Source organism: Chaetodon auriga, chromosome 19 (genome assembly GCF_051107435.1).
Source record: "Chaetodon auriga isolate fChaAug3 chromosome 19, fChaAug3.hap1, whole genome shotgun sequence".
Classification (NCBI taxonomy): domain Eukaryota; kingdom Metazoa; phylum Chordata; class Actinopteri; order Chaetodontiformes; family Chaetodontidae; genus Chaetodon; species Chaetodon auriga.
The window spans coordinates 12,452,968-12,593,395 of record NC_135092.1 but is presented as its reverse complement, the minus strand read 5'-3'; the positions used below and the strand labels follow the sequence as shown (position 1 = coordinate 12,593,395).

General features: G+C 42.5%; 12 protein-coding genes across 15 annotated transcripts in view; 7 read left to right on the top strand and 5 right to left on the bottom strand.

The window, feature by feature from the left end:
- Positions 1-5,218, top strand: part of rab11fip1b (RAB11 family interacting protein 1 (class I) b) — a 12,862-nt gene extending 7,644 nt beyond the window's left edge. The window contains exons 3-6 of the mRNA XM_076757878.1: positions 1-1,443; positions 2,762-3,616; positions 4,034-4,148; positions 4,329-5,218. The exon at positions 1-1,443 is cut by the window's left edge and continues 523 nt beyond it. Coding sequence (XP_076613993.1) covers positions 1-1,443; positions 2,762-3,616; positions 4,034-4,148; positions 4,329-4,535 — 2,620 coding nt within the window. The 3' untranslated portion in view covers positions 4,536-5,218. The remainder of the gene's footprint in view (positions 1,444-2,761; positions 3,617-4,033; positions 4,149-4,328) is intronic.
- A 507-nt stretch (positions 5,219-5,725) lies between these two features.
- brf2 (BRF2 general transcription factor IIIB subunit) lies at positions 5,726-11,251 on the top strand. The gene is made up of 4 exons (XM_076757880.1): positions 5,726-6,055; positions 7,863-7,922; positions 8,045-8,366; positions 9,851-11,251. The coding sequence occupies exons 1-4, from the start codon at positions 5,908-5,910 to the stop codon at positions 10,665-10,667; spliced, it is 1,347 nt and encodes a 448-aa protein (XP_076613995.1). The 5' UTR covers positions 5,726-5,907; the 3' UTR covers positions 10,668-11,251.
- Positions 11,252-11,545: 294 nt separating this feature from the next.
- LOC143337896 (prolactin-releasing peptide receptor-like) lies at positions 11,546-17,424 on the bottom strand. Its single transcript, XM_076757881.1, has 3 exons — positions 17,327-17,424; positions 14,694-15,168; positions 11,546-14,146 (listed from the first exon to the last, which is right to left on the bottom strand). Exons 2-3 carry the CDS (start codon positions 15,140-15,142, stop codon positions 13,513-13,515), a joined length of 1,083 nt encoding a protein of 360 aa, XP_076613996.1. The 5' UTR covers positions 15,143-15,168; positions 17,327-17,424; the 3' UTR covers positions 11,546-13,512.
- A 10,589-nt stretch (positions 17,425-28,013) lies between these two features.
- Positions 28,014-34,989, bottom strand: anxa4 (annexin A4). The gene is made up of 13 exons (XM_076758505.1): positions 34,838-34,989; positions 33,502-33,551; positions 32,573-32,660; positions 31,897-31,991; positions 30,945-31,058; positions 30,576-30,666; positions 29,925-30,004; positions 29,460-29,516; positions 29,281-29,374; positions 28,944-29,039; positions 28,777-28,835; positions 28,554-28,676; positions 28,014-28,262 (listed from the first exon to the last, which is right to left on the bottom strand). Exons 2-13 carry the CDS (start codon positions 33,508-33,510, stop codon positions 28,206-28,208), a joined length of 963 nt encoding a protein of 320 aa, XP_076614620.1. The 5' UTR covers positions 33,511-33,551; positions 34,838-34,989; the 3' UTR covers positions 28,014-28,205.
- Positions 34,990-35,170: 181 nt separating this feature from the next.
- LOC143338241 (AP2-associated protein kinase 1-like) lies at positions 35,171-55,449 on the top strand. Of its 2 annotated transcripts, none has more exons than XM_076758497.1 (20): positions 35,171-37,188; positions 38,636-38,754; positions 40,042-40,150; positions 40,231-40,373; positions 40,965-41,086; positions 41,201-41,282; positions 41,715-41,847; positions 41,940-42,043; positions 42,337-42,419; positions 42,580-42,740; positions 43,204-43,325; positions 43,458-43,823; positions 44,201-44,346; positions 44,446-44,654; positions 44,737-44,826; positions 45,541-45,636; positions 45,775-45,882; positions 46,090-46,260; positions 47,758-47,865; positions 53,368-55,449. In XM_076758497.1, the coding sequence occupies exons 1-20, from the start codon at positions 37,026-37,028 to the stop codon at positions 54,084-54,086; spliced, it is 3,354 nt and encodes a 1,117-aa protein (XP_076614612.1). In that variant the 5' UTR covers positions 35,171-37,025; the 3' UTR covers positions 54,087-55,449. The 2 variants fall into 2 exon arrangements, with proteins under 2 accessions (XP_076614612.1, XP_076614611.1); XM_076758496.1 differs by lacking the exon at positions 53,368-55,449 and adding an exon at positions 48,252-51,872.
- Positions 55,450-59,795: 4,346 nt separating this feature from the next.
- On the bottom strand, positions 59,796-71,519 carry antxr1b (ANTXR cell adhesion molecule 1b). 2 transcript variants are annotated; one of them, XM_076758500.1, is made up of 19 exons: positions 71,242-71,519; positions 68,799-68,870; positions 68,637-68,708; positions 68,446-68,527; positions 68,290-68,323; positions 67,917-67,996; positions 67,490-67,558; positions 67,317-67,397; positions 67,167-67,227; positions 66,798-66,896; positions 65,625-65,694; positions 65,291-65,369; positions 64,679-64,774; positions 64,532-64,573; positions 64,346-64,438; positions 61,787-61,945; positions 60,929-61,009; positions 60,110-60,189; positions 59,796-59,986 (listed from the first exon to the last, which is right to left on the bottom strand). In XM_076758500.1, exons 1-19 carry the CDS (start codon positions 71,394-71,396, stop codon positions 59,812-59,814), a joined length of 1,680 nt encoding a protein of 559 aa, XP_076614615.1. In that variant the 5' UTR covers positions 71,397-71,519; the 3' UTR covers positions 59,796-59,811. The 2 variants fall into 2 exon arrangements, with proteins under 2 accessions (XP_076614615.1, XP_076614613.1); XM_076758498.1 differs by having other exon boundaries at positions 59,796-60,189.
- A 2,372-nt stretch (positions 71,520-73,891) lies between these two features.
- Positions 73,892-86,845, top strand: LOC143338250 (bone morphogenetic protein 1-like). Its single transcript, XM_076758511.1, has 20 exons — positions 73,892-74,166; positions 77,846-77,956; positions 78,060-78,209; positions 78,345-78,462; positions 78,580-78,758; positions 78,854-78,959; positions 80,066-80,190; positions 80,384-80,499; positions 80,707-80,809; positions 80,959-81,075; positions 81,394-81,539; positions 81,778-81,973; positions 82,051-82,176; positions 83,012-83,172; positions 83,322-83,502; positions 84,056-84,181; positions 84,652-84,779; positions 84,874-85,087; positions 85,298-85,548; positions 85,650-86,845. The coding sequence occupies exons 1-20, from the start codon at positions 74,031-74,033 to the stop codon at positions 85,782-85,784; spliced, it is 2,925 nt and encodes a 974-aa protein (XP_076614626.1). The 5' UTR covers positions 73,892-74,030; the 3' UTR covers positions 85,785-86,845.
- An 80-nt stretch (positions 86,846-86,925) lies between these two features.
- On the bottom strand, positions 86,926-91,953 carry trim69 (tripartite motif containing 69). Its single transcript, XM_076758501.1, has 6 exons — positions 90,891-91,953; positions 90,258-90,353; positions 89,667-89,900; positions 88,803-88,825; positions 88,593-88,708; positions 86,926-88,468 (listed from the first exon to the last, which is right to left on the bottom strand). The coding sequence occupies exons 1-6, from the start codon at positions 91,530-91,532 to the stop codon at positions 87,924-87,926; spliced, it is 1,656 nt and encodes a 551-aa protein (XP_076614616.1). The 5' UTR covers positions 91,533-91,953; the 3' UTR covers positions 86,926-87,923.
- A 3,916-nt stretch (positions 91,954-95,869) lies between these two features.
- On the top strand, positions 95,870-109,778 carry LOC143338247 (calsenilin-like). Of its 2 annotated transcripts, XM_076758508.1 has the most exons (10): positions 95,893-96,038; positions 96,166-96,255; positions 99,799-99,973; positions 105,447-105,571; positions 108,097-108,166; positions 108,508-108,578; positions 108,670-108,777; positions 108,873-108,977; positions 109,058-109,120; positions 109,234-109,778. In XM_076758508.1, the coding sequence occupies exons 2-10, from the start codon at positions 96,250-96,252 to the stop codon at positions 109,279-109,281; spliced, it is 771 nt and encodes a 256-aa protein (XP_076614623.1). In that variant the 5' UTR covers positions 95,893-96,038; positions 96,166-96,249; the 3' UTR covers positions 109,282-109,778. The 2 variants fall into 2 exon arrangements, with proteins under 2 accessions (XP_076614621.1, XP_076614623.1); XM_076758506.1 differs by having other exon boundaries at positions 95,870-96,255.
- A 3,716-nt stretch (positions 109,779-113,494) lies between these two features.
- LOC143338244 (uncharacterized) lies at positions 113,495-118,599 on the bottom strand. Its single transcript, XM_076758502.1, has 3 exons — positions 118,520-118,599; positions 118,025-118,208; positions 113,495-117,555 (listed from the first exon to the last, which is right to left on the bottom strand). Exon 3 carries the CDS (start codon positions 117,549-117,551, stop codon positions 116,094-116,096), a length of 1,458 nt encoding a protein of 485 aa, XP_076614617.1. The 5' UTR covers positions 117,552-117,555; positions 118,025-118,208; positions 118,520-118,599; the 3' UTR covers positions 113,495-116,093.
- Positions 118,600-118,608: 9 nt separating this feature from the next.
- LOC143338238 (protein phosphatase PTC7 homolog) lies at positions 118,609-127,799 on the top strand. The gene is made up of 6 exons (XM_076758490.1): positions 118,609-119,248; positions 121,489-121,668; positions 122,687-122,885; positions 124,401-124,524; positions 124,651-124,780; positions 125,227-127,799. The coding sequence occupies exons 1-6, from the start codon at positions 119,047-119,049 to the stop codon at positions 125,283-125,285; spliced, it is 894 nt and encodes a 297-aa protein (XP_076614605.1). The 5' UTR covers positions 118,609-119,046; the 3' UTR covers positions 125,286-127,799.
- Positions 127,800-129,766: 1,967 nt separating this feature from the next.
- On the top strand, positions 129,767-137,363 carry LOC143338252 (TBC1 domain family member 10A-like). Its single transcript, XM_076758513.1, has 9 exons — positions 129,767-130,381; positions 131,530-131,629; positions 132,384-132,491; positions 133,151-133,257; positions 133,345-133,459; positions 133,756-133,821; positions 134,163-134,352; positions 134,523-134,677; positions 134,895-137,363. Exons 1-9 carry the CDS (start codon positions 130,200-130,202, stop codon positions 135,294-135,296), a joined length of 1,425 nt encoding a protein of 474 aa, XP_076614628.1. The 5' UTR covers positions 129,767-130,199; the 3' UTR covers positions 135,297-137,363.
- The last annotated feature ends 3,065 nt before the right edge of the window (positions 137,364-140,428 follow it).

Sequence of the window (140,428 nt, the reverse complement as noted above, 5' to 3'; positions counted from 1 at the left end):
AGAGGAAAGGATGGAGGAAGAGAAGAGGAGACAAGAAGAAGAGCGTAAATTAGCAGAGGAAAAGAAGAGACTAGAGGAAGAAGAAAGAAGACAGATTGAGGAAGAGAGAGTTAGAAAGGAGCAAGAGGAGCGGATTCGAAGGGAGGAGGAAGAGAGAGCTCAGGAAGAGAGGAGGAGACAAGAAGAAGAGCATGAAAGATTAGCAGAGGAAAAGAGGAGACTGGAGGAACAACAAAGGAGAATTGAGGAAGAGGAAAAAAGAAAAAGAGAGGAAGAGGAAAGGATTAAGAGGGAGGAGGAAATGGCTCTGGAGGAGAGGAGGAGACAAGAGGAAGAGTGTGAAAGATTAGCAGAGGAAAAGAGGAGACTGGAGGAACAAGAGAAGAGAATTGAGGAAGAGGAAAGGATTAGGAGGGAGGAGGAAATGGCTCTGGAAGAGATGAGGAGACAAGAGGAAGAGGAAAGGGCTAGGAGGCAAGAAGAAGAGAGACTGGAGGAACAAGAAAGGAGGAGAATTGAAGCAGAAGAAAAAAAGCAAAGAGAGGAAGAAGAAAGGATTAGAAAGGAGCACGAGAGGAGGAGACAAGAGGAAGAGGAGATGGTGAAAAGACAAATAGAAGAGCGTGAGGAAAACAGGAGGCTAGAAGAACAAGAAAGGAGGCGAAGGGAAGAAGAGGAAAGGATTAAGAAAGAGGAGGAGGAAAAAGCTTGGAGGGAAAAGGAAGAATATGAGAGATTGCTAGAGGAAAAGAGGAAACTAGAAGAGGAAGAAAGGGAAAGGATTGAAGCAGAAGAGAAAATTAGAAAGGAAGAGGAAAGGGTGAGGATGGAGGAGGAGAGGAAGAGGAAAGAGGAGGAGGTGAGGGCTAGGAGGGAAGAAGAAGAGCACAAGAAGTTGGCAGAGGAAAAGAGGATATTAGAAGAACAAGAAAGGAGGAGAATTGAGGAGGAAGAAGAAAAACGGCAGAGGGAGGAAGAGGAGAGGATTAGGAAAGAGGAGAAGAGAAAAGAGGAAGAGGAGAGAGTGAGGAAGGAAAAGGAAGAATATGAGAGATTGGTAGAAGAAAAAATGAGACAAGAGGAAGAAGAGAGGAGAAGAATTGAGGAAGAGGAAAAAATTAGACACAAAGAGCAGGAAAGGATAGAGATGGAGAAAGAGAGGAGGAGACAAGAGGAGGAAGAGGAGAAAATCAAAAGAGAGGAAGAGGAGAGGGTTAGGAGGGAGGAGAAAGAAGAGCAGGCTAGGAAGCTGGAAAAAGTAACAAGAAATACAGAAGAAGAAGAAAATAAAACAAAAGACAAAGCTGCAGGGATGAAATCTAAAGGGCAGAGCGCTGCAGAAGTCACGTCTACTAATCCGTTTGATGAAAACTTCTCCACGAATCCTTTCGACGAGGATCCCACCTCACCTGCCGGACCCAGAGCGTCACCTGTAAAACAAAGGTTAGTTCAAGTCCTCCTACGTGATGGATCACAAGCAAACAGTCCTTTAAAGTCAAAAACAAATAAAACACCATCAACATCAAACTTTATATTAAAGTCTTTGCAGAAGACTCTTCACCAACATACGATGCTTTATTCTCCAAACCTTATGCGGCCAATCAGTTCTTCATAGGATCTTAAAACAACATTTTTTTTTTTTTTTTTGTTACAAACTTTAATCTTAAATGCTAATTTCTCCAATAAAGATTATGGCCGCAGTCATCATTCTCAGTGACAGCTTGACCTTAGCCTGCCTCCACCAAAGAGTCAGGCACATCCAAGATGGCGAGGGCCATCTTCAGAAATCTATGAGACGTCATGTTGACCACAACCAGGTTTTATACAGTCGGTGTTCAAAAATCAAAATAAATAAATAAAAAAATAAAAATTGACCTGATTTTTCTGTACAAACAAGCTGATTTTTCACACAGTTGAAGCCTTGGTGAAGCACACAGTGAAGCTTGTGGATGTTACACAGTGTAACAGGATTAAACTAGTTGGACTTTAGTTAACTGGCCTCAGTCATCAGGACCAGGAACAGAACAGCAACTGAGGTAGTGAAACGAAATTTGAATGCTTGATGAAAATGATATAAAGTCATTTACATGTACAGAAGTTGTTATCTGAAGGTAGCTTCTATTTTTCAGTCAGTCACGACTGACAGACCCAACACGTCGTCTCAGCTCTTGTCTTTTAAACACAGCCTAAAGCCGACACCGTCATGAAAGTTGTATGGCCCTGTGCTTGTTTGTGTGTGTGAGCTGGGATGAGCATGCAGACGCATACAAGCCTGTGAGGATGGATATATTTCATTTGTCAGGTGAGACTGGGAGCTCGTTGCACAGTCTTGCATCATTATATCAGGTGTCATATGACTCATATGAGACAAAGGATAATTACTCTGAGTGACAGTGAAGGTGGAGGGTAATTTCCCAGAGATCTCAGGAAGAGATTTACTTTGTATATTAAAAACTTGTCTCCTTTATTATATGAAAACATCCTATTTCTCTACTATATGCTGCTTTTACAAATGAAGAAAATCAATAGATGCTTTTTGTGTTCTCTGTTTGTTCTCTAATTTTGCAACACAAGGTTTTCCGCATTTTAATATCATTAATCTTCTTTTTAACAGCCTTGATGATAGATGATTCTTCAAGACCAGTGAAGCACATCTTATATCCAAATGTACCATTAGAGTGTTTTGTGTTCCCTGTGAGACTCTTTTCAATTAAATGCTTGAATCTGCTTCAATATCATGTAGTCTTTGTCTCCTTTCCAGGAGTCAATCTGCTGTGTCATCGCTGGGTAGCAAGGCTGCTTCCACTGATGAAAAGGACCTTATTAGTACTCAACGGGAGAAGCGACCGGCCCCTCAGCCTCCAGGAAGACCTCAAGCTGAGAGACAAAGTCAGAGGGAGCAGGATGAATCTGCACCACATCTGCCGCAAATTAGCAAGCAGAGCAACGACAAAGACGTGAAAACTGCCAGCGTTCTCCCCCAGCGCTCGGTGCAAATGATCGCTCCTCTGAGTAGGCCTCCCGCAGATGCAAAGAACACCCAGAGCAGCACCACCAAAGAAACAACAAATGCAGCCAAACACAGTAAACGCCCTGCTCCGTCTAGACCTGGTTCTGTGGAGGAAGCGCCATCATCTGGACCCAAAACAGCCTCGTCTTCTGGTGGCAAGATTGGCAATAAATTTCCCCCCGAGGCAAAACAAAAGCCGATTGTTTATGGCTTAAATCCGTTTGAAGATGATGAAGATGAAGATGGGCTTGCGGCTCAAGGTGATACAGCTAACACAGGTTCAGTGCAATGGCCTCCACCCATGGCACAAGATGCTGAGAAAGATGCAGCCTCCCCAGCAAAAATCAAGTCCTCGAAGATGGCCCGTGCTCCCCCGCTTCCTGCAAAGAAAGGCGCCACTTCAAGTACTTCAATCAAGCAAAACACTGAAGGAGGCCGTGTCACAGATGATACAGGTGTGGCCGTACCTGATAACAGTGAAACCCACCCATGTGACCCAGAGCCTGTCCGGGAGACTCCAGTGCAAGAGTCCCAGCATGTGACGGTGCAGAGCACCAGGGAGGAGGGAGATGGGAGGAAAGAGGGGACCTCTGCAACTCCACGCCGGTGAGACAGTTCAGTTCCTCAACAGATTATTAATCATCACTCCTCCAGCTCTTCATACAGCATTGATCACACATCACTGTCTCCCAACATACAACATAATGTCTGTCATAAAAGCAAAACGATCCAGCATGCTCCACATCTCCTACGACTCATCCTCATTTTTATTTCATCATTTATATTCGTTCACCTTTGCTTGTATTAATAATTGTGTTCTATCTATCAAGGTGCTGATGAATGAGTTCGCAACGCAAATGCAAACTATATTCAGTTTGAGTCGTGATTGCTCACTGGCTTTGATCTTATAGAAAAATTATACATTTCACAAACAGCTTTATAACTGTAATGAAACTGTATTTCATTTCACTCCCATCCAGCCTGAGCCTAAGTCTTTTTTTCTTCTTTGTTTTGTCATTGCAGGCTTCAACCTGTAAAACCCCTTAATCCTTTGAGACAGCAGTCGGTCTCAGTTGTTCAAGGGGAAATAGAAAACAAATCCACAGGAATCCACAGTGAAGTTCAGGAGAAAACACAGGTATCTCGACCTCCCTTTTTATGTTTCAAACAAACCTTTTCGAGGTTAAAGGGTTTTCTGTTTTAACAATGTGAATGCTTGTTTGTCGGGTTCATCAAAGAGCATCTACGTTTGAATCTTCCCATTAAAGGCTTTGTCATATTTGCGTTACATTCTCCACGTTTTCGTGTCCTCTCACAGGTAAATGGCGCTGGGCCGAAAGGGCCGTACTCTCAGCTGACTCGGGAGGAGCTCATCTCTCTGGTGCTCAAACAGGAAAACCAGCTCTCACAGAGGGACTCGAAGATATCGGAGCTGGAGCAGTACATCGACAACTTGCTTGTGCGAGTCATAGAAGAGAAACCGAGTATTCTCATGTCCATTAACTCTCTGAACAAACCCGTCTAGGTGGATTCACAGCTGGCACTTTATCCCCAGTGCAAAAGCTTAAGTTTACAAGGTTGAACAGTCAGTTACAACATATTGTCAAGTGAATAATGAAGATTGGAATATATTGTGGGGAAAAAAAGTCTTGCAGAGGGTGTTGCTGTTTCAGCCTTTCAATTGGAGGATTATGTCAGTTTCCAGTCAAAGATGTTATGGAGCACAGAAAGATATTCTACATTTTCATCTAAAGATTTAGTAATATTCTTGACACTTTGCTGCAGCAGACATATGACATTGAAACAACCTCTTTTGTGTGTTTGTATTTTCATCTTGAGTGTAAAATTCTTTCCAGAAATTACTTAAAAATGAGAAATGTTAAATGTTGCCAACATGACAGACTTAATGTTTAAAAAATATATATACATAACTGTTTTTCTATTGACTGTTAGCTTCCTGTCCTCTGGTGTTATCTCTAGTATGAAAGAGAGCCTTATTTTACTGTCAAAGCTATGCACTAATTATGAAGAGAAGTTTTTTGCTCTTATACTGAATGTCAAAGTTTACATGATTCTACTAAACCCTAAAGGCACTTTACTCAACTTACTCTATTAACATTAGTACACTGAATTTCTGCACTGTACTGAAGTTACTGCATTATAGTATTAACATGTGCAAAATAAATCTTTCTTGTTCAGACAAAAGCACATCTTGCCCTTTGCTGAAGAGATGCTTTTCCAAGACGATTTTAGATTTCTTATTTGTGTAATTCAGGAATTTTCCCTAAATATGACACACTGTCTTCACTGAGGTCATAGTCGAAGAGGAGACAGTTTGTCTGTTCAATCTGACACAATAATCAGTGTAATCTCTTGTCCTTGATACCAGAAACAGAACCTGCCCAGCCTTATCAGGACAGCTGCACTCTGTCAGCCATCTCAAGGAAGCTGGAAGAATTAGGTATTGCCTTGATGGGGACAAGTCATTATGTTCTTTGGTTTGCCAATGGCTCCAAATGTGACCAAACAGATTGTTATATTTAAGCAAGATTCATTCACCCTCTATTCTCCATGTTACCCCTGAATGAATATATACAAATAAAATTTTATTCAAACTTCTAATCGCTATATTTCAACGTCTCCTGCGCACTGGCGTGTTACTGTATAGGGGACAGAGCGGAACCATTGACGTGAGGACGGTGTGGCTGCCCGGACACATTTTAGCCGCCCCCGTCAGACCGGCGACATCAACGTTGAGCGGTCGTTCAACTGTTTACATGCGGATACGGACCCAGCAGAGTTTTGCAGCAGGTTTCGGATTCAGCTAACACCTGTTTTATATCGTAATCTTCAATTGTCTCTCCGCTGTCCGCACGCGGCGGCAGATAATTTGGGAAATGTCTCGTGCGGGTTTGAACTGCCCGGGCTGCGGCTCGTCAAACGTCGTGGAGGATGATCTGTACTGCCAGGCCCAGCTGGTGTGCGCGGACTGCGGCTCCGTGGTGTCCGAAGGAGTGCTGGCCAACGAGCCGGTCGGAGGTTCAGGTATGAACAGCGACGACACGGAGGCCTCACAGCGGCCAGTCCGGTTAAAACACCCGGAGTGAGACACGAGTCGGTTCACTCCAACTACTAAAGAGTGACCAGCACACACACACACACACACACACACACACAGCAGGACTCTTTACAGCTAAAGAATGAGCTCGCCCACAGATACAACTGTACAAATATATCTACAATAAACTCACACTGGTTGATTCACCTTGCTGTGCTGGGGAGTGTGATCCAATGTTCAGTGTTACACAGGTTTGCCTCAAAGGTTAAATCTGTCGTTTTTTCTAAGGTGGTTGATACTGCAGCCCAGCATTGGTTGCATGTGGGAGACTTTTTGAAAACCTCCCCGTAGACATGTGAAGCCGGAGTACAGTCTTAGATTGAATGAGGCCATGCCGGGCACTAATGGATGAAGAGTCAAAAGTATTTTAGACCACCGATCATCAGTCAGTCTTCTGTATTAAATACAGGCCTGTAAAGCCTGGATGTTAAACTCTGGTTTGGTTTCTAGGATAAAATGTTTTTAGTGGCAGGGAAGCTGAGGTAGTAAACTTATTAAGTGTCTAATTTAGAGGAAATGGAAAGACATTGTGTCCTGAGCAAACTCATTCTGAATTTGATAAAATAACATAAAAATGTCTTTGTTATACTGCAGCCTAATGTGCAATCCTCACAGTTTGAGCCGCTGTTTGAATGCATTGTCTATGAGCCGGGTTCAGAACAGGTAGTTTGCTGCATTTGGAGCATAAATAGACACAGAGACTTATCAGCAGTGTTTTCTAAGCCGAGAACAATTTGTCAAGGAGTGTAAACCCACAGGGCTCTGACAGGCCTCGGGGGTCTGTATGAGCATTGATTAACACAAAAGAGCAGAAAGCGAAACAAGCGCAGGAACTCGATTCAATTCGTAACCAAGCAGGAATGTCAAAGATGGATGTATCACATAACCAGTGCCGGAAGCTTTTTGCATTTGCTGCCCAGTAACATGTTTGAAAGTTCAACAAAGCCATTCAGCATTCAGCTTTAGCCTTTGTAAAAACGATGTCTGGACCCATGCTGTTTTTTTATTCCAGGCTGTCAAGCTTTTAAAAGAAAGCTTTTGTGAGGAAAGTGTGGAATGCACTGAAATAAAGACCTTCTGGACGAATGTTCATTGTAATTGTATTAATTTGCCTGTGTTGTTTGTTGTATCAGCTTGAACCTCTTTGGGCTACTGACGCATACATCTGCACCAACGATGTGAACGATAACAGAGAGCAACACGAGCACGGTTCCTTACTGACAAACACTTTGCATTGCCTGTGATGTTTGATTTGCAAAAGCAGTAACTTAAAACAGCATTTTTTTTCTGGGAATGTCACCACAGACACCCAGTTCGTAGTACTTTAACCAGTGGGCCATTGGCTCAGTCACCATTGTGTCATCTCATTAAACGGTGCATGAAAATCTTCAAGATTGTTGCTTTAATGTTTCACTGTCCGAACTACTGCTCCATCTATGAGTGATGGTGTTTCTTATCGCTGAAATGAGCAGTTTTACAGCAGCAAAGTGGAGAAACATGTTTGCACTGCTGCTGGTCACACAACCTTTGTTGGACATGGTGTGTATTTGTGTGTGTGGTTAGGAGTTACGGTGGAAATGTGAGTGACACAATGACAAAGTGTGGAGCGGTGTAATTTTCTTTATGTTAATTTTGAATTGGCAGTATTTAAGTGACATGAATAATACTAATACTCATACTCATTTCCTTGTCTTTGCCTTGAGTCTGTGTGCTTTTTTTTTTTTTTTTTTACAGAAGTCAGCTACAGCCGAACCACAGCTGTGACCAAGAAGCCGTGTGCAAATCTAATAAAGGGTGAGATCTTCTGTCCAAGGGGAGCTTTTGCTTGTTAGAGATATTATTACATAGTAGCTCTTCTACATATAGTTTACCCCACTGTGACCATGTGCTCATATGTCTTTGTTATGTCCTTGTAGGTCTGCAGCGTGTGAAAGCCATTTGTCGGATCCTCAGGGTCCACCAAGAGATCGAGGATCTCTCACGGACGTATTACGACCAGGCCTATCGGCATGAAAGTTTCATCAAAGTGAGCCTCCAGAAGAAAGAGGTCCTGGCTGGTTGCTGTGTGCTTGTAAGCTGCAGACTGCTCAATTGGCCCATCACGATGGGAACCATCAGCTGCCTGCTGGATGCCGACCCCATGGTGGTGGGAGTGGTTTATCAAGAGATGGTCAAGATTCTCAACATCGAGGCTCCGATCGTCAACGTCACCGACGTCATGGAGGCCCACAGTCAGGAGTAAGTGAAGAACAGTGGTCTGAATGTTTCTGTTTGAGGGGATCATGCCAAGCTTCAGTGGGGTACCATCTATCAGGCCGGTCAAAAAGAGTTACAGGTTAAACAAGAGCTGAACCAAACATCGTTTGACAAAGGTGTAGGCTGAAGATACAGCTGATCGTGCCCTTTTAACAATACATCGTGTTCACCCTAGAAACAACAAAAGCACAAATGTAAAATCACTATAAAGACAAAAAACACCTTTTACAGTCTCATTTCATAGAAAACTGACTAGTGTTTAAATTATGACAGCATGTCCTACAAGTCCATGGCTACTGTAGCACTAATCCCAATTCAGAAGCAGCTGTGTGCTACACTTTATTGGAGGTGGTGAAATTTACTTTTTGTGCAGACAACAAGAGACATAAAAATGAGATTTGTGCCTGATCAGAAGCTTGTTTTAGTTTTCCACTGATGAGGAGCAGTGCACATCCACTTCCCTAAACTTTGCTTCATCCAGAGGCCAGAATGCCAAACATGTTCATGTGTCTGTCAGACAGTCTGAAAGGGATGCTGCCGTATCAGCAGAGCGCAGAGCAGTAGCATAAGACGACCATCGGACTCCAGATTCTGGCTGCCTTTCACATCGTTTACATAAAGCCCACTGAGCTTTAATCACCCTCTGATGCCGTGACTGAGCTCTGGTCTCAGCTGTCTGGAGAAAACCAGGTCCCTGCTGGACTCCAGCTGCTGCTTCAAAACACATCTGGCTATTGGCTCACAGTTCATGGAACTGCTTACATTTTCTTAGATAATAAGAGCGGGTGCCTTTTGGTGAAATCTGTAATTTCAGATCATCAACAGCACTCGTGACATCTAAAAGACAGACTGACTGCTCACACACGAGTATTGAAGTCTCAACTTTTTTCTCGTAATTTGTCGATTTTTTTTTTCTTGTAACTTTATTCAATCACAACTTTCTTCTCATAATATGATTTTGTTCCTCAAAATATAATTTTTCTCTCATTTAATTATGACTTTATTGTCATAATCTTATGAGTTTTTAATCAAAATGATTTAATTAAATTCTGACTTTTTTCTTGAAATTACAACTATATTTTCATGGCACTGCAACTTTTTTCTTCTCATATTTTCTTGAAAACGTTGTTTTTCCTCAGTCTGGCCCTAACACTCTCATATTTAAGTCATGCTACAACCTGCTATAGATTTTTTTATGACCCAGGTTTACGATTAATTCCCCTTGATTCCTTCAGACCAGATTATTTAGCTTTTATTCACAAATGTTCACATGTAGACAGAGAAGAATTCTCTTGAGCCTGGCTGGACCTTGTGTCTATCTGGAAAGCTACCAGACAGAATAGAAAACCAGCAGTGCTCTTAATCATACGTAAGAGGTGCGTTTAATGATACATTTCAGGCTCTCATTTCCAAAAACATTTCAGCATCGGGCGTGTAGTTGCTGAGAATCTTTTTCTTTCTGTCAGATACAAAGTTAGCTCGCTTCACGTTCCTGAAGAATTGGCTGAGGACTCCAAGGACTTGACGAAACGTGCCGTGGCCCTGGTAGAGCTGGCAGCAGACACCTGGATTGTGACTGGCCGTAAGCCCGTCCCCATCATGATGGCGGCGATCTATTTGGCCTGGCAGTCCTTGAGGCCCAATAAGCAGCGCCTGAAATTCTCTCTGGACAAATTCTGTCAGATTGCCAAAGTGAATAAGCACAAGCCTGCATTGAAAAGAATCACTGAGATAAAGGAGGTCCTGTGTAAGCTGGGTAAGGAGATTCCCTGGGTCAGGGAAGCGGTGACGCCGGATAACGTCGTTTGGCAGGTGGAGGATATTCTAAAGCACAGGTACGCCCTGCTGAGGAGGGCTCTGAGAACACATGAGGATGCTCTGCTGGCAGAGTGTCAGGCCAGCTGTGAGGACTCAGAAAACGAGGGGACCGCTCCCTCCCGATCCTCTGTGCCTGGAGAGCAGCCTCCAGATGCATCCGATGTGGAACAATGTGAACTGAATGCTGAAAAGGTCCAACGACCAGGAGATGGAAATGACAATCCGTGCACAGTGCCTGAGCCGCACAGTGACACTCAGGAGAGCCAAGATCCGGCACCGAACTGGGGGAAGAGAGTGCTGTTTCCTCCCCCGTGTGTGGTTCATGCTAAAAGGAGGAGAGTAGAGCAGCCTGAGCTCAGGGATGTGACTGGGGATGAGGAAATCAACGACAGTGAAATAGACTCGTACATCCGCACTCCTCAGGAAGCTCGAGACTTCGCTCTGACACAGAAGATGTTTCTCTGAGAGCGAGAAGTCAAAACCAGCTATGCTCAGGCAGCAATGTGTATTGTATAAAGATGGAGGTTTTGATTTGCTGCTTATAATCTGTGTACTTGCAAATAAAGTTGTGTTGAAATGGAATTTAAAAAGTTGGACGTATAAGGAAATTATTTCAAAGGAAATATAAGAATAAATGGATGTGATGATGGACCTGTTTCATGAACGACACTTTGATGTGTGACAGTCAGAAAATCACAGGTTTGAATGATAAAATGAATGATGGCTGAATCCCATTTAGCTGCTTCAGTCCTGGTATTGTTCATGCTGGCTCACTGTCACACAGGCATGCTTTAGTGCAACACTTGAATAGCAGTGATCCTTTTTTTAATGTTATCAGTGACACTTGTACTTTTCCCACTGAGAAAAGGTCTATTGTACCCAGCCTCCAGTGAAAGCTGCATCATATTGATCGAATATCTGTTTTTCAACGAGTAATTTCATAACGTCTACAAAATGTTCTATTACTTCTCATTTAGAAATTAATTGAAAATGACATCCTGAGCAGTATGTGTGACAGATTACACTATTAAAATCCAACTTTTTGCAGTAAAAACCTCCTTTCATTGCCACGGTACATCATGTAATTAAATTAACATCATTTAACTGCAGGAGATTAGTGATTGTTTGCAAGCACCAAGAATGTTGAAACGACCAAGGGGAGCCATAAATTCTCATTGTTTCAATGTCCTCAACAGGTCTAGTTGATATGCAGAAAACACCTCTGTCCTCCCCACTATTTCATTAGTAAATTCAGCAGTGCAGCCACACTTTGACCACGTTGGACATAAATTCATTCCATGTCCTGCCAGTCATGCAGTTACATTGATCTGAAGCAGAGAGGTCATTGGATCCCTGTAGTTTTATTCACCATTTCCCACAATGTATTGTTATTACAGGCTACAGATCAAATGATACCTTTTTTTTACCACAAATCATTTACATCATTTACAAGCAGTTCAGTGGTAAAAATCGGACAGAATGCACCGTATACAGTGCGCTCCCAAAATCCCAGAGTCCCTTCATGCAAGAAAATGGTGAAGGGAAAAGAGTGAAAATAAAGGCACACATGTCACATCCACACAGCAGCACTTCAAACTTGACTTTGTTAAGTTGTCACTGCTGCAGAGATAAATCTGTCTCCCGTCCACCTGCAGGAAGGAGATAAATGTGCATACAGAGAATACAGAACCGGTGACATGAAAGTAAGTAATGGAACCTGGAATGAAGCTGTGAAAACCTGGATTATTTCAGGACTGTAATTCAATGTAAACCAGTCTTGCACATTTTGTATAAAATCTCAAGAAGCAGAGAAACAAAATACAGCAGAGAACACAGAAAACAGCACAGAACCAAACACCACCACACCACACAGTATACAATGCTATCAGAAAGAGTTTGAATTATATGCTGCATATTCATCAAATATACAGACTTTATGGATATTAAAGCCCAGGGGAGCAAGTTCATTAATTCAATTTATTCCATAAGGCTCCAAGAAGCAGCACCACAGGAGGATTAGTTCTGACTGCAGTGACCCGGCGGAAACAACCACACCTGCAGTGAACATTTCCAAATACAATTTGAGCCGACAGTCTCATTTGATCTTCATATCCAATAGAGCTGCACTTTGTTCATCATGCATAACTCTTATCTAGCATTTTCTAGGTCATGTACGTTTTTAACCTCATTCATTTGTTAGAGGAAAGCTGACACCCTGAACCTGACTTTCTTTTATATTACAAGGTCATTGTCTTCTTCTTACAAAGACTGTAAAACAAAGATCATCATTCATTCATTCATTCATTCATTCATCAGCATATATACAATATACTACATTAAATATTTCAGATATGTAGGCGTTCATCTCTCCACAGTTTTCTCTCTGGTATATTCTGTCAACACTGAATCACAACCCTGATTCCAAAAACGTTGGGACGCTGTGTAAAACAAATAAAGCAGAATGTGATGATCAGCTGATCCTTTTTGACATATACTCAACTGACATCAGCACAAAGACGATATATTTAATGTTTGACCTCATCAGCTTCATTGTTTTTTGTAAATGTATCCTTTTTCTGAATTTGGAAAGTTCCAAAAACACCTGTTTGGAGCATTCCACAGGGAAACAGGTTCATTGGTAACAGGTGAGAGTATCGTGATTGGGTATGAAAAGCGAGGTTCACTACTTGTGAACACGATTGGATAAAGGATATTACTGCGCAGAACACTTTGAAACCGTTAATTGAATTCTGTTTCTATTTACATTTTACACAATGTCCCTACTGTTCTGGCTGGTAGTCCCTCTCCAGTGTTAGTCAGTCTGTCCATCTGTCTGTCCAACACTTCGACACATCTGCTGGCCGGGCTGCTTTTGGGTTGTGTCGTCATGACTTTCAGAGGATGATTCCAAAGACATACTGTACATGTTCTGACCCTCTTTAGATTTCAGTGACCTCTTGACTTTTCGCATTAAACTGCTGAAATAGGAAAGTTTCCCTCGAACCCTCTCTCAGTTATGAGCTTTCCTGTAATGGCAACCTCCAGTCAAATGATAACTTTTTACACATATCCATTGGCGAGATTGCAATAAAATTTGTGGATATTCATGGTACTCAGAGGATGAACATTCCTGATCGCATCAACCAACTGACTCTCCTCTGATTGCTTCCAAAGTTTCTACTATGCCTCAGACTCTGATGGGGAGATGACCTTAAATTGACTGAACTCCTCCTCAAAAGACTGACCTCTACTCACGAGGCCAACACATCATCATCATCATCAACAGCAAAGAATTCTCTTCACCAGGTAACTACAAGACCACGCTGGCAGCACAGTGGTTGGCAGGCACTCCAATGCGATGACGGCACTTGAACATCTTCCGTAACTCGGCGCGGAAGCGGTCGTGTAGCCACGCGTAGAGGAAGGGGTTACAACAGGATGAGCTCATGGCACACAGGTGGCACAGCAGCTGAATAAGTAAGAAGTAGCGCTTGTTAATGAGGTGAATGTCTATGTCTCGCAGCACGTTGAATACATGAATAGGAAGCCAACACACTGCAAAGGCAGACACCAAGAGCGCAACCAGGCGAAAGATCTTCCTCTTACGAGCTTGTTGAGCGCCTGCCTGGTCTTGTGTCCTGTGGCCTGGTGCGACACAGTTCCTCAGTTTGACTGTAATACAGAGATAAGACACAAAGACAGCTGACAATGGCAGGACGTACGTGACCAGCAGGGTGCTGTATGCATAAACACGCCTTTCCTTCTCTTGACCCAACCAGAATTCCTCACAGATGGTGAAGCCTTCATCTTTGAACTCTACGTGGTAGGTGTGGGTGACGGCTGGAGCTACAAGCCCACAGGACATCAGCCAGATGCCAGTGAGGACGGAGGCACAAGTCGCCACAGAGGTGCGCTTCTTCAGGGGGTGAACTGTCGCATAATATCTGCAATGAAGAGAGAGCAGTACTTTCTAATAGGGTACAAAATTCATGTACAATTACTGCCTGAGTAGTTATGATCCACGGTATTAATGCATGATTTCTCATGAAGTCCTGCAGCACAGTTTTAATAAAAGACACTTTTCACTTATGTGATTACTGAACAAATAAATGTTAAATTTGTTCATAGCTCACAGCTAGTTATGGTGCACAATCTCTTCTAATTTGGCTTTTCAAGACAAAACTGTGTAACAGTAATGATATTAATAATAGTGACCTTCACTCGCAGTATGGTACCTTTTATTGAGGATTAAATTCACTTTATGTGATTTGGCCTTTATATAATCAAGATCTTTAGCTTGATTTAGGTCTAAATCAGTTTTTCAAGAGATTCTTGGCCAAACTGGCAGCACAGTTGTGTTACACAAGCCATCAGAGACTCTTAACTGAGGAGGACGGACGGGCAGAAGGACGAAGGAGGGGAAAAGAATTGTTAAAGAATTCAAAGTGTCCTTTGAGATCTGAGCAGCAAAACTCCTGCAGATCCACCCACCTGTCCACAGCAATAGCAGTGAGTGTGAACACTGAAACATAGACTGTGACGGGTTGGATGAGGAACACCAGATAGCACATGGAGCGGCCAAAAACCCAACCACGTGGATTGAAGGCGTAGGCGAGAGTGAAAGGGACGCAAGTCACACACATGAGCATGTCAGAGAAGGCCAGGTTTCCGATGAAGAAGTTGGTGACATTGTGCATCTTGCGGGTTCTGCAGATGACATAGAGGAGCAGGTAATTCCCAAAGACGCCCACCGCCACAACCAGCACATAACAGGGGATGATGAGGGGCTTGAACGTCTGCAGCAGAGCCACATCTGCAAACTGGGAGCTGCGATGGGTGGAGTTGCTCTGTACCGCAACCTCATAAACGTGTCCATCTGTGTGGTCTCCTGACAGGGACGGCTGCGTGCTGCCAGCCAAGACACTGTGATTACCCTCCATGGCAGCAAAGTTCAATCTGTCAGCACCTGCAAAGTCCAAAATACAGTAACACAGATTTGCAGTTGTTATGACAAAACATTAACAACATTTCCAAAGGTCAAATGTCACTCAAATTAGTGTATTGAATCCAAGAATGCATGCAAAATTTAAACAAGGTTCAGATAAAAACAGGTCCTGACATTTACAAAACAGAATACCATTACTGAATGCTTTTACCGACAGCAGCACATTCTCCCATAAGAGGCAAAGAGCACACTATTAAAGGGTTTATAATCAGGAAAGCATTTAAATGTGAATAGCTGAGATGAGCACCACAGCATGCTGCATCCTCTCCTGCAATGTACATATAGAAAATGTCATATCTCAGGGTTTGTCTGCAGAGAACACAGAGTACTCTGTTCGTGCGAGTACAGATCAGCTGACTGTTTCTAGCACTTTGCAGCATCAGTAGAAAATTCTGCATGACTGAGGCGCTGGATTTTGGTGCATTTTGTCAGGCAGTGGAGGCTGTTTTACGTGCTGATTTTTAGTATCACAGTCACTTGTCAGATCAAGAATGAAGGAAAGTAACATTACAACACAGTATTCCCTTTGCCGTGAGCTTTTCTAAGCGCTACATCTGCAGATTCCCAAATTAAAAGTACAGAAACACCTTACAAAACGATACTTCTGCAGTGACAAGCTGTTTCGTGAAGCCCATAATTTAGAATTTTGCTCTTGAGTTTTGTGACAACTCATCTCGATGGTCATTAAGCTGTCAAACAGCTGTAGCGTGTGCTGGCTGGAGTCCATCAGGCAGCGGTGGTGGGGGTCCAATTCGGTTTTCCTATGTTTTGCACAGAATTTTATTTTCAATTTTTAGCCTTTTTCACCTGGACACATGGCATGATTTGCAACCGCAGCATCAAGAGTGACTGTTTGGCCTTTCCGTAGGCAGGTGTGTGTTGAAGATGGAACTCACACACAGCTGATTAGTGTGATTTGCTGTGACTAAAGGGGATCACAGGAGCTTTTGCCATATGAAATTGATTTCCGCTGCATTCAATGCAAAGGCTTATCACTGATAATATTAATATTCCTGAACAGGGAGGGAGAGAGATTTCACTGAAAAATATTCAAAGTACTCAGCATCTACTGTATGAACATATGCAGTACAGTAAGTACAGAATTCTGCTGTAAAGAAGAAAAAGGAAATTCATTATGCATTCAACACATGTCTTAAAGGACTTACGCATGCATGTAGAGAATATCCTCTCTTGATGCATAGTTATTAAAAGGATGGTAACTTTGCAGTGCTGCTGCTTAACAGTGCAAAAAATCTGTTTTACATCTGGTTCCAAAGATCGTGTCTGCAGAGATGAAACGCTCAGATATTCAACCTCATGAGCAAAAGAAGTACTTTTATCTCATGCTAAAACTTAGTTGCCGCAATGACCTTGAATATGACACATAGAGTATGAGCTCACAGCACGTGGCACAGTGCATACATATTAGCCTGAATGTTACAGGGTGGACAAACATAATAGAGCAACGAAACAATATTTTTCTCCCGGTTTTTATTCCTTTGGTGTAGTTTTGTTCATGGTCGCAGATTCTGTACCATCCTCAAACAAAACGAAAAAGCTTTTCAACATGTTTACCTCCTGCCCTATTATTTCCATAGTCCGTCTTTATTCTAGAAGTCTAGATATAGGCCGGTGGATTATAAAGTACAGTCTTACATAACAGGCTAACAGGGCTCTGGCACATAAGACTGTTAGCATATATTAATATTTCTCTCAAAGCACATTAAAACAGGAAACATGGGCATTTTTGAAATAGATGTGCAAATCCTGGGTATGCAAATCATTTCTTCCATTACATAATATGAGCCCCAACAATGCTGTCTGCATTGCGTGCATATGGGAAATCATGTAATTCATAAACAGTGTGACTTCTGATATGTGAATATTCTGCAGATTGACTTTTGAAGGAAGATAATGCAAAAAGTTATTGGAACTATCAAAAGTATTCATTACTTCATGACCCTACCAGTAATTCTATTCCCATTCTGCTCTGTTCAATTATTTTGTTCTGTCTTGGGTTAAAGATATTGAGATATTACTACCCTTTGACCCGAAGCATGCGACAAACAAATGAACAAACATACAAACAAATACATCTGAAAATCACCCAGTGACTTACCTGTGCGGGTGTTTCTCAGCGTAAAGATGAGTTGAGTGCGTATGAAGAGTGGACGCTCCTCGTGTGCTTCTCCACAGTGAATGAGCTGAGGCTGCTGCTGGTTTAGAGAGAGAGAGAGCAAGAGAGAGGGGGAGAGAGACGTCTGTGGAAATGACAGTAAGCCAATAAGATGGCAGAGACCCCTGACAGATTCATGTCTTTGCTGGATTTGATGATGGCATTTGATCTTGAGCTGATTGATTAGACCCCGTTGGATCTCAGGGTAGTGACAGTAACGGTGATTATTGATCTGTTCACAGGCATACACAGGACTCGCTGATGCATTGCCCTCTGATTTAACAACTTATTAAAGTGCCGTCAGTGCACTATTTTCAGAAATTGCGCGTTCATCATTGATTATGGACGGAGCTGATGGAAGAGGAATTTTTAATTATGTTTTGAAACAAGCTTTGAAGGATTGAAAAACACATTTTGAGCGAGTGCTTATTTTGATGATCCTGATCCTGCAAACTATCACAGTTTTGAGCTCTGGCCATTTGTCCTGTGATGTTTTTACTTGCTATTCATAGATTTAATAGATGCTCAGTTCAACATGTGCCACTTAGAACTAATTTTCGATAGAATTAAAATTTGGACCCCCTTTAATAATTGGATGAGGGTCTCTGTATCCCAAAAAAAAAGAAAAAACTTTGCAAGTGACACGAAGAGCATATGGAGCTTCTTGTTTTTAAAAACAGCTTTTAGAATGTTTCTCCATTTAGGGCATCATGTCCTAAACTCCCACCTAGACAAGTGAGCGCCTACAGTAATTCCACTGTCCACAAACCTCCTGCCCTGGATAAAAGGTTTTAAAGTGCACCGTGATTCACATTTACATGTTCTCTGGCTCCAAATGGCAGAGTGAGGCTGAGACATTTAATTTCTTTTGCTGAGTATACTAACAAAATGACCTTTTCATTGCAGACGGAGAATGAATGATGGAAGTCAGGCAGCAGTTATGTCACCGCTTCTTCCTTCCACATCCCATTAATTGGCATGGACTTTAAGTAAGAACCCCGCACAACGCAAGTCAGTCATTTCTGTTTTGCAGAGGCGAGCACAAGCTGGAAATTTGCTTGAGATGTCAGAAGCAGCCGAATCTGGCAGCCTTCAGAGGTAAAACACATATGAACAAAGCTTTCTGGAGGCAGCAAACCTCATCAACAGTGTGATGAAAAAGATGAGAGTGAAAACGAACAAGACAATAATATGCATCCACATACACAGGCAGGAAATTGGAGAGCACTATAGCTCGAAAGCATCCACATTTCATTTATGTTACATAAAGATAATGACAGCTTCGCTCTCTTTTGTATTGCCAAGTTATTGAATCAGTTATATGCTGGAAAGAGAAAAAGAAAGAGAATCAATTTAATCCTCAAGGACCAGAAGAAATCTATACACAGATGTAACATTATCACAGGTTTAGAGGACAGTGTTGTAGCTGTGCTTTGATTCAGAAAAGCATGCTTATGGCCTCAGAAAATGATAACATACACACAGAGGTAGCTGTAAAGAGGGAGCGTTTAAAGAACATGAGGTAAAGTGAGAATGCGGAGTGATCAGCAATCAATGAGCTGGCTGCCAGAGGCTCACTAGGCCCCATTATCGACAGTCAAGTGTATTTTAACAAAACTCAGGCCATGCAAGTGTATCTCAGAGTCTCACTTTGACTCTAACAAGTAAGGAACACTAATTATAGAAACTTCAACATTTTCATATAGTTTTGAAGTAAGTATAACAAACTGTATGTATACTCATGTCATACTTGTAAGAGCTGGTGAACATAGAGCAGCATTTAGCATGATGGCGAGATATATGGGGCCATTACTGTAGCAAAACTATTCACAACTGTGTCAAAGAGTCCCTAAATGTGTAATGAGATTAGTGAATGTGCACAGAAGTCTGCAAAAGTGTATTCAGAGTCCTTGTGTGCATAATGAGATTTGTACATTTGTAAAAAGACAGAAAAAAAAAAAACAACTCCAAATCTGCAGGTGTATTGAGATGTGTGTAAATGTGTAGACAAACCTGTAAATGCGACCACAGGTCAGTGAATGTAGACAAGTTGACTTCTGCCATGACTGAGATTTCGAAATGTGTGTGGAGATTTGTGTGTGCCTCAGGTGCTATACAGCCTGCACACCAGCAGTCAGCGGTAGTGTCCATGACACACATGGAGATACAGTTACACAACTCTACACACACACTGGTGAATAGTTTTGTTACAGTAACGAGGCTCCATACAGATACTTCGCTAAGAGCTGGTGAAGCCCAAACACAGAGCTGAAAGAGAGCGAATACTGGACTTGAGCTCTCCAGGTGGCCATAAACACAACGTTTGTCTATCAGATGTGCAGATAGGCAATCGTTTATTAATGAAGTCATCAGTTACAACTGATAAACCCTTTGTGTATGTCCTATACAGTGGTAGAGAAAACCACATGAGGAGACTGTGCAAGACGAGCAGTTCGGGAAAATGTCTAATCACGACGTCGCTTCACTGAAAAGGAAGTTCAAGAGGAACTCACATTACCAGCATGAACGTGCAGCAGCTCTGCTCACTTTCTTTGATGCACGAGGTCTCCGCCCTGAAGGAGTCTGACAGGATTTTGATGAAGCCTGAAACCACCAGAAAAAGAGAGTTGTTAATTTAACACCCAAGTCACACAGGTTGTGATGTGGAGTGACTCTGTAATGAGTATTGAGGTCAATTTTTACTGAAGCACTCACCGGGTGAAGGTATCAGTGTTGTCCATAAACTGTATAAAACATGTAGGGCTAGAGATGGAAGAGAAGTAGCCTGATGTGACCGTGTGCTTCACCTCAGCTCAACGTTTAAAGGAGCTGCTAAGCATAACTGCCCACAGCAAATGAGGGGCACAGAAAACACACTTTTACAGAATCTTGAAATCCTCTTGTCAGCCCAGAGCGGCACTGTCGGCTTATGGAGGAAAGGAGATAAAACCAAAACGTGCAGAGAAAGTCACGGCAGGTGCGCATTCTGGGAACAGACACGATGGACATCTGCAGTATGTCAACAAGACGCATGATTTGCATGAAACACCACAAAGTGAGTGCGGTGATCACTGCCACTCCAACAGCCCATATCAGCCTGTTAGCGCTCTGCAGCAGTGAGTTTGAAGCGCTGCTAATGAACGCACATTTTAACACTGCAGGAAGCTGTTTGAACTTTACACCAAAGCAGATCTCTCAGGAACTTCTCAACAAGATCTTGCTGATCAGCATGTTGCTTTGTTCATATGAGCAAATCTCCTCCGGGACAAAGATCTCGTTGCTGTGTCCCCTGAGGTGTAGAATCACGCTTTTATCTGACACACGACACTCTCGAGCTCCTTCCTCAACACATGTAGATGAATTATCATTATTCTGCCACCTGAAGTATTCACAGGGTCCAATCTCTGCTGGGACACAAATGTAAACAAGCACAGTACGTGACTTGTCAAAGAGATGGACCCAAGAATACAAATGACAAACACCAAATCTCAAAAGAAAAAAATCTATTTTCTCATTTGCCGCAGGTGGTATCTTGTGGACACCCATACAAAGTTCAGTTTACATACCACAAGAAGTTCTATTCTGTAACAGGCAGCAGTTTTCAAGGAAAAACTCTCAAAAAAACCCACTGAACATGACCTGCCCAGCAGCAAACAGTGGTTAGCAATTAGCTTGTGAACATAGTGTAGTATTGAGCAGCCAAAGATCCAGATCTTTCCCTCAGGAGTGGGCAGAAAGAAGATATAAAAGGAGAGTTATCAAATATTGGAGGCTTGAATTTTTCATAGACAGTCTGGGTTTCAAACTGAAGATGTGGAATTTTAAAGATGTGATGTTTTTTCTTGGGAAATGTATGATCCAGTGTTTGTAGCTTTTTAAACTCCAGCAGGTTTTATTTCCCAATGCTGTTTGTTCTAATCACAGACAACAGGTGGCCCTGGCAGTGGTTCCTGAGGTGTTTGTTGAGGGTTTTATGTATCCATGTCTGAGATATCTTCCTCAGTACAACCTCAGTGTTCACTGAAACATGCAATGCCACTGCGTCCATTAGTCGTGATAATCCTCACAGTTTTCAGTGGGTCTCTTTCTTTGATAGACACTTGAGTTAAGTGAGGCAATGTGTTTGGCATTGAAGCAAGTCCCCTGTCTTTCACATGCATTTTGAATGAAGATAAAGGTTTGTGCTGACTACAGATCAGTATGTCAGTAAGTAGCGTGTGTGTGTGTGTGTGTGTGTTTGGTGTGTGAAGTGTTTGTGTCACCTTCACGCTGATGGACGTGTCTACTGTCGGGCTCTGTCTTTGAATATCAGTGTGTCCCAGCAGCTGTTGTGGGATTTAGATCCAGTCTTTCTCTTTCATGCTCTTGTAGTCTGCACACCGGCTGATTACAAGATCTGTCTTCAAATTCATGATGATGCAAATACAGCAGCAGCAGTTGAGGTTTTCATTTCATTGTATCCAACTTCATAAAAACAGCTTTGGCCTTCCCGTGCGGCTTGTCCTCTAGAGCCTGTTCCATATTAATGGGATGCTATCCTGTGCCCATCAGTCAGTCAGTCAGTTACTGAACGGCCCTCCAGGGGGTGACATCTAACCCTGGAATGTCTTTCTCTCAGCCTCCAGTTCATCCTTTCATCCTTCCAACTTATCGTTCACCTGTGGAAATGGAATTTTTTTACAGCCTGTTTTCTGTGTTGCCTGTGGGTCACACCCATCGCCTCCAATTGGACCATCTTAAAAGATGATTGCCAACTTCAATCAATGATCAAATATGCACTAAATACTGATTACAAGGCGAGTCAAGTTATGAGAACTGAATATGAATACTGAAGAATACAGTGAGTATCTGGAAAGATATCATTATTCTACAAATGAAAGTTTGATCTGAGCCACAGACAGGAGCTCATTTACATATAAAGAGCCACAGTTTCAAAGAAAAGACATCCAATAATAGTGGCTGTCAAAAGATTCTGTATCTCTAATCACCATGCATTGTAAATTCCCATCTGCCATCTTGGTTTTCTTTGCACAGGGAACTCCCCTCCACCTGCCCGTGTCGCTGTTACTGCATTTTGCAAATGCTTAATCTCTCAGTAGTCAAACACGATGAGCGTTTTGTTTGGTTGTTTGTGTAAATCATGAGATAAATGGTTGCTGCTACAGGCCTAAATGTGGTCCTCAGACATATTATCTGTATTTACACAATGCAGATAAGATGTTTTTGTATCCAAACACTGTATGATTGTCTCTTATGTATTCTGGAGATGCTGATTAGCTGAGAAAAATGTTGGGATCAGCAGCCTGCCTCCCCTTTTCCTATGTTGTCTGTCAGTCAGTCAGTCAGTCAGTCAGTCAGTCTGTCTGTCTGTCTGTCAGTCAGTCAGTCAGTCAGTCACGCAGGTCACACCGACAGAATTGGCTCCACTTGTCTTCCCCTCCTCATCACCTGAGAACACCTGAGACGCATCAGCCAATTATCCACCTGCTCTCCAGTATTTAAACCCCGGCTCTGCACCCAGTCTGCATTGAATCAATCTTCCTGTCTGTTTGCAGCCTTTTGTGTCTCAGCTTGAAAAAACATCACAGAAATTATTCACTAAGGCAAAATATTAAGGGGTTGTTATGAATTAGCTCAAGCCCATTCAAGGACATACGATCAGGCTGCAGTATTAGATCAATATGCAGGAGAAAGACACTCAATGATGCAGCATATGGGATTGATCACATTTCAGCTGACATAAAACCATCAACTCCAGAGACAAAAGACATAAATTATCTCACTACACTCACAGTATGTATAATTTATTACAAGCATCCTCATTTTCATCCATATCAGGAGCTCAGCGTGGCCGCTTTGATGAGGTGACCATACTGTGTGTGCTCTCAGCGAGACATGTAGACGTCAAAATAAACTGTGAAGGAGGGGAAAAAGTTGCACTTACGATGGATTTTTTTTTTTTTACACCTGTTTTTCACACAGCTGAAGCCTGTAAGAGGGATAGAAAATGAGTTTCAGGACCATCTGTCTCAGAATTATAGATGTTTAATTTTCCATTTTTCTGAGCACTTTAAGGTGATAAAGGTCCGCCTTGAGGTGAAGCTGAAACAAGGATGAAATATCAGTTTAGCTTAATTTATGATATTGTTAAAGCTCCAATTCAGGGTCAAAACTCAGCTTGACCTAAAATACATGCAAAGTTGTTAAAGAAATTAGATGTGCAGCTTATAATGATGAACCTGCATCTTTGATGAACCTGCAGCATCTTTCAGCTTAACGTTTTGGTTTTATGGCCCATGACTTCGGGCGTTTTGGTTCACCCTCACTGCTCCGGAACCGTTTTCAGCCACATTTCAGCAAAAGAGCTCTAACGTCACCAACAACATACTCGCTTGTGCTAAAATCATTGTTGTCAGTGTTTATATTATTTATGCTGCTTTCAAGTGAACAAATAAATAAATAAATAATCAAATACCGTGGGTTTAAATTTTTAAAAGGCAGCCTAGCTCTCAAACTGGAGATGTGGGATTTGAAAGATGAGGGGTTTTATCAGCAGGGTCTAATAAATATGCTTTTGAGTTGTATTATGGGAAATGTACGGCCCAGCAGTTCTGGAGCTCGACCCACACTGGAAATTAAAAAGTCATGCTGTCTCAGCCTCTGAGGGATCAATTGTTTTTTGAAAAAAGAAATATATGAATCTGTCCCCCCAGTGTACAGCAGAATATATGCATATCCTCCTTTTTTGTGAATCCTGTCATGGATCTGTCCTTTGTAACGGGCTCTTTATTTATTTAATTCGGAAAGAAAACATGAGCGTGTGGGACTGTGAACGTGCAAATATTACTCAGTTGCTTACATGTAACTTCGCATAAACTGAGCTTGTACAGTTGAAAATGATCAAATTAGTGATGGCTGAATTCCATTTAGCTGCTTCATTCTCAGGGTCCTGGTATTGTGCATGCTGTCACACCGTCATGACTTACTGGGACACTTGAATAGAACGGAGCCATCGTTAATGTGATCAGTGACATCTGTGCTTTTCCCACTATGACAAATCAACGTTTTCGTATTTTCCTTTGCGTTGATAAATTCACAGAAAAAGCCAGCACGACTGTCTGAATATTAAATGTGACTGACTGCACTTCAAAAATGCAGCATTTTAGAGTAAAAACCTTCCGTGCTACACGATAGAACTTTAAAATTCTCCGACACAAGCAGCTCTGCGGTGCTATTCACACCAACCCCGGAGATTTATGAAGTTGAATATTTTATTTTGTTTCCGCAAGCAGAATCCTAGATCACACATGGAAAACACATTACAAATTCAGCTTCTGTATGTGCCGAACACAGAGGGGAATATATGCGGCCAAGCTAGTGATCCGGCCCCAAGTAAAATACAAAGACTCGCCCAAGGTTTTGCAGCATTGCTCACTTTTTGATCAGAAATTCAAATGTGATGAACAGAAACAGCGCTGTGTGAAAATTGGCTTGTTCCACAGGTTGAAAAAGTGTCCAATTAACATCAGTCAACTGCAGGAAAGTTTGTCATTGTTTGCGAGCGCCAAGAGTGTTGAAACAACCAAGGAGAGCCGTAAATTCTCAGTGATTCAATGTCCTCAACGGGTCTAGTTGATATGCAGGAAACACCTTCACCCTCCCCTCTATTTAATTAGCAAATTCAGAGGTGCAACTGCACTCTGACCATGTTTCATTTCATTCCATATCCTGCAAGTTATGCAGTTACATGATGTGATCATCATTAATGTTATCATTAACACATGTGCCTTTCTTAAAATGTCATAGTGTCTGCTCTGAAAAAGGCCAATTAGAATGAGTCTATTCAGTCAACCTCAGTTTAGTGGCAGCTCTTAATTGCTCCAGGCGCTCTTCATCTTTTCACTTTTCACCCTCTGCTGATTTTATGCCATCTCATTATCAGTTCTTCAGCCTTAACTTGCAGGATCTTGGTGCTGTGATGGACACTACAGGACAGTCGTCATAGGTTTTTTTTTCTTAAAAACTCCTATTTACATCCCAAAATGCAACATTTCCTCGTCACATGGCTGACATGTCAAGTCAGAGTTTGATGCGTGTCTGTTTACACACGTCGGACATCATGTACTTTCTGCAGATATGCACCTTGAACACAACACAGCAGGCTTATTTCCCTGGCTCTGTTGTTGATGCTGCTGATTTTCTTCTCCATGTTTTTCATAATCACCGGATCTGAAGGTGAATGTGAGCCAAGGACAGCTGCTTGTCAATGGCTTTGAGTTTCATTATTTGCTTCCTCTGTGTCCAGCAGCAGTCGGTGCTTTAGTCTGCTTTAGTGATTTACCTGAGTCCAGATTTTGATAAGATAATAATGAGTCATTTGTTTAATGCTGAGGCTAAGTGGAGCGCACTGAGGTGTTTCAAATAATTTGTCTAGACTTTTTAAAGGAAGAATATGTGGCAGATCTGCTGATCTGGATTGCATTAGGTTGTATAGATAGGAGGCAATTTGAGGAGGCATGCCATCCCCCCTCTCCATCCCCCAGTAGCAGAGGTATTTTATCATACCAACACATTTGGAGGCTCTCTTTACTGTAACTAGACTGGTCTACAGCCACGTGAGGCCTTTTTTGGGGGGTGTTTTGAACTAAAAGCTAACACTTCTTAGTTAAGCTAACATTTGCTTAGCAGCATGAACATTTGATATTTTACTCACAAGTTCCAATCTCACAGTGACGCTCGAGGGAAAGTCAGGGGATCATCTATTTGACTAAGTGGGACAAATATTAGATTCACTTCTTTTTGCACTCAAACAGGATCAGACATTATGATTAAAAGCGTGATAATGGAATGAAGTTTTGTAAAATTCAATTCTAGTTTGGTACCATTTCATCTTTTTTTGGGGGGGGGGGGGGGCTTTCACTTCCAGTTTGTCTGTTTAATTGAAGCCTCTTGCTGCAGGCTGATTTTTTTTTTCTTTTAACTTTCAAAACATTTCCTCACTTCCTCCTCGAGCTAACACTCAAGCTGTCGAGCTGTAAGTGACTTGACTGTGAACAACAGCGGCAGTCCTTACTTTTCCTTCACTCTTTGTTTTCATGATGTTAATGGTCTGTTATGTTTCGTCTTACCACCTACATGTCAGCAGGCCTGAGTGTACCTGAAGCATCAGGACGTGTTGTCCGCTGTCTTCCTGCATTTTACTTCCGTTGCCATGGTGATGTTTGCAATATTGTGTTCTCTCCGTTGTTGGGGGTTGTTAAGGGATATTCATGAAGCTGAGAGAGTGGATATGAACAGCTTCCGTGTGACCTTATGTTGAGGTCCTTGTTTGTGCAGACATACAAACACTCGACCATCTTGGCTGAAAAGAAACATTCCTTAATTTTAAGTGCTTCCTTGCATAAAATCGTTTTTATGGTACACAGTGAAACAAACAAATCCTCTCTGCGTCTCATGAATAGACTTTACGCTGTGGGTTCAAATATATAGGTACTTGTAAAATGTTTTTATACTAAACAAAAAAAAAGCAGTTCTTAAAAAAGAAAAATGGCTGAAAGCTTTTTAGTTTAATCACATACCATTCTGCTATTATAATGTAAAATATTTAAATATTTGCAAGACAGCGGGACATAAAGGGACAAATACCTTGTGCAAAATACACGTACCACTGAGACAATGTTTTAAAACTCAACGGGAGCCTTCCTGGAGCCTGGATAGACGACACATTTGCCTTGAAAACCTCTGAACACTCTGAAATGACTAAATGAGGCTTTCACCAGATGGCCACAGAGGGTGGCAGCCCCTCAGAGAAAGACATAAATGGATGCAGTCGTTCAGCTGTCTAATATGGTGCTCGATGAACATTAAGTCTGAGGAGGTTTTGGTGATTTTTTTTTTTTTTTTTCCTTCCTCCTGTTTGCATCACACAGAGATGTGAGCCTGCAGCGGCAATTGTTTTGCTGTAAGGACAGAACTGCTTCTCTATAAAAGTCTGTGAACAGCACACGAGCGTTGCAGTGAGAGAAGAGCCTGGCTTGCATTGTCCTTGGACAGTGGAAGGACATTCTATATACTCTACAGCCTCTTCAACCGAGAAATACTGCAGATGAGTCATCTTTTGCAGCTCAATGGAAAAGCGGGACATTGAGGGCTTCACTATTCAAAAACAGTGTGCTGATAGATCCTCCTGCCCTGCTGAGCTCCCAGCTGCCTCAAATCAAACTTCATGGAGAGTTACTTTGGTTCCACCTGGTGGACACCTTCAGTACAACCACTGCACGTTATTGCTCTGAGATAGTGCTGTAAGTTTGCATGAGCTATGGGACATCCTCCTTAACTTGATTAGAGCGCACTTTACTGCCTCCCAAATCAAGCTAGCAGCCCGTTAATGTAATTGAGTCAAATGACAAATGGCTGACTCAGCAAATGAGGAATCGCGACCAATTAAACAAATGGACTTCACTGGCCGGACAATGATGAAAATGTTGTGCTGTGACAACACCCAGAGGTGGAAGCCAATAACATTCATCTTTTGTGCCATTAAAGATGTGAGAAGCATATATCTCCGTCTCTAACCAATACCATTAATTAATCCTTAACGCAGGATCAATAACAGAAACACAGACGTGTGTAAAAGGTCACCGGTCTTTGGTTTAATTGGTACTACAGTACAAACAGTAAAACAAGGCACTGTGGTCAATCAGTGAAATGTGAAGGCCATGGAAGAAGAAACAGGTTAGAGACAGTAAGTCATCAACACAGAAAAGCTCATCATGTGGTCTGCAGAATGAAGACGGAGCTGCATGACGTTCTGACGCTCCTTTCACTCGCCTCCACACAGGTCCAGCAGGATTTTGCGGTAGTCACCAGACGTGTCTCCCTGCACAATAAGAGAGCGATCAGTGAGATGTCAAAGGACCGCTGCAGGGAACCACTGCGATCACCCTCAAACTGATAAACACTGATTATGCAGACAATACCACTTGTGATGTTAGCTCATTCAATTAAATGAAAGCGGTGATAAATTTAAGTCTCATTACAGTTCGAAGCTACATGAAGGCGTAACATAAATTTAGAAACCCTGTTGTTATTATTATAATATCACAGCTGATGTATTGCAAAGCTTTTGCTGACTGCAGTTTTTCCCTGCCTGTACTTTGTAGTGCCTCACCTTGATGAAGGAGTACAGAGTCTTGCCATACATCTTCAGGAACTGCTCCTTGATGTCCAACATGTCAATCTCCGCCCTGGCAACCATTATTCTGACGAGGACACTATCTGTGGTGCCCAGCCCCTGATAAGAGAGCGAGACTTTACTCTGCCTGTTCTTACCACATACAGTCCAATAACAACAGTCTGCCCTTCTTACTCCATTACAGCCATGAAGTATTTACCTTCATTGATTTGTATAGTCGCTCAGCAAAGAACGCTGGCTTGTTCCTTATGCATTTCACTGGAAAGCAAAAACAAATGGCAGCACATGAGGTCCAACATGAATACACTGCACTGAACGTCCCACAGACCACTTGGTAAACCAGCAACAAATACTAAAGTGACAGACCTATGGCCAGAAAGACGTCCTCCAGACAACCAGACATCTCCCTCTTGATGCTCTCCTCGATGTCTCTTCCAGAAATCTTCTGATACTCCTCGAACACTGACGGAAGAAAAACAATTAGATTAATGACACCGACTCCACACGCGACACTATGTGAATGAAGATGAAAGAGAATCCACAAAAGAATGAGAGTTGACTGGGCTTCAGTAAAAACCCCAGATTCTACGACAACACTTCAGTGGCTTATTTAAGACAAGGAAGGACATTCATGTGGAACGTCACACTAATGAAGAGAAGGGTCTGAAGTCTGCGCACTGGAACATGATGTTTGTTAGAATACCTCGCAGCAGATGGTTTCGGTTCCTCACACAGAGCACCGTGAGGAACTTAACCTCGTCCGTGCCCCATCGAGCCTCACCAGCCTCAAAGATTTCCTACAATCAAACATTACAAAAACTTCATAAGTTCACAGTCGTAACTGAAACATGTGTTTTCATCTAAGAGAAGCTGAACTCTCGCCTTAGCGTCTTTAACAGCCTGGGCCTCGTCCACTTTGTCGCTTTCATCCCGGCCAGCCTGCAGTGCAGAAATCACAGAATAAGAGAAGTAAGTGAAAGATTCACGAGATTGGGGACATCAAAAAAACGTTTTTACGATGCAGAAGTGACAATAGCTTCCTGTTCCTAAACAAACATTTCTTGAAAGTTTTCACCTCAACTTCCTCCTGACATTTATGGACCTGAGGGTCCAAAAGAATTTCAAAACACTTAAATTCTGACAAATAAAAAGGAAACTGATTTTATGAAATGCTGAAGTTTTCCACGGACATACAATCCAGTGAATATTTAGACTTTCTTTACGTGATCTGCATTTTCTAATCTCACTGAATTCTAATTAAAACTGTATATGAACTATAGCAATGCGCCATTAAAAACATTCACGTTAGTCCAAGCGAGGAGAGCTTGTGCGCTAATGTTTGCTCACCGTGAGTAAAGAGACCAAAACCCTCTGAAACATTCCAGATGTGTCCCCACACACAGCGTCTTCCAAGGACTTTCCATATTCTGCCATGAAAAACAAAATCAAGGAATTAAAACAGAACATGTGTAAATAATACCTGCAGATTTTTGGCCACAATGTTGAATATTAATATCACAAAGAAACGGGAACAAAAAGGGGTTATGAGCCATACTTTCTATCAGACTAAAAAAAAAGAGGTTTGGGGAGGAAACATTAACAGCTGAATACATATTCATTAATATTCATTGTGTTGTGATCTAAATTCACCAACTGTGCTGGTATAATTGGTACAACATGTAGCAGTAAGTGATACCACCGAGCGCTACACCATAACAATTTATTTATATGTCCTGTAAGACAAATCTCTTTAGAAAAGCACTTGGAAAATGCTTTGCGACTTCGGTCATCGCAACCACAGAAGAACAAATAAGCGAACAATAAACTGCCACACAGACAGCAGAAATGCTTTGATGAATGATTTATGACATGCAGCGTTTTCTAATAATGGAGGTCATTGCATGTCCAAACAAAGAACCTCGGCTCAGTCTCTAATGGACAATATCAAATGTCATGACCTGATGTCAGAGATTCCATTCGTAGAGGGACCACACTTACCTTTCTTGTAGAAAGCAGTGATGGTTTGTATTTCAGCGTTTGACCTTGAAGCCAGAATATCGATGAGACACGCCTCTTCTGTTCCGGCCCCCTGTGATGAATGGATGTGTGTTAAACAAAAAAGATAGGAAGACACTGAATGCGCGGGATAAGTTTACGAACTAAAGGAGACGTAGTTTAAGGGATGAATTTGGCAACGTCCTGCTTTGGTATTGTCAACAAATCCCATAAAAAAGAACAGCGTGTTAGTCTGGAGATCAAATCACGGTCACAAGGGCATGAATTCATTGCTGGTTTTGGTCTTTTTGTGGTCTAGAGGTTGCTAGACTTGTCCCGCAAAGACAAAGCAAGTAAATGAGAAACTCTGACCTTCATTGCTGTCCTCAGCTCGTAGGCATCGTACACAGGGGCCAGCATCAGCAGACCTAGAACAACGCTCCTGAAGTTGCCACTCAGCTCTGAGGACAGCTCATCAGCCAGGTCCTGCAGGAGGACAGGAACAGACGGATTAATAAGAAGTACAGCCCATCTTTGACGTTAAAAAGCAAAGCTTTATGTTTGGGTCTTGTGCTGCCAGCGTGGACATGAGACTTGACTTCACACATTCCACTCTTCCTTGCTTCGTCTCCACTAGAGGGTGTGGTTTCTGGGCCCGGTTCTGCAAGCTGTTCCACACAACTCGCCTGTGTGACCGCATGTGGGCGTCGCCACGTGCATCATGACTCACTCTTTCTGCCTGCGAGGATTCCACTTGCAGGCTCTGCTCGTCCTGCAGCTCCGTCAGAGGGACGCTCCGATAACTTTATTGACATCTTAGCGGGCACAGCGCAGGGGGCTGGGTATGATCTCATAGTGTCAACATCATTAACTTCTCTTTTAGTTAATATATTGATCCACGTAAACGTGAAACAAAGAAACAGTCAGTGAAGTACACCTATGTGGGTTCAATGTACACTTTTTTATGGAGGGGAACATTCCCCTTTCCTGCAGACCACAGGGTCCTCTCTGTCCTGCTGTTTGAGAACAGGTGGGATTAATTTCCTCTTTACAGTTAATGTTTAACCTGCACACAACGAGCACTCAGTTAGTGCAGCTAAACCCCACCTTAGGTGAAAAAACCATGAGAGACACAGTGGAATAAGAAGCCAAGAGATGACACATCCACTGCTGCTGCCAACAGCCTACATCGAGGCTCTCCTCCAAATTTTCTGGCGCTCGTTTCTTTGCTTCCTGTGCTTCACGCGTGTTGATTTATGATGCAAAACACACTTTCATTCACTCTGTTTGCTGCCTGTGAGTACAGCTCAGTCTGAACTCTCACCTTCCCCACTGCTTGTTTGTAGGCCTCCTTGATACGCTGCCTCTGGGCAATAGTGCGGTGTGCAAGGACCTCAATGATAGCTGCCTCATTGGTGCCTGCAAGAAATAATACAATTTAGAATCATGTCACCTTAATCAATATTAATGTAAAATATCTGAAATTGTAAGGATCATGCATTCCTATTCTTGGAGCTTAATTTAAGAGCGAGGTCGATGAATAGGACATGGAGTCATGCACCGGCACTGCAGCCCTGGAGATGATCCTAACACACAGTTGTTTTGTTGGCAGCGGCACAGAAACCATCTGTTTGCAATACAGCTCAAACTTGAGTCAGGGGAAGATGATTATGCGAGCAAACGGTAACAGCATCAACATTCCACGCCATGAATGTGCTGATGGTGACAGAAATGTGACTGTTACATACAAGATTAAGTCCCACTTCCATGTCAGGAGAGGAGAGGAAGCTTGAGAGGGGAGGAAAATATGAAAAACGATAACTGACAACGCAGGCGCTGAGCAACAGCGAGTTTAGCTTCCAAACTTTCCTGGAGAGGAAAGAATACCAAAGGAAAGAATAATTACATTTCTTCCCTCTCGGAGGCCTGGTCTTAATGACACGGTTCAATATATCCTCAGCTAATGATGGCTTACGGACGACAGAGGCTGGATCACTCACCGGCTCCCTTCATGGCTTCTCTGAGCTTCTGAGCATCTTTCTCTGGGTCAAAACCTGCCGCCTCAGTCACTGTTCCACGGTTTCCAATCTGATCAGACGTAATGACATTACAACAATTTATCTATTACTGTGCAGAATGATGTTCGTGCAGTTGAGTTCAAGGTGTGCACATATGAGCATGACTTTGAGACAAAGCCAATCATGCCTTTAAAAAGAAAAAAACAGTTTGAAGGAGAGATTTGAACCTGCGGGCACACACGCTGACAATGGACTATGAAAATGAACAATATTTGCATATTCATAGTAAGTGGCTTTTTCAGTGAGAAATTCAAAGCAGTTGAATGAACTTTTTTTTGTAAAAAATATATCCGGCTGATTATTATTCAAAGCAGAGTAGTTTATATGTCAAAAAACACATCTGGAGGGGACATTTAAAGGCTGAATAACATCCATGATACTAACACAGTGCTAGTGTGCTACACAGCACATTCACTGAAAACTTTCTTCACCTGTTATGAGAGACATTTTTACAAATTTAGCTGAAATCAGTATCACAGTGACCAAAATGATGTTTTACAGAATATTTCATTATGACTTTTTGCATTAATTAAACGGGCTAAAGCACTGACAAATGCATTGAACTGCAAGCTAGTGACACATTTAAATATTAATATGTGTCCTGTTGTAACCGTATCAATGTTTCCTATAAAATAAACGTGACAATGGACCAAAGAGTTAACTTTTATTACCTGCTGCAGAAGCAATTGTGCATCCCGACAGCACCATATAGTCACAATATTCAAAACCAAGCACAACAAGACAGCAGAGCTTCTACCGGTGATGCAAATAAATGGAAATGTTATCGATTACGTGAGTGTTGAATCCTGTCGCTGCGCACAGGAGGGACACCAGCTATGGGGTGGACTTACCGCTGCCATTGTAGGAAGAGTGTGGATTTCCAAAAGGAAGGTGCAGAAAGCTGCAAAAGAACAAATAAATAATGATAGCTTGTTAATTGCACACAGAGAAATGAACCGCAGCATCGGGTTAAGGGGCAGTAAACGTCCTCAGTTTTGAGCGTGACCCTCATTAACCTCCGATCAATATTGCATGCAGTTCATCATCTCAGAGAGGGTTTCTGTCACACACATCTGGTAGTGGGCTCTCTTGTGTCCCACGTCAGTGCCGGCATTCCCAGGAGCTAATCTCATTAAGACAGTGTTTGTTTAGACACACCTGTAATTACTCCACTGAGAGCTGGGCTTCTCCAACCAGCAGGGCTCAACTTACCCACAGACACAGTCATCATATATCTGTCAAAATTCATTTAGTTAAACAGTTGCCTTGAAGAGAGCGTCCACAGCACAGATGTTAATACACAGACAATTCTTCCCTCCATTTTAACTCAATGAAAGTTTAGATTATTTCATCAAACAGAACTCGCCGTCCTGGAGTTTGACAGTGGAGACATTTTGCTCATCAAACCTCGTGACCTGAACTCTGTGTAGGTCAACAGCCACACCTGAGGGATTTGTGATGTAAACACAGGGCAGATGGCTCCTGCACACACCTGACACCATGCGTATGGACCACAGACCATTCATAAAGACAAAGTGGATCCTGTTACTGAAGTGCAAGATGTGTAAATACTTTGAAATCCTCCTCTGAACAAATGAATAAACAGCTGTTTTTTCCTCAGGTAAACAGCTCCATGTATTCACCATAGCAGCCCCAACACGATGTATCTACATCATGTTTGTGTTTATTGTGTATTGCATCGCTTGAAGGTCATTTAAATGACGATGTTAAACTTACACCTGGTTCCCTGAATGCAACTTTTTATTGGACTGTAATTCTCAAATGCATTATTTCAGTTTCTTCTTTTTGAAAGCAAGTGATTGGATAATAACACTGTAACGTCAGCAAGTTCCGTGGAAGTTGAGCAATAGCAGGAGAGGTTATTCCTCCGTACGTTAAAAAGACTTTACACAATGTTCCCAGAGTTGTTACTGAAACTGAAAACTTCCCTCGAAGCCGAACAAACTGACACTACAATGTTCAGGACAGCGTGAATGACAAGCAAAGAAGAAGTCGTTTCCAGAGTGATTCAGGAAACAGAGCTGGGTAACAGTTAACTTGGCTTTAAGTTAGCGGTCACACCCTGCAGACAGAGGAGCAACCGCCTCTGCTTGAGCTGCGCTGTCAACTCAGATACCGCAAAACACCCCCAAACCACCAAGGAGCGACCCCCGAACTCCGCCTTACCTGTCCGGGAGACGGTGTTCTCAGCGTGAAGCCCGACGAGAGGGAGAAGCGTCACCGTTTCAGGAAACTAAAGCTTTATACTGAACAGCTGCTTTCACGTCCCACCCACCGGGATGCAAATATTAACAGGGTCCTCCCTTCGCGCGCCCGCTCGGACGTGCGCGCGAGTTACTGCTGCCTTCACGGAACGTCGCAGAAAGTTCGACCGGACCATCTGGAGGTGTCGCTTTGGGCTTTGCATTTTTCTGCACTGACTGCTTTTAATTGTCATACTTTAGGTACATTTCCTGATTATGTTTTCTTTTCTTTCTTTCTTTTTCTTTTTTTAAACACTTTCAATGCAGAACTTTCCAAGTATTTTCACAGTATGGTATTAGCATTTTAAATAATCTAAATACCTGCTCCATTACTGGTAGTCACACCAGACCAAAATAGATATTTTTCGAATTGTGTTACACACTTGTGGAGAAAAAGTGAAACCAACAACAGTGGAGGAAGTATTCAGTTTAAATAGGTTACATCACTGATGGTGCATCCTATCCTCAGGATGCATGTCTAAAGAAAGTAAGTAAAACTAGCAATAGTTCAGTATAGAAATACACTTAATCGTCCTGAAATTTAAATTTGCTTGAGTAAAAATACAGAAGTATTATCATCAAGATATACCCAAAATACCAAAAGTACAGGGAATCATTTTGCAGAGTAACCAATTTCAGTGGTTCACTGAAGTGGTTTCACTTTAATGTTGCAACAAGTTAAGAGCCAAATTTAGCTAAACATATTGCTGGGTAGCTTAATGTATTTTAATACATCAGGATTTATTTGATTCTATTTTGTGTAAATAATCTGAACCTGTAAAGTACCTATTAACTGCAGCTGTCACATAAATGTAACAGAGTAAAGAGCACATTATTTTCCTTTCAAATGTAGTGGAGTACTAGCATAAAGCAGCATGAAATAAAAATGGGCAAGTAAAGTGCAAGTACCTCAAAACTGTTCTTGAGTTCTTGAGTAAATGTACTTAGTTACTCTCTGTCACTATGAGGTACCAGGTACAAACAACATGGACTAGTTAGTCTTTAATTAGCAGAACGGTAAATATTACATTTTATTTCGTGGTGAGTCCATTTTGCCACTAGTTTGTTGACTCTACCAGAAAATCCCGATACATCCTCGGAACAATCGGACTGAACTCTGTGCCCCGCTGCTCATGTACGAGCTGAGCGATATGACTTGAACGCAGCATATGACCACATCGACGAGGGGGAGGGGAGGCTGCAGCTGCGCTCTGAACTACAATACCCAGAATTCCATCCGTGCGTCAACAGCAACAGCTAGGATGTTGCGATATCGCTGGCAGCCAAAGATTGCTGTGGTTGCAGAGATTAGGCTGCTGGGTTGAGACCTCTGCCTCATGTTTAGGTGGATGTCAGATTCCGTGGTTTGTCATTCGCAGCGACAGTTGCAGCGGACGGAGGCAGTGGTTTCCTGTCGACTCTGCGCTTGTTTGTGTTGATGGGAGGCTGCGTCGCGCTAATGCGTTAGCTTACCAAAAATCATAGTTTAATCGTAAATGGAAGCAATTAAATAGCCAGACGCGCAGCTATGTGCCATCAAACGGTCCGCTTCACTTGACTTAGGATGGAAAGATTTTCTCGGGCAACGCTATCACACAAGTTACACGTCGGATACATCGCTCTCGAAGACGTTATCTTCAGAGGATAACCTGGATAACCTTACACGAAATGTCATAGCGCGTAAGCAGCTAGCACTTAGCTAGCTCGGTAATGGCTGGACGAGATGGAGAAGGACCTAATGTTATCAGCAGCAGCAGCCGACCATGAACAGCTGGATGGATAGCTAACGGAATACTTTCTCCGGAGATGCTTTAGCCTCCTGGGTGGTGTAATTCACTTACATAACGGCTAGTCGCAACCGCTCTAGCTATCACCAACTGGCTTGTGTTGCCAAGCAAATGGGAATTTTGCCACCAAAAATCTGGGTTGTCTCAACATCATCATAAGTGGCAAAAGGCATCACTGCATGTTTCGAGGCTGCAGATAGACTTGCTTAAAGCGTCGGGCTCGTTAGGTTTACAGTCCGACCTGCATTATCTGTCAGTGCAAAAACTGAGGAAACAAGTCGGCGTGATTAAAGCCGCAAATACTCCTCCTGTCGCTTCGACAACATGAGGAAGTTCTTTGATTCTCGCCGGGAGTTGGTGAGCTCCGGGCCTGGTTCTGGAGGAGGTGGTGGCAGCTCTGGGTCCAGTCATGCAGGCGGAAATTTCATTGGCAGAGCCTTCACTGTCGGCCGGCACCAAGTCACAGTGGAGGAGATCATAGCTGAAGGTGAGAAAGGGCTTGCACGAGCCAAATGATGCGATTTGCTTCCTGTCTCCTTTTTATGTGCATACACGCTGCTGAAGCATATTTATGTGTTTGCCCTGCATGCTCAAGACCCGAGTCACGTGACAAAACAGGGCCGTAACCTTATGCCATCCCCACAGGAACGATGGAGCTGTGCATCTGTGTATCTTGGATACATAAATGCAAACTAGAGGCCTACTGCTTCCTCTCAGCTGTACTCTGACTAACACAACAGTGTCCCGTTTGCTGTTTCATGATTCAGAAGTGTGATTCAAGGAGATGGACGCATACCTGGTGTGGCACAGTCACGGCAGCTCTTTGAATTAAAATGAATGAGGCTGCAACTCGTGATTATTTTCATTGTCGATCAATCTGTCGATTATTTTAGTTGTTTGTTCTATGAAATGTCAGAAAATGGTGAGAAATGTCCATCAGTGTGTCCCAAAGGCCCAAGATGACGTCCTTGTTTTGTCCACAATCCAAAGATATTCAGTTTAATGTCATAGAGGAGTAAATAAACCAGGAAATATTCCCATTGAAGAAGAGGGAATCAGAGAATTTTGATTTGTTTTCTTAAAAAAAAATCCTCAAACAGCTCTAGAAGTGAAGGAATGAAGGTTTAGTGCACGGGACAGGCTGCAGAATGCACATGATCGTTGCATTTCTGTGCAGACACAGAGGCAGACACTTTCTGAGACAAAACACTGACTCACAGTAGAGGCCTCTACTTCCGCACCGAATAAGTTGAACAGTTCATCATGTGAGCCGACAGTACCTGGTGGTGTTTCTGCAGACTGCATACATGCTAATGCAAGTACAGCGTAAGAGAATATGAACGAGAATAACAAAGGAAGACAGCGTCGTACAACCGATCAGAATGTCTTCACTTACTGTACATGGACGACCCTCAGCCTCACCTGTACCTGTGTCCGGAGCTACCGCTGGTCAGTTCATAGTGCCAGAGTGCCACGCAATAACATTTCACACATGCCAAGTTGGGGACGCAGTGTGAGCCGCAATGCCTGCCTGAAATTGATGACTCTGTCACAACTAAACTCGACAAAGTGAATTTGTGGCCTGAGCTGTACCAGATGGTTAGGCCTCAATGTAGGCCTCTATGGAAACCCTGCAGCAACGGCATGACTAATACATAACGCTATAAGGCTGCACCATTTGGTCCTGATTGTCAGTACCGATGTAAGGCTGCATGAACACAAATTACAACAATTTTTGAAGGATGGGGTGCCAGAAATATGCAGGTCAGCTAAATGTTCAAAATCCAGATGCAGAAAACTTGTTTTCAGAATTTATTTTTTTTTTTTATTACAAATGTGCATGTATCCAGGCTTTTGCTCAACTGTTCGCTGTCAAGATTTTGGTCATCCCTGAGAACTGACAGTTTTACTTGGTCTCTTTCTCAATCCCGCAGGTGGCTTTGCAATTGTGTTCCTTGTGCGAACGAATCAAGGGGTGCGCTGTGCCCTGAAGAGGATGTATGTCAACAATGAGCACGATCTGCAGGTGTGCAAGTGCGAGATTCAAATAATGGTGAGTTGCTGAGACTGAACGTTTCTCCCGCCTGTTCTCACGCTGAGCTCGTGAGACTTTCTGGGGGAGTTAAAACCACACGCACAGACGACTACAAAACAAATGTCTTTTGAAATGCGTAATTGTGCCTGTAAATTTCCAAGAAATCCACAAATGCGAGTTCTCTGGTCTGTCCAGAATAGCGAAGACCGGGCGCTAAATTCAGGACGCGCACAGCCTGCAGCAGGGTTCTCCGGATGGTTGAGCTGTATTTATTCATCTGGTTCTTGGTGCGCTTTGTTTTTGTTTTCATAGTATTGTCTTACATATCCTGCTCTCCTCCTGGGATGTCTTGTAGAATGAGTTGAAGGGATTATTTGTATGAACATCAGTTCTTAAAGGACCATCTAGTTATTGATGGGATGTTATTTTTTTTTGTCCTTTGCTTATATAACATAACATCAAGCTGAATGTCTCCTAATGTACACAATCCTGGTAAAAAGGTATTGTCCAACCTCTAATCTGGTAAAAATCAGAGTGGAACTTGGATTTACTAAGTGTTTAATAGACACTAACTACAAGTTGTGTCTTAGTTTTAAGGTGTTTTTCTGTAGCTGGACGACATTCGTAGAGTTCACACACAGTATTTGTTTCATTATGTCTGAAGGAGCACTCAGGAAGGAAGGAAGGAAGCTGTGGATGGGCAAATTACAAAAAAGTGGCTGATTGTAAACATTCAGCGGAACTACAGGCCTAGTTTTGTTTTAGTCAACTCCAACAGACCCTGACATTTGCTTCAAAGATGACGTCTGCTGTCATTCTTCAATCATCATATGACGTGTTTTCTTTACCTCTCGCTCTCTCTCTATCTCTCTCTGTCTCTCTCACACACACACACACACACACACACACACACACACTCATATGCAGACAGACAGTGCTTCACCTCAGCTGCAGAATGCTTGACATTTTTTCATTACCTAACAGGTTCCTGATGTCAGCGCTCCGTTGCAGCTCCCCCTGCAGGCGATGGCCTCACACTGCATGGGAAAACACTGACCAGATTGAATGAAGGGATTATGGCATTAAAATTCATTGCAGCAAAATATGAGAATATTTTCCTTCCTGTTCCATCTTCCCTCGGTGTCACTTCAGTGGCCTCTTTTCCATTTCACAGTAGAAAATGAAGTCACTATGAAAGACTTCCAGCCGTTCCTTGCACCATCACATAGTGTGTGCACATATGCGTGTGTTTTTTGTGCACAGTGTTTTGTTAATGCTCTTGAATGTGTGTTTGTGTTCGTGCAGAAAGACCTTGTCGGTCACAAGAATATTGTTGGCTATCTGGACTCCAGTATTACGGCTATGGGATCGAGGGACGTATGGGAAGTTCTCATACTTATGGACTACTGCAAGGGTGAGTGCTGAAAGGGAAACGGGCTGTGAAAATCCACGATTCAGGCATGTGCTGCTGGATAACTGGACATTATTTTGCAGGTGGGCAAGTCGTCAATTTGATGAACCAGAGGCTGCAGACCGGGTTCACCGAGGCTGAGGTGCTGCAGATCTTCTGTGACACCTGTGATGCTGTTTCTCGCCTGCACCAGCGCAAGACACCCATCATCCACAGAGACCTTAAGGTGCCACATTTTGCCACTCGTGTTCTGCGTGATGCTCTGCTCCGCAGTACGTGGGATGGGACAGGCAGCCGTTATGTGTTTAACGGAGGGGAAACACCTACTGTAGATCACCGCGCTGCGGGGTGTCTCTTTGAAGAGTCGTGATTGATATGTTTGTGTGAGTTGAAGCTGTGCGTAATTATGGAAAGCTCTAATAGGAGAGGAGATTGTCAGTTGTCAAAATACTTCAAATGCTTCCATTTCTGCGGAGCCCAGTCGACTGCAGTGTGGTTGTCGCATTCGTTTTAACATGCTGTCACTCAGTAGATTCACTCCGTATGGAAACATGACTTTTTATTGCAGTGCAGATTTCTTGATTTGCATAAAAAACCTGAAAATGATATGAGCGTGTGTGCGTGCGCGCGTGTGTGAAGTTGACCTCATTTTGATTTTTGCATTCATCATTCAAGTGCTCATGTCGCAGGAGGTGTTTTTCTCGTCAGAATGGGTCAATTTCTGCACCACCTCCTTAAGGAGGACACTTAAGCTCCATATTGGGTCCTTTCATGTGTAGCCCCATGTTGTGGGGTCTCATCTCTTGTATATCTACAGGTGGAGAACATTCTCCTGCATGACAAGGGCCATTATGTGCTGTGTGACTTCGGCAGCGCCACTAACAAGTTCCAGAGCCCACAGACTGAAGGAGTGGCCGCCGTGGAGGAAGAGATCAAAAAGTTTGTGCCTCTTTTCATCTGCTTCGCCGATGTTTGTTTCATTTTATTGCCACATTAAAAACAGGTAGATTTGGCCTCTTCTATACTTTTTCATTTCTTCTTGTTTCCTGTCAGGTACACCACTCTATCATATCGTGCTCCTGAGATGGTGAACCTCTACAACAACAAGATTATCACCACAAAAGCAGATATCTGGGTGAGTGAAGAGGACAGACTTCGTGACAGGGATGCATGAATGTAGCACACGCTGTATTTATATGTATGTGAATTATACCCCGTAGTTTACATTGGTGTAAAACATAGGTTGACATAATGACCTGAGGTCAATAAAGCAGGTCTCCAAGATTAAAAATATATTAAACCTGTAGGCTTAAATAGCAGATGAATGATTTTTAGTGATTAGTTCTTTAAAAGTTGAAAGCTGTATTCTCACAGCTCACAAGCTCAAACTTTGCTTCTCTGAAGTGTCTGAATATATCGTTTTTAACGGCTGGTTTTTAGAGGGGAGAAGTATTTGCTGTGTGACTTCCTGTGTGCTGCTGTTATTCTTGATGAATCTTCTCTTGTCTCCTCTCCTCCTCGGCCTGTGGTTGGTGTGGCGGGGCGTGCATGTGGTTTTCTTCTCCAGGCGCTGGGCTGTTTGCTGTACAAGTTGTGCTTCTTCACTCTGCCCTTTGGTGAAAGCCAGGTGGCCATCTGTGATGGCAGTTTCACCATTCCAGATAACTCCCGCTACTCTTATGATCTTCACTGCCTCATTCGTTAGTCCTCCTTTCACATTAATTATATCTCATTTTCGTAGCTCTCCGGTTTTTGAGTCTCATTCTCATGTTTCTTGGTGGTGTTTTTTCAGGGTACATGCTGGAGCCAGACCCAGACAAAAGACCAGATATCTACCAGGTGTCCTACTTTGCTTTTAAACTAGCTCAGCGGACCTGCCCTGTTCAGAATGTGAAGGTCAGTCTCTCTCAGCACCGACGTCAGCTGAAATATTTGCTCGGCTTTGGCTTATCAAGAATTGATTTTCACATCGTATTCAGTGGAATCTGCTGTAGGTTCTCAAACAGTTCTCAGGATGTGGGAGCGCTGCACTAATTCGTTAGTTGTATACAGTAGAAATGCTTATAAGCACTGATGACTTTCTTCATTATTACTGCCAACTGCAAGAATCACAAAGGTTGTCCTGTGTACCATTGTCACTCATGCTGCTGATTTCCTCAATGATTCTGCTTTTTTTCCCCGTAATCCAGAATTCTCCAATTCCTTCGAAACTTCCTGAGCCAATCAAAGCGAGTGAGGCTGCTGCAGCAAAGAAGAGCCAGGCTAAGCCCAGGCAAGCATGACCTGTAACTGTATTACCATTAAAGCTGTAGTAACACTACATCTTGCGGACGTAATTAGGTGCACTCAGAATTCTGATGCTCATTAAGTCATTATGTTAAAACTATTTGCCATGATTAACAAGAAGGCCAACGTGTTCCTTTTGTTGCCAGACTGACAGATCCAATTCCCACCACTGAAACCTCCATCACCCCTCGCCAGAGGCCCAAAGCAGCCCATACCCAGCCTGCGGCTGGCATCCTCCCCATCCAGCCTGCTGCTCTCACCCCTCGAAAGCGGGCTAATCTCCCTGGTGGTGCAGCTCAGCCTGTGGGTACGTACAGCACTGAGTTCTTATTTCTCCTCTTCATCACAGGGAAAAGGAGGGTGTGTGTAAAGACAGGAATCCCTCTAATCGTTTGTGCACACCTTGGATGTTGCAATTCTCAACAGGAATAGATCATGTATGCAGGTTAAGACTCATGCAAATTACAGCAAGCTAGCCACAGGCCCAAAGTGGTTATGTAATAATTGTCCCTGCATTGTGAAACACTGCTTCTGTTGATATCCCTGTTGTACCTGTTACAAATCACTTTGATGTCTTTAATCAGAATTTAACTGATTACATAATCCTTCTCTAGATTATGTGCAAGATGAATATTCTCTCAAATGTTCTGATAGACCTATGTGTGTTACTTGATATGTACATTTTGTTGCATCTGTGTAAGTATTAAGATTCAAACTGTTTCCAGGCTGTTGAGTAATGTGTAATCTGTGCTCTTTTTAACGTCCCACAGGAGTCAGCCTGGACCTCTCTCAGCCAGCTGCAGCTCTGCAGTCACAGAAGGCACAGACATCAGTTCTGCCACTCATCCAATCACAAAACAATTCAAGTCAGGCTGCAGCTCCACAGAAGCAGGTACACACTGACAGATTACACTGACAAACCATTTGTGTCAGCATGACACCCTTTTCACCAAAAATTCACACTTGCTTTTGGGACGCAGAGCACTAAGTCACTAAAGATGCAAATGCAATGTTTGTGTGACAGCCGGTGCAGCCAGCCGCAGCTGCAGGAGCAGAGATTACAACTACAGCAGCAGTTGTGTCACCAGTGACCAAGACTGACATCCAGCCACAAGCACAGCCGATAGTTCAGCAACAGACCACGCCTCCCTCCGCGGCCGGCGCCACCTCCCAGCAGGCAGCCCAGACTCCATCGAGCCCGGCCCCACCTCAACGCCCGTCTCGACGCAAGCAGGCTAGCCAGGCTCAGCAGCCAGCGGCTCAACCTTCACCCAGCAAACCGGCGTCTGGTCAGCCGCCCGTACCTCTTCAGCAGCAGCCGATAACTCAGCCATCAGCTGCCCAGGCTCAGCCCGCCTGTACTGAGATCAGCCAGAAAGCAGCTGAGACAGTGAGTGGCCTTCTGCTCACATCAGCATCAGTGTCAGAATTAATGACTCTTGCTTCCTTCTTATTTGTCCATAAGCTGGCATGGCCTGGTGTTCTCCTCATCCATCTAATGTTCCCATTTTTCTTGATGAATGAAAGAAAAAGATAATGTCAAAATATTTACTATGCCTGTTTCATCATGTTGGATCATGTTGCTCCTTCACTGTGACACTTTCTGCCACTAAAACTGCAACTGTGAGTGATATGAAAACTTCATAGCGTGGCTTGTCCACACATTTGTAAACACATTTGTTTGTGAGACTCTCTGTGACTCATGAAATCTTGCATAAAATATGTCTTGATCTTCTGCGGTTTTATTTCCACGTCCCTTTTGATCAGACTCCACCTGCTTCTCCAAAGACCACCGAAGAACGAGGCCACCAACGCATGCCGAGTGACGCCACAGCGAGCGGTGCTGCCGGAGCCCCAGTGAGTGACTCCTCACAGCAGCCACAGGGAGCTAATGGAGACGCTGCCCTCAACCAGTAAGTGCCACGTGTACTGGAACAAACCTGAAGAATAGTTCAAATTCAAGCCTAGTTTGTTTTCTTTATCATACTTTGTGTGGCTTTTTTAACCTATAGAGCACTTACATCTCAACCAAGCACCGGCCAGCCTGTTCAGCTCGGTGTTGGTGATGCAGGACAGGACCAAAACAAAGCTGGAGCCGCTGCTCCTGCGCATGGCGGTGCCACCGACACTCCCACGCAGCCCGCGTGGAACCCGTTTGACGATGACAACTTCTCCAACCTCACAGCAGACGAATTCAAAACCGAGGACAAACAGCCTGCTGGTAAAGTTTGTGTGTACATGTATGTGTGCAGTATTTTTAGTATGTGAGAAACTGTTTATAACTGTGAGTTTGTTTTTTCTAGAAACACCTTCAAAACTTGAGCCGACGTCCTCTGAGGAGTTGATACCAGGCCTGCAGGCCTCAACTGTGGATGATACACCCCCAGAAACTGGTATGTCACACTTCTCCCTTCAGACTCCATGTTTTTCTTCTTTTCTCTCTTCTGCATGATTTTGGACCCGTGAAGCTCCACAGACCCTTTAGTGACATGAGCACAAACTGACCATTAGTCTAAACAAAGCTAATACAAATACTGACTCACCTCTTTGGCAAGGTAGCTCAGACTGAGATTTACAGTAAAAATATCTCTATGATTAAAAATACTGCACTGGGGCCACACAATGCACTGTAGTATAATGTCTGTAGTGTAATATCAAACCAAGAGGTAAATATCTTAATGCACCAGATCCATTAATCTGATCGCTTTAAGAAGCCCTTGAAAGCAAAAGCTGCCTCTGTGCATCACCATAAGTAAAGTAAAGGCTTAGGTCTAAATGAAAGATGTGACGTTACTCTCGTGATGTTAATGTAAAGAGGTCTGGCTGTACTGCTGCAGTGTCCAGAAAATGTAGCCACTGATTTGTTTTAGTGTAAGTATTGATTTGCTCATATTCTGTGTGAGGACAAACTGCTGAGTCACACATGGCCACCGATAACAAATGCACACGTGACTTGATATTAGGAGTTGTAATTAGCCTAAACAACCATTTGTTTTGGAGTCACACCCACTAAAAACCTGCCTCCTCCCATAATGTATTTTTAGGCTTATTTTCAGGCTTCGTAATGAATAATAAATCTTTTCTATCAAACGCTTCTTCTTTCCCAGCTGACAAACCAGCAGCCATTGTTGACGTGGATTCAGGAGCCTCGCTGTTGATTGTGCCCGATCCTTTCGGTACCCTTGACCTGTCAGATGCTCCAGGTAAATATCTCACTCTGTACACACAAATACTCCCTTGTGTGGTATTTTTCATAGCTGTGGTTGCTGCTGCTAATACTGTCGTCGCACTTTGCTCATGCATGTCTCCTTTATCGTCTCTGATTCTTCACTGGCCTTCAGAGAAACTGATTGAAGGACTCAAGTCTCCGGACACGTCTTCGCTCATGCTTCCTGACCTCTTGTCATTGTCTGATCCCTTCGGTGGCTCTGTGGAAGAGTCTGCAAAAGGTGTGTTTGTGTGTGTTTTTCAAAACGTGTTGCATTTACTTATTTATTTGGGTTTTTAGTAGTAAAAGTTCTGACAGAAACAAAAGAAGCTGATGCTTTCCGTGTTGCGTGTGCAGCTTAGCGTGTCCTTTTCCTCTTTGTACTCGAGCCATAACTAAGCTGTACCCTCTTTTGTCTCCGCCTTTGGCTTCTCCTGACCTGTCCCAGACCCTCTCACTGCAGACGACTCTCTGCTGGGCTGCTCTCTGATCTCCGGTCCGTCCGCCCCTCCTGCAGCGAGCAGTGTCACCTCCTCTGTGTCTTCAGCTCCCACCTCCGCTGCCTCTGCTTTGGATGATTTCAGTCTGTTGTCTGGAGACTCCGCACAGCCTAAAGCAGGTAAGCTGGAAGAATCCTCTACATACACAGTGCTTTTTAATTAGTCACAGAAGTGCGTCTAAGCTAGTTTGTGGGGACGCTGTTGCGGTGATTGGAAAGGCTTTTCTCGAGCATCATTACAGCTACAAACATGCCAACTTGGAGCGGCTACATGGACAAATATGGCTGGATAAAGTTAATGCTCTGCGGTGGAGTTTGGACACCCAACAAGTAGCTTTCACAAGTCCGCCTTCTGACAGAGACAGTGTTATTCAGGCAGGTTTTGTGGTGAGCAAGCTAATAGCTAGGGAGGTGAAACCTAATTTAGAAGGAGAATTTGTGTTGCTGCTGTGGAGCTGCGAGCAGACAAAGTGTCAGTTTGTCTGGACATGAAGAGAAAACCTGGAAACTCGCCATTAGCAAGTGTCTGTGTGTTTTGGCCTTCGTGGTGGACATCACCAAGTACCTCTCAGAGCTAAACCTCAAGCTCCAGCAGCTTCTCAGCTTCTCTGCTTTCAAATGTCAAACCAGCTGAACTGGAATTAAAGCTGTGACAAGTGCAACTGGAAAGAGGTAACACCGTTCATTTTCCTACTCTGCAAGATCAAAAGCATGCTACGACATCTGAATATATGTGAAAACTCCGTCAGCCATGTTGTGAGAGCTTTCAGGGCATTTAAACAAAGAGGAACTCAACATATTTGCCATGAAGTTAAATGTGGAATCAGCTGATGTGCCTGACAACCTACAACATGAAATCATTAAGCTGCAAAGCAACAACCTGCTACTGAGAGCTGCTCATTTCAAAGACTCTTGAAAATACTCTTCTATCTGACTTAATGGAAAAAGGTTCCCCACACCTGTTCTCAGATCAGAAAAGACTGAAATCACAATTTTTTAGCCATTTTTGTACTTTGAAATTCAAAAAAATCTGTTTATACATGCATTTTTAATGTGTGCTGTGGCTGAGCAGCTAGTTAGCTAACTAGCTTATAAACTGACTTTAGCAGTGCACTTTCCCCAGAGGAGTGTTTGTTTGGTGGCTCGTTCATCAAGCTAGACCTGTGCTCATGTGTGGAAGTTACATAAGGAGACTTTAGCAGGAAAGCTGCTGCCGGTTGTTGGCTGCTGTCTGTCTCAGTGTGGCCGTCTGCGTATGATTTTAGCACTTTTTGCAAATATTTAATTGGCTGTGTGAAAATGTTCCAACTTGTAACGTCACTGACATTTTGTGCAGCGAGCGGAGGTTTTCAGCCACTGGGTGGCAGCAGAATCATTTGAGTCACTTCAAGTCATCTCAGCAGACTGTTGTGTTTATCCTCTCCTGTGTACAGGAGATGGATAGCACTACTTAAATATGCCCTCTGTTTCACATGAATAGAGTTGAATGAAGTTTTTCAATTAAAAAAAGGCAGCTGAGAGCTTCTTTTGAGTGGAATAATCTGCTAATAATAACTGCTGATTTTCTGAAAACTTTTTTTTTACATCAGCAACCCACCTTTCTGTAACCCTCTGCAGACTCATCTCTCCTGATCTCAGACTTCGAGCCCCAGCAAGCCAGCACAGAGGCCGGCACCGAGGACGAGTTCGATCCTATTCCCGTCACGGGCCGGAAGAACTCCCAAGGTGAGTCTTTCCATTCTCCACAGGGAAGCACAGCGGGGCCACACGGGGAGGTCTTGGACTCAGGGATTGGCTGCTTATTGGGTTCCCCTCAGTTGCATGCTGATTTTCTAAGTAATTAAGGAAATAATTGAACCCACTGATAACAGGATCAGGTGCCTGCACTAGTTTCACATCCTCAGAGTTTCCAATGTTTTAAAAGCAGTAGAAGTAAATGGGTAAATTCTGCCCTCTCTTTTTTCTCTCTCTCTCTTTCTCAACCTCTCTCCCCCTCCTTGACTGCTGTGTTTGCTTGTTGTGACTCCTCTGCTCCCCCTCCCCGACCCCCCTGTTTGCCTGTATTCGTCTTGTCCCCCCGCCCCTCCCACCCCCCTTGTTTCTCCGGCCAGTTTCAGGAGGCCACTCGCGCAGTAACAGTGGCGGCTCTGAATCCAGCCTGCCCAGCTTGGCCCGCTCCCTGCTGCTGGTGGACCAGCTCATCGACTTGTAGGCGCTCCCCTCCCCCCAGCCCCCCCCACCCCAGTAGAAGCTGTAACACTGGATTATAGACTGGCATAGCATAACGGCAATCAACACTGTTGTGATAGCTAGCTTCCTGCACCCCCCTGGCTGTCATCTCCATTCTAGTTCCTACAGTAGAAACGGCCTTCGCCTTTCAGTGCTTCTCCATTCCTGCCCTCTCCGCCATATCGATTGCATTATCTGGCTTCTCTTCACCTCTCATCTCTCACCCTCTCACTCACATTTTCTCTTTGTTGTAGTCTCCAAACAGCACGTATCTATTGGTTAAAGAGCGGCCAGTACACTAACTCCATCCTTTCTAAAGACGAACCATTCCATCTTTCTGTCAATCAGGATATAATATTGCTATCCCGTTTGTTTGAACAATATTGCATTATGTCTAATAGCAAACAATAGAAAATCATTGTTGTAATGTACAATAGGCATAGTTAGTGGTTGTAGTTATTATGGTGCACAAGTGAACTTGTCGTCGTTTGCCTTTTAAAATTCTCCTCCCCAGATTTATTTGCACATTATAAAGTAAAACCGCAGAAAAGTCAAACGAGCATTTGTTCAAATGAGGTCAGTTTGTTTCTTCTATAAAGGGAAACTTCGTCATGTAGCCTGATTTGCACAGTAGCATTAATGTTACCTCTGTCAGGGCTGTTGGAAGGAAGAATCATTTAAAGCTGCTATAGATCAGACTGAGAAGTTACATCCAGCAGTCTGGAAACAAAACAGCCATAACCACACGTCCTGCGAACGCCACGCGGAGTTATCGTGACGAAGAGCAGGGACCTAAAAGTTTCCCAGATCAGACTAAACAGTGAAGTGCCATAAAATAATCTGCAAAGCCAACTGCTGAGCTCCGACTGTGTTTCAGCTAAAAACTACAAAACGTAACAACGAAACAATCCGACCGCATGGAGTGAACATCCAGACACGCCGAGCTGTTCAGACGAGGACCTTTCATTTGAAGCTTGTTTTTCATTTTATCCTCGAGGCAAAGCAAGAGCTCGTTTTGGAATTAAATGACAAATCAGGGTCATTTAACGGTGTTTTTCGCAGCGTGCCATATCAGTAGAAAACGCGTGAAATCATGAAAATAATTTGAATAATCAACAGGAACAGTAAATCGTAGGATAGCCGTGGAGAGAGAGAGCACTCATGCCTATTCAGGTCATTTTTTGGCACTAACAGTCACAGTCTAATATGGCATTTTAAACATGATTTTCACTCACTCTTTTTTTATTTTAATGTCCACACAAACGCTCATTCCGCATTGTGCAAGCCCTCCTGCATTCCTCTCATCTGTTTACTCCTGATTTATGTAAATAGATATCTGCGACCCCTGCGGCCTCTTATCCAGACCATAGAGTTGGTTCTTCTTCCCGTGTATATACGAAGTCATTGTCATAAAGCTTTACTCGTGGAAAACATATTGCTTTACTTGTGAGCTCTCATATATATATCTATGCGTATAGATATATATATGAATGAAAAATGACATTGTTTTCCTGTTAATAAATGTTAATATGAATAGAGTGTTAGAGAATGAATGTAAGAAATAAATATTAGTCTATAATGAAAAATATCTATGATTCTTAACACCATAATCACTGAATAATATTGAAGAATACTATATATAAATATTTCATTCCTCTTTGTGGAATTGTGTGTTGAGAACGTTTTTTTTTTTTTTTTTTTTTTCTCTCGGTTATATCTAAATATAGATATCTCAATTATTGTCGGTACATTAAAACGTATAGATGATAATCCTAGTCTTTGTTCTACCTGGAGATTAGGCTGAATCCCATGTCTTATTCCACCTCCTCCCCCTCTGTGAAAAGAACGTGAGCCTCGTGAGATGTTTGTTTACACGGACTGACGAAGGGTTATATTTTTATTCCAAACATTTGGACAGTTTTCCGGAAAGCGGGAGCTTCACCTCTTGAATCCCGGCCGTGCTTTGTTCCATCGCTAAACTAGAAACCTTTTCTGGACTCGTGCTTCGTAAAGCTTCGTTTCGCTTTACCGGTTTTGGTGATCACAGAATTCATATCGAAAAGCATGGCAGTGTTGTTGAATGTTATGTTCATGTGTGTTGGTATACACAGTGTTATGATAAGTATGTGTGCGTGTGCGTGGAGTCAGAATTGTTGGATGTGTTTTCCAGTAGCCTACTTGTGTTGTTGTTTGCTGCAAATATGGCGACGGTCGCGTTGTCATTAAAATCTCCTCTGAAAGCACAGCCCCCCCCCCAACCCACCCCACCCTAAATTCTCTCAGGAAGTCAGAGCTACATCACTCTCTCTGAGAGTCGGATATGTATCGGCTTACTGCTCCCCAGTCTCATTGTCCGCCGCCGGAAGTCTGCGCTCCATATTACAGCTAAGAGAACTTGTCTGATGGGTAACGTGCGAGGGGCTCTGTGAAGCGTGAAAAGGTTTAATCTGCCGGAGACGTCGCCGTAGCAGCGGGTCGGTTATCAGGCAGCGTCAAGTCAGCAGTCCAGGGTTTGAAAAATCAGCTCCAGTCAGCAATATAAATGTTTCTGTAGGATCAAACACGGTTGTTTTGGCCTCCCCTGCACGCGCACAGTGGGAAGGCCACCTCCACCTCTTTTGTTTTATTCCTTTTGTCACGTTAGAAAGTGATTTCAAATAACATTAACAGCACAGTATGTCCTGTGAGATCGACTTCTGGAAAGGACTTCAGTGATAAGTTTAAATAATCAGCATTTCATTGGGATTTTTTTTTTTTGTTATTGAAGCACAACATGAATTTTCAGTGTCAGAGTCACCACACTGTGGTTTACTGCTGAGAAAGTGCACAGATCTGAATGGATTAACATGCTAGTTCGATACCTGTTGAGTGAATAAATCACCTCGAAACTGAATCGAAATGAATGAAAGAATAGTGCCAAAAGCCCAGTTAGCGACCTAATCACACGCCCCTTGATGATAAAAGGTCAGGAAATACGCGATAATTAAGCCGTTTTAAAACACAACTTTATTAATTAACCACCAAAACAGGGAGTTTTTCTCCGTTTTGAATGACATCCTTTTATCTTTGAAGGAAAACTCAAAGGAGTGGCGCGTTTCAAAGCAGCGGTCTCTCATGTGAAACTGAAGGCTCATGTGTTTTTAATCATCCTCTTCACGATCCTTCCTCTGAACAACTCAATCATTTGCAGTTACTGTTTGAACCTATGCAACTCCCGAGCTTCTTCTCCCTGTAGCCTGCCAGTGTGCTGTTGTAATCGGTTAAAGCCAAGCGGGTAGTGAGATTAGTCCTTGATGTGAAACAGAAGCCCCTCATTTTCTCTGTTGTTTTGCCAAAAAATGGAAGATGTCGATGATCTGATACTATTGAGTGTTTTGAGACGCCTCTTGTCTTTATGGCCCAAACCTGCGTCAGAGCTGTGGTATCGTGTGCTCCTTCTATTTTTGTGAGATAATTAAAGAATTATAAAGGGATGGCAAATAAAATACAAATGTGAATGTCAATGTGTTGAGTATTGATTGTAAGGTCTTCTTCTGTCATTACTGTTCAGCATCCTGGTTGATGTAACTCAACCCGAGTGCATGAAATTTACACAAAGTCACTGGTTCATAAGGTTTTGTCAGTGAAAGAAAAATGTCAGCGTCCTACTCTGATGATTAAACTCTTCTACTCCACCTTTTGTTTACAGGATTTGAGAAGTTCTACTAACTATATGCTGCATGTGGACAAGTTAAAATTATAACCTTAAAGCTTTTTGTGCAAATCCTGGTAAATTGTGATGAAGTCGGGCTGAAGACTGCTCCTCAGCTCCGCTCCAGGCTAGCAGCTCGAGGCTACATTAGCCGCTACTAGCATAACACACCGAAAAGTTGGATTGTGGGTAATGCAGGCACCAGATTTGAGTAATGGAAGGAATGAAAGCGACAAACTGTCTGGTTCTGCTGCTTCAGTTTTTATCCTTTTGTTTCTCTAAACTGTCCATCGTCAGTCTGAGAATGTTCCAGGATGCTAAATCGACGCTTCTCATCAGACTTGCATGCGAATGTATCTGCATGAAGTTCTTTGGGTGAGAGAGCAGGGCTTAAATGATCTAGTAAATTATTTGTTTATTTATAGCGTAATATAATAGGACCAGTTCAACTGTGTAATGCACTAATCAAATTGTTATTCTGCTCAAATAGCAGGTTAATTCTACTCAGGTAAGACCAAACATCAACTTCACGCCCCGTTAAATGTCCATCCATTTTTATTTTTTCATTTTTCACTTGCCAAAACAGAGTAGAGACATGAACATCCCGCTGGGTTCGTATCGTTTCTAGAGCCTGACAGATAAATTTGCCTGTGCCATCGTGTCGGAGGCAGTTTGTCCACCAGAGACACAAGTTTACTTTTCAGCTATAAAATGTCCCGTTCAGTACATGAGAGGCCACAACTCTCCAATAACCTAATTCAACAGGTAATATCAAAGATGCTTGTCATGTGTTCCACACATTTATCATCATGGAGTGTTTTGTTGTTGTTTGTTTGTTTGTTTTTTCGTTGTTTTTACACCATTTAAAGAACACAGGAATATGTTGCACCTTTGCCATATTACTTTAATTTTTTTCACCTTTTTCCACTTTTTTTGACCAGTTTTGCACCATGGTGTTTTTATGAGAAAGATTGTTCAGGTAACCAGTAGAATCCAACTTTACTGTCCACCACGGTGGAAAATCGGCTTGAATATAGAGCTAATATCTGTTTTTACAACATACTTGTGTACAAAATAGTCCTGTCTGTTCTTGACCTTCATTTCTTCAGCTTGTTGTCTTTGTTCTTATTTGTTGTGTTTATTTCTGCATAAGTGCATAGAGAACAAGGAAAAAAACATTCCTGAACATGTATTTCTATGATGCTTACTATTATATATAGCAAAAGATAATATTTTCTAGAATATGCAATAGCTTCAGAGGTCAGCAAAGCTTTATCTGACCTTCCTCTCGTCTTTTTCACATACAGACGTGCAGAGGGAGCTCAACAGCAAAGTGCTGCGAGCTGCTCGGACTGCGGCTTCTGCGCAGTTCACTGAGGAGACTCACAGGCAGAGGATCCAGCAGAGGACTGCCGCGTGTGCCTATAACAAACAGATGCTGCCCTCAGTCGAGAGGAGCACGCGACACAATACCACACCGGCGGCTTCCACCTGCATGCATTTTATACCTGACAGCCAAGTATCCCAGTTCCAGCCCCCAAACAGCCCAGTCACCTCAGATGTTTTCCAGCTGGCCCCTTTTAAAACGCCAGGAAAAGAAAGCAGGATGGCATTCAGCAGCTCCTCCTGTCCTGCGTCTCATAAACCTGCTGAGGCATCTGATGTTTTCCTCCAGGCACCGTTTGGAAAGAGGCAGGAAACCGCCAAAGCTGTTTGTAGTAACACTCATATGTTTAAGTCTGGTCCACAGCATATCCAACCCATCAAACAGCGTCACCTGGTCCCAATATCATCTCCCCCTGCTCCTCAGTCTCCTGGGGTCCGGGCCCCTCGTTTGCACACAGAGACACCTCTGCTCCAGCAGCCGGTGGCGGTGCACCGGGTCGTCTCCAGGATCGGGCAGCAGGCCGCCGTAGGTTCGGTCGCTGTGGGGCCTCTGCATGCCTGGACCATTGGGGGACGGGCTCTGGAAGACCCCTTTACTGCTGCACCTTTTCAGCCAAGGTGCTCTCAGGGCAAACCGTGATAGAATTCACCAAATCAGAGCTTCTCTCTGCAACTTAGGAAGGAGCTGAAGTCAGTCGCAGTATTACTCAAATTTCTAATATTTCACATTACTATTATTGCAGTATTAAGATGAGGAGATTATCCTTTTACCAATTATGTACTTACACTTAAAGTTCTACCTCTGTCATGTGGGTGCATCATTTCAGCACTTTACAAACAGTCTGAACTAAGATAGACTTGAAGGACTGGTTCAATTTAAGATTAAAAAAAAGGGTTTCATTAAAGGCCCAATCAGTTTTTCTTTTTTTTTTTGTTGGATGATGCAAATAAGTTTTATTCAAATAATGAGTAAAAAGCATTTAGTATTTTTCAGTGATCTAAACTGAATATATGGGTTTGTTTGACTCAGACCTTTGCAAAGATGACTGTCGTAGACAAATAATGAACAGCATCAGAAAACATTAATATCTTCAAGACAAGGTTTCAGTCTTTGCATTAAAAACACGTCGTTGTTCTAAAGCCCTCTAGTTATTTACCTTTTCGTTTACATTTAGATGACGGGTTGTGCCTTTAATATCAGCGGTGTGATTGCAGGCGTCTGGTGCTGCAAACGATACCAAACATGTCGCTACGAGCCAAAGAAATCATTGGAAATGTAATGGTGTGAAACTTTTCACACACTTGAACGACAAAAACAATGTTTGCAGTTTATTACTTTCATATTAAGAGAGTGAAAACACTGTAAACCTTCTAAATATTTCAGAAAAGATGGGCGAGTTACACAAAGTCCCAGATGGCTGCTCACTGGAGAGCATTTTACTGGAATTACTTTAAAAAATCTGGAAGGGCTGTAATGAGTTCAAGCTCAATTTACCTTCTTTACGGCTTAATAATTCGCAGGTGGCTGCTGCCATTTCGCCACAACTGCACCATCTTAATGGACCTTTATAGCTCTCTTGAAAAGATTTTTTTTGTTTTTTTACCTGCTAATGTTTGTCTTTGCTCTCTGCATTTGAAACGACACATATCACGTCTGTGGTTCAGATTCGCTGATGTCTTGCAGCATGAGGTCAGACGGCCTTCTCAAAGAGGTGCTGAAGACACAGAAAAACCAACATCATCTCCACCCGGCTGAGTTTTTAGTATGTTTCTCCGAAATGCGATTAGATTTCAAATGAAGCTTTGAATTTTCTTGTGTACTTTGGCGCTTGGACTTCTTTGTAAACCGTGCTGCCAAATACAGCTAACAGTATTTGCATATTTATATATTATCTGGCTATTAATACTGGACATTAGGAAAAGTTGTCAGTGGAAACTAGACTTTAAACTGTATTTTATTAAAGGTCTGTAAACATAATGGCATTCTTGTCATTTCCTCCTCTGAGGCGCGGTGTTTGATTCTGGTTCAGGAACTTTGTCACGTTCATGTTTATACTGTCTCCTTCTTCTTTATTCTAATAAAGGTGATTATAAGATAGCAGTGCAGATCCAGACTTTCATAGCTGCACCTGAGATGGGGACATGATGGCAAATGCCTGTTTTTAGGTTTACTTCACGACGATGATGGGCCGCTGTTCCTCTGTGTCTTAGTTGCTGCAGGATGTTGTTGCTTCACAATCTTGTCCTCAAAAAAATGTGATTCAGAGAACTCGGAAACAGGGAGGCCAAAGGTTCAGTCTTCCCAGGAAAGTTTTTAATTTATCTTCGCTTTTATTCGTAGCAGATTAAACAAAAATGCAGAGGTAAAATGGAAAAAAACTAAATTAAACTATAAACACAAGTGTCCGCTGTTTCATGAGTAATCTTCATGTCAGGCTGAGACCCCAATAAACCGGCACAAAAACGTGGGCTCCAGCTCAAAACCTGAGCTTGAGTGAAAGATGAGCGGCCTGTTTTTACTCAACAGTACGTAAAACATCATGTGATCTCAGATTTAGTAAGAGGCTCATTGTCCTAAACTTGGGATGAGAAGAGCGTGTGGAAAAAGAGGAGGGCGAGCCAGATCAGAGCTGATTTCACCACAGTAAACATGTCAGGAGCTGTGTACGTGAATGGAAATAGATAAGTCTGAGACATTCCTAGAAATTAGCTCAAGGCTGTGTGCGAGCTCCACTGTGGTTCATGAACCTGCACGCCGGTGGAGCTGTTCAGCTGCGTGACGTCAGAGATTGCCATTGTTTGAGCAGCCGAGGTGGACTGCGTCACTGGCCGAGTCGAGGCCACTGCTGAGCTCACGAAACTCCTGCTTAGAGTTAAATCAGTGTGCTATACGGGGTTATTCTCTGATGTTACCGATGGCACTGTGCTGTGAGATTTCGAACACAGGACATAAAAGGCCGAGTGGATCTAAAAATTAGTCAAGGCAGATTAAGAAGGAAGGCTGATTTGATCATTTGTGTGTTTAGAAAGACTGAAGCATATTGAGGAAATTAACAGAGGAAACACGTCGCAAAACAAACACATCACAGAATGTTTGCAGTTGTGCTGGAATGTGTTTTGCATTACCAGCAGATTTTACTTTAAGTAAAAGTAATTGTACTCATTGTGCAGTAAATTGGTTCCTGTCGGTGTTTTTGGATTAATATTGCTGCTGCATTAGTGTGTATGTTGCATGTTACTGCTGTAGATGTGAAGCTCATTGTAACTACTGTATAAACTGGTGGGTAGTTTAATGCATCATACTCTATCAGATTAACAAATGTTTGTGGTGTCACTGTCCTGTGAAAACCACAAATGTGTAAAAAGTCAACTTTTCATGAGCTCACAAAAACAGCCTGTTTTCCAGCTCATCCAAGGGGCTGCACATTTGGAGATGCGTGGTTTTCACTGGACGGGATAGGTCGGCAAATTGTAATCTGAGAAGTAACTGGTAACTAAAGCTGTCACACAAATGTAGTGAGTAGAAAGGAGCAAAAAGTGTGATATTTGCCTCTGAGATTTAGTGGCAGTACAGAGTTGCATAAAATGGAAAAACTCAAGTAAAAGTACCTTAAATTTGTACTTCACTGTACTAAATATACTTTGTTGCATTGCACCACTGTTTAGAGCTGAACATTGTGTTGTATGTTTATCATGACAGACAGAAAGGAAGACACACTCGCTGCCAACACAAAGCTGGAAACAGAAGAAAAGGATTAAAAATAGACAAAAATACTTCTAACTGATCCCAAACGGCTGATCTCGCCCCGTCTTTGAGCTCCAGTCGTATGCTTTCAGTAGGAACGCACAACAAAACATTAAGTGAACCTCAACTGTTTTTTCACTGCTTGCTGATGACTGCTGAAGTGTTAAGCTGTGTAAATACCTCTTCCAGATCTCCATGGCATCATAGTTGGATTTTGATTTTATTGTCTGCCTTTTATCCGACTGCCTCCACTCCTGGCAGTTTTCTCAGACACGCCTCCATGAGCTCACTGCCCACAGGACTGCAAGTCCGTCTGTGTGCGTCTGTGCAGGCATTTCCAACTGAAGAGAGGACTGAAACTCAGGAAAACACATGGAAAAGAAATAACAGGGGTTATTTTAGTAGCTCTGAGTGGAATAAGAGTCAGCTGACTGGCTGCTCAGCTTGTTGCATAATCTCAAAGTCTGACTTACATTTTTGTATTTAGAGTATGCATCTTACCCAAAATAGGAACTATTTACTCCAAATATTTAGAGCACTGCTATAAAAAAGTCAGTTCACTTTATTCGTCCCTCTATTAATCCATCCACATGTTAGCTGGATGCTCATTTCCTGTCAGGAAAGCAGAGCAGATGTGCAACATTTCTCCAGTTTTTCCAGAAGCTTCTCATGGTGCCCAAAGTATGTTCATATGGAGACATGTGGGGACATCTTTGCCAGGTGTAATAACCACCTCATGTGCAGGTAAACTCCTTGTCAAAGAATGAAGCCAAGTACTCTGCAAAGAAGCCTTATTTCAGTTGCTGGTATCCATAAACAAAACCTCTAAAGTTACAATTGAGTGCAGTGCACAATTTACAGAATCTCTTTTAAGCAAGTACTTTGCTTAAAGGTGAGTTCATACATCCTATTGCATATTTATTTCCATTGTTAGGACCAAGTCTTTTTGTGGCCCTGCACAGCCACACAGGTGTTTTCAATTCCTCCTGCTGATTGGATCACTGCTCAGGTTGAAGACGGGTGGAGCTACACTGAGCACAACATGGTGTCACCAAACTTTATGCAGTAATAAAAGTTCTGGGCTGTGTTGGACGTCCCTCCCTGTTCACTATATAGTGCACTAAATTTAACGGCCTGCATTTTATTTGAGAGTGAATTCTGAGTGAAAAATGAATGTGTGAAGTAGTTCCCGCACAAATTCCTGCAGCAGACATTTTGACTGGCCTCAGTAGGAAAAGCACAGGTGATATCCAGGTGTGCCAACATTGTGACAGCGAGCCAGAACGGACAATAGCAGGACCCTGAAACTGAAGCAGTTAAATGGAATTCAGCCATCATTTATTTTATTCTCTGCTGTACATGATGAGTGATTTCAGACACATCCGGGTGCAGGTGAGCCAGGGAGATGACACAGATTGTGACTGAGTTGAATTTTTCAATGATTAGCTTAATGCTAACCAAATAACTATCTATAGCTAGCTGTTTGGAGCTAATGGTTCTTATTATGAAACATCCTTTGTCCCACCTGCATCCATCATGGTCCTGATAAAGCCTGTGACGATGGGAATCATGATGATGAGTGGAGATAAAAAGGGAAAATGGAAAAACAGCTTTTTAACTGATCTTTGCTCATCGTATTGGTATGAACACATCTCATCACAAGACTGCAGTCCACCGTTCTGGCTGCTAAATAAGTCTCAGGGTGATCTTCCAGAGGTCAGATTTGTCAGTGCTACATTATTTAAGCAGCTGCTGACAGTCAGCCTCACACGCTGCCAGAGAGGTAACTCGTGTGTTTTAAGAGCTTCTTCCAGACAGCTTTACAGATTCAAGTCTCCGGTTGTCTCACTTTAGGATTTATTGCCATGTTGATAATACCATCAACGGAAATGCTAAAGATCAGGAAGATGTAACTTGACTGAAGATATATTTATATATATTTTAAAGCTTTGTTATTGATAGTATCAGGTCTCTTCTCTACAGAGATCTCCTTATCTAACTCTCCCCAACAAAGCAAATAAGTAAATGCTGAACTGTTACTTTACCTGCCCTTATTTTGCCCAGAAATATCTTTTCATCACGCACGAAAATCAAACATCTAATGCAAAATGATGTTATACATATATACTTCTGTGATTTAATGAATATTCATTCACAAAATATACAGACTTGCATGTATAAAACACATGACGCAGTTGCTGAGCCACTGGATCTTCTGCTGTTTAAACTCGTGATTACTGTTTTTCTCTGTGCGAAGATTAGTTTCAGGTCGAAAGATATACATCAGGCAAAGCTTAACATGTAAGTTTGTACCACTCCATAGCACATAGCGATGCCAATTTGTCTGATTTGATATGAGGAAGAAGTGTGAAAAATATAAATTGCTTAGCACCGATAGCATTTAAAAGCCAAAGCTGTGCTTGCTGCACTAAATATTCACTTTCTAGACTTAAAAAAAAAAAGTCTTAGTTCATGGCACATCATACGTGAGCCACTTGTTTAGAAAAACAGACTTAAATGTTGAAAGTTTTCACACATGAGTCTGAGGCACAGTGAGAAGGTCTGTCCAGGTTTCCATCCTGAGCTCTGACCCTCCTCCTCAACTTTCTAATCATCATCATCAGTGGTTCTCATGATTGGGGCGTGGAGGAGGGCGTGACGGAGGAGGCGCTCTACACGGGGGTGGACCCTGAGGTGGAGGCGGGAGGGAGCCGGTTGGAGAGGGGGGCGCAGAAGCTGGGCTCATGTTGGCCGGGGGCAGGGCTCTGTTTGGAGGTGGTGTGTACATGGGAGGGCTGGTGGAGGCTGGAGGAGGAGTGGATGGCAGAGGGGGCAGGGTTGAGGTGGGCGAAGGGGGCAAATGGAAGAGGTGGCTGTCGTCTGATGGACGACGCTGGTAGCTGTGAGGCAAAGTGTACACGGGCGTGGAAGGATGGTTGTAGATGGGATAGCGAGGCGGAGGGTAGGATTTGCTTCGGGTGAAGTTTATGCACTTGCCCTGAAATACAGCAAAAGTTGGTTCAGTGTGCAAAAAGGCCACAGGTCGCTGCAGAGGCTTGTTTTTCTGACCATCTTAACTGTGCAATGCAGGATGTAAAGACAAGAAACTGCAGTGTGCTCCATGTAAAATTCATAAATCTGTGGCACGGCGATTGGCAGGTTTACTTTCAACAGATGGAAAGAGGAAATTCTTCTGTTAGTGAGTGTCATGGAAGGAAACAGCATTCCTGCCAGCCCAGCCGTGCTGACGCTGGGAGCTGGAGGAGGGAGGCTGCATCCACTCCTAATGACTTCTGCAGACAGGAGCATTCCTGCAGACAATACTGCTGCTATTTTCATCTTTGTCTACTCACTACACCAGTCTTTGGGTTTCTTTGAAGCCACTGTTCTTATAATTTGATGTGTTGACTCTTTCAAAATGTTTATTCCATGGAATAACTGTGGTTAATGTCACAGAGATAAGATTTTAGTTTGTTTTTTACAGCGTCCTTTGGTCCAAACTTCCCTTATACCTCATTTCCGAAGGTCGTGAATTTAAGCTCTGGCAAATTCTTAAACGTCAGCCTGCCAAGAGTTGACATAGCTGGTTCACAATCCCATTAATTGCTTTGTTTTGAATGATCGTGTGCTCATCTTACAGCTGTAAAGAGCTGATGCTGTTTTTCATTACTCCATAGGGGAGATCACAGCGTCACGCTTTGACTTTTGATTACTGTGTTATCTCCGACTTATCTCACCTTGTCACCAGGATGAGGTCGCATCACGGACACTCTGTCATAGCCTTTTCTCAGGAACACACACAAAGCATCCAGTTTGCCCTGCAGAAAGATGATTTGACAACAGTACAAATAAAAAATGGTATATTATAGCAACGATCTCTGAGAACAGCCAGAATAATCACACAGTTTGTGTGCATTGGCCAGCAGTGCAGCAAAAACAGTCCTTCACACGACTGAGCCGTGTTTATTTGCGACACTTTGAGCCCCAGATGTCTCTCTTTGATTCTTGCATTGGAGGCTTTACATGCTAGAGAGAGACAGATAAACAAAGAATGTATTTTATCAGGAATAACACCCGCTCAACCGATTCCATATTCAGGGGTTAGCTCAGTTCATGTCTGGTTCTTATTACCATCCATCCAGCTGACTAATATGTCAGGAAACCAATTTTGTTAACTATTTCCTGGTAAGACATCAGTGCCAGAAACACTGAAAATAAAATATATTTTAGGTTATGGTGGATGGGCACCATCGTAAGGAGGAGGTCTTTAATGACAAAACTAGTTTTAAAATGTCTGGAAAAGGCATCATACTGTATATGACATATGTTAACATTATGTGCTCCATGACTTGAAATACATTCAGTGACATTCGAGGAGCATGAGGTGTGTTTAAAATTGGAAGTGGACCCTGAGCTAAAATGTTTTTTGATAAAATATCAAAGCTAATATAGTTTAAAAACCAAATCTATGTCACAGAGAGACATCTGGTCACCAATGACAGACTCAAACATAAGATCAAAGTAGAACGAATTCCTGTGTGAATGAATAAATAACTCAATTAGAGTGAAAGAAAAAAGTGAATAACGGGGGAAACCTTGATGGGAGAGTACCACTTCTGAGGGCGGACAGATTTGTGCATGGTGTAGTAAGGCCGTGCTGGTTCAAACTCCTCTTCGGGCATCACAACACGAGCGTTTTTAGCTTTTTCCAGTTTGGCTCCTTCTTCAGTTGACCCTTTGTCTCCCCATCGGACCTGAACAGAAGCAGAAGCTTTCAGCGCTGCAGCCACAGATATGAGGCATTCATTTAGTCAAATTGTTTAAAACAGGAATATTACAGATACATCAACCATCACATTTGGTTACTCTTGCTGCCAAATCCACCGTTTTTAACCATGTTAGCAGTGTGGCTATAGTAATGGCAATACTGATCTGTTGATTGGTTGGTTGGTAAAAAATTTTAATTTGTCTTGATGACCAAATACCTGGAAAACTTTGGCTCATCAGGATCAACTGTACTTTTAGGGCTAATTAGCAAACGTTAGCATGCTGACACACTAAACTGAATGATATGGTGAACATGGCATCAGCATCTCAGCATTGTCATTTTGAGCATGTCAACATGCAACATTCTACCACTGCCGCTGCAGCTGCATTCAATGACTGAAACTGTTGTAAATAATATTGAACTTTGCAACAACTTGCTGCATAATTGTCATATATAAATGATTACTCCTCATATTTCCTTGAGTATGCAGATGTTCGCAGCATGTCTACATGGAATTTGATTAAACCCAGTCCCCTGAAAACCACAAGAAAACAGAAGTTGGCTCCCTTTCCTCAAAGTTTACTTGCGTCAATTTATTTTCCACAGTTTCAGATTTGGCATTTTTCTTAAACCTCTGAGAGAACATGTACTGTAGCAGTTCCCTTTGAACCTGTTTTATGGCATAAAACATAAAATTCACCAAGAGAGCCACTGACACAGGTAGTCTGCACACTCAAGGGAAAAGAACGTTTAACAAAAAGCTTTTTTTTTTGGCAACATAATTACCTTGATGCTTTCAGAGCCACTAAAAAAAAAAGCAAATATCAAATGTCACACAAATGTCAGGAATGATCCATCATATCAAGAGTGAAACCAGTACTGTCAAAGCAACCTTGGAAGTTCATTACTGGGATTTGCTCCGTCGCAGCTGCCACAGACAAGCCACAAAGGCTTTAGCTTGGCAGAGAAAGCGCTTAAATGAAGTTGTGCATATTTTCCATTGCTCTGTTTGGAAGCGGTGCCGCTTCAAGTTCACAGCATAGACCCCTCTGACCGCACTGCACTGCAGTCTGTAAAGCACTTCACGCCGAGAGGTTGACTTCTGTCTCCTTGACCCTCTTCCTCTTAGACAACAGCCACATATGGTCCCTCTAGACCTGCAAACGTCTCATTTCTGTTGTTCACCTCACGCTCAACTGATGGCTGCTCTCGGGTATCGTGCAGCTCAGATGTCTGACTGCTTCTCTTGACGTCATGACTTTTCTTTCCACTGCTTTTCCACCTTCTTTTCCTCACAGAAACTGAGATGATTACTTTCACCATCTTATGCAGCAAAATGCAAGCCTTTGCAGAAGATTTCACTGACAGGCAATCTCTCATTTTTCTTAAGACCACAACAAACAAATCATGCAAACTTGCATGATTCAGCAGCTAACATACATCTTCGCCTCTGGGCCTTAAAACAGTCCAGCTCTTTCTATCATACATTCATAGATTTGTTGTCCTTGCAGTTTTAGGGGCCAGATGGCCACATCTCAACTCTCACTGGCTTCCAAACTCGCCACAACAATAAAGTGACTCAGTCTCTTCCAGCATGGACCTGCATAGTCATCTCTTTTAAGGAATGAGTCGCTTCCTGTTGCCCTTTGTATTCCTGCTGTACTTGTGTCTGATCTCGCTCCCGTCTCTCAACAGCTCCCAAATGGCCAAATGGGAGATTCAAGATTGCCACGTATTTCCTCAAAGAACCTGAAGCTGGTTTGAACCTACATTTGTTTCTATTTAAACATTTTCATATTTAATACTGAAAGAAGCAGAATGTTGCTACACTACTAGCATATATACAGAAACAAGAGATGATGGTTCAATGTAGATTCAATGTGGGAAAGTCACACAGTGAAAATAATGATCTGCTTGAGATGTTTAAGACATTGTGTTTCTCCTAAATGCACTGTTTGATAGTCTGGAAAACTCATGTCTAAACTCTTTTGCTGTGTGACAGTTGTTTCAGCCTGTTTATGTTTGTGTTGCATTAACTGTTGGAACAATGTTTTTTATGCTGCCCTCTTGGCCAGGTCTCTCTTATAAATACTTTGGTTAAATAAAGGAAAATGAAATGAATTACACGTGTGTAGCTATAACCATTCTTTGGTTTTAGCTATTCCTGTATCATCTTCCAGCTCTAACAGACTCATTTATACTGTCTCCTATGACCCCTAGTAAGCTGAATTTGTCCCTGAGTATAGTGCTTGAGTAAATGTACTTAATTAAATACACATAATAACTCTATTGTGTACAGTATGAACATTTGGAATAGTGAACACGCATCTGCATGATTATTAGCTGGCTGTATATATGTCTACAGGTTGCCTTTCTCCCTTTCTACCTCCATTCTCTTGATGCCCCCGACTCCTCGTCCTCCGTAGTACGAGGCATCCACTGTGGGCCACCTCTTCTTGGGAAAACCATCCTCATCATCCTAAAGAGGAAGAAAACAGTACTCATGTTTGAAGCAAATAGAGACTAATATGGGTGTCATGTTGTCATTAAGAGGTGAAGAAAAAACACTTACAGAGATGTCCTCTATTACTGGAGGAGGCGGCTCATGAATGACCTGCAAAAAAAATAATAATAATGAAATGTATTGTAAGCATCACAGAATGGCTGGTGCGCCTTGGCATGTTCTTCACTCTGAGAAAATCCAAGATGGCTGACGTACCACAGTGCAGCAGAGGGGCCAGAACCACCACAGCAGAGCGATGGTGAGCAGGAGCATCAGGATGAGCAGAGCTATGGCCACAAAGGTCCCATCAGACTAGAACAGAAAGTAGATACGAGGACATGAACAGTATGAGCTGCAACCACTGATTTCTGTGGTCACAGTGAGCTGTGCGTTAGCTGGACAAAATGACAAAAACACCATGAGAAATTTCGTACTTAATGATGTTATGTGTATTTCTAGTCAAGCAGACTCCCTCTGCAGAGTACCTTATGGATTGCTTTAAATTTTTCTAACATCTCGTCAGCGTCAAGATCGCTAATGAAATGCATCAAACTGAGGCAGGAGGTCAAGCTGCTGAAGCTGCAGACGTGTGTGACAGGAGATAAACTGAAAGAAACTGCTGATGCCTTCAGGAACTAAAGAGCCTTTGGTAACAAAGTGTTTCTGTGGTGCTATGATTCTGGCCAGCTATGAAATAATGCAGTACATGATTTACTGTGCTGGTAGCGAGGAGGAAACACTCAGCATCCTTAAGTCAAAGTCTAGACTGAAGTTCAGAGTTTACTGTGTTCAGCTTGTTATTACCATCTTGTTCTGTATTGCACTTACACAGGTGACTGCAGTGATCGTCACAGAGCTCGATATAAAGCTCAGGCCATTGTTCATGCTGACATGGAGAGTGGCGGACCTGTTGAAAGTGAGTGAATGACAACGATTGTTATGAATGAAAAATATCAGCTTTTTCCATTTTAAGTTAAGATATCACACAAATTCACATAATTTGCTGTGCATTGTGAAAATTGTATTGATTGCTTCCACTATCATGAGAAATGCAGTGTTGTGGGTCACGAAACTGTGATGCTGACATGAAGTTACTTTTTTGGTTAGTGTCTAATTTAAGCCAGACGCCCTTGTCTGTGAACAGTTAGCAGTAATCACTTACGTCCCCTGCTTTTCCAGAACGGGAGCAGGGCACAAAAGGTAGACATCTCTCACCACCAAAGGTCTTTTCACTGTGGAAGTAGAATTAACGTTAAAATGTGCATCATGATATGCTGTAATGAGAGTATAATGTGCGTCCTAAGATAAATAACTTTAGAAAATAGTATAACTGATGCAAAGGGAAAAAACCTCCCTTGACTTTTCTCTACCAGTCCTGAAACTTCAGTACATTCAAGCCTCAAAATATTCTTTTTGTTATTAAATTCCTGGACTTCCTCTCCTTATGGAAAATGAAGCAAATGAGGGAGGGCTGTGGTTTATTTACCCTGACTGAGTGAGTGTCTAGTGTGCGCAAAGACAGTGCTCGTCGCTGATGAGATCCACATTCCCCTTTAGACATCTGAGAAGCGCTGAGCGTTAAACCAGCTGATCCAAAGCAAGATGGTGCTGATGGTTTTTGGGGGAGGACGGGGATTTAAATCATCATGAGCCACAAAGAGCTGCTCCCCCCAACCCATCCCTATCTGTGTCGGCCAAAATAAACTTTGCACAATGATGGCTGCTGAAAAGCTGCTGCTTTGCTATTCTGTCTATTAATAGTTGGATGAATTTTATGTGATGTTTGGATTCACACACCTATGATTTAGATCTCTGCTTCGTAATACAATTTGGATAAACTGGTGTAATCCATCCACTATTAAAAATGTACATATGAGATACAGCACTGCAGGCTGTAAAACCAAATCAATTAGCAGAAAAATGCTAACATGCTCCACAGAGCTGAGAGGAACTGCAGAGTCAGGTGATAATTTGATGTGGGTTTATAACTATCAAACGTAAACCCAGTGTGATGTCACCCATTGGTTTGTGTGCTACGATTTTGAAGCCTCAAGTTTGGCATTATGGTCATGGCCATCTTGGTATTTTGGAACCAGTAGTGACCATATTACTACTCATTGCTAAGCCTCTATCCTGACTGAGAACCTGAAGACGTGCCCTGATAGCGACCTGAAGCACACTCTGCTTTATCATCTATTTTACTCTAAATGGGAGCATAATTAACAAAATAAACATTGTGCTGTATTGCAGAAGATTTGAAGCTAGTGCCTGAGACCAAGTGTTGAATACCACAGAACTAAAATATGTGAATGAAAACGTTAGAGTATGTACTTACTCAAGGTAACTGTGTCATTGATGCGAAAGCTGCAGAGCACTTTCTGTACATCTCGGGCATGAAGGAAACCATTTCCTTTGACGACCACCTGGAAGGATTCTGAAGTGGGATAAAAGTGAGCATTCATGACATATCTCCTCAAAGTGGGTTGTGCGATTTGTACAATGTTTTTGAAGACGCTCGTGTAGAGTCATCAATATATCGGTCAATATGCTGTTAAAAACATTAAATACATTGTCTTTGTACTGTTTTCAGTTGAGTATATGTCAAAAAGGATGAGCTGATCATCACATTCTGTTTCATTTATGTTTTACTCAGCATGTAGTCATGGCTGTTTTGGGGGTTTCCTCTGTGGTTGTGCCTCTTTACCTCCTTCACAGATGCTGGATGGCTCTACAGCAAGGATCTCAATGCAGGATCTCTTCAGGATCTGAAGAGAAAAATAAAAATATAAAAACATGTAATCACAAACATGCATCTTTCTGTGTTATTACACTTTCATGCTTGTGTCTTTCGTACCGAATCAATGACCCCTTGCAGCGCCTCAAATCCATCATTCACAGGGAAGACGTGGTCCTTGCTGTCAGCTATCGTCGAAAGCTGTCAAGAAACGTGACTGGATGATTTTATACGTCCTATTGTTTGTATTCCTCTGCTGGTTAGCTGCTTTATTGGTTGACAGATTGATTTACCTGAGTTTCATTGAAGTCTTTCACTCCCACGCAGTACACAGTGGCGCCCAACTGGCGCGCTCTGCTGGCCTGATTTACAACAAGACATTAGACAAACAAACAAATGACAAATAAGCTGCAGCGAAAAGATGAACGCTCACTAAATCACAGTGGGGAGACTACGCTTTATGGACCCGAACTTCAAACTTCAACTTTTTCCACTGCCATTGACAGCTGCTGGAAAACATCTGCAGTGACATCACTAACGGGGGTGTGGCCACCAGCACAACAAGCCTGCAAACACTTCCTGCCATTTGTAATCCAGTGAGGATTTACCCTTTAAGTTAGATTAAGTAAAACTCTGTTTTAAGCACTGACTCATGTTTTAATATGATGTTTAAATGTGCACCATTCATTCACTGCAAAGCTGAACTGGTTTTCACGTCACCTCTCTTTGTGCCAGGTCAAACTGATTCTCCCTCAGTTCCCCATCCGTCAGGCCGATGATAACGCTGGCTGTGCGGTAACCTGAAAGTCAGAGCCAGATTGGACAAAATCAGACATTTAAATGATGTTACAAAATCTTTTTTATTTCCAGTGGAAGTCATTTTCTAAATGTATTTTTCAAAATAATAATCAGTGTGTGCCGTTCGAAAACATATCTTAAAACACAATTGTCATGTGATGGAGAGGGCAGATGAGGTTTTTGTTATTTCTTTCCGATGAGTCTTCCATCTGTTTGAAATGACTTCTGATGACTGGATAACACTCAGTGAGCAGAGGGACTGATTAAGTGTTAAAAAGGAAAATGTTCTACGCACCATCTCCAGTGCCGTAGTATATTTGCTCGCTGGCCTGCGGGAGAAGTTTTGAGGCGTCAGTGGCTATAAATTTAAACGAGTCTCATTTTAACAAAAGTTAGATGCCAGGGTTGGGTGAGCAGGATTAGTTTCCCATTGACTTAGCAGATGGCTTACTCTTTGAAAACCTCTGTGCATGAAGGTGTCTCCGCCTGGCTGCACCATCCTCAGCTCCTCCAGACCGGCCCGAATCTGCTCTCTGATCAGCGACGCATTGCAGAGAATGAAAATGCATATTAATTGAAATACAGGATTAAACTATTAAATACCACATGTTAATGTTTGAGTGAGGCTGTGTCTGTTTGTACCTGTCCTCTGTTAGTGCCATCAGAGTCCTTCCTTCTGTTGAAAATACAATAAAGGACATCCGCAGCTGAGGACTGGAAAAAAGAAGAACAGGCGACTGTCACGTCTCATAATCTATTATTTTTTGTCTTCTCTTTAGACCTGATGTCTGTGTGTGGACCTACCTGATAAACTTGTGAGCCAGGTGGTCGACAAAGTAATATATCTCATTCCAGTAGTGTTGCACACTGCCTGACCTGAGACCAAGAACGAAGGAAGGAAGACCAATTAACGATCTTACTGATTCATGAAAATATAATTCCAGTTTCTCTGTTTCTGTCATGCAACATGTCAGAACGGTTAATTTCATGACTCCTGTGGATATATTTGATGATAAGCAATCACAGGTTAAGTTGCAACTATATAAAACACTGTACTTTGTACGTGATTTAGTACTGCACTTCAATGTAGTTAAAGGACCTCTTGCAAGCCCTTTAACTGTAAGTACAAAATGAAATCATGCACAATAGGGTGGAAAACCTCTTCAAAGCTTCAGGCTTGTGAGACTGGACCATTCTTGCACTGCATTTACATTGCAGTTTAATACAGAGCTGCATCTAATGATCATTAATTCATCCTCTGAGTCTATAAAATGTCAAGTTCAGAGAGCCCAAAGTGACATCGTCCAGTTGCTCGTTTTGCCTTCAAAACCCAAGATATTTACTATCATATAAGGCCCAGATAAGCAGGAACTGGAATTGGCTATTTTATGCATTTTTTGATTTAAATTACTAATTGATTATCAAAATTGTAGTAAAATACCTGCACCCGATCAAAAGTACTGCATTTAGTCACGAGTTACAAACAATGTAGAAGTCTTGTGATGTGTTCAGATGCCAAAATCTAATGATTTGTTAAACTGTGGCTGCTTTTCCATAGTTGTTTTGCTGTTGCATCATTTTACATGTGGGGTAAATAGGTGGAGTATGAGCTCATTTTTGCATTCATCACAGTGAAACTTCACATAGAGCGAGAGATATTAGCCTTTGTGTTTCCTTTGGAGTGCTGATGCTTAATATTTCTTCTTTTCACATGTGGCTTCACAGCTCATTTTCAAATTCCAAGCAAAAGCTGAAGTGCCACGTCGCTTTCTCGGGTGAGCTCAGCTTCACGTTGTGTCCTGATTTCGAAAACAGGTGCAGACTCAACAAAACAATCAGAGGAAGCTTTTAGACCAGAAGTCAGTAATTAAATAGAATCGAGAGGCAAAATATGCAAAAGCTCTGCAGCTTCTTCTCACACTGCACTGCCTCTCCTCTTCTTCTCGCTACCCTTATGTTTTCATTTATCCTGTGATGTGAGTCCCAGTGCACAGACAGCCAAAAACTCGGGATCGTTGGAACATCTGGCTCCAATGGAGAAAGGGTTCAGCAGAGTAAAGTGAGAGAGCTGAAGCTGGGACATGATGTGGACTCCTGTCTGTGAAACGTGGCCGCAATTGGACAACAGGAATCCCTGCAGTGCACTTTATCACTGAAGAGAATGCATGAGCACTTTGCAAGCGATTCATCACTGTGTAAACACACCATCAGCTCATACTACTTTTAAGTTCCTCGTACTCAATGTTGACTATGACTGGGCCTGCAAAACAACATCACATGACTCGACGTGACCTGTTCAGGGGCTTCATCTTAGCTTCATGACAGTTTAACGGACGGTGTAATTTAACCCGTATGACTGCGCTCACATTCAAGCCTCAAGAAATCTGCTCCTTTGTTTGTAACTCAAATATTGTAGTACTGTCAATAGAGCACAAGCACTTAGACAAAAATAATCTGCAACTGCTGTGATAAGTACTTAATAGTTTAAGTCATTTTCAAGCAAAAGTGCCAGACATTGTCAGATTCTCCAGTATGAGGATTTGCTGCTTTTCTCTGTTTTATGTCATTGCAAACTGGATATCTTTGGGTTTTTAACTGTCAGTCAGGCAAAACAAGATATCTTAAGATGTCATCTGGGACCCTACGAGATGGACAATTTTCACAATTTTCTGGTATTTCATAGACCAAACCATATTCATCAATAATGAAACTTATCCTTTGTTGCAGCCCTGGTTTGTTGAGGGCCGAGTGACACTGAATTGCAATGCTATTGATTGGTTTACTCCTCAATTCAACAACTGGAAAACGGTGGAGCTCTGAAATGTTGTGGTGGATGCACGCCACACACTGAACCACAAGAAATCAACAGATCTGATGACTGAATGTTTCTGATTTAACCTTCAGCAAAGCTCTCTAACATGCTACCTTGAGCACAAAGGAAAGTTCAAATACACATACGTTGTTCATCTGCATATACATGTGTGAGCTGGGTTGACAAGTCTTTGTTCGTGTCACTCACATGATTCTTTTTCTCTGTAGCGAGCCTGAAACCTGTGCTGTTTTGATTTAGACCAATACTTACAATCAACAAGCTAAAAGCTGCTGCTTATAGTACAGTAGCACATATTTTTCATGCAAGTAGCATGACCCTTGACTGTTTGCACCTGTGTCTTCAAAACAACCACAGATGAGTCATGCACCAAACATTAAAAGCCTTCTTCTGTAAAGCAAAAGTAGGAGCACTCACTTATCCAAAACAAAGTACAGGTCAAATCCTCCGTAGCATGACGACCCTGCCTCCCTCCTGTCATGGATCTGTCCTGCACCACCAGCCACCAGGACCGCCACCAGCATGCCCAGTTCCACACTGAGCAGGACCTGCCTGCACCAGCACTGGGACATCACCCCAAGGTTAAGAGAAAGCACCAGATCAACCAAAGAGAAGGTCAATAGTTGGAGATTTTTGCCCACTTTCTCCTCTCACAGCACTCTGATGGACTCAGCCATGCTGTGCAGAGCAATCCTCAAGGCTTTAAACGCTCCTCTCTGGATCAGTGTCCCATCTCCTCAGCAGCAGATGTGTGCTGGCAGAGGAGGAGTGAAGCTGGTGGGACTGAGTCTTCCTCTCCCTCTCTCTCCACACTTAACCATTTTAACACACAGCACCATGAGATCACATCAGTGAAATAATAAAAAAGCCTCAGTGGGTGAGTTACTGTGTTGTCTGAATGACTTCAGCTTTACAGACTTTTGTTCTTGCAAATACTTTTTTTTTTCTTTCACTTTTCTTGCAGGGTTACTCAATTCTACAGCCTACACATCAGCGCCCCTCAGTGGTAAAAACATGCACAATGCAATTCACTGTAATACTGAACTTTACCTCAGAGAAAACTGGAAAAATGACATATCTCTTTCTTAAAGTAACACTTAAGATATGTTGGAACGGCTGCTGCAAGATTGCCATCTAATGTCAAACACACAAGGATGCTAAAATGTGATTAATTGAGCATTTCTGTGCAATTTCCACGTTGATTAAGAATCAAACAGGAAAAAAGAGAAGCTTAAGAATATATATTTCTCATTCAGTGTGAGGTAAATGGGGGAATGACAATAGCTGGATCACACTTTCAGAAATAATTTAAGACTCTAAACTGCATGCACAGGAACAGGAAAAGGGAGGTTTCAAGTACTACAGCAGAAGGAAAGAGCCACCACTGCAGCCTTGACCTTATTTACATTTCTATTTGTGTACAGATTTAATAGATTAAACATAACTTATTGATTTGTAAAATTCATGGGCGCTGGTAGATGCATTTTGTGACTGCTGGAAGGAGCCAGACTCGCTGTTTCCCCCTGCTTCCAATGTCCATGCTAAGCTGTGCTAATCACCCTCTGCCTCCAGCCTCATACTAATGTACAGATCTGACAGTGGTATCAATCCTCTCATCTCCTCAAGAAAGCCAAAGTTATTTCCCAAAACGTCGAACCATTCCTTTAACTCTCCTGCACTCAGGCCTCTCTCGTGTTCCCTTGTCCTGCCTGTGTGTGTGTCATTCCTAACCTGTCCACCAGATGTCCTCGGTCTTCTCCTGTTTTTCGCACCTGTGGCTCATCACTAATCAACTCTCATTGGTTGACTGCCCTGCCAGCTGCTCCTCATCTCCATTTAGTGTCTGTAAGGAAGGTTTTTGTGCTTTGTTTGTTTGTGCTGCCAAGCTGCTGCACTCCTGATTTGAAGTTATGTTGAAGTGCCCACAGCTCACAGCACAGATCTTGTTTGGGAGCTTTCAATGCACATTACTTAGTTTGATGTTTGGGGAAATATGGTTATTTACTTTTTTTTTTTTTTTTTTTTTTGCCAAGATTTAGATGAGAAGATCTCTGCCACTCTTATCTGTAACATGAAGACACACTCACAATACTGTTAGCTTAGCAACTGCAGATGAGGGGGGCTTTGTGCAGTGGTTAAAAAAACATTATGAGGTGCATGCAGAGACTCCACAAGTCACTGCGCCTGCAAGAAATAGTCCACCACAAAACCACTGGCAAAACATGTCATTTTCAGGCTCAAATTATAACGTGTTACTTAAGCATTTGAGGTGCTGGTAGGCACATTTTGGCATTTTTAGGCAGAGCCAGGCCAGCGGTTTCCCCCTGTTTCAAATTTTTATGCTAAGCTATGCTGATCAATGGCTGGCTCCAGCTTCACGTACATATTTGAGAGTGGTATCAGACTTTTGAAGACACTATTTGCAAATGTTTTGATCATCTCAAAGCTTCTCAGGGTTTCTGCAATAGAGACCTCCTTTGACACCAAACCAACTAAAGTGGAGTGACAGCAGTTGGGCCTTTCACTTGGAAAAAAATAAATAAATAATGGAGGTAGTCTTGTCTATCTGTGCCAGCCCAAAAAGCAGTTTATAGAGGAGACTGGATGTTCTCATGTCATCAGTGAATAGCATCTGTGGAGAGGAGCTGGAAACAGGATTTATCTCCTGTGAAAGATGACGCTGAATGTAAGCAGGCAAACTGTCTTGATAAAGAGCCCGGGGTCTCTGCTGGAATAAGAAGCAGCATCTATCCGAATCATCTGCTGGAATTTTAAAATGCACGTCATAGTGAGCAATAAATTGTTTCATTGTGCGAAGTGATGCTGATAATTTTGCTCCAAAATCGTTCTCTATAGTCTCACTGAAGATGACAACAGGAACATTAAATGAGCTTTTAATGCTGACTTGGCGCATTTTGGAAACGTGTGTCAGCCCTCTGGCTGCAGGTGAAACACCTCTCTGGCTTCAGACGCATGGATGTGTGTTCTGCTGTGAACTGTGTGAGCTCTGCCGTCGCTCCTGTATGTCAGCGGATCGCAGCAGCACAATGGAGACGTGAGAAAACAGCGCTGTCTTTCATAAAATCAACACCGCCGCTGTCGAGGAACAACTTTTTTTTTTTTCTTTCTTTTCTCTCGCTCCTTTCTCTTCCTTCAATACCCGACGCGCGTTAACTTTCCTCCCGCTGGATTTCTGATCAGGAGTCATGGATGTCGCTCCTGTATTTCTGCTCCTGCTGTGCGTCTGTCTGCGCGTTTCTCTGGAGGCTGATTGGGAGTTTGAGGACACTAATTTTTCCTACCTCGATGATGCAATCGACTACAAGGATCCCTGTAAAGCCGGTACGGTGCGTTTTACCTGCTCTGCGAATTTATTGATCTTTCGCATTTCCGGTTGGCCCATATATAATATCTTTTTTTAATACCCATAGGCCCTAATGACTGTGAGCTAGGCGCATATGTTAAATGTAGATCTATATGTAAAGCCAGTTGCCAATTTTGGACTAAATGCAGGCTCATGCAAATATTTACATGCAAAACATGCAAAAATAAATCTAGAAATAAATAAATAAAAATATATTATTTGTGACTGGTACAAAAATATCAAATGATTGAAACCTCATTTTAACCCACTCAAGCAGTTAAAAGAATAACCAGAGGTGGAGGAAGCTGTTACTTAAGTAATGATGCCACACTATAAAAACTCCTGTATTCATGGGCTTACTTACATAACTAGTAAGCAATATGTCTGTATGTGTTTTCTACAGCATTTTTTCTATGCAAAATCCTGATCTTCAAATTAACTATTAACAAAAGCTCTGAAATAAATGCAGTGGTGTCCAAGTATTAAGTAGCATAAAATGGAAATACACAAGCAAAGTACAAGAAGTTCATAACTGTACTTAAATACAAGTATATATGTAGTGATATTCCACTGCTGGGTATAAGTTAAAGGGATCATCGGTATGTTTAAAGTAGGTCATTCACTTTGTTCCTTTCCACAGCTGAAAACAGCCAACCAGTCATTTTAATGTAAAATGTAGATGAGCTGCTGTTCGACTGTTTCTAAGTCTTTCAGCGAAGCCCTGCAGAGCAGCATGATAACCTGCAGACACTGTTCACGTTTCGTTCACACAGCAGTTGATAAAAGATCAGAACAATGCAGAGCAGCTCCAGCTGAAACAGACCGAGGACATGCAGGGAGCAAAATCAATACTTTCATAGTCAAACTCCCCTTCATATGTTTCTGTATTTGAAGGAGACGTTGTACTTAGTTGCTCTTTTCTTGTGGGGAATCTGTTTGATCTCAGTTTACATAATGAAGTAATGAAACAAATACATTGTAGCCATGGTTAAGACAAATCACCATTATTCAACAGCTCACAAGTAATGTTCAAGTTTTTGGCCGTGCTGGAAGATGCATGAATACCACACTATAAAAATACTATAGACTATACAAGTAAAAGCCTCCCATTTATAATCTTAAGTACAAATATATCAGCAGCAAAATGTAAAAGTAAAAGTACTCATGATGCACGGCCACATTAATAATAGAGATGCAGATATACAGGATGCTGATGATGTTTTCATACACTATGAGTTAAATGACAAATGTAAATGATTTGGCTTGAAGCTGCCAGTGTGTATACACCTTGTTTTTTTTTTGTTTCCCCCCCATCATCGAACATGCCAAACAATTACTTTGGTTACTAGGAGGCCTCCAGCTGGTTGGGGTCCCTTTTTCACTTGTGACTTCTGGAACTTCCAAAACACACCACTCTTGGCTCAGGGAGTTGCCTGGAGACTGGAGGTCATTGAGGCCGAGCCAGCGCAGTCCTCGGCTGGATGCCGGTGAAATCCCTCTGGCTTCAGGGCATGGGGTGCACACCGCAGGGGTGACAGTCATTTACAGTCACCCTTTGCATGAGTGAATTCACTTCAAAGGCTGACGCAGAGCCCGCTATGTCTTTTCATTTGGACTTTCAAAGGTTGTTACATCACACGGCTAAATGAGCTATTTAATGGGAAAGACTGTAGTGAGCTGTTCTGCTGCACTAGGTGATTTAAACAGGAGGTATGGCCATAATAATGGAAACAAAATGTTAATCCCGCAGAGAGTGGAAACATGGACCAAATGTGTGTGTGTGATGTCACCTATGAGTTTCAGAGAGGATGTGGTTTAACATAGTGTCATCTTACTGGAGCCAGAAAATCTTAATTTGGGCATCAGGACGAAGCTGAGACGTCATTCAAGCTGAGACAATGAAATAAACTTTGTATTTCAAGGTTTTCCACTCAGTTTGTTGGAGCCGTCGACCGAACATTAGTCCAATTTTCTATGACAGACAATCATTCCTGCTTTTGGCATGTTTGATTTGTTGTAATTGCTGATGATTGCCCCTCTTTTTCTCCAAAATTTGAGCTGTTAAGGTTGAATTATCTTAAAGGAGCCATACTTTTCCTCCATATTTAGGAGTTAGAAATCTTCCACACTTTCACTGCTTTTATCATCCAGTTTGTGAGCTACACCGCTTGACTACGTAAGAAGACATTAAATCCTGCAGTAATCAGTAGTGGGACAAGTATTCAGACTGCAGAACGACCCCTTGCAGAGTAGTTTCTATTTACATACGAACAGTTTTCAGTGGAAACATATCATAACAATGCAAACATAGTTTTAGACTCAGTTAGTGATTATGAGCAATTTTAATCATAAACAACCAAAATTAGTCACTGAAGGTTTTGATTTACACGTGTGAAGAGTTTTGTCAGATTTACTCATTGTTACTCATCATGACTTTTTTTTTTTTTTTTTTTACTATCAGTAATAAGTCTTTTTATTTGGAAGGGTGACACAGCAAAGCAGTGGTTAATGATACAATGAAATGAATGATGACTGTTTGAATCTGTGTGAGTCACTTTCTAGGTGACCAGGATTGTTTGTGGTCAGTCAGTTTGTGTGTCAAAGGGCGAAATCAGTTCATGATTCTGTTGCCATCATTCTCTCTCCACACTTTGCATTTTATCCGGCTGCAGGAAACGTCTTTGGAGACCTTGTCCAATAGATCAGATTGTTTAGGAACTCCAACACAAAGCAAACGTACAGTAATCCTGTCGTGCTCCGTGGATGACCACTGTACAGATCCACTTCCAGTTGGTCACAAGTGATTCATATTAGAAGACAATTCATTTCCTCTCATAATAATTTGATATGTAGAGAAATACTGCATGTTTAGTCTGTATGGTAAACCTACTGTAAAGATGCATTACTTCACTTTTTGAGGAATGTAATAGTGTAGACTTGACGCAGTTGCTGAACATTTAAGAGCATGTTGCTGCAGCAAATATGCAAAAGAAAAAAGGAAATTTTGAGAGGATCACATCCCTGCTATTTGACCCAGGTGACGACTTCAACAGGTGTGTAGACATGGGGAAACTATGAAGAGATCATCTACAGTATAGGTCATGTGTCATGTGGTGTGAAGCTCCTGTGACAATGGTTCTGTAAAAAAAGGCTGATTTGTGCTGTAGGTTGCTGTTTGAGTAGCTATTCAGCAACAATGCAAAGTCCAGCACAGTGAGATCACGATGCTGTGAAGTATTCAATCCACATCCTCATTCTTTAGAAGGACACAGGAGCTGGACAGTATGGGTCAGTTTGTGTGTGGTGAGGAGTGTATTCAGGAGGTGTGTTTGCTGATCAAACTCACACATGGAGTCCTGTTCAGGCCTCTTTTCAGGACAGATGTCCACTTGCAATATTATAAAGCATTCGGTTAGTTTGGGCTCCCATTTATTGGAGAAACATTGACTGAAATTCAAAGCTAATGATTTAAATATCAGTTCAAACTTTCTCTGTTTGGAACCAGTTTATTAACGCACTGCTCAAACAACATAGCACTTTGTATACTGAAGGCACCTGGTGATCTTTGATATCCATTTTGACATTATTGTTTTATTTTTAGCATAATCACATCTTTATGAACAGTATGTATGGTCTGTGTTCATCTGTTTGACCCAGCTGCCTTTTTGGGAGATATTGCTCTTGATGAAGATGACCTCCGTATGTTCAGAGACGCCCACAGCAGCGATGGCCCACAGCACACCGTCCAGACCAACCACACAGACTCAGGTATCGAAGCAGGATTACGCTAATTATAGTCTGTGAATAATTCCAACTTAGTTCAGATAAGGAGTGAGAGTCAATGCAGATTTACAATGTTAACACTTTACAGTTAACAGCTCTACTTCCAATGAGAGTGTCAGGAGTAAGAGAGATGCAGGCAGACGGCGTCTTCATCGCCGGAGGAGAGCAGCCACCTCCAGACCTGAGCGAGTGTGGCCGGATGGGATCATCCCGTATGTGATCAGTGGGAATTTCAGTGGTGAGTTCTGAGTGAAAACAATAAGTCTCTCATGTGTTCTTATAGGGGTGTTGTATGCTTGATACCAGCGAGCACGCACTCCTTACCATGTACAGTTCTGACACGCTGAAGCTGTCAAACTTTAATTCCCCTCAGGCAGCCAGCGAGCCATTTTCCGTCAGGCGATGCGTCACTGGGAGAAACACACTTGTGTAACATTCACCGAGAGGACGACTGAAGAGAGCTACATTGTTTTCACCTACCGACCTTGTGGGTGAGTTGGATGCTCGTTTTCCATTTTCAATTACCATTATTCATTCATTATTCATCAACCCATGTTTGTTCTGCTGGTGCTTCAGGATGTGGACCTAAACAGTGTCGCCCCCTGCAGGTGTTGCTCCTACGTGGGGAGGAGAGGTGGCGGCCCTCAGGCCATCTCTATAGGAAAGAACTGCGATAAGTTTGGCATTGTGGTGCATGAACTCGGCCACGTGATCGGCTTCTGGCATGAACACACACGTCCGGATCGTGACGAGCATGTAAGCATCATCAGAGACAACATCCAACCAGGTACTGTTAGCTTCAGGTGTGCTGGCGTTGAAAAATGTGAAAACACGTGTGCCCCAGATGTGCATTCAGTCCACTGACTGTCTGTGTATGACTAGGACAGGAGTATAACTTCCTGAAGATGGAGCCAGGCGAGGTCGACTCACTTGGGGAGGTATACGACTTTGGCAGCATCATGCATTATGCAAGGAACACATTTTCCAGGTTGGCATGTGATGATTCTTTATGTTCACGTTTTCCTTCCTAACGTTAGTTTTGTCTTAAAGGTACTGCAACGATTTCAACATTTTTATTTTTCTGGTGAAAGTTTCCTTTGTGTACACACTTTGTTTTCAGCTGTTCCCTGGTTCACATTAACAGGCCATTAAACAGCTCCACTGGGACTGTTATTGGGTAAATGCCTTGCTTAAGAGCCTAATTGTTGAGCATTTGGTGATTCACTCTGTCCTCCCCGCCTGTATATTTGAATTGGCAACAATGAGTGCTCCAGCTTGCTTCTCTAACCAAACCATCATCACCACTATGTTGATTGTGACCTTATTCAATGAATGAACTCCTTCACATTTCTGAAACTTTCATTTTGAAATGAACATATATTCCACTGAGACAAGCAAATATCCCAAACTGCCACTAAAATCGTGCTGCATTATCAGCTGAGCTACTACTCTGACCTGCTGTTTGTTCCTTTGTTCAGCTCTGCTAAACAAGCTCCATAGGAAACCTCAGGGGATTTGATCCTTTATTGTCATAGAAATGGTTTCACAGTAGTCTTCTTTTCATTTCTGTCTCGTGCATGTTGTTGCCCCGTTGCTTTTCTCTGTGCTTTGGTTTTTTACCTCCATCGCCGCTTTGCTGGTCTGGGTCATGGAGGCAAGCCAAGCTAAATAAAGGCCTGGCAGTTCAGGCTTTGTTGAACAATTTGGGCTGGAGTGGCCTTTTTCTCTGGCATTCAGGAGCGGGCTCCACTGAGCCGGCTGGCACCGTCGAAAGGCCCCATTCAGAGCACTCTGTTTGCACATGCCTGTCATTCATGGGTGCATCACCATGGGAACTGTGCAAGAGCGAGCTCCAAACCCAGCGAGAGATTATCAGAATCAATAAAGTATCAAGGTGTTGAACAGGAGTCGGATTAAAAAAAAAAAGCAATCTAATCTGTCTCTCTGTGTGAACTTTTGAAAACCGCTTTGTCCTGCACATCAGCGTGGTGAGAAGATGTTTTCCTCATCAGGCTGCTATTGATTTTTGAATCACTAGACGCTCCAGTCTACTCTGACAGTGAACTGTTCGTGTTTGTGGTTTGTCGTAAACAGAGGCATCTTCTTAGACACAATCTTGCCCCGTTATGACATCAACGGAGTCAGGCCACCTATCGGACAGAGGACCAGGCTTAGCAAAGGGGACATTGCACAAGCCCGCAAACTCTACAAGTGTGCACGTAAGATGTGTAGAGAACATTACCACCTCATGATCGTATCCATGACAAGAAATCACAGCTTGATTTTAGACTTTCAGCTTTTTCTAAAGCTAAACAAAATAAGAAAAGAGTTTAGAACCTCATCTGTTCTTCATTCTGGGATCTCTGGTCTGCTGTAGTGTAACGATGTGTCTGTCTTGGTGTGTTGTCAAAGGGTGTGGAGACAACCTGCAGGAGAGTGCTGGAAACTTCTCCTCTCCTGGTTTTCCGAACGGCTACTCGGCATATGCTCACTGTGTCTGGAGGATTTCCGTCACTCCTGGAGAGAAGGTGAATCATGACGCATTCATCCAAAAGGGGCTCGACAATTAACCAAACTGATCAAGTTACTGACTGAATGCCAGCATTTACTCATATCAATACAATGTCAATTCTGCAATTACATATCAGCAGTGAATTACAAAAGGACATATCAGGCACAGACGTGTTAAAACATGTGGAATTTTGTGTCCTCCGTCTGTGTCTTGTGTCTCTTAGATTGTTCTGAATTTCACCTCCATGGACCTCTTCAGGAGTCACTTGTGTTGGTACGACCACGTGGAGGTCCGAGACGGGTTCTGGAGAAAAGCCCCTCTGAAAGGTCGCCAACTCCTCACTCTCCACTGAGTATCACCCAGAAACCTGTCATTAATTTCATACAGTAACATACCTGTGTTATGGTGTCAGCACTGAGCGCTGGGAGGAAGTTACTGACAGACAGTGCCAATATTTATTCATGTGCTTTGGCAGGCCGTTTTTGTGGAGACACACTTCCAGATCCGATCATCTCCACTGACAGTCAGCTGTGGATTGAATTCAGAAGCAGCAGCAGCTGGGTGGGCAAAGGCTTTTCAGCAGTCTATGAAGGTACTGAATCTGAACTATTAATGTGTAGGATTTAGTGACATCTAGTGGTGAGGTTGCAGATTGCCCTCGCCTCACCATCCCCCACAGTGTATGTTTGTTCAAAGCTACTGTACCTGCTCCCTCTGTAGATATGACAAGCTCATTCTCAGGTAACTAAAACACAACCATTCTTATTTTCAGGTGATTATACACCAATGAAAACATTGATATGAATATTCCAATCACCAACACCTCACTTTTGCAGTAGGTTTTCCATTTCTTTCCGGTGTATAATGTGGACAACTGAAGGCAGAATCTCACTTCTCGCCTCCTGTGCAGCCACCTGCGGGGGAGAGGTGAAGCGGGACAGCGGCCAGATCCAGTCCCCCAATTATCCCGATGACTACCATTCCAACAAAGTGTGTGTGTGGAAAATCACAGTAACCGAGGGTTTCAGTGTTGGCCTCTCCTTTCAGTCGTTTGAGGTAAAATCACCTTGATTTTTATCGGTTACGTTTTAGGAAAAACAAAAAGATATCTGTGGGAAAACAGGCCAACCAAGGAGAGTGCTTCACAAAGCTGTCACAGGCTGCAGCTGGCCAAAGTTAAATATGTTTAACCGTATTTGTATTTTATTTCACTGTGAAGGAACCATCACAGACCTCACTATCATCTGCTGGAATGCCTCTTTGCAAACTTTACTGTCCTTTGCTTCGATTGCAGATTGAGAGACATGACAGCTGTGCCTACGACTACGTGGAGGTGAGGGAGGGGATCTCGGAGAGCAGCCCGCTGCTCGGCCATTTCTGCGGATATGAGAAACCAGACGACGTCAAGAGCAGCTCCAACCAGCTCTGGCTGAAGTTTGTGTCTGATGGATCGGTCAACAAAGCTGGGTTTGCAGCCAACTTTTTCAAAGGTCAGGAAGTCTCTTCAGGTGCACATCACCAGCAGTTAAAATACTGCAACTAATTCTGCCCATTTGTCATATGGCAGAGATGGACGAGTGCTCCAGACCTGACAACGGTCACTGTGAGCAGCGCTGCATGAACACGCTGGGCAGCTACAGATGTGCCTGTGATCCTGGATATGAGCTGGCAGCTGACAGACGCAGCTGTGAGAGTGAGTGTGCAGCACTAACACACTAACACAACACTGACACCCAACATTAGAGTGACACTACTTCAAAGTATGACTGCAGACTAGTTCAGCCAGTCAGCTGTAGTCTGCTTATAAGACTACAGCCTGCAACCTGTTAGCTTAGCATAGCTTAAAGACTGGAAAGAACTAGCCTGGCTCTTGTCTAAACATAATAAAATCCACCAATCAGCATTTGTTTCCTCGTTTCCAGTCCATATGATAAGCTAAGCTAACTGCCTACTAGCTTTCGCTTCAATATTTGGCCTACAGACATGAGAGTGGTATCAATCTTCTCACTAACCCTCTGCCAGAAGGCGTATCCCCATTGTCAGAGTATGATGTCACATATCAACATATTCCACATCCACGTAATCCATTCAATGTGAGTTGGCCTGCTGGTTTCTCTACCACAAGAGGGCAGCGCTCACTTGCTGCAGCTTCTTTTTGAGCCTCGACAGTCAGCAGGACAGCACTGATTTGATTAATCTGAACAGTATAAATAGGAATTACATTTTCCTTCACAACAGTTGGGTCTATTTTTTTGAATTTATAGAATTAAATAAATCATTTTATTCTCATTACTGATTTATTACAGCACCACATTTTCCTATGACATCAATTATGCTTGGTTATCAGTTCATTTCTTGACATAACAGCATTGTCAATCCAGAGGTCGTCATTGTCTGCAGTTAAATCATGAAAGAATAAGAAAAAAAAATGCAGAAGTTTGCACAAACGGGTTACGTAATTTATGTTTTGCAAGTGTTTTTCTCTCACACTTGTACCACTAAAAATCAGTGCTCTCCCCCACCAGCAGCTGCCTGTGGTGGGTTCATCACCAAGCTGAATGGCTCCCTCACCACCCCCGGGTGGCCCAAAGAATACCCTCCCAACAAGAACTGCGTGTGGCAGCTGGTGGCGCCCATTCAGTATCGCATCACGCTGGTGTTTGACGTGTTCGAGACCGAAGGAAACGATGTAAGTTAATGACACTAAGGTTTCTCTGTCCATAGCTGATACATCACTGCTCATCTGCAGGTTTTATCAGACAGCTAAAATCATGACAGTTTCACAGGCCAATTCTTTGTCCTTTGTAGTGAGTAAAATTTTCTAGTGTTAACCATCAGGTGTGTAAGTATGATTACGTGGAGGTGCGCAGCGGCTTAAGTTCAGACTCAAAGCTTCATGGGAAGTTCTGTGGAACGGAGAAACCCGACGTCATCACCTCCCAACACAACAACATGAGGATTGAGTTCAAGTCTGACAACACCGTCTCCAAGAAGGGCTTCAAGGCTCACTTCTTCTCTGGTAAGTCATGAAGAGTGGAGAATTTGGGAAGTATGGAGGAAGGAAATGTTTTGGCGGTATTATGTAATGTCCAGATCTGGAACAGTAAGAAGGAAAACCATCACCCCAGTCGAAGAACAATACAGGCAGCTGTCTTCGGTTAAGGCTGTGTAAACTTTTGTCTAATTTCGTACTTTATTGCACCTAAAAAATGATGATAGCCCATCCAATCCACATCAAAAATCTCATCTGTGTCTTGCTTTTAATTTGTATTTATTCACTGGTGACAGCATGGAAGCACATCCACATTAATGGGACTATATGTGGACATGCATTGTGGATATATTTTACAAGCCTTCATTTTGTTGTGTGGACCAGGAGGACTGATAATTACTACCGTTAGACTTAGCCAGGAGATGTGTTGCTGAGAGGTGATGCAGGTTTGTGGGTCTCCACAGTGTTTCTTACAGAACACCTCTGTCCTAAAACGTCATCTCAATATGTTCTGCAAGTTTTCTGTAGACATATTCACACGCCATGCAAAGCAGTTTTGAAGTGTTGTTCTTTTCTACAGATATAGATGAGTGCTCCAAAGAAAACGGAGGCTGCCAGCATGAGTGTGTGAACACCTTCGGGAGCTACAGCTGCCAGTGCCGCAGCGGCTTCATGCTGCATGATAACAAGCATGACTGCAAGGAAGGTACAGTGTGTGTGTTCCTGCTCGCCACTTGATTCAAAGGGTCAGTTCAAACACATTACAAAGAGTCTGGATAAGATTCATTATTCTTATTCAAGTGTTTGATTGTTCGCCTTTTGAGTTGATTGCCCAGACCTCACTTAATGAGAATCCTCTCACACCTGCTGAGACCATTTGAGGCTGGATATTAAGCCATGAGGGGACAGAGGGCCTCACTGTGGATGGTTTTAATGGCACTTATAGACACTTTGTCCTGAATAAAACTGCTCACATGTGGAAAAGTTGCAGTACAGGATGTTCGAGCACGGAAAGATTTAGTTTTGCTTTCATTTTCCTTTACTTTTGAAGGATGCCTAGTCAAAGGAAAATAACAAAGAAGTCCCTTGTGTTGAAGAAGAGGAAATGATGTGACCCCTCAGGGATGCAGCTTTTCATTGTTTTGCTCTGACATGTTGTGCTGCTCTGTTTTTCAGCGGGCTGTGATCATGCTATAAACAGTGTGTCGGGCACAATAAGCAGCCCCAACTGGCCTGACAGATATCCCAGCAAGAAGGCCTGCACCTGGTCTCTGTCCATGACCCCGGGCCATCGAATCAAACTTGTATGTCAATGGATGTTGGAGTTTTTTTTCATGTCCTGTAATATAAGTCAGAAACTTCCAGAGGTCACTCATAACTCTTTAAAATGACTCTCAGGTTTTCAATGAGATCGACATGGAGGCTCATCTGGAGTGTGCTTACGACCACCTGGAGATCTTCGACGGGCGCGACATGCGCGTCCCAACTCTCGGACGCTTCTGCGGCACCAAAAAGCCCTCTCCAGTCATCTCCAGTGGCAACAAAATGTTCCTGCGCTTTTTCTCAGACAACTCAGTGCAAAAACGAGGCTTTGAGGCTTCATACGGAGCAGGTGGGCAGAGCAACAATAAAGTAACTTTCCTGCCCCCCAAAAAGCCTGTAAAATGAGCAAAATGGTACTTTGGGGAAAGAATAGAATACCAAAAATGTGACATTTCAACCCTGGGTTTGTTGTCTGCCGTGTTTAGAAAGCTGCATTCTTTCCTCACTTTTACGAGTTCCTCTTTTTGACCCCTCTAATTTTGTGGTTGTGAATTCCCAGAATGTGGAGGAAGCCTTAAAGCCGAGGTCAAGACAAAAGATCTTTACTCTCATGCCCAGTTTGGAGATAACAACTACCCAAGCGGCTCCGACTGTCTGTGGGTGGTCTCTGCTGAGAAGGGTTACGGAGTGGAGATCATCTTCCAAGTGTTCGAGATCGAGGAGGAGGCAGACTGCGGATACGATTACGTGGAGCTGTATGACGGCGCTGACATCAAGTCTCCAAGGCTGGGACGATATTGTGGATCTGGGGTAAGGCTAAAAATATCAGTCTTGTGAAGTAAACACTCTTAAAACTAACTCAATCTTTTAAAAAAAACGCCTCTTTGCCTCCTTTTTCTTCTTTCTCTCAGACCCCAGAGGAGGTCTACTCAGCTGGAGACGCCATTGTTTTAAAGTTTCACTCGGACGACAGCATCAATAAAAAAGGCTTTCATGTACGTTACACAAGCACAAAGTTCCAGGACACGTTACATACAAGCAAGTGACTCTCCAAAACTACCCCAAAACCTAAATGGAGGCTTCACCCCTAACATTTGGTGGGACACACCCATTTCCAGACGAGGAGTGAATGCATGGATTGACACCACAAACACCGACTCGCATACTTTACGTTCACATCTGTTAGAAAGGGTGAAGCCATGCAGAAATCTTTAATCTTCCTCATTATAGAGCTATATAGGATGAAAGGCACGGACTAGTTTGCAGTAATTCTTTAGAGTAAATTTAGCCTGTAATGAGCTGATTACGTCATAGCACTGTGTTAAGATATATACTGTATATATTGTGATATAGTTTGCCTTGTTTTTTGTATTTTAATCATAATATCAACTGTGTCACTTTTTACTGTCTTGAGGTTGAGCGTTCAATCACTCCTCATGAATGTGACGCACTTTGTTGTATTACATCGCTGGACAATGGAGGATGAAAACAAGTGAATATGTTGAACAGTTCAAATGTTTTTATTTAATACTTTTTCTGCCTTTAATCTGCTTTATGTTTTTGAGTTCCTTTGCAGTACATTAACACTCCCTCGCAGTATATTTTTAGTTCCTTTGTGACTTTTCCTCACTTTGGTGTTTCTGTGTGTTATATTCTCTTGTAACACACAGCAGTGCAGCAGCACAATAGATGAAATTAGCACCACATTCTTTGATCCATCCAATATCACATCTCAGACTACCTGGTGATCAGTAAGCATTACGCTTTACTGAACAACTTAACACCTGCTGAAAATCTTGATTTTACTTCTTAACTCACTCTAGTGATGCAGAGGTGGACTGTGGAGGGTGTCAGTACACTATGACATCACTGGTGGGCATGGTTACAGGTGATCAGAGGAGCAACTTGAAACTTTAAATCAGGAAGGACAGTGAAATGTTAATTTTCAGTCTGGTGTTAACGGCTTGGATGCCTGGGCTCAAAGAAAGAACAAAGGGAGGAAGGCATCATTAATAACCTCTTGTTAAAGTGCAGTGATTGCACCTGAAGGAGGTGCTTGTGTTGTTCCCCCTGCCTCAGGTGTGATCGTGTGATCGTGTGACAATGACAAATCTTACAGCATGTAATCAAGTGACACAAATGTCCTGTTTATTTATGTGTTGAAATAAGCAAACTTTGGAAAAAAGGTTCAAGAAATGCTTTTATTAAAATGTTACCCATATAATTCTGTGTGATATTGGGCGCCACTTGCATCAGCCCTTGGATCAGCGAGGGTGAACAGTTGGTAGAGTCAAGGCATCGAGCACAACAAACACAAAGTGAAATGAGAACCATTTGTTCGCATGAAAGAGATTATTCGACCCACATTGCTTTTATGTTCTGTGTGACTTATAAGCCTTCTGTTACCAGCTCCAATCAAAGAGTTTAACATCTCCCAAGATCCTTGACTGCAGCAAAAACATGATCGGTCTGATGTCATGACACCATGTAATCAATTAAAACACAATGGACAATATGTGAAAAAAATCACTGTATAGAGAGATAAAGATATATTAATGGATGTATTAAGTGTATCATGCACAAGAAAGATTAATGAATTATTTAAAAAAAAACATAAAACATAATGACATCTCACAACAGTCAGGTAACCAGACAGTTTCACATTCTTCACTGAAGCACAGCTTCTCTGAAATGAAATGTGTGGCAGTAGATCCAGTCTACAAACTGAACAATGTGTTAAACAAAAGATTCCCTGTGGAGTTTTTGTGGGTGGGTTTCCATTGTGTTTCAGGATGAATGTGCAGTCCCACCAATGGCGTTGCACTGGTCCACTGATCAACAGGTGGCGGTAACATGCCAAGATATGCTGGGAAAAATAAGGCTGCAAGCTGATCACAGAGAAACATGACTTCTGTTTGTTTACAAGACAGCTCCACAGGGCCTCTTTAAGATACGCAAGATTTTATTTCTAGGATGGGTAAGGAATTACCTACCCTGCCCTCACCATCCTAAGAAAACAAACTGTCTGATTGGATACATAGTTATAATATCCAATGTACATTTCACAATTACAAATTCACTCTTGTATCCAGTTCTGTACAATAGAAAGTTTAATTTTTTCATGTTTTTTTTTTTCTAAACTTTTTATCCACCTCTTCCCCTTTCAGTTGTATTTTTGTCAGTTTTTAAATCTTTGGTAAGAAAACTTTGAGAGGCTCATTTTCATGCACTTTATCCAGAAAGCCCAAGTTGAAGTAAGGGTACAGTGTCTCCCTGAAGGTCTCCCTGAAGGTGTACAGGTGTGTCATGCTCTCTGCATTGTAAAAGGACACCAGGCCCCTCTTGTAGTCCAGGTATACTCCGATCCTGGCCAGTGGCTCCTCCAGCGACAGCACCTTTGGGGGTGAAGTGCCGGCCATGTACTGTATCCCATAAGAGAGGGACAGAGTCCAGAAGCCGTTGGCTGGGAGGGCTTTGATGACTCCCTTTCTGGGCACGGACTCTCGCGCCACCCCCACAGTCCAGACTGTGCTGCTGTAGACTTCGATCTCCCAGTAATGGCGTCCGTGGGTGAAGCCCTGGCTTCCGAGCAGTGACAGGGCAGCGTTGAACCTGTAGGGGTTGTCCTGCACGGTGTGGTTAAAGGTCTGGTAGCGGACACAGGTGAGGGAGGAGGTCAGGCTGAGCCAAGGATTGGCCGTGCTGGAGTTAAACGTGATGGCTGCTGGAACTTTAAACGAGAAAAATATGAAATAACAAAAGACCAAAGAGATTATTTGATGATCAGTGATGGTTTCTGAATGATTCAGTGTTTGTAGTTTGCATTTGCTAAGGAGAAGTGGGACTTAAAGTACCTGGATAAATGCTTCCTTTCATGGATTTCCACACCCTGTACTGCAGGGGCCCTGCAAACCGACCCTCGCACAGACTGGGCGGTGTAAATGCAGGTTTCTCAAATTTCAGCGAAGGCCTGCCAAAAGAAGCAAAAAGTCAGTACAGGAAAGAGAGAGCATATGAACAAAACCTACGCAGGGTCAAATGGTAAAAACTTTTCCCACACTCACCTCTGGAGGAGGACCTTGATGCTCTGAAACGAGACACATGAATAAACACAGGAAAGGAGAGACAGAGGCTGGTGATTAGTTTTGTTGTATCTCAAAGAAGAGAAAGCTTTTTCCACATTACATCAATGTCTGAGCTCACGCTATCCCACCCTGTGGGATCTCCCTGTGGCTGGGGGAAAGTCCCACAGCCGTGGCCTGAGTGTGGCCCTGTGCCTGCACTAAACTCCTTATCCTCCAGATCAGCGGGTGAGATCACTGGCCTACATCCTGTCTACTCTCACCCCTCCAATCTTTTGTTATTAGAAACGTAGCAACAGTGTTAACTTGTTTCCCAGTGTGTCAAAGTTTACTCTTACAGTCAAACTGAATGTTCAACATGTTCATGGCCTTTAAGAATGGTGCTCAAACTCGGGCTCAGTGAAATCTTGAATGTTGATGTTGCAGCTTATTTAACATTTTGGCACAGGAACTGTCTAAGAATGTGCACATTGAGAGATGTCGTTCACCTTTTTTTATACCTTAATAGGTCTCATCTCGTTTCTCTGTCCTGTTAATACTTTCTCTAGCCAGAGCCGATCTGTCCTCACCTTTTTGACTGCTGCAAATAAGCAACTCTTTTTAATATTCTAAAGCCTTTTCTGCACACAGTCCCATGACAGAAAGATGTAGAAAACGTTCAGCCCAAGTTTTACCTCTTTGCTTCTTGTTTAATGTGATATAAATAGTCTTGGAAACAAATAAGTTTGAAATCAAGAGCTCAGCACTTCTTGCCTTAATCATCCCCACAGCTGACTCATCATGCTCTTAATAACTTCCAGATGGCCTGCATTCATCGTGTATGAAGTTCATATGAGCTGAACTCACCCGGAGCAGAGTGAAGGGGTCCTGCTCCTTCAGCTTTTCCTCTATCTCCTGGACGGCTCTCTGCAGACGAGAGATCTCCACGCAGAGCAGGGCCTTGTGCTCGTCCAATCGGATCAGCTCCCTTCGCTCCTCCGTCTTCAGCTTCACCTGCAGCAGCTTCTCCTCCTGGTACAGAAACTGGTGCAGGTCGCTGAACTGGGCCTCAATGCGCTGCTTCAGGTCAGCGGTGTGCTCCTAAATAGGTGGGGGGTGATTGTCACTGGGAGCTCACCTTTTACATTTCTCAAGAATTACAGTGGTTGCACGACTACAAAGATGGAAGCATAAAATCAATGCAATGTTTTACTCTTTTGTACTGTAGAGCCAAATCTTTATAGGCCAAATTAGGCAGAATACTCCTTCAGTTCAATCTGTGCTGGAAATTAGAGACATTATCACACTGGTTTTGCAAACATATTTTCATTTCTCTCTGTTAAAATCGTATTCTAAGACACTGAATGGGTCAAAATGGACATTCATGGAGGTGCAGGAAATGCAGCAGTGATTGCAGTGTGTGCGTTATGATATGTACCCTGAAGCATTCCCTCTCACCTTGAGCTTTTTAACCTCGTCCTCAGCTTCCCTGTCACACTGCAGTGCCGTGTTGAGCTCGGCTTTCAGAGAATCCATGGAGCTGTTCAGAGACGCCTGATGGGACAGAGACAGCATCACTGCACACTGGCCTGCCTCTCACTTCTAACACAATGTCACATCTACTGTTATTGGCTGTTTTGCAGCAGAAATAATAGACGGATAGGGATTGAAATCTTGTTATACATGAAAAATAGACATGGTAAATCAGCGCTGATGTTTCCTTTAAGTCATCTGCACACATGTATGAAACCAAGGAGGCACAGCAGTGATTAACATGAGACAAACTATGATAAAAGGACCACAGTAAGTACTAGAAAAGGAGCATTTGCACCCACAAAACGGGTCAAAGTTGATGAAGTTTAGAGAAGAAAATCAACTGACAATGACAACTTAGAAAGGAAGCAATACAACTATGTTGCCAGTATTACAAGCAGAGGACAATATAAAGATGCATTCCACCTGAGCTGCATCCTAATGAGTGCAGTTGTTTTTAAATAAAGAGACATCATTAAAACCCAATAATAGATCAATTGTTAGATCTTAACATTCGCCCAAACCTTCTTCTATATTCAGACAGTTAATTAGACTCACCCTGTACTTCTGTTCAGCCTCCTGGACACACACCATGGTATGATTTCTGTGCTCCTGGGAGAGACCACACACCAGACACACCAGCTCCTGGTCCTCCTCGCAGTAAAGCTTCAGCTCCTCTCTGTGTCTGCTGCAGCGTGGGACCGGAGCAGGAACCCTCTCTGTCACCCCAACATCTGGCAGGCAGGGGCCGCTCCCGCTCTCCTCCAGACCCTGACAGTAGCTCTCCACTATGTTGGCGACGATGCGGTTGGGCCTGTAGCTTTGTCCTGGATACACCTTCCTGCACTGAGGGCAGGAACCAGTGCCTCCCTGCCCAGGACCCCGGGGACCGGTCCAGTAGCCCTCAATGCACCCCTGGCAGAAGGTGTGATCACAGGGCAAGGACACCGGCTGCTTGAAAAGATCCAGGCAGATGGAGCAGGTAAGATCTCTGCTGATTCTGTGCGTGTGTGCTGAGCTTTTGGTGACTTTTCCAGCTATGGGAGGCTGTCGCAACTTTTCCATCGCTGTTTGCACAGCAAAGTCTCCTTCCTTTGGTTTCCAACTTTTCTTGTCTGGCTTTATCCCCTGGTTTAGTTTTTCCAAGTTCTGCAGATAAACTGACTGGATTTTCTTCACTTCTTTCTGATTCTTGCTCATTCCTTTGCCTTGATTGTTTTCCTTTGTTCTGACTGTACAGCTGGACCTCTACGTCCTTCCTCTCCTGCTGAGTGTGGCCGCTCTCTTTGGCCTCCAGTCTTCCTGTTGATTGTGGGGAAATGAAAGGGGTGGTGCAGAAGCAGCCACAGCCTCTCACATCTCCAGCAGATAGTGAGGGGATCTCTGCGGGCCCCCCTTTTCCCTCCAGACTAACGTCACATCTTAGTCAGGAAACCGAGGCGGTCCGTGGATAGTCTATCCTTAGTATGTTTGTTTAGTCAAGTCTGGCCGGTAACTGAAAGAAATCCCGTTTTGCAGCTCGTAATCTGCTGCAGAGTAACTACAGAAAAATCTAAATCCGTTTTATGTGACTTTGAGTGCGTGTGTGCCCACGCATGAGTGTGTTTGACAAGAAGTCTGTGAGCACTAACAGATTTCCTGTTTTTTTTTTTTTTTTTTTTAAGGCAACGCTCTCTGCCCAGAAAGTAATCATTGTCGCTGAAGGGTAAACATGATCATTAAGAGATTTACACAAAGAAAGAAAACGTCCTGCAGGAAGAAAGCTCCACAGCGGACAAATACAAATGCTGCAGGCATCCTGTGGCTTTCCTTTTCCCATCTAGTTATTAGAACAGATACGCACAGCTTATTCCCTGGAGGCAGGAACATCTGTTTGGTAAACTGGAGGTTCTGTCATCACACTAGTCGAGAGTTTTTATGTGGCTTTATGCAGAGAAAAAGAGCCCTGACAAATCACCATGATATAATGGCTGTAGACTCTGATATAAATATTACAGGGTTTTACATCAGGCTAATCACACTGTATCGCAGTAAACTCAACACAGACACCCTGTGATTATCCACTGGAACATAATCACAGGTCAGGAGAGTGAACCTAGGATTATCTTAATCTAAAAATTAATGTGTGAGAGAGAGAGTGATATACAGAGAGAGCACACTTAACTTCCTGTCTGGTGTGTGGAGTCTATTCAGACGGTTTGAGTTCCTTGTTGAGAACTTGTATCCATGAAAAGCCTGAAACAGCCAGCAGGCCAGCAGCTGTCTGTAGTATGTTATGGACAATAGTGACATCTGGTGTCCAAACTGAAAATGAAACAAAGAAAGAATGAATTGTTATACAGTGTAATACAGAGTGAGAATCTTAAAATATTTGGTATTTATATTTTTATTCATCCAAAGTAAAACACAGAATTGTTGCCTGAAAAATTAAACCAGCCATACAGACAAACCTGAGGAAAGTCTCTCCCTGTGGTTTAGAATGGACAACCAGGACTGCAGATGTGCTGCAGCTGTGCCTCAGGAGCCCCATGAATAAGAGTGAACTCTGAACTCAGCCGCTGTCTGTGGTGCTGAACGTGTCTGAACAGGTATGGAGCCCTGTGGAGCAGCACGTGTTCCACAACCACAAAACATTTTACACACACATGTTTAGTTGTTTCCAAATACACATGAAGTTTTCACTCGTTAGTGACAGTATGTGATCAGTCCTCAGGTCAGTGATTCTGCAGCCTCTTCATTGTGTTACATGCATGCAAACGTGTACATACTTCTAGCATGTGAAACTATTACATATTACATAAGATGAGCACATGTCAAGTTCTGCTCAGTATGATTTCACCCAATCCAATCAGCCGACAATAAATGAGGTCTGATGTGGTGTGTGTGTTGCATTAATAATATAGGCAAGAAGGAAGGCATTATGATATGAAACTGTTATCTGCGGTATTCCACATTCACTGAGGTTTTAGTGGAAATTAAGTTAAGTGGTGGCACACAGAGTAATTAACTTGTAACCTTCAGCAGGCCGTAATAAAAACGTCCATCACAGCGTCTTCAGAGCTGCACATGCATAATTAACACAGAGGGCGGATTAGGATTGTTGGGTTAATTAAACTGTTGAAATTCTTTGCCATTATGATTCCTGTAAGCCTCTTGGGTCAGGAAAAAAAAAATGAGTGGGGTGCAGAAAAGGGTATATGAAGTGACTATATTCCACCATATCTTCAACAATACTGCATCCAGTGTGAAAAACTAAATATAGGAGCTATAAAAGTCGAGAATCTAAATATTAAATGAATTTCAAGACGTTTTTTCATGGTGTGCTAAACCCCTAAAACCTGCTTTTCACTCAAATTCCTTGAAACAAACTAACAACAGCAGTACAAAGGGGTAGAGCAAGTACTACTAATACTAAATATGTGAGTACTGTTCTGTCATAGTATGTGGTGTTATGTAGAAAATGAAACACGTGCAGCTCCACTGAGGGGAGAAGGTATTTTTAGCTGCATGTTAGCGGATGTTCTGTCAGTCCACCACTTTGGTCCAGACTGAAATATCTCAACCACTATTTGACAGACTATCAGGAAATGTAGTCCAGATAGTCATCATCTTTAGAGGGTGAATCCTGGCTCTGTTGACTCCCTGACATTTCCTCTAGCGCCACCATGAGGTTGAAATTTATGGCTTGAAGTGAAATGTCTCAGCAGCTGTTGGATGGATTGCCATGAAATTTGCAGCAGACATTCACGGTCCAATCAGGATGAATTGTAATCACTTTGGTGATCCTCTGATTCTTTAATTATACCTGCTTAGCATCAGCATGTTAGCATTTTTTTCTGGCGTGTTTATTGGGATGGCTGTGGAGATTTGAATTTTGGTCCTTGCAGAAAGCAAACAGGAAGAAATCTTTAAATGTCCTCTTTGCTATGAGGCTGTCTTGCTTCTGTAACTCAAAAACAGGTTTTAATTGTACATGTCAAGGTTGTGTTCATGTCTCTCATCATACATAAGGATGAGAAGCAGTGGATATTTGTGGCACAGCTGGAGACAAAGTGTGAATATGTGCTGAAATGTGCGGCCATGCGTGTGTGTGTTTTGCAAATTCTGAAAGAAATGCAACATTTATGAGGGAAGAGAGAAAATAAAAGAAACTCCCTTGCAGGCACAAACACACGCACGCACGCACACACACAAACACAAAAGGCACATCTGCACTGAACACACACCCTCAATTAAACCCTGAGCTGATGTGTAAGGCACCAGGGAAAGTGAGGCTCTCTGGAACTTGTGAGGCTAAAAATAACCTCAGTGTCTGCAGGAGTGAGACAGACCTGTAGGTAGATAAGAGGCACAAGGGCAGACAGAGCAAAAATATTGAATTTCTCCAATTTTGATGAGGGTGGTGACAGTAGCAAAGATATTATTGTCAATATGTTCTCTCACAGCGAAGCACTATCTTAACCAAATTCTAACTCTAGTGACAAATTTAATATATATTTCAGCCTTGTTAGCAACATCGCTGAAATCACTTTGATGATCCCTGTAACTCCTTCTTCAGTGCTGGTTTCTTGTCCAGACTTTGAAAGGTCCAAATTTCCTTCCTCCCATGCATCACTTAACCCATCTCTCTCTTTCTCTTCCTCACTGTTGGTCTTCATCTCTGTGTTTCTGTCTGATTCCCCCTGACAATAAAAAGCCCCCCTCCTCCTCATGACTTTCATAGAATTTGAGAAGAGGCACTTAAACTGATGCAGAGGCAATGTCAGAGCATATTTTGGGCACAGGAGGCAGCTTCCTGCACTCGTATTCATTTACCTCTCAAGTTAATGTGAAACCGTGGATAGGAACAGGCGCACAGTACAAAGTGTGCACGAACTGGGCTATAATGTCAAATTCCAAAGTCAAATGTTTTAACTCAGTGGTTTTAGGAGATTATAAAACAACATGCAGCCAGTTTATTTAATGTTTTGTCATCTTCTGAGGTTTGAGAGCATTTGGAAAGAAAAAAATCAAACCATAAACCTCCTGAATTCGCTGTCAACAACTACAATTGTACTAAAAGATCATCTCTGAATAGCACATCATGACTGTTTTTCCTCTCCATAACAAACACAAAAAAACACAGTTTTGCATGTTGATAAATTGCCATCGTGATCCTGCAAATTGTGCACGACTTTTTCCAGGTAGGAGAAAGTGACGCATCACAGTTTGTCCCCCAAAAAACAAACTGTGGCTGAAAAAAAGTGAGAAATTAATACAGGCAGCCTACAAGACTGTCCTGTCTGTTGATGGAGAAGACTGTAAATCTAATAATATAATATTCCTCCTGTTGTTATTATTATTATTATGTCCGAGCAGGATCATACAGAGCGCCAAGCACGCAGAGCTATAAAAGAAAGAGAATGTATTTGGTCAGTATGTGTCACAGGAATCCTTTTTAATTTCCTCAGAGAGTCAGACTGTTAGTGCCTGTCTGACTTTGGACCCATACACCATTACTGCAGGTTATAATACGTCTGGCACTGCTAATAATATTTGTCACGATGTAAGCGCCTCATCCACACCTTGCTCTATATATTGTCCGCCTCCTCCTCACTTGTTGGGACCAGCTTTAGCAGACCTGATGCTCTTGCTGTATCTATTGAGGATCTCGACACTCCTGCAGACTGCCTGATCTCTTGCCTCTTCAGGGTCATTTGTTAAGCGGTAGCTGTGATGATTATAGTTTTATAGTGTTTCTGCTCAGCTCAGTGTGTGAGCTCAGGACTCTGAGCAGCTGTGCTCCTCCTTCAAATAGCTGTTTTCTCTCTTGTCTCTCTGCATGCTGCTGCAGATCACTAGAGGGTCGCTTCAGGAGCACAAGCGCAGGAGGATTGCAGCGATTTTTCTGCAAAACAGCAGCTCAAATCCAGGCGCAATGCAGGTACAATAAACATTTATTACTACAGGCTTTGATTTACTTATTGCTTGAACAGACTAACATGCAGGATTCATTGAAATTCCTGTATGTGTCTATAGTGCACCTGTGGTACTGTGTAGCAAACTTACTATGACCTTAGTACTTTGGAATTTATCAACAGTACAAAGTATTAAAACTTAACTGAACATTACAGGGAAAAAGCATTTTAGTGAGGGATGCATTGTGATCTCCAGTGGTGGAAGAAGCACGCAAATACTTTGCATGTAAGTAGTAATATTCAAATGTAAAAAATACTCAGTTACAAGTAAAAGTATAAATATAAGTGGAGAAGTATCACCAGTAAAAATTACTAGACATATCAAAGATAAAAAAATAATAAGTATGCATAAGTAAGCCCGTTTCAAAGTAATATATGTGCATTATATTATTGGGATGTTATAATTATTAATGCACTCACATGCAAGCAGAATTTTAATGTTGTAGCTGGTTGGTGTGGAGCTAACTTTAACAACTTTATATGCTGTAAATTTAATCAAGAAAAATGCATTATATTTTACTTATTGACCATGTGCAGTGAAGTAAAAGTATGAAGTAACATAAATACATAATATACGCTTGTTTCAGACCAGACTTCAGACCAGAAAACCTAAATCATATTGAATACAGAAATAAAGCGTGACAGGTGGTAAAAAGTCATGTTCAGCTGTGCAGGCAGCAGGTTTGTCATCTCACTGAAACATCCACCAGCGCTGGAGGAAAGACACGATCTTGGCAGAAAGCAGGTTGTCTCTTTGTTTTAGCTTGTGTGTGTGCGCGCGTGCATGTGTGTGCGCGTGCGTGCACAGTAACATATGTGATTTTCAGTGGAGGATGGTCGCCCACAGTGTTCACGATGGCTCAGATGATCACAGGGAGCATCTCGCTCCTCGGCACACATGGCTTCAGGTCTTTTAATAATGCAGCGCTCTGGATGTGAAGACCACAAACTACCTTCCCTTCACATCTTTTAGCTTCTCCAGTTTCTCAGCATCACGGAAATTTTAAATGGGTCACAGATGATTTAGCATGACGGATATTTCATCATTTGGTTATCATTTTATAGGTTAACCCTAACCATAAGACACTCGAGAACTACCAGGACTACTTTTTAGCTTTTTGCTAAAATTGTGTATCTGGCATGGGTGCATGCAGTGTGAGTGCATGCATGTGTGTGTACAGTAATTGTCTGTTTGCTTTTGTGGCTTTTGGATGATCCATCCAGCATCAGTCTTAGTGTTTTACTTGTCGTCATCTTTCACCTGAAAATGCCAGCCAGCTCTGATATTTTATTGATGCAGTTTTAAGGAGTGTGAATTATTGAGCGACGTCCTCAATGCTCTGTATGCTTTGGCATCCCTTCATATTCATATAGGGGACCACGGGGACAGAGGAGTTCCCCAGATAGTGGCTCTGTCTATTTTCTCTACAAAGTCTTTACATTACATACGCAACAACCTCTTAAAGATAGTTGTTTTATTTATAAGGCCCGTTATTGCAAGCAAGGAAAAGGCTTTGCTGAGACAAAGAAAAAGGAGACAAGAGCATTAAGAAAACCGCCTCTAAAGGTCCAAACATCAAAAGGAAGGGATGAGCCAAATCTAAAGAAGAAGAAAAAAGAAAAGCTGAACTTGTAGCCGTGCTGGGTAAAACAGGGTATTATACAGTAACACTGACAGCGGCTCTGAGTCAACGCAAAATGTATGAGACACAGTCCAACAAAGACGGTCCCTGAAAAAACAAAATATTCAGAACAGAAAGAGAACCAATCACACAAAACCCAAAGGCATCACAGCTCTCATCCTAAATCTGTTGTACTGTTTCAATTCAGCAGCTCAGATATGAACAGCTTAATTATCACTGAAATATTAAACTGAATATAGAAACAGAGATTGTACATCCAGTGTGAGATGAGAGGATGTTACATGATGGTGCAAATAACTGGAGACAAGAGAGCTCGCATGTCCCTATTCTCATAAGTGCTCATGTCAGAAGAATATTAGATTTTTTTACTCTCTTCTTCCAGAAACTAAACACATTTAAAACTCCTTTCATATTCATGTATAATGCATAAAAATACCACCTTTTTACAGAACTATGGAAACTGATCCCTTGCGAACTGCAACATTGAAATATGCTTGACACAAATGTCGATGCAAAGAGTCTGAGTCTGAGTATGAGAGCCTTGCAGCCTCATAAACATAAATAAATCTTTGTAATCAACACTCGGTAATATCAAATGAGCAGTGTTTGAGCATTGAAGTATTGATTACTGAGGTATCGATCTGTTCATCCATACCAGTTGGCTGGATATCTGACCTGCTGCTGGTCCATCTGTCACAAGAGCCTTGCTGTGTTTCACCATATATAGCGATGAAAGCAGATCTAGCTTTCCAGTGCCAAAGCTGCTGTCATGTCATACCACCGTTATTGATTAAAACCTTTACCAATATATAACTTGTCCTTCCCAAAAGGCAGTTATGGGAAGCTGTGCAGGTGGAAAATGTGCTTAAATTGGGCTCTGTGTGAGATGCTGCTGTAGCAGACATGTAATATGTCAGATGTTAAAGGTAGGGTGAGTCATTCTGGAGAAAGATTGCTGATATTTGCTGAATTTGAAATGCAGTGAATGCACAACTGTCTGTTCTGTTAGTGAGAAAAAATCCAGTTTTTGTACACAGGCCTGGTTCAGTTAATGGGAAACAAAGAAAGAGGGTTGGACCGAGCCACACAACACCACTGCAGCTGATCAGCAAGAGGTGGCGTTTGTGCACAGGACAATGAGAAGGGTAGGGGAGATGGAAGCAGTAAATCTGGCATACTGACGCGTAATCACATTGAAACAAAGGAGAGATGAAGATTTCAGCGATGTGTACCGAGCAGTTGATAGGTTGTAAACTTAGTCTGTAGGCTTGAAGACCCATTGGCCTGTAAGACAGAACTCCAAGTTGTTGAGTGCAGGCAGGGACATTGCAATTAGAACTAATATTTGCTAATCCGCACTTAATACAAAGCACAGGTGAGGCTGGTGGGGATGGCATTGGTTTTGCAGTATTGGTGAAATTTATGACGCTCAATGAAAAGTGAAGAGATCACCAAAATTATTACACTTCATCCCAAGGGAGGCATGAATTACTGTACCAATTTACATGGTAATCCATCCAATCATTGTCAAGACAGTTCACTTCAAGAAACGAGAACCTCGTGGTGGCATTCAAGGTGCACCGATGTTGTTAGGATTCATCCTCTGTACCAAATGTCATGAAATACCTTGAATAATTGTTGACATATTTCAGAGTGGTGGACCATCTGCCCATCCAGTGAGCAAACTTGTCTGCCATAACAACAGAAATTACAGCAGGGGTGCTTGTTTTCTTCTCCCTGCCTGCTGGTGCGGTCAGGTGAACCCTCTGGTGGAGACTTCTAAAAGTACACAAGAACCATAAGCTCTGTCTGCAACGAGTTTCTCTTGTCTCTCTCAGGGGACAGTTTCTTTTCTGTCCTCCTCAGGCGGACGAGAAGGCGGTGGATGGCGGTCTGCTGCCTGATGCCAACGGGAAAGATCCAAACCCGGGTGGACAAACAGAGGGCTCCAAGTGGCAGAAACCACGGATCTCACGTAAATCTCTGATGAAGTGTTGCCTCGTCAAGTGGATTATCGCCAGTACCACGCAACAAGGACCAGGTACAGGCACATAAAGAGACACACCACCAGGCTAACAGCCAAAACCACAACACAGCATATTGAATATCTGCATGATTGTGTGTGACAGCTGGGGAAGCAGAGCAAAGCAGGAGGGAGATACAGTAGGAGGGCAGGCCTTCAATCCCCTGCACTACAGAATACATGAATTTTAAAGCACCTGTCCCATCTACAGTGTGTATCTTTTATATGTTCTCGCCCCTCTTTCCCTCTAGTCAGTGTTTACAGCGCAGACCTCTCTTTTCACCAAACGCCACTTCATCTCAGCAGCTAATCAGTCAATGAATGGCCCGCTGCCGCTTTCCCTCTCATCTCTGATTCTGCTTTACAGAATTAAGTTTGATCCATCACACATCCCTCTCTCCCTCCCAAACTAGTGCTCGCTGCAAAAACACACAGCTTCGGGTGTCCTTTCATCATGTTTACGTATCACAAAAGGCGAAGTGGTACATTCTCAAGATGAAGAGCACAGTGCCTTCCACAGATTGCCCCTACATGCCCCCATTCTCTTGCCTTGTCTGAATTATTGACACCGTCCTTCTGTGCGGACAGATAGTTGCAGACAGTCAGCTGTGTGCATGCACTTGACAGGCAGCACAGACGTTTCTACAATCTGTCAAAGCAATAACACACAATCCCCGTCCTTCAACTGATGTGGAAACAGTCTCTCTGAATTGTCAGATTACCCACTGACATTTGAATCAGACTGGTTAACAAACACAGTGATGAGCAGACAAAAATCTCTCCTCTGTGGTTTCCAGAAATTTCCCGCTGTTGTCATCCGGGCTCGTTTACTGCTGACTTCTCTCTCTGCCAACAAACAGATGGCCATGTGCCTCGGACACCACACTGATGAAAACAGGCACAGAACAAATGCTCTGATGGCTGAAGTATTTTGCCTGTAAAACATTATACAACTGAAATATATTGCATCCCTAATTTGGATATCAGGAAGTGGTTCTGATCATTTATGTGTGAGGCCTTTAAGAATCTCTACAGCAGGCCTGCACTGAGTCACTTCTCAAATACATCGATTTTCTGACTTGCTATTATTTTCACCCATCAGGACTGTTTCCCATTAAAATGGAAACGTTTGTTAAGGTTTAAGCACATCTCCTCACCTTGATCGCCATCCAGTGGTCTGCAGACATTACAGCACCTGAATGTCTCCTGCACCGCTGTCTCTGTACAGTAGGAGGTGGATTGCACTCAGTCCCGTGCAGGTGTACGTCATGCAGAACAACTCAATAAAAAGGCCGGTGGTTTCTAGAGATGTCACAATCACATGTTCCTAATATTTAAAAGGACATGCTGGAAAATGTGCTATTATAATGAAAAAGATGTTGAATTCCATGATGCAATGTACAGCATGAACAAAGGTTTTCAAATGCCTGTTTGGTTGTGATTTAAGTGTATTTGTTGTACTACAGGTAGTACTTCATGTAAAATGCCTGGTGAGGTCTTCCACCTCATACTGTATGAAATGGCAACTGGTTACCAGTAGAGAACACTCGACATTAAATGATGGCAAACCCACTGCTGCACTGTTACAGTACAAATCTATCTCTCTCTTGTTTTTTTAATCATAGTCTTCATTCCTAAAGGGGCTCTCTGAATGTCCACTTATAACCTAAGAACTGCGACCAATATCTTACACAGATACTTACAGTATATTGTTACTTACTTTGCTTTATTAATGCTTTTGAGGGTTTATTGATTTTGGTGTTTGGAAAGGAAACAAGGCTTTTTTCCTGTGTGAAATCAGCAAATCCAAAAGTCAAAATATTTTGGAGGTTCAAATGTACAGCTGTCATTGTGGCTGCGGTTGAGCCTGCACATTCTTCTCCTTGATAACTGCATGAGAGGAAGCCAACTGTCATATAATATTACAGACAGTTAGAACATCTGCGCTTTCTGTCAAATCGTATCAACTGTTGAAAGGAGATCCATGAATGGTCTACAGATGATGGAAATACTGTAATAAAAATGGCATCTAGAATGGCATCCATTTAGAAACATCCTTGTTTGACAATGCCATTCAAAGTTTGATGATGCACAGTGCAAGATGCGTGTATGAAGCCTCTCCACAAAGGTGATTTCTGGCCAAAAAATAAAAAGAAAGAGTTTAAAGCATGCACTAAAAAGCAGCGCTGAGAAAGAGTAAAGTTAAGGGTGTTTAAATGTGTGACGAGAACTTGTGTGATAGATTTTTGATTGATGGCCTCGGGCTCTGAGCTGTAATGCTCTCACTGCAGTCATTAAAAGCCGACGGTGAGACTGATGGCTGCACTGTCTGCATCTCTGCATGCTTAAGCCACCTCACTCTTGTCTGTATTTAATAGAAGAACAGGGATAGCTCAGCACTTAGGGTGCATTAAACAGTATAATGCTGCATTATTTTTATGGCAGGCGAGTTTCCACATGAGCTCATACATCTTGCATGTTGTTGTAATGGCTGAGTGTGTTTCTGATCTGGTGAGGTAGGATGAACCCACAAGTCAAAAAACACTGCAAAAATCCATGTTCTTATGCAAAGGATAACTAGTTGCACCATTTTATGAGACAATCCATCACCTCTGATTTCACAGTTTGCACTCTGCTGACTCATAAGGTAAAGTTAAGCATATTATTTTTTAGGCTTATTTTCCAATGCGAGACATATGCTCTTGTGCAGCTCTGATGATGGTTTGTATTCCAAGTCACATCAGCATATGAAAAAAAAAAGGTACACCAAGGCCTTAGCGTAAAGATTTTTTTTGTTTTTGGAGTGGCACTCTCCCAGTACATTAGTTATTTCAGTATCAGTTTGAGATAAGTCCATTTACATAAACCCTCCCAGCATTTCTGGCCCGCTTTCTCTCCATAGACCAATATTTAAGCTCTGAGCAATTGATTTCCTCTCTACCCCCCATCCTACTTAAACTGGGTCCATTAAGTTTTGCCGAGTCATCAGTTGTGAACTATACTCATATTCATCTCCTCCATCACAGCTCAATCATACAAAGACTCACTCATGTCTGAACAGCAACTTGCAGGCTTGTGAAAAAGTCTTTTGACACCAGGAGGACTCGTATGCCGTGTGGAGCATTTTTCAGATTCAGCCTCTGAGGTGTGCAGGAGGCCGCAGCACAGATATAACTCACTTCAACTTTACTATTCTTAACTACAACGTTTTTACAGTCACAATGGTCACAATGTTTATCAGCTCTGAGTGAATCCCTCTGAGATATTGACCGTGCGTAGTGCTGAATTACCCTAGTAGACACAAGCAGCGCCACACAGGGCAGGGCAGGCTCCTTTATTCTAAGTGCTGTTCATATCCCAGCCATCAGCAAATGTGGATCAATGCTTGGTTTTACAGCTTTACATCCTTGAAATGACTGAGCAAATAAAAGCACGTGGACTGTCAATCAGAGACTATTAGTAAAGAAATTCCTTCAGTAATAACCCCACCACCACCGCCACCGCCGCCGCCACCACACACAGCCCAGGACAGAGTGAGAGTAGATGGAGTGAGTGGGGGGTGGAGCCCCTGAGTTGATGGAGTTGTGGGAGAGATCCTAAAATGAACCGGCCCAGGACGTAACATGCCAGCGAGTAGTAAGAGAGATGGATCATTTGCGAGTGGAGGTAGCTTTGGATCATTTTGGGGGATTGATATTTCCTTGCAGGAGCACATGCTGGACTTTGAACCTGTTCACTTAAAGAAGGATGCTCTGCACTCAGTCTATTAGCTTTTTTTCAGCTCAGTGGTTTAAGTCAGGGGCTTCGCTTAAGTGAACTTAGTAGCTGATGCCTGTACAGAAAGCTGTTAAAAAAACGAGGTGACAGAGGACAGAGAGGATGTTTGTAAAGATCCAAGCTGATCACATTCAGCATCACTCTTACAAAAGCGTTTGTTAACGTTAAGTTTTTTTAAAAGGTCTTTTGTATAGGCAGTGGCTAATGCAAGGCAACGATGGGATTGGATGGCATGGAAGTTATTGCCATTGTTGTTGTCATTGGACTGTTTGTTGTCGTGCTCAAACAGTTTGGGATTTGGGAGCCGTTATCGCTCGAAGGTAAGACATAAAGAGCAAGTTTGGGGAAGTGAAATCCGGATGTTTGCATGTGAAAACCTTTGTCTTTGGTCTTCCATGTAGCATCAGAACAAGAGTGGTGTCAAACTCTGACTTTTTTTTTGATTTTGTTGACTGATAGCATGCCAAGCCAGCTGTAGTTTATTAAGGGATAGATTCATATTTTCTTATTATTTTTAAGTCTTCTTAAAACGATTAAAATCAACATTCACATACATAGAAAGAGTTACTGCTCACTGTAATTCTTCCTCCTGTTCATATAGTTACGTTATTTTTAAAATGCTAATCTGTCCTTTCATTGTGTTTTCACTGTTGGTAAATTTTGTGTCAAGTCAAATATTTTAACCATTCTGCCATTTTCTTCTTCTTCCCCCCTCATTTCCTCATCACCTTTCCTCATTCTGTGTTTTTCTTGTAAAGATGGTGAGTACTTCTGGGACTGTTCCTCTGTGCATTATTATTTAATTTCACTTCATCCCAGCTGTCTCTATAAACTGTTTCCCCTTATTTATTTCATTTTTAGTTTTGTCCCTGTGGCTGATATAATAACCCTTTTTATTATGGATTCCTCCCTGCAGACATGTAGTCTTGTCAAACACAGGTGTCACTAATAAGATTAATTATGGCTGCAGTGGATTTAGGTGTGTTGTTGTGCATCCTGGCTCAGTGATAGGCTAAATGGAGCTTCATCAGTGTTAATCAGTGACCGCTGTGATTTTCTGGCAAGTTAAGGCTTTGTCTAAAATCACTCTCTGTTTTCCTGCGTTTACTTTCCACCATTTTACTGAAGATGAAATTCATGCTTTTTAATACAACAGTGGCCTAAAAAATGTCCACAACAGAGCAAACACAAGTTAGTAGGGAGTAGTAGGGAATGAGTGAGAAACAAAGCTAAAGTGTCCACAATTAGAGGCCTTTGTTCCTAAATGCGCTTACCTGCTCGTTGTCCTCTGCAGCATATCTGCTTGTTTCCTCTAACCTATTTCTTCCCACCACTGTTTCTCCAAGCTACAAGTTGCTCTCTCTCATAATTTGTCCCACTTCTCTGTGAAAAAATCTTTCCCTCTGACTCATCATTTTTATCCAACACTGTACTTACTCCTTCTTATCTCCCACCCATTTCCTTGTCTCACCTTTCCTTCTTAAACCTCTCCATTTTTGTTTTCAAATTCCTGTTTTGTTTGTGTAAAGATGGTGAGCATTTTGAGTTTTGTGCTGTCATTTTCATTTTCTGCCTACCATCTATTTTGATTTTCTAGTATTTTCAACTCCTCCCCTGCCCTTCCTTTCGTTTTCTTTCTTTCTTGTCTTACCTCTATTTCTCCCCTCCTTTCTTCCTTCCCCACCCCCCTGTTTTCTGTGTTTCCCGCTGACAGACAGCTGTGACGGCGACCTTGAACTCTCCATGGTGCGTCACCAACCCGAGGGCCTCGACCAGCTCCAAGCCCAGACACAGTTCACCAGAAAGGAGCTTCAGTCGCTTTACAGGGGCTTCAAAAATGTATGAAAACAATCAGCACAGTCAGGGGTAGTATGGCCAAAAGTATGTGATATCCTTTATTTCTAAAACTATGGGCCTCAGCCTGCTGCTTTAATAGATTCCACTCCTCTGTGAAGGTGGTGAACGGGGTTAGACAATAAAATACAAGGTGAGGATAGAAATTAAGCCATGAATCGTAAGACAGTAAACAATACAACAATATGGGTTGTATAATAGTTGGGTTGGGTTATTATAACCACACAGTATGTGCTCTTTTCAGCATGTGTTTAGGTGTGTATGTGAGAGAAGTGAGTATGTATGTGTGAGCAGTACATGTATGTCTGCATGGGCCCAAAATGCGTGAGGAAACCGTTCCTTCGTGGAACTGAACCTTGACCTTCCCCAAACTGTTGGAAGCACGTAAAGCCAACCTGTGACTCCTCATCACAGGCTGCATATGTTTCCTCCTTCTCAGGCTGTTTTATTTAAATATGTGTTAGGTGCTTGAAGAGGTAAAATCTTGCAGAAATTTACAAAAAAACCTAAAAAGTAATTTTTTTTTTGGAGAAATGTTATTGTTGATATATATTTTTCCCATCTTGTGAGCACTCTAAAATTTGATGCTGTAAAGATTTTATGCTGTAATATTATAATATACCTAACTTAGAACAAAGGGGTCTTGCTGAAACCATGAAAAACTGACTCATCCATGTCCTTAAAGCAGAAAAAATAGTTAAATTGCATCAGTGTACAATGTAAAAGTCAAAATTTGCAGCCAATCAGATATTAAAGATACCTTGTGCACTTTTGGACCACTAGTGGCATTGCACAGCAATTTTTTAATGAGCAGGTGTCTGTGTTAAATCAAACACACATAGAGCTCATCCTGACCAGAAAAAACACATAGGTCATCTGTGCAAGCAGATTATTACGACCCACATTTACATTTACTGATAGATCAAAGGAGGAAGTCAAGAGACATAGTACAAGGAGCAAGAAACATAACATATCTAAGTAATGTCCCATAGTAGTAAAATACTTCTTTTCTTCTTCCATGATCTTTTCCTAAACTTAACCACATAGTCTTTGTGCCTAAGCAAACTGCAACCATTTCACAATGTTAATGATGTGAGGACTTATGAGGACATATTTGTCGTTTTGGGAGTCGTTGGCACTTGACTTCTTCAGTCGTTTAGGTATGAGGATGCACATGCACAAGTGCAGTAGTAACATGATATATTAATGCCGACTGCTCAGGTGGGTAATGCATATTGACAGTTAGTGACTGTAATGTGCCATTAAAGGTAGCTAATTGCCCTAAAGAGGAGCAGAAGAAGAGCACAAGCTGATGTAAGCAAATCAAACTTTAAACTTGACAAGAAAAAAGCTTGCAGGTGTGTTATGAGGTTTCTGAGGCCTGAACAATAGCCATAATGAGTTGTGGTGGAAAATGTTGAGTGTGAACAAACCTCTAATCAAATTTGCACTGGTTATCTTTAAATAACTCGACAGACCTTTTCCACAGCAGTCATCACAGGAAAAGAAGAGCCATTACTTATGTTACTATTCCCACCTGAGCTTTTCCTGCTGTCATATGTCAAAATGTCGATGATGAAAAAGATTTATACAGCAGATAATTGCAGGCCTTAGTGAAATCAGATGCTGCAGGGTTTATTGTATGTAATGAAAACCTGTATTTACAATGAACTGCCAATGCCTGGACGAAGAAAATATTACATGACTCACCCATTTGGTCTATTATGCAAGAAATATTCCTGCTGGTCCGCTAAGTGACATCTGTTAAAAAACAGACCATTTTAATTGATTTTAGCTTTCAAAATCGAATGTTGTACTGAGCCGTTTTCTTTTCTTTGCATCTCTTGCATTTTCACACAATTTCACACAAAACTGGGTGTAAGGACGTGCCACACCAGCTTGTAAACATGTAGCCTGTTCATGATTGTATTACTCTGGGGTACTTGCATGGCGAGGATTAATTTAAAAACACAAAAGGCCTCAGTGAAGATTTTCCCTGTTCAGTTAATGGAGATTTTGGATAACCTGCTCTCCCTCTAGTGGCCACATTCCCACACTGCTGTCAGGAACAGTATCTGCACAGCATGATAGAATAACGGAGTATCAGTGACATTAACTTTAAATAATGGGTTCATCAGGCAGGATGATGAGTGATATTTTACGAGAGGGGATTACTTTGCAAGTTTTTCTACTCAAGGGCAAATCTAAACCTCTGTGAAGCCATCTAGCAACTCTTAGTTCTTGTCAGGTTAACAGAAGATTATTTTTCGCATATCAACCTATCAAATCTGAATAATATAATTCACATATTTGCTATAATCCTGAGCTGAATTTTCCTGAGCTGAAACTGTGGCAGCTGCAGAAAGCGCAGTTGATCTCAATCTGTTTAGTTTTTGACACAGTTTTAAATAATACTCATATTAACTCCTGGAAGCTGAATCAACATCTAATGTCTTATAATAATTTAAGCAGCACTCACAGAAGTGATGTAACTGTGTTTCTTTCAACAGGAATGCCCCAGTGGGCTGGTGGATGAGGAAACTTTCAAGAGCATTTACTCCCAGTTCTTCCCTCAAGGAGGTAAAGTATATAAATAATGCAAAGATGTATCATATAAGCATTTTGCCTTCACTGACTCACTGCCGTTTCCTTGTGAATGATGCTCCTGTTCGGAACAGCAAGCTTCATTTCACAAGTTAATCTCAAAATGACTAAACACTGAAAATTAATTTGGTTAACCTGCATCAAAAATCATTCATCTCCAATTCATTGAAAGACAAGATGAAAAAGGTGTTAAATGTTTTAAGACAACAAAAGTTAGTCATGACTCTCAGTATAAAATAACGTTGGAAATGTATTGCAATTAAACATGGCTAATTCCTGTTAATGTCCCACCCTGCATATTTATTATATGATCTCAGATGCAACCACCTACGCACATTTCTTGTTCAACGCATTTGACATGGACAGAAGTGGCTCCATCCGGTTTGAGGTGAGTTCACTGTATGTTGATATATGTTCATTTATCGCAATGATTTTTGTTTAATTAAAGCTGATGATCACACTTCCTCTTGCTTTAACAGGACTTTGTGATAGGATTGTCTGTGTTGCTTCGAGGTTCTGTTACAGAGAAACTGCGATGGGCATTTAACCTGTACGACATCAACAAAGACGGCTACGTTACTAAAGAGGTACGTTCAACAAACAAATTCTCATTCATGAGAAAATACACCAAAATATGCTGCAGTGTCCTCATTTCTGCATATGTGCCGTATGTTCTCTGCAGGAAATGATGGCAATAATGACCTCCATTTATGACATGATGGGCAGGTATACCTTACCCAGTGTACGAGACGATTCCCCTTTCGAGCATGTGGAGAGATTCTTCCAGGTATGCTGCAACCACAAACACACAGTATAATCCTTGGCTTCTTAATATACTGAATCCTGAACATGTCTGACATTTTTCAGAAAATGGACCGGAACAGAGATGGAGTGGTGACTATTGATGAATTCATTGACACCTGCCAAAAGGTGAACCCATCATAAAAACTGGCAGGTTTTAGCACACTGTGACTGACAGAGTTCATGCAGCTTTGTGCAAAAATGACACACTTTCTCTCGGATCTGTTTTCATCTCTCAACAGGATGAAAACATAATGGCTTCCATGCAGCTCTTTGAGAACGTCATCTAGTTACTGTAGACGGGTGTGGACCAGCGCTGCTGCATAGTGCTTCCAGCTGCAAGTCTCTGCCCTGACGTGACATTCATCCTGAAAAGGAACAACTGAGTCATGCAACACATTTGACACATTTTAATACAAACTGGCAAACACTTTATTTTTCCAGTCAAACTGTTCTATGCAGAAAAGTCACTTGAAGAAATGTTTCTTTGCATGACCATTTTAATTTTGCACATGAAGAAAATGTGATAAAACGTCATCATTGCCAGATGAGCATGAGTGCTTGCCCACCATTTAAAAGCATGTGACGCAACCCACACTGAACACAACATGAGGATTTATTGTTGACCTCGTCCAAACTTGGGCAAATGAGAATACATTGTTACTGTATTATACTGTAAAGAAAAGAATCATGTTTCTAAGTTCTTCAGATTTTTGTGAAAATGTGATACCCTGTCATTGTCATGTTGACCCAAAACCTGCTGGAATAAATATCTACCTTCACATAATGATAACTTGAATATCCTCTTTTTAATATATCATGCCTCGCAAAAAAAATAATACAAACAATCATAACCAAAAAAAGGGCAAGCAGACACAGATGGCAGGGTTCCAGATAACAGGTTTGAAACAATGGCATGAAGGAGGAGGCACAGAGGAGGAGGCATCATTAATCACTACTGGAAAAGTCATTAATGTGATTTCAAACGCTGAGCTAAGATCAAGAAGAATTCTAATCAAACAATCTCCAGAATCAGCTGTATGAAAGAGTACAGGCAAAAACACAATAAAATAAAAATGATCATTTAAAAATTGATTTACAGTGTTTTTAATGCGGAGGGTCAAAGCATTTGTTAAGAAGTGGGTGCAGTACTGCACGCTTATGAGGGAACACAGCCAGTGGACAGAGAAATATGTCCAATAGATAAAATGGTGGGACCAGCGCTGTATCCACAAATCTGACAGGCATCACATCTAAAGGACTCGATGGAGGCTTTAATGAGTCCAGTTCACACTGAAAGGGCTTCAAAATGAGTGAGAAAGGTGAAGGGGTCACAGTGTGGAGAAAGGTTATCAGTGACACGACCAGTCATGAGTTTGATTTCAGGTATTTGTTTGTAAAGAGGGAAAAAATTGCTAACAGATCATGGGGGAGGCTTCAGACTGTAAGAGATGTTTGAGTCTTGTTAACAATGTGAAAAACACTATTTTGCTTATGAATGCATGTATTCATCATGCAGAACATGAACAGAGGAAATCAACTGAACATTACCACAGAATAAAATGAACAAGCACGACAGCCAGTAACATCTGCCCCTTTCGTTTGAAATATCCAGATCAAGAGTCCAGAGGATGTCGAACAAAAGAGAAGACTGTTCAGAGAAGACTGGCCACACTGATGAAATTACAAAAAATCGGGAGACATTCCTTCAAGCAAAATCCAAGAACTAAGAACTTTTGCTTTGTGTCATGTGTAATGGGCCTGAAGATGATGTAAGCGTTCTAAATCCTTCGCATGTGGAGCTTTTATCTTGTTTGTATCCTGTTATCAGTTTCCACACACACAACACGCAAGGCTGGGGTCTGTCATAGCAAATATTAATATCCAGTAAATGATCATATCACATGCAGCCAAAAAAAGTAATGAAATAAAGAGCATATATCCAGTTATATGGAGAATTCATTGTGTTAGTCTGTTGTCAGAGGGATACTGAACAAACCAACAATTGTGTGACCTCAAGAGGATCTTCTGTACCCATGACACAGAGGCAAAACTTCATTTAGTTCTTTGACTTCGCCCGAGGGAATTTTCCCCCGATTTTTAGTCATCTGATCAGTCTGACCAGTCTTCTCTGAACAGTCATCGCTCTGTTCTACATCCTCTGGACTCTAACTTTTTTTGTACCATCATCGTCTTTAGATTTCATACAAAAAAAGAGAAGAATTCTTAGAGCTGATATCAACCATCCAGTGATGAACATGTTGTGAAAGTGTTCAGTTACAGTTATCTTCCTCTACTCTTGTTCTGCATGATGAATATATCCATTTAACAGCAAAAATGTCTTCATTCCACAGGTAAACAGGTTCATTGGTAACAGGTGATAATATCATGATTGGATATGAATGGGGCATCTTAGAAAGACTCGGTCTTTCACAAGCAAGGATGGAGAGAGGTTCACCACTTTGTGAACACATGATTGTATAAATTACTGCATGAGCACAGGAACACTTTGAAAAACTGTTGTCAGTAAACACAGTTTGTATGCATCTCCATTTTTGTTTATTTTTCCACACAGCATCCCAACTTTTTTAAAGTCAGGGTTGTATATAATTACTCTTCTTCTTGTGCTTTGACCGTCGCCTTCTTCCTACAGGCCATCCTGTTGGCTAAAGAGTCAGTCAAGGTTAATGAGCTCCACCTTAAAGGAGACAAAACAATGATTCCCAAAGCAGTGCAGAGCATTAGAAACATGCAGACGTAAACATGTGAGCTTTTAATGAATAAAAGGAAGTACAAACAATGGTGGGAGCTGCTGCAGACATGTGGTAGAGAATAGCCCTAGCCTTTGCATTTGGTGAATAATAGGAAAAAACTAACTGTATGTAAAATGCCTCCATCAGCCGAAATCATTCAAAGTGTACTGTATTATTGATCTTGAACCAATAGCGTAGCAGGGTTTGTTTTGGGGAGGAGCTGTGCTGCCTCTGTTGACTGGATGTTGGTGTGGAAATGATACTGGTACCAAAATGCTGCCCTGCTGTACTCTGTTGTGGTTTGACAAAGGACTGCCACTCCAGCATCACCACCTCTCAGTGTGACCAATCATAAAGGTAAATAACAATAATACCAATGTTTAATAATCTTAATGCTGTCATGTTATTAATTGCAAAATGGATGGTATCGACACATTTTACCTGTGTGATTTAAGTTTTAGAATTAATCTCTTTCCTGATGTGTTAGAATGATACACAGATACACACATTTTCATATCTACACCCTCGAATAATATCATTATTATGTTTTGTAACAAACTATGGAAAAAGACTACTTAATATCCTCAGTGTGGGATCAATAAAGTTTTATCTTATACAGTACGCTGCTTATCAAAGCCAGGAAAACAAATGTGTCACGAATGGGAGAAACAATGCCCAGCTAATCCCAGTGTTGACAGAGCGTGTGGATCGTTCTGGATGTCTGTTGTGTTAGTGCTGGAGAGCATGTGACGTTGGCTGTTCAGTGAGCAAAATCAAAAGCTGTGATGCAAGTTTGAACAGCAGCCAACAGACTTTGCACACTCCTCTGTCTTTGTCTCTGTAAAATTATTTATCAGCTTTCATTTATACATGTAGATGTGTTTTTGCAGGGTAGATCTGCAGTGATGACTGGCCAGCAGAAGCTTCTCTCACTGTGGGTTTGGCTGTTGCTCATGGCAGCTCTGTGCCCAGGTGCGCAGTACGCGTACAGTAAGCGTGTAGGCGGCTTCAAGGGTCGAGGAAAAGGTGACGACAACAAAGCGCCTCCGTCCCAGAGCCGAGGCCTCTCCAAGCAGGGCCTGAAGTGGGCGGGAGCAGCGGCAGCCGGAGTGCTGGGGGGCACGGGCACCGGGTACGGGCTGGGGTTCCTCGGTAGGCCAAAGCAAAGATCTGGGAGTCATCATTATGGCCATAAGACAGCCTCTTCTGAGCAAGATCAACATCTGTACCATAACGAACGTCAAGGGTTTCGCAACCAGTCTTTCTGGAGAGCCTTTGTTAATGCAGCTGCCCCTGCTCCCATGACTAACATCTTTCTCACACTTGGACATGTGGTGTCTTTCCTCATAGCGGCCTGGATAAGAGACATGTGATATCTGATCACTGGGAAAGTGATCAATCATGACATCCAATGAAATAAAAGCTAGTTTGAACAAGCTGTCCTCCATGTCTATTATTGTTTAATAGAGGGTGATTATGTTTGTCCAAGTCTGATCTTTACATTTGGAATATTACTAATATGATTGCAGGGCCAGAGCTACCACTGAGGACACCGAGGTCATGTCTTCTGGGGCTTTAGCAACCTCACGAGCTGATTCCAGCATTATCAAATGTGACTACAATTAATAAATAAAATATGGTCATTACAACATCAGAAGACTGTGGGAAAAAAGTTAATAAGTGAATCTTTGTTTCACTGTATTATGTGTGACAGTGTTTGTGAAATTATACCATTTAGGCAGAAAAAACATGATTTGTTACTTATTTTATTTAACACATAAACATCCATGACAAACCATTATTAGTCATATTAGTCATAATGAGAAACTCAAAGTGTTTACGACTGCAGGTCCAAACCAGAAGATTCGCACAGATGTCTATATTCCCAATATGAGCTCAATAATCCTACAGGGACATTAAGTGCACTTTATAAGATACTCTCCATACTAAATTATATGAAAATGTGAAATTTCAAAAATCAATTGGAAACATGTTGTCAAAACCAACAAACCTGAACGGGAAAAGCCCTGGATGGAACAAAATCACTTCCTGATATACTGCACAGTATGCTTTGTGAGTATCTGGACAGTATTACACTTGAGTTGAGAAGTTGTTTTCAGTTTACATACATCTTATCATTATACATCCTAGTAATTACACACTAAATATTGTTGATGTGAACTTAACAACAGACCTTAGTGAATACACCAGTACTCCACCAAAATAGCAGACTGAAATGAACAGTAACAGTTTTTCTTTAAACCAAACATTTGTTTGCGTGATAATCCTTTGAAAGTGGAATCACTGTTTTGTAAAACACGGTTACAAAGTGCAAAGTTGTGAGCCTTGAGGGAAAGAAAAAATTAAATTACATAAAAGAAACCAGCAGGAATAGCAAAAGAATCACAAAGAAATAATCTATAGATAAACTTCACTGTGCACAAGAGTTTAAAAGTCCATCAAAGTGACTCTGAAGTAAAAGAGAGCAAAATTCCTGGAGACACACACCATGACAGCCAGAGGAGGCTAGAGTTGAGGAAAACAAACACATATTTACAGACCCACCAACACCGGACCTATGACGATCTCACTGTGGTGATGAGAGTAAGACGCAGGGATGGACTGATCAGCTCAAGCCTTGAAAATGTGGCTGGAATGTCTGGGAAGCTACGCTGTCCCTGGAAACTTGAACAAGACAAAACATTAACCAAGAATCCACGGTTGGCACAAGGTGTGGGAACAGGGCTAACATCAACAGCAGTACTCAGGTTCCAGGCAATGTAAAGCCAGTGCTCGCATTTCCAGTGCTAATCTTGTCTGACTGATGGTAGATGTGACATTAAGTCATTGAGTGTGGTGAGTAAGGTTGAGGTACAGAAATAAAGCAGATTTACTGTCGGGATGCCAGAATTTAGGATTTACATTTTGAATTGCTGTAGATCTTATTGGTTCACAACCTCAAACAAACCCCAGCTTTCACCAAACTAGCACTACACAGACTAAAAGGATCAGGCGCCATAGACTACAAAAGCACTTATTGTTCTCAGCAGCTGCAGGCAAGGTAAGGACACCACTACACCACTAATGGCACCATTTGTTTAACATCAAAGGACATATGTTCACTGATGCCCCTGACTGTCAAGCACTACTGCATGCAATCCAGGATTTTACAGGCAAACAAAACATGTACCTAAGGGCAATGGGGCTGTTCTGTTCTTATTTTATCATGCAAGTTGTTTACTGTGTGATATCAAATCATTCGTCCACAGGGAAATAGCCTGCAACATTCCCCAGTAAGATGAATTGATGTTTACCAATTTGGCAGTCATGAGGGAAGTTTGACTTAATAATGGTTTACAGAAAAGACTTGCAATATGTAAATATCTGGGCTAAGTGTTTAGACCAAAATGTGCACATGGCTTCTCCTGTGATCACTAAATGGTCTCATCCTTGCCACAATGAAGAGCCACATCACCAGAGATAATGTCACATCACCATCATCACAGTGAGCGAAACGCTCATTTATTTCTCCATTCTCACTGATCACTCACTCAAACGTGAAAAAAAAATTCCTTTACTTCATTCGGCACCTTTGGGTGGGTGTGTGTGTGGGGGGGGTTATCCCTCATTTTTTTCCCCACTTTCCAACCACATTATTTGGAAGTGATCACTACACCTGCACTTTGCACAAATAATCTGAAACTCTGATTAGAAAGTCCAGCTTTTCAAATGGGTTAAAGTTGGATTTCTTTAAATGTTAAAACACATTGATGAGCCTGCTATCGTTCAACTCTGCATACGTATTTCACCAGGTGAAAAATTAGTCTGTTAAATTGTCCAGTACTACACATGGAAAGGATGAAAAAACAGTGGCACGATGTTAGTTGGATGTTTTTGTACATATATAAAACTCTTAGTGTCACATTCCTATTTTACACAGTAGCAGATCTATTGTCATAATAAACTCACAAAAACTGAACTGAAGTAACCTGAATCTCTGTTCTCTGCATTCAGTGCTCAATAATGTGGAGTAGGAAAGTGCAAAATAAATTCTCCAAAAAAAAACAAAAAAAAAAAACAGTGCAGCTTGTACAACACAAAACTGATGATCTAACTGTAAATGTTTAAAATGACTGCTGCCTCCTTAAAAATGACTTGTTTAGTTACTATTTACACTTTAACATTTTGTTACCTTTTGCAAGTTTTCTCTGACAATAATAAATGATTGACTAAACATGACCCAGAGAGCTTGCAATTACACAGCTATGGTTTGTACTATGTAGATAATACACATTAACTTTATGTGGACGTGCAGACATAATGGAGGAAGTAGAAATCTCATTACGGAATCACTGGAGAAGGAACATGCTGGACAGCAACATGAAGAGGGAGGTGAAAAGCTGAATCATCCCACAGCTCACAAGGCTGCTGCTGCCAGTAGGCTGGACCTGTTGCTCAGCTTTTCGTTCCTGCAGAAAGCTCTCGGAGTAGACCATGTACTGTTCAACACAGCGTCGGACCTTCAGCTGCTCAATTAGGGCTGGGTATCCAATTTCCTCAATGCTGACGGTGTCATCAACCTCATCACCTCCACCCTGACTTGTAGCATCGGTAGAGCTGCCCTGATCTTTAAGAAGGTCGGTCCGATTCATACAGTGACTCATGAAGTTGTCGTAAGACTCTGCCCGTGGCGGAGGCTTATAAACATAATCGCGGCCATAGTCTTTTTCATCTGTGGACTGGGTGCCATAACGGCGGTACATGTAGTTGTTGTAGTAGTACTCTTCTTCAGGGTTGCGGAAAGAGAAATGTGGTCGTGGGAAGCGCCCTAGTCCATATCCAACGGCCATCCCAGCCACAGCACCAACGCCTGCTGCCAACATGGCTTTTTTGGCAAAACCTGGAGACTTGGGCTGGTATCCCATACCCTGCACAGAACGAGAGAAAGGAGAGCCTCCCATCCTATTACCACTATACCCATAACCTCCTCCACCGAAGCTGGGACTGAGGATCTTATTATTTGGGTTCCAGTTTGGGTAACCACCAACCGCTCCACCAGGGTAACCACCTGGATTGACGGCAGGCTGGCCCCAACCCTGTCCTGTATTTCCCCCTCTGACTGGGTAACCACCTGCTGCTGGGTACTGATAAGGGGACCTTTGGTTAGGATAGCCACCTGCTGCTGGGTAGCCTCCAGCACCTGGATACTGATTAGGATAACCACCTCCAGCTGGGTAGCCTCCTGCACCTGGGTAATGGTTAGGGTATCCTCCTTGGTTGGTACCACCTCTGCCTGGATATTGGTTGGGATAGCCACCTGCTGCTGGGTAGCCTCCAGCAGGTGGATACTGATTTGGGTAATTCCCTCTCCCTGGGTTTTGGTTTGGGTATCCACCGCCAGCTGGGTATCCTCCTGCAGCTGGGTATCCTCCTGCAGCCGGGTATCCTCCTGCAGCTGGGTATCCTCCTGCAGGGTTCTGATTTGGATAACCTGCAGGATTGGCTCTACCAGGATACTGGTTGGGGTTACTCCCAGCTCCTGGATAACTTCCTGGGTTTTGTCTGGGATATCCTCCTGGATTAGAGTTGCCTGTTCCTGGATAAGGGTAACTTCCACCAGAGGGATATGGATTGGTGTTCCGGTTGGGTTGAGAGCTGGATGGTTTTGATTGTGTCCCACCCCTGTTGCTGGAGGATGAGGTTTTCTTGCCGCTGCTGCCACCTCTTTTAGCCCATGTTGATTCGGTGTTCAGGAGAAATATAATAAGGAGGGACACAAAAGCCACCTCACATAAACTCCGCATCATGGCCCTGAAGAGAAAATTGTTTAAAGGTATGGCCATGTAAACAATTAAGTATTAGAAAAACATACAGCTTTCCCTGCTGCTTTTTCCAGCATGCTCTATAAGAAAACAACGGAGGACTTTAGCAACCCATTTATATTCTTCTACAGGCCATACAGCTGCAGATAGCCTTAGTCTTTTAAATAGCGTCGTAATTAAGTTTCTAAGATTGAAGCCAGGCAGTCTCGTAATTATTCTCTCATTATTTGGTTGATCTGAAAATAAATCAATTAACTAAATCAATATGCCAGCCATAACTACAACGAGTAAACGGTGAAAGACGTTTTTATTTTTAAAACAGTGAGTGACCATCTTTGCATCATTATCATCTTGCTCAGTCGCCTAGATTAAGCATCATAATGTGCGGCTTTGTTCTCTCGTCGAGCCAACCCAGAAAGATTTTCATTATTATCAGGCATAAATGAAATGGTTCTTACCGTAAAATGAAGCTTTAGCGATGTGCTTCGATGGTGATTCGGTGATAATGCGTTGCTATCCTGTCTCCCTCTGCGTTATGTTCCCACTGGAGGAGCTTTCGTCGAGGTGGGGTGGGTATGCTCGTTTTGATGTACACCAAGTACCGTACAGGGAATAGAGATGGGAACGCTTCACTGTAACCTTCTTGCGGCGGTCAACGTGAAGCCAATAACACCAATGAAAATACAAATGTTGTGCTCTCAGAAATGTTTTACCTATAAGAAGCCTTTAACTTATGACTGATTATATCACTTATTTATGGAGACCAACAAGGACTAGCTTAAACTAGCTGGAGCCATATTTTCCCACATAACAGTTACCTTTAATTTGTACAAAAAATTACGAGTATGGGTTATTTTGTGACTTTCAATGTGTTTGCGCTTTCTAGAGCCCTTGTTAAATTATTAAATAGTTATACCAAAATACCATAATGTAGGTAGGCTAAATGGTGTTACCGAGGGTTCGGTCCGACGACCAACCGTTACATCCAGACATTTAGAACAAGTGCATGTCCGAAGCCTGCGCAGTTGAGTGCATCTGAGGCAGAGTAAGGGCAGGTCCTGGAACTGCAGGTCTGCAGGGCTACTCAGTGATTGGACGGTGTCGGTTGGCCGTGACGTCAGGATTGTACACCCGCAAATACCCGTATGTACTCGCAGCTCTCTGTCCGGTACATTGGAAACATGTCGGGAAGGAGAGAGCCAAGCGGAGGAACTGCGTTTATGAAATGCACACCTGAGACATAAACTGGAGGTGAATCAGCCAGGACGGACGGTGGCAGTTTATGCGAGTCGGCAACTGCCCGGGCCACGTTACAGTTTCACGGAAGCGGGCCAGTCTGTGTCGAATGGACGGATAAAGAGACTGCCGGGGCTTGATAAGAAGAAGTAGCCTAACAGACAGGCGGCCGGGGCCGGATAGAGAGAGAGTGGGGACAGCGTGTGTGTGCTCAAAACAAGACTGAGTTGCTCCTTGCTAGGGGATGTTATCCGTACTGTCTTATGGCAGACTGGTAGCCAGGGCTGTCCTGGGCGGACTCTCTCAGACAGACGGTCGGGACTACAGCCTGATAAGTGCCAGTTATGGCTTCGGCAAAGATTTTCGCAAGGGTATCCTGAAGAAAGGGATGTGCTACGGAGATGATGCGTGTTTCATTGCGCGGCACAGGACCGCTGATGTTTTAGGTAAGCCCTGCCATGTAAAACATTATAACCGCCGTGCAGACGCATGTTATAACGTTACACCCTCTGTGCTCAGGTGACCTTCAGTTAGCTAGCCTGCACGTGCACCGACCCCTCACATGAAAACACAACAGCCCCCACCTCTTCCAAAAACAGAACCATAACTTTTGTCCCCTTGCAGCTGCTACGTTACCTTTATTTGGTTCACCTGAAGCCAGGCAAATGTTAACATAAAATCAGGGCATACGGTGCAGCTGCCATCAAGTCATTTTGTGCATAAACTGCGATTATGCGGGGTTAGCGGGTAGTTTTGAGGTGAAACACCGAATGACCTTTCACCTAGATGAGCTCCAACTGAAGAATATACATCGGTAATGCAATATCTTAAACGTATAAAATCAGGAGATATAGATTAGCTCCACTGAAGGTGGACAGGACGGAAAAAGCTCCCATTCGAGCGTCTCAGACTGAACATTACAATGTCTTGCAAAGGTCAGAATGGTTGAGCATGGAGGCAGCCATATTGCTAATAGCGTCAATAGCATGCTAGCTGAGCTGAGTGTAATTGCTTTGTCCTCATCGCCCAGCTGACAGGAGGGTTAACACGGCGAAATACTGGACCAACCACGGGGTTTGGTCGACACTTACACCGGGTGTTTTACAGTTTTCGGACAAGGGTAGTTTTAAGTGATTAGTGTGAAAATATTAAGTGAAAATAACTAGCTCTGAGGAACAAAATCCCTTCAGGGCTTCACGTGTTTCACGGCAGGCATCAGTGGCGTTGAAGTGACGTCTGAATTCCAAGGATCTGTTGTTGTAGATGCCTCAGTTAAGGGAGTAAACACTGAATTTGAGGAGTGAAATAGTGTAAAAATGTATTTTGAGGATAACTGTCACAGCATTGTTATTTTGTCAGTGTTTTACAACTCTGACTTTCCAAAGAAATCTATTCAGGAGAGTCAACAAAAGCATATTTTTGTTTTTAATGTTGGATGACACAGAGCTGCAGTGTAATCAGAGGGCTGTTTGCTGTAGCCACCTTCTCCATGGCTCTTGATATTATGCACTGAGCAGATCCATTAAATGTCATCCAATATCATCCCAGTGAATCCTGATGGATCAGCTTCCTAGTTCAATTCAGTTATCTCTCTCCAATCCAGTCTTTTATCTGATTAATCTAAAAAAGAGTTGCACACCCCAACATCGTGTGCCCAGCTGGGGTGCTGTCACTGCAAACCAAAGGCACAAGTGTTTCAAGGGATGGCAAAAAAAAAAAAAACCCAGCAGCCTCACCTCTGAATAAACACCAGTGGTGTGCATGTACAAAGCACCTGAGGTGAAATGGTGAATATCATATTGCCTGGATTTAGCACTCTGCACCCAACAACCTGACCAATAAAATGCTTGAAAGTGAATTCTTCCTACATGGCTAAAACAATCTTCTGTAGAATTCATACAGTGATTAGAGTCACTGCATTGTTACACCGCTGTTAATAATGGTGAAGTGCAGAGTATGTAATCAGGTGCTATGTTACAAACCTTAAGTTAGAAGTGAAAGAGATGTTTGCATATATTCATAAAGTGACACCGTTTACATTTGTTTAAGGGTCAGCTGGTTCAAAACATTTTCGCAACAGAGGTAAGCTAAATAGTTTAACAGAAGGCAATGAATGCAGTACTAAATACTGAAATAATGATAAAATATTGGCATTTTATTGTTTCTGAATTTAAAGCACCTTGTGGGACTGACTTGTAACTCACCCACATATCCACACAGTCACATTAAGCAGGGTGACCAATGTCTACATGGGGGACCAGCACCACCTAAAGGTCAGGGGTTTGGTGCTTCACATCAGTGTCAGTGTGTGCCCTTTTACGATCAAGTTAATGCTATCATTGATTCATCTTCCATTTATTATCTAGATTAACTGTCAAATCATTTGTCCTATGAAATGTCAGAAAATTGCATGTTTGTGTCTGAGCTGGATATTGAGTTTACTGTCACAGGAGTCCTCACATCTGCAAAACTGGAACTAGACAATGTTTGGCCTTTTTGCTTGAAAAACAATCCTCAAAGCAATTAAAGGATTAACTAAATAGTCAATGAATTAATTAATCAACTTATGGTTTCACCTCTACAATGCCTCAGTAGTCTTCATCCCGTGTATTACAAAAGATGATTGAATTTGATGAGCATCAAACCAACAGCTGAACAAATATTTTATTACCCTTTTCTCCATCAGGTGTTGCAGATGGCGTAGGTGGTTGGCGTGACTATGGCGTTGACCCGTCTCAGTTTTCTGCCACCTTAATGAGAACCTGTGAGCGACTTGTGAAGGAGGGACGCTTTACTCCCAGTAATCCAGTGGGTATCTTGACCTCTGGGTATTATGAGCTCCTACAGAACAAAGTCCCCCTGCTAGGTAAGTACACGTTGAGACAAGACCACATACAGATAATATCTTATTGTACACACACAGTCAGTGGTGGAGTGAGTCATGCTTTCCATGTGAACAGCCATACTCTGAGAAATAAATAAATAGCTGCAAGATGAGTCAGACTGTGAGTAGTGGCATCGCTTTGCAAGATGTATAACATATTACTAGAATTGAACTCAATTTAATTTTTTTTTTTTTGTGGGAGCAGTTAGTCATCATTGATTTAGGCTCAGACCTGCATCCTACTGAGTGATGTAACACCTGTGAGGTAACCAACTAACTTGATTAGGCTGTATTGCGTTATGCCAACACATGGAAGTTGAAGCTCAGTCACCCTGTGGGGCTTAACATACAGGGTGAACATTTTGCTGCTACCAGAGACCCAAAAGGTCAAGAATCCATCTGTAACCGACACTGCAGGAGGGTAGAACAGTTTTAAAGGTGTGCACATGACAAACATGTGACCAAGGTCACATTTCTTTTGGCACTCTGTATCCCTGAGCCACAGCCAGCGGGGACACTAAATGTTATCCACCTCCCCCTTGTAAAGATGTTTGTCGAATCACCTACTTTTATTTTGGGAAGCCACCACAAGGTCTGTGCTTGACCTTCCCTGCTCAAGGTGACTTGGGCTTGGCAACTAAGGCTGCAGTCACTGGGACAAGAGTCCATGGCTCCTTGGTTTGTTTTCTGTCTTTGCTGGTGTGAGGCCACATAATAATCTCCCCCACCCACTATGGAAGCATGAAATTCACGAGGAAGGTGCACACGAAGGCAGTTGGGCAGCATTCTACCTCTCTAGAAAGTGAAGTCAAACACAAATTTGGCCTGTGCTCCTTTTCTTCCTACCCGTCCAAACTGGAAAAAGACATGTTTGCATTTTCACTGTGGTTGTCTCCTCAAAGAGATATCAGTTTCTTTTCCTCTGTTCTCTTGTTAAAGTCTGCCATCTGTATGTAGTATATCCATAACCTCATTGTTGTTTGCTGTCCTTTGTTTGTAGGGAGCAGCACAGCCTGCATCGTGGTTCTGGATCGACGGAGTCACCGGCTACACACGTGTAACCTCGGTGACTCCGGTTTCCTGGTGGTTCGGGGAGGAGAGGTGGTTCATCGCTCAGACGAACAACAGCACTATTTTAACACGCCCTTCCAGCTGTCCATTGCTCCTCCAGGAGCTGAAGGGGTGGTCCTCAGTGACAGGTCAGTAGCTCAGTGTTCGATACATCTTAACAAGTCTTTTTATATGCCAAATCTAAAATGAATTCATTGTTGAGACACTGGAACAATGTGCTGCTGATAACTTTGCAACCCACTGCAGATCCCCTGCATCTTTGATGATGAGGAGATCAGAGAAAGGTCAAAGTTAAAGTATCCTTTGTTTCTGAGCTGCTTCCTGGTTCAGCTTTGAGCCTCTGCCATTATGCAAAGCAGAAGATTTGAATCTTTTTGGATTGATTCAAATATTTCCCATCATCTGTCTGTGCAGCAAACACTGCTACAGAAGGTTCAGTGTTTCAGGATAAACAAGACCTGCTTTGGTGTCACACTCCTGGCGTAACCACCTTAAATACTTGACCATCTCTTTATATATCACCTGCATGGAAAATCCTGTCACGGCCTGTTTGTGGTTTGTTTTGGTTTACATTTCAGCTATTTTAAAGGTGAATATGCTATGTTCTTTATTATCATCACCACCTTAGAAAATACTACACTCATCAGCACATGTACACACTAATTGAGAAAAGAAAGTGGAAAGTTTAGAGAATCATTTAGATAGCTCATAACATATGGTCAATTTTGTTGTCTCATAAACTTGTTTGTAATAATTATGTAATGATGCTTTATGCACACCATTATCCCTTTGTGATATTCTCTACACCAAGTAATGTGATTCTGTGGCTCCAAACAACCCCATGCCGTCTGCCTCCCTCGAGGAATCTTTGAAACGGGCTGTCATCATCGTCATTTGTCTTAATTTAGTGTGCCACAAAGTGTATTCCAGGTAAAGAACCGACACAAGCTGTCTCATCAGCTGACCTTTTGTAATCTTGGTTCCAACAGCACAACTTGGTCCTTATGGATGTCACCTTTGCAAATTTACACTAAAGAAATTGTGTTTTACTGCCTGCAGACAAGATTGTCATTCCATAATGTTCCCCCACAAAGTAATATTTCAAGTACAAGACACATAATGCACATGTATGTGCACTGGGTTGCCAGACTACCCAGATAGGTGTCACATTTTGATTCTGACAATGGCATCCTGATTAACGAGGGATAAACCTTTTGTAATCCTTTTGGAGCAGCCTCAAGATCCTGTTTTTCCCACTGGTTTAATCTTGTTCTTCCGATGTGAAATAAACACTCCATTTTAATTTATCTTTATTGATCTGTGCTGTGTTGCATTAAAATATAAACCCTTAAGACGATGCACAAACATATGGTGAAAAGCTCCCAGGAAATAAACCTGAGTCTTGGCTGTGGGGTCAGCAAGCAACAGGACCTCTCTGCAACTGGCAAGGATATACAGGGCAGGCTGCTTCCAAATCAGGTGTCAGATTAAACGCCCACGCCGCGTCTACCCTCAAGATTTGGCAGACTAAACTTTTGACCTGCTTGCTTCCATATTGGAAACTGTTTACAGCAGCTCAGACGCTGCATGCTCCTGTTTCACTTGTGACTGATCTTTCCGTGCTGCCCGTCTGTTTCCTCTAGTCCTGAAGCAGCTGACAGCTCCTCCTTTGATGTGCAGCTCGGTGACATCATCCTTACAGCAAGCGACGGCCTCTTTGACAACATGCCAGACTACATGATTCTTCAGGAGCTCAAAAAACTCAAGGTGGCACTTCTAGATTGCAGCATATTCATGCTTTAACACATGCTGTGTCTCATTATAAAGTGAACATATGTGCAGAAAAAACGTGCACCTTTCACATTTAATGCTTTTTATTTTTGCTCATTTCAGGCTACCAACTATGACAGCATCCTGCAGACTGCACAGAGTATTGCAAAGCAAGCTCACGACCTTGCCTACGACCCCAACTACATGTCCCCTTTTGCACAGTTTGCCTGTGACAATGGCCTGAATGTAAGAGGTAAGTATGCTGTGCTTCAGATGCTGTGTTGTCCCTTTTTTTAAAAAAAAAAAAAAAACATGCTTTAAACACAATCACATGTAGTTCAGATGTTAGTGAAAAATATAAAACTAAAATTACCCTTTTCCTAATTGAATCTTTGAACAATGTTTTTTTGTTTTCCTTTAAATTTGTCTGTTTAAAAAATACTATTAAACATGCATACTATTCACAATATTTATCCATAAAAGACATGAGTTGAGGGCTATCTTTGGCTGCATTTACACCTTTAATTTCACTCCCCTCGTCTGGGCCAAGCTAAATAAAACGAGAAATGTTGAGCTCCCAGCATGCAGTGTCAGGAAGTCACAAATATCCTCGCACTGGGGACCAAAATCTAGGCTGACTTTGCATGAGCTGGTGATAAGTGATCACACTGTTCCTCACGCTCTTGTCTTGTCCCACAGGTGGGAAGCCAGATGATATCACGGTGCTGCTGTCCATTGTGGCTGAATATACAGACTGAAAGTGTGTTTCTGACAGTGCGTGTGTGCTTCTCTGGGGCTGGTCCTTCCTTCCAGTCTGCCTGAGTCTTCCACCTGCAGCCCTCCCAGAAATGCACTGCATCCTGTGGGCTGACGGGGGAGGCCCACTGACACAATGCACACTCCTCGCTGCGGGACTGACGTCCACCCGTGTACATTTTGTTTTCTTCCTCTGTTTTGTTTTGGTGCTTGAACGGTCGAGGGGGAAGCGGGCAGCTAGGACACTTTCATGTTGATCATGATGCAGGAAGAGTAGAGAAGATGAGTACAACGGGCTGAGGGGTGCTTTTCAGTCTCCCATGTCTCATTGCGCGGCATCAAACACTTAAGGTGACGTGACTAAGAGACAGTGCAGGACAGGTTGTCTTGGCTGAGGGCCTTAAAATCTGGTAGCCCTCATGTATAAAAAAGGTGATATTATAAAAGGAGAAAGCCATGGTTTTGGACTCTTTGGAGAGTAGTCATAGAGTTGACTAATGAACCCAGCTGTCTGTCGTTCCAGTTGTTAATCTGTTCCTTGTTGTAAATGTGTCTGAGTAGAGCATATAGATGGACTGATGTAAGATGTTGGGAGTGGATGGGCGTTCTTAGAGAGTGAGATTTAAAAGTTGGGTTTCAGTGTCTTGGGTTTGGGAACGTGAACGATAGAAGAGCTAACTAGTATTCGCTCACATCAAAGAAACTTGTAAAGGGAAACGTTAACACTTGTTCGAGCTTACATGTGAAGGGTGATCAGGTTTTGTCACTTGGCTGGGTGATCTGTTGGTGCACACATCCTGATGAGTTGTAAATATTTTTGTGTTTTTAGGGCTGCGTTCTGGCCTTCTGTTGTCTTTGCTTTGGTCATTAAAGCAAACCGCTATATTGTTACTATTGTGTGGAAGATGTACACATGAATTCATAAATATATTTTCTTGTGTAGGTGTTAATCTTGAAGTGAGCTTTATCAATCCCACACTTCCACCCGCTGAAATGAACAAGAAGATATGTGCTGAGATTGATCACTGCAGCTGTTGTTTGTTAGGAAGTATGTTAAAAGTGTGTGTGTGTGAGAAGTTATTGGAATGTGTGTGGTGTATTTAATGTTTATATTTGTTATCTCACAAAGCTAAAGCTAGCATCTGGGAATGCTTACAATTGCAATGATAGGTCAGGCGTGAATTTAAAAGGAAAAGATGTATTTTTTTAACATTATTTAGTTTTAAAAGCAAGAGTTTGAAGTGTCCGCTGATGGGAAATATGTGTGATGGGTGACAGAAAAAAAATCCAGCCATCTTAACAAGAATTGGGTGTGTGTGTGTGTGCCTGTGTGTGTGTGTGAGAGAGAGAAATTAGTTTTTTTATTTCTCAGTTCCTTATTTCCCTTAACTTTTGTTTGCTGCTTCTCGTTTTTAATTCAGATGACATGATTTATGTGAACACGGTCACCATGATTGTAACGAGTGCATCTGAATGTGTGTGCTGCATCGAATGACATTGATAATACTGTTCTGCTCATAATAGTCTGTCCCTTTTTATCTAACAGCTCACCCAAGTGGGTTGGACAATGTCTTTACAGTTGAAAAGCAGGTGCACCAAAGACATGTTTTCTTTGTGTATGTAATTCCGCTTTGTTGTTCCAAACATCATACAGCAATACTGTAAATTCCTTGTGCTCTGAATCTTGTGTGATGGCCATGAAGTGTGGGTAGAAATGTTCAGAGGGGCATAAAAATGTCTGGTCTATGCCTACAGTTTTTTTTTTCCAGAACAAAAGTTGTATCATATTCTTGGTTTAAGTTATATGCGACTAGTTGCAACAAAGTGTAAGACAGGTTTATGAAACCAAAGAAGGAAAGCCATATATAAACACATGATTAGGGCACAGCTCTATAGGCCCTGCTGTAAAGACGACATGGTGTTTCTCCCTCATACTCATAATGGAGACGCTTATTTGAATGCTCTCTTATGTTTGCACTGTTCTTTTTGCATGGTTTCTGTCCCGGATACTGGTACATTTTACGAAGTTAATTTCATACCGTTGTAGTCTCCTCTTGTCATTAGAATGGTTTATATATGGTGTATAAAGGGTCTGAACTTGTATTTACTTCACAGATAGCCCTATATTTGACAGAACGATGCAGGAGGAGGGGTGTTGAGATAGGTAATGGTGCTGTGAACTTTAAAGTATGAGGGTGAGCACAGTTTCAGCCTTAACAAATAGCTAGACCTGTAATCAAGAGGCCTTTCCTGTCATTGCAAGCTTGTCTCGTCTCGGTCATGTTGCCCAGTGTTTGATGTAAATGAAGTGTGCGCGTCTTTCTCTTCTGTAAAGCCGTTCTCAAAGGTGCTTCTGCAGTCTGTATGGTATGATTGTCCTCTTTTCAGCAAGCAATGTTTGTGTGTATGAAAGATACACCTATATATCTACAGTGTAACAATGCAGGTCTAATTTATGTAAATATGTTTTAAAATATGTACAATATTTAAATAAAGAATCTAGTATTTATACTAAATCTCCTTGAGTATTGTCAATGATGCTGTTCCATGTTTGGAGTTCATTTCAGAAACATGTACTCTTTACAAAAGAGTAGAAAAGACATCAAACTGCAATTTAAATTAGTCCCTCCTCAAGCAGCTATAGCAATAACATGCTGTGTACATGTTAATATCCAATAATAGCCTATAACAATAAAAGAAGTATGGAAGTATATATGAAGGGTAATTTAACCATTCCTGTTATTCACATCTTCTTTCTCATACTAGTTCTCATGTGAGTGGGAGTGGCCTGAGCTTTTTCACCGGGCCCGGTGGTTGGGGGACCGCTGCTCTAACGCACTATACTGCACTGACTTCCTATAAACGTTATCATGTGTGTTTGTCCTGGGTCGGATCCCGGGACAGATCCCAGCCCGGGTGGCGATTATTATTATTATTACGTGTGTGTGTGTGTGTGTGTGTGTGTGTGTGTGTGTGTGTGTGTGCGTGTTCCGGGTCGGATCCCGGCCCGGGTTGTTGTTATTACCATTATCAATATTGCTAATGTGTGTGTGTCTGTGTGTCTGTGTGTGTCCCGGGTCAGATCCCGGCCCGAGATGTTATAATTACCATTATTAATATTATTAATGTGTGTGTGTGTGTGTGTGTGTGTCGGGTCGGATCCCGGCCCGGGTTGGTATTATTAATATTATTAATGTGTGTGCGTGTCCCGGGTCGGATCGAAGTTCGGATCCCGGGTCTGGTTCCGGGTTGGACCCGGGAAAATCCCGGGTCAGATCCAAGGTCGGATACCGGGTAAGTCCCGGGAAAGTTCCGGGTCGGTCCCGGCAAAGTCCCGGGACTTTTCCGGGTAAGTTCCGGGACCGACCCGGGACATTGCCGGGACCGACCCGGGAAAGTCCCGGGAAAGTTCCGGGTCGGTCCCGGCAAAGTCCCGGGACTTTTCCGGGTAAGTTCCGGGACCGACCCGGGACATTGCCGGGTAAGTTCCGGGACCGACCCGGGACATTGCCGGGACCGACCCGGGAAAGTCCCGGGAAAGTTCCGGGTCGGTCCCGGGACATTGCCGGGACTTACCGGGTCGGATCCCGGGTCGGATGCTGAAACACTGATTCATCCCTTTAATTCTAGCTGACTTGACCCAGCTGTTATTATCATCATTAGTGTGTGTGTCCTGGATCGGGTCCCGGGTACTGATCTGGCCTGGGTTGTTGCTATTATTATTATTATTATTATTATTATTATTATTATTATTATTATTATTATTAGTGTGTGTGTGTGTGTGTGTGTGTGTGTGTGTGTGTGTGTGTGTCCCGGGTCGGATCCCGGCCCGCGTTGTTATTATTAATATTATTAATGTTTGTGCGTATTATTATGATTATCATTATTATTATTATTATTATTAGTAGTAGTAGTAGTAGTCGTAGTAGTAGTAGCAGTAGTCGTAGTATTGTGTGTGTCGGGTCGGATCCCGGGTCGCCCCGGGTACTGACCTCCAGAGGGAAAAAAACACTGATAGACATAAGCTTATTCAAATCACTGCAGCTCGACTATGAACCAGAATCAAGAGCAGAGAGCACATTAATCTTTTGTTCAGTCTCTCTGTACGGCCCGGTACCAAATGGGTGGTTGGGGACCGCTGGCACAAAGCACACAGCGTTGTTTAAGGAGGAGCAAGCGATCTTTAGTTCCTCTAATTTAAAACCACAAAATGAAATAAAACAAAGACAAATTTCTCCGACAGTCACAGTAGAGAAATGACATTTTATGTTCCAGAGATTCTTTCAGATGTACATGAGCACATCACGTCGGCGAGAACCCAATAATGTAAATTTAAATCAGCTGTTAGCAGTTGTAAAAACTGTACCTGAACATGTGCTTTTTCAGCAGTAGGTGGCAGCGGAGAGTCATAGGATGCCATGAATGTTTTGTTTACTAATCTGCTCCAGCGTCTCTTCCCTGAAGCCTAACCCACATTCTTGCTGACAGCAGAGATACTGGCTAAAATAGGTGCGTGTCAGCTGACAGCTGTGTGATGCTAGCACGTTAGCTTCGGAGTTAGCAAGCAGATACTGCACTAAGTTATCTTTTATCGTTTACATAGCTGCTTTTGCCCTTTAACAGTTTGACCAATTGTGCCATTTTTTGCGTGACACTATCTTTGAGTATGCGACCAGGACGAAGAGGCTTGTCATGAAACAAACTGTCAAAGGTCTTTTTGTAGCACTAGCGAGCTAGCGGCTAGGAAGCTAATCTTCCTAGCAACCGTAGCTAACTGTGACGGAAGGTTAGCTAGCCAGCGGGCGTTTTCATGGAGAGCTTTAAAGTGCTAACTACGCTTTCAAGATTGGCCGTAAGAGTAAGTTATGTGAACAGACTGTAGACCGTCGGCTTCTTCTAAGGTAAATGTTGATTAAATGGCAAAAACTGAGCATGGCGTGGGAATTGACTTGCGGGGCAGCACAGAGAAGCTGACAGATAATGGGAAAGGCAGCTCATATGGACCCGACGCTGAGGTAAACGGGAGTGCAATCCCGGAGGAGAATCTGGTGGACAGGTACGGATTCATAGGAGGACCCCAGCAGCACTCCGGAGACTCGTAAGTGGAGCTCAATCCTAAAATACTGCTTTTGTACTTGTCATTTAGTACGTTCTTACTGAAATTCCTGTTTCCCCAGACTGTCACCGAATGTCGAAATAAGTGTCATCAGATACTGCACATTGTTGGGCCAAGACGTCAGTTCACCCATGAGGACAGAGAGATGACTGCTGTTTATTGAATTCAATTTGCATGTTGAAGAAGGAAAGCAAAGGATAGATGATTTCAAACTTTAAATAGCTGGTTAATTTCACCGATTTATCGCTTGATTTCTTGTCCCCTGGACCTGCCTTTTTGACCCTTACGCTTTGGCACAGGTTGCATATGTTCATGACGTGAGCAACTCAAGAGTGACGGTCCCTCCTCAGATTGTTTGATTTGTTTTTGAATGACAACATGAAGATGGAAACTGCCCATCATTCAAAAATAGTAAATAAATCCAAGACTAGAGAAAAGTCTAAAAACATAAACATCATGTGTGTAGCAGAATTGTCATTTGGACTGGCCCTGTTATTGTTATATATCTGTGTTGAATGTGCACAGCTGATTTTTAACCTTGTCTTGAAAATCGTAAATCACTTTGGTCATGACTTGAAAAATTGATGCAGGAAGAACTGAGCAAACCAGGCGGCTCAGGCCTTACATGTTTTAGTAGTTTTGTTCTATCATCTACAGATTAGTGACTGACAAGTAGGTTTGGCTATTGCAAAAGCATGCAAATCAGCCCTTTAAATTACTTTGTTTAAATTTGTTTACCAAAAACACCAGGCATGTGTTTGGTAGACCAGGACAGTAAAGCGTGTGTGTGACAACATGACAGCTCTGGTCTTCAAAAGGGCTGTAGTGAAGTGAGATATTGTTGTAAGTTTTGTGTAGGAGGTTGTAGGGAACTGAACAAGGGGAAAGTTCTCCCACAGCTTCCTGTTTTCCTTGTACTTTGCTGCCGTTGGCAAGTGTTCTACTGTTATGTCTGAGGTTAGGTTTCCTGTGTGGACAAGGAAGAGATGAACCACAGTCCCGCCCCCTCAGATGACATTATTCCCTTGTCATAAGTGCAGGGAAGTGAGACAGTACAGTGTAGCCGTTGTCGGTTTGCATGAAAATAATTTGTTTGATTGTGTCACTGACATTGTCTCCGATCTCCGCAGTGCTGAGGTAATTCCCATTGAGGTGCTGAGGCAGCGGGAGGCAAAATGGCTGGAGATGCTCAACAGCTGGGACAAGTGGATGGCCAAAAAACACAAGAAGGTCTGCTTCATAAACTTTAAATTAGGTCTGACGTCAACTCTTTCTTTTTTGGTGATGGAAATATACACTTTGCACGAGTTCATCCGACATGAACGTGGTTGTTGTGGCACTAGCTTTGAAGTGGACTGAACAATATAAATTCATTTCAAAGACAGAGCAGGAAAATCTGCAGCCCTTTCATCGTCATGCCAGGTTTTTAAAGTGTTATCTTTGATGATCTGTTGAGCAATAATGGCAGCCTCAGGGCCTGAAAAATGCAGTGAACGCAGGAGTATCAAAACTGCAGTTCCTTGACTGGCCACTTGAGGCTGGCTCCAAAAGCAACTCAATGCCCGTAGTCCCTAAACTAACAGCAGAAAAATGTTCACAGCCTGGTACAAATAACAGTTTTGGTCTGTCTCTATTGCTGATTATTAGTTCTGCATAATTATGGGCATTGCCTGCTTTGTATGACCACTAGTTGCCAGGTTTCAGCGACCAGCCTTCATTCTGTTCGCCTCAGTTTCACCCATGCTCTGCATCTTTCCCCAATTTTGTATAAGCCTGGTGTTATGCTGAGTTAGGCACTGCTAAGATGGTGATGTTCGGAGCCACTGTCGCTGAGCTTCACAGTGGCTCTTCAGGAACCTATGGGCAACATACATGTTTTATACATTCTGTGTGCACGCTGCAGTATTTGTAGTACTGTCCTTCAATGTCTGTGTTCCTTTGTCCCGTTTTTCCTTTCAGTAACTGTGCATGTGTTAAATTACAGGTGAAGGAGCGCTGTCAGAAGGGGATCCCTCCATCCCTGCGTGGCCGGGCCTGGCTCTACCTCACTGGAGGCAAAGTGAGAAGGGAACAAAACAGGGGCAAATTCCAGGTCAGTCCTATATTTGTAATCCCTGTTTGTAACCTTTCAAGTTCCAGAATTGTTACAAAATCACCAACAAAAAAAGTGGCAGGTGGGAGATGGCTCAAAAATGTTCATTTCGTCAGGTCTTTTTCTATTGAGTCTTGGTCTTTGTCCTGAGTCAAATCTCTGTGTTAGTTTTTATCATATTTAGTCAGAGAAAACCATAATTATTTTAGTTGAGTTTCAGTCAATGCAAGCTGCTGACCTTTTCTTTGTCATCAGATGATCTTTTGTCGTTTTCGTCAGCTTATTGGAGTAACTTATTTTACTTAAGATTTTATTTTTTATCATTATCTGGTGAAAAACAAGGGTTGAACGATTTTAGCTTTGCACAAAGTGTCTAGTCTTGTGGTCTGATGGTGTCAATTTGAAGAATCCAGATCCATTTTGATTACAAATCAAAGCGCATACCAGGCTGTTGTTCATGTCTGCAAGGCATGTGGCTTTCAGCCAATTAGCTCACTACTACCGCTGCTTTAAACACTTGCAATGTCAGGGGTTTGGTGTTTTAGTCATGGAAAAAAGGTCGTTGGCAAACATATTTCATCGTAGTTTTAGTCAACAAAATTAACACTAATGTCAGATATAATGTTGCAAGAGCAAACATAATGATGTTGTCTTTTTAGGAGCTGGACAGTCAGCCAGGAGATCCTAAATGGGTAGACATTATTGAGAGGGACCTCCATCGACAGTTCCCCTTCCATGAAATGTTTGCAGCGAGAGGAGGCCATGGGTAAGCCCTGTCTTCTGAATGTCAGTCATGATGTCCATCGTTGTGTTAATGTGGCTGAATATAATTTCTGTATGTTCAAACATTCAGCCAGCAGGACCTGTTCCGCGTGTTGAAGGCTTACACTCTGCATCGTCCAGAAGAGGGTTATTGTCAGGCTCAGGCTCCCATTGCTGCTGTACTCCTGATGCACATGCCAGCAGAGGTAAACACACACCAGCAATTCAGTCTTTCCAGAACTGTATTTCTCTAGTATGAAATAACATAGTGTTTATACCAGATGCTCACTGCTCTAATGACAGAGCAAAGAGTAACAACAGGGCAAAGAGTGCGAAAGAATTATATCGAAACCAAGAATTCACTGTTGAGTTGCTATGTTTTTCACCAAAACACCATTTCTTTGTCAAAGCGGTTCACTTGAATATTAACAGTCATTTGTTTTTTTTAATACCACACTTTACTATAATAAATGCTTACTCTTGTCTCTTCTCTTTGTCCCAGGATGCATTCTGGGTTCTTGTCCAGATTTGTGAGAAATACCTTCCCGGATACTACAGTACAGGGCTGGTAAGGGTCCAGACCAACACACAGTCACATCATTTGGTATCATAAGAAGAGCCTGAGCACCTCTGAGTATATTACATATTCACAGCAAGGCAATCATTATCTATCCAAACCCTGTTTACAGTATATTTCTAAAATGGGCACCCGTATGCGGCTGGTGGTGGTGTTAGATTTCTCAGGCCAGTGTGTCTCTAGCTTGACACTGATATGCTAACGACCTAATGACATGAGGTGGTGACCAGGCTGCAAGGACAAGATAATCAGACAATGAGATTAAGCAAAGACAAAGATGTCTGTTCCCTCTCTTTCCGTCCACTGACTGCTGTTCCATGTGGTCTCCGCAGGAGGCGATCCAGCTGGACGGGGAGATCCTGTATGCTCTTCTGCGGCGGGTGTCTCCTGTGGCCCACCGTCACCTGAAGAAGCACAAACTGGAGCCAATCTTGTACATGACAGAGTGGTTCATGTGTGCCTTCTCTCGGACTCTGCCGTGGGCTTCAGTGCTGCGTGTCTGGGACATGTTCCTTTGTGAGGGTGAGAGACTGCACAAAAGAAACAGTTCATTACCCGGCAAGATTGTTGCACCCAATCCAAGTGGCAGCACCAGAGTTGTCCACCTAAATATCCTCTTATGTCCATCTATTAAAATATAAGTGAAGACTGCTGCTCTAGCTACATGTCGTCTGATGTGATGCTGTTTTCAGGAGTGAAGATCCTCTTCCGAGTGGGTCTGGTTCTCCTGAAGTGCATGCTGGGATCCCAAGAGAAACTGAAGGCCTGTCATGGTCTCTATGAAACGATGGAACTGCTCAGAGCTATACAGCCACAGTACATGCGAGAAGGCTTCCTGGTGCACGAGGTACAGTTATACATCTCTCATGGTTGTAGTGTGTGTTATCCATTTTATTGTTCAGACCCAGCACCCACTGCACACTCAGCTGTCTTCCTCTTTGACTTTGCCCTCCTGTAGTTGTGATAACAGCGTCAGACTTAACCTGACACGTGCCGGAATGCTTGGAGCAAAACACCCAGTCATTGCTCACTTGCTTATGAATCATTCACCCCTTATGTTTCAGATTACTGAGTTACCAGTGACTGAGAAAGACATTGAGAAGGAGCACCATGCTCAGCTGCGGCGCTGGAAGGACACTCATGGAGATCTACACTGTAAGTCCCCTCCCAGGATGCACGGCGCCAAGGCCATCATGGCTGCCGAGCCTCCCAGCCGACAGGACTTGAGACAGAGGCCCACCATCATTGTGGAGTCTTCTCTGGCATCCAAAATGGACGGGGTGAGAGCGGAGGATGCCAAGGAAAGGAAAAAGACTAAAGAGGAGAACCAGAAGACAATCCTACCGCCGCAGGAGACCATTAATCCTTACCTTCCATCCAGTGACCCCTCACCCCTCCACAAACACGTGACCGTACAAGGGTCCAAAGAGAGTCTGAGCAGTGCAGAGCATGACACTTACCTGTAGCAGGGTAAGTGTCACCAGTTTACACTCATAAATCATTCCATACTACTTTTACTGATGTCATCACTCATTACAGTTTTCAGCGTCACATGACAGACTTAGTGCGTCTGTAGACATGACATGACATTTTATAAAATAGCTATTTTTACAATCATGACAATCCAGGACAAACACTGGTATACAATCACTGTGATGCTCAGCACATTATCAGTGTCATTACATTTATCCAGGTTGTTTACCAAACTGTAAACTAAGTAGCGCAGTCATGGACATTTAGTCTAAAAGTATAGTACCTTTTCAAAACATAACGGAACTCAGAAATGTGTAATTGCCAGGGAACAACAACAGATGGCGACATTGTGCCCTTTGCACACATCTCCATGAGGTTTGGGCTTGTGGGAGTGTGTAGCTGTTAGCTTCATATGACTGAACATGTGCGGATATGCACTGTCAGCAGCTACTGCTGCTGTTTACCTCTGAAACGCGCGGATCAGAGCGTTAAATATCAGATTTTGTCTTAATGGATAAGGTGTTTTCTCAAGCACCTTGCTTTCATAGTCTTCCTCTTTGCCTGCATTCATCACTACATTGCCAACACAGAGGTTCGTAGTTATCCTGCTTCGCTAGACTAAGTCATTCGCACTAATCTGCAGAGACACAGTCTATCAGTGTCTCTGTTTCGCACAGTCTTGTGACAAGTGACGCGTTTGTCATTGCTGTTGTTGAACACTTGATGGCGTCCTGAGATTATCCCTCAGCCTCAGCTGTGACCAGCTGTAGTCTTGTGAGATTATGAACAAGCTGTGTGAGTCTCAAATGAAGGAAAAAGTGTGCAGGGAAATTTTGTGCCACTAAGCCAAAGATTTTTAATGCCTGTTTTTAAGATATATGTTGTGATACAGTGTTTGATTGCTGGCAGTTTGGGAGAGCATTAGGTTTTTATTTATGTTGTGAATGAGATATGGTGAAATGCCATTTTGACGCTAATGCAAAGCTGTTTTTTTTTTTTACTTTGCTTTAAGGTCTCTGGATCCTTTAGACTTAAAGGTGTCTTATTTTACTATAAAAGAAAAATACGGCATTGGGAGATTTTTTTTTTTTTCTGTAGAACCATACAATTAGCATAAGTTAGTTCTCCCCCTGTTCTTACTTTTTTGTACATCCCAAACCAGTAAATACCACTGAAATGCAGCTGATGTTGAATCAAGTAATGTAAAAAGATAATCTCAGTTCTTTTGTAATGCCATTGTTGAGCTAAAATATAATTGAGACACTAGGTCAGACCAAATGATGCAAAAAAAAAAAAAAAAAGATATTAAAAATAAGGGAATCGTAAACCTTTGATAATGACCAAACAGTGTGTCTGAGGTGTTTCAATGAAGAACTTTCTTGGAAAAACTCTTAATCAACATTTAACACTCCAAGTCCAGCAGGTTCCTTTATGAGGAGCTGCATGTGTGACTGTACATCAGGTTATTTGCTCTCAAGGTTTTTATAGTGGAAAAAGGATGGTATGTGTTGAGTTCAAAAAGTCTGTAGATTTGATTTTCAAAATAAGATACAGGTTTATTTTTCTTTTTATTAGGAAGCACTGTTTATGTCCTGTTCATAGTTCGATTTTCAACAATTTCTATAGCAAGAACACGGATCATATTTAGCCAACATGCAGTTCATCAGTTGAGTTTCCAGCCGGTGCTTTCATCCTGTCATGTAGATGGTCTCAAAGAGCTTCATCCAGGGACTCAAATGAATGATGACAGTCATTCTGAGGGATACAGGATATCCATCTAAAACTTTGAGTTGATTTTTCTAAAAGGATTTATTTTAAATATCCATCCAAAATATAAACTAGGATGGTGAGACGCTCCTTATTACTAATCATTGCCACTATTATGATTGAAGAGAACATTGGTTACACCTGGTTGTAAATCTGCAACCAGCTGACTTCATCAGTGTATATATATCTGATCTGTGTGCTGATTTGATTCGAAATCAACTTCTCATATCTACGAGCTGTTTTATACCAAATTACATTGAAATCAATAAAATTTGAAACCTTTTACTTTTGCAGATCTATCTGTCATATTTTCCCGTTCTACTCTCACAACAGACTCCCTCGTTTACTTACATTTAATGTTATACCAAGACGAGACAAGAGAAGCCATGCCACACAGACTGGCCTGAACAAGCGGGATTTACAATACACCCTGTGTTATCATTCAGCGCCCTCACACCCGCCCTCACTCGCCCACGCAGCAGCACACTTCCTTGGACACCTGTTTCTCCGGCTCTTTCAGCTCTTTGAGGAATTTGCATCTCAAATAGGGCGAATTCCCACAGCACCGTCCAAAGCGCACCGCCCAGCCATTTGCCTTTGGTCTCTGAATGGAGCATGCATACAGGCCTTCTTCTTCTTCTTCTTCTTCTTCAACAAAGTTCAGCTGCGGTCCAAGAACATGACAGCCAACAATGCTCTCCTCTACATTTTAATTGACTCCGCCAGCAAAACCCCGATGCTGTTTCACAGTTTGTTGTGATGGGTCATTTTGCATATCACTGCATTACTATTTCCAGAGAAATTCTTCTGGTCGTCCATTCATGTCTCCATACTTCCCCTCATTTTCTGTCATTTGACAATACACTTGGTGGCACAGATGAAATACAGGATTTTAATTTATCACACCCACTAATCAGATGAGATGACTGAGATTGTTCCATCTTCCTCATGTCACATTCCTGAGTCTCCCTCGTTGCCTTCACAGTGGCTTTTTTTCTATTTCTGTGAAGGATTTTGTGTGTCGTTTGTCTGAGATCGCCTGTCATTAGAGCATTTTTGCATTTCTGCCTCCTCTCATCATCTCTTTTGTGCCTTTCTCGATCCGTAAACAATGCTAGCTTGTCCGCCCCTTCTCGACCCAACTCCACCCTTCACCTCAATCCAACCACACCCCGCCTTACCCCCCGCCCCCCCACCTGTCTGTCTCTCTTTGGGCTGGTGCTCACTGACATTCACTTGGCCAGAGCTTCGCCTAGACAGGGTGTAATGGGAGACTGGCTTTATGGAGACGTGACCCAGACGTGCCCCCATAACCGCGCTCTTAGAAAAGTGCCGAGCAGAATTTGTAGCTTTCGTAGTCGCAATGGCTTGTTGCTGGGGCAGCGTTTTATACAAGAAACATCACGGTATACTCTGTCACAAGTCAGTTTTTGTGCTCCTGCGGTTTGCACCTTAAAAAGTGCTGTCGCGACACAATGAACTTGTCAGTGTTTCATCTTTTGGTGCATTTTCCCCTTTTCCCCCCTTTTAAAGTGGACATCTCTCACAGTTGCTGCTGAAGTTGTGTTGAAACTGAAAGTAGGTCCATGTTTAAAAAAAAAAAAAGAGGGGCTATGTTGACATGGATGTGTTGCTACAACTGCTGGTGAGAAGATGAAATATGATCCAGGAGGTCTGGTTTGAGTAATGCACTAACATCCATGAGCTTTAAAACTCATCAGATCAAAACACCACACAACAGTTTATCATACGGGGACACAGGATTTTACCACTTGAATCTCGATGAAGAAATCTACCATTAAAGTGCTCTTGCACATATCTGATTGGCCGGTGCAGTCTGTTGTTGGATGACGTTGCATTGCATTGCAGCAGAAGTTGACCGAGGGTTTGCCGAACCACAACATCCCCGATTTGAATCTGACCTTTGTTCTGTCTCTCTCCCATGTTTCCTGTTCTCTCTCCGTTAGCACTTAAGATATAAAATACCTCAAAGATATTAAAAATCACTAAAGTGGAGTGATCTCATTGCAATGTCTGAAGAGGTTGTGGAGAAAATGGCTTGACAGAACAGCCAGTAGCCCCAAATCACACTTTCCCTGCTCACATAGCTTCCAGGGCCTGCATGATGTGAATCCTGTCACCTGCCTGTGTTTGCAAGCATTTTGCAGACTGATTTCATTTCCTCTTCTGGGATTTCTAAAGCTTTACATGCCTTCAGCATGTCCAGCATGCAGATGCCCAATGCGGCATGAACAAAATTTTATCCGCTGTCTGAGTTTGTGTCCATTCTGGAGAACATCAGGGCCTTAAATAGCACTGACAAGAGAACCACCAGAGAACATGACCATATGTTTTTTCTCCAATACAATTACTAGTAAAAAATATGCTGTACCTTTAAGGTACATCAAAATGTGTGTCGCTGTGATGTATGTCTATTGTTGATTGCACATGTCCACGTCTTATTTTCTATCTGTGTGTAGATACAGATACCCCACATATTTGATGCCTGTTTATATACTGTAGCTGTTTATGGGGTGTGGTATAGTGAGATGGATAATCTCATTTGAACATATGTGAGAAGCGTCTGGGAGATTATAGTCTGTCTTCATGAGCTGTAAAGCTCCTCTAAAGCTTTTTGGTAACAAGGACCGAGCTCCTGAGTGAGACCCTTATCCCCAGGTCTGCCATCCCCCATCATGCCCTCTGCCCAAAGGGGGGGGTTAGAAGGGGTAGAGGTCAGGGGCACAAAACAAAAAACACCTCCTAATTGTTTGAACTGTTGATTTGGATTTCAGCTGTTTCTGCAGTCTGTATCTATGATGAATTGCATGTGTCTGTAGGTAAAATAAGAGAAAAGACCTGTGTTCTCCTCATTTTGTCCACACGCTCTATATGTGAGTAAACAGAGGACTGAGACCTCACGGATATTCCTATCTGGGACTTGGCGGAAAAGCTTAGATGAAGAGTTTCAAGTAGCCGAGCTGCACGTGTGGGACAGGAAGCAGAGTTGGAGTGGAAGGTGTCAGGGGTCAGACAGATGCTCGTGCGATGGACAGTGGACAGGATGTGTGTGTGTCCTTTTATGGTTCTCCTCAGGATAACAGTAGCTGGGTAGCCCTGATGATCTCAGATCCATCAGGTTTTTTGACAACCGGGTTTTGATTCATAGGAAATGATAACGCACACCTGTTTGCTTCTTGCCGGGGATCCCCCTGATCTCCTTCAGAGCAAAGTCTCAGGCAATGGCTTATGACTCATCATAAAACTGATTTATGCTGCACACCAGTAAGCCCAGTAAGTATATGATAGCAACATTTCGCAGAGGTATTAAGGCCATTGATTCTCCTAGCATTGAACA

Coding starts and splice junctions, on each gene's coding strand:
- brf2 (XM_076757880.1), top strand. CDS start 5,908: ATGTCTCGTGCGGGTTTGAACTGCCCGGGCTGCGGCTCGTCAAACGTC. Junction 6,056..7,862: donor CGAGCCGGTCGGAGGTTCAG/GTATGAACAGCG, acceptor TTTTTTTTACAG/AAGTCAGCTACAGCCGAACC. Junction 7,923..8,044: donor GTGTGCAAATCTAATAAAGG/GTGAGATCTTCT, acceptor ATGTCCTTGTAG/GTCTGCAGCGTGTGAAAGCC.
- LOC143337896 (XM_076757881.1), bottom strand. CDS start 15,142: ATGGAGGGTAATCACAGTGTCTTGGCTGGCAGCACGCAGCCGTCCCTG. Junction 14,147..14,693: donor ACTGCTATTGCTGTGGACAG/GTGGGTGGATCT, acceptor TCTTCATTGCAG/ATATTATGCGACAGTTCACC.
- anxa4 (XM_076758505.1), bottom strand. Junction 31,059..31,896: donor ACAAACAAGCAGTGGGGAAG/GTGAGAGTTCAG, acceptor GTCCTCCTGCAG/GACCTGGCTGATGAGCTGTC. Junction 28,677..28,776: donor GACTATACAAATCAATGAAG/GTAAATACTTCA, acceptor CTCTCTTATCAG/GGGCTGGGCACCACAGATAG.
- LOC143338241 (XM_076758497.1), top strand. CDS start 37,026: ATGAGGAAGTTCTTTGATTCTCGCCGGGAGTTGGTGAGCTCCGGGCCT. Junction 41,283..41,714: donor CCACAAAAGCAGATATCTGG/GTGAGTGAAGAG, acceptor TTTCTTCTCCAG/GCGCTGGGCTGTTTGCTGTA. Junction 47,866..53,367: donor GGGCCGGAAGAACTCCCAAG/GTGAGTCTTTCC, acceptor TTTCACATACAG/ACGTGCAGAGGGAGCTCAAC.
- antxr1b (XM_076758498.1), bottom strand. CDS start 71,396: ATGTCCCAGTGCTGGTGCAGGCAGGTCCTGCTCAGTGTGGAACTGGGC. Junction 64,775..65,290: donor CGATCACTGCAGTCACCTGT/GTAAGTGCAATA, acceptor TTTCTGTTCTAG/TCTGATGGGACCTTTGTGGC. Junction 60,190..60,928: donor GACCTCATCCTGGTGACAAG/GTGAGATAAGTC, acceptor GCTGTATTTCAG/GGCAAGTGCATAAACTTCAC.
- LOC143338250 (XM_076758511.1), top strand. CDS start 74,031: ATGGATGTCGCTCCTGTATTTCTGCTCCTGCTGTGCGTCTGTCTGCGC. Junction 80,810..80,958: donor GAGAAAAGCCCCTCTGAAAG/GTCGCCAACTCC, acceptor GTGCTTTGGCAG/GCCGTTTTTGTGGAGACACA. Junction 83,173..83,321: donor TCGAGACCGAAGGAAACGAT/GTAAGTTAATGA, acceptor GTTAACCATCAG/GTGTGTAAGTATGATTACGT.
- trim69 (XM_076758501.1), bottom strand. CDS start 91,532: ATGAGCAAGAATCAGAAAGAAGTGAAGAAAATCCAGTCAGTTTATCTG. Junction 89,901..90,257: donor ACGAGGTTAAAAAGCTCAAG/GTGAGAGGGAAT, acceptor CCACCTATTTAG/GAGCACACCGCTGACCTGAA. Junction 88,709..88,802: donor ATCAAGGTCCTCCTCCAGAG/GTGAGTGTGGGA, acceptor TTCTTTTGGCAG/GCCTTCGCTGAAATTTGAGA.
- LOC143338247 (XM_076758506.1), top strand. CDS start 96,154: ATGCTGCTGCAGATCACTAGAGGGTCGCTTCAGGAGCACAAGCGCAGG. Junction 105,572..108,096: donor TTTACAGGGGCTTCAAAAAT/GTATGAAAACAA, acceptor TTCTTTCAACAG/GAATGCCCCAGTGGGCTGGT. Junction 108,167..108,507: donor CCAGTTCTTCCCTCAAGGAG/GTAAAGTATATA, acceptor ATATGATCTCAG/ATGCAACCACCTACGCACAT.
- LOC143338244 (XM_076758502.1), bottom strand. CDS start 117,551: ATGATGCGGAGTTTATGTGAGGTGGCTTTTGTGTCCCTCCTTATTATA.
- LOC143338238 (XM_076758490.1), top strand. CDS start 119,047: ATGTTATCCGTACTGTCTTATGGCAGACTGGTAGCCAGGGCTGTCCTG. Junction 119,249..121,488: donor CAGGACCGCTGATGTTTTAG/GTAAGCCCTGCC, acceptor TTTCTCCATCAG/GTGTTGCAGATGGCGTAGGT. Junction 124,781..125,226: donor CAATGGCCTGAATGTAAGAG/GTAAGTATGCTG, acceptor CTTGTCCCACAG/GTGGGAAGCCAGATGATATC.
- LOC143338252 (XM_076758513.1), top strand. CDS start 130,200: ATGGCAAAAACTGAGCATGGCGTGGGAATTGACTTGCGGGGCAGCACA. Junction 130,382..131,529: donor CAGCAGCACTCCGGAGACTC/GTAAGTGGAGCT, acceptor CGATCTCCGCAG/TGCTGAGGTAATTCCCATTG. Junction 133,258..133,344: donor GCAGCGAGAGGAGGCCATGG/GTAAGCCCTGTC, acceptor TCAAACATTCAG/CCAGCAGGACCTGTTCCGCG.